At 34.8% G+C, this 144,179-nt stretch overlaps 4 protein-coding genes, 1 long non-coding RNA gene and 1 other non-coding gene across 6 annotated transcripts in view; 4 read left to right on the top strand and 2 right to left on the bottom strand.

Annotated features, from left to right (window-relative positions):
• The first annotated feature begins 41,335 nt into the window (after nucleotides 1-41,335).
• Nucleotides 41,336-45,916, top strand: LOC107922592 (probable ATP synthase 24 kDa subunit, mitochondrial). Its single transcript, XM_016852696.2, has 7 exons — nucleotides 41,336-41,500; nucleotides 42,411-42,507; nucleotides 42,813-42,957; nucleotides 43,960-44,070; nucleotides 44,433-44,579; nucleotides 44,974-45,096; nucleotides 45,598-45,916. Exons 1-7 carry the CDS (start codon nucleotides 41,462-41,464, stop codon nucleotides 45,659-45,661), a joined length of 726 nt encoding a protein of 241 aa, XP_016708185.1. The 5' UTR covers nucleotides 41,336-41,461; the 3' UTR covers nucleotides 45,662-45,916.
• A 6,928-nt stretch (nucleotides 45,917-52,844) lies between these two features.
• On the top strand, nucleotides 52,845-53,910 carry LOC121223177 (uncharacterized). The gene is made up of 2 exons (XR_005920564.1): nucleotides 52,845-53,331; nucleotides 53,603-53,910. It is a non-coding gene; the product is annotated as an uncharacterized lncRNA (long non-coding RNA).
• Nucleotides 53,911-70,960: 17,050 nt separating this feature from the next.
• Nucleotides 70,961-71,064, bottom strand: LOC121223924 (small nucleolar RNA R71). The gene has a single exon (XR_005921390.1). It is a non-coding gene; the product is annotated as a small nucleolar RNA R71 (small nucleolar RNA).
• A 23,450-nt stretch (nucleotides 71,065-94,514) lies between these two features.
• LOC107922674 (protein SLOW GREEN 1, chloroplastic) lies at nucleotides 94,515-97,721 on the top strand. Its single transcript, XM_016852811.2, has 4 exons — nucleotides 94,515-95,257; nucleotides 96,440-96,586; nucleotides 96,888-96,968; nucleotides 97,188-97,721. Exons 1-4 carry the CDS (start codon nucleotides 94,616-94,618, stop codon nucleotides 97,371-97,373), a joined length of 1,056 nt encoding a protein of 351 aa, XP_016708300.2. The 5' UTR covers nucleotides 94,515-94,615; the 3' UTR covers nucleotides 97,374-97,721.
• A 7,065-nt stretch (nucleotides 97,722-104,786) lies between these two features.
• On the bottom strand, nucleotides 104,787-105,991 carry LOC121223185 (uncharacterized). The gene is made up of 2 exons (XM_041104301.1): nucleotides 105,515-105,991; nucleotides 104,787-104,849 (listed from the first exon to the last, which is right to left on the bottom strand). The coding sequence occupies exons 1-2, from the start codon at nucleotides 105,989-105,991 to the stop codon at nucleotides 104,787-104,789; spliced, it is 540 nt and encodes a 179-aa protein (XP_040960235.1).
• Nucleotides 105,992-141,098: 35,107 nt separating this feature from the next.
• LOC107921648 (uncharacterized) overlaps nucleotides 141,099-144,179 on the top strand; it is a 5,393-nt gene continuing 2,312 nt past the window's right edge. The window contains exon 1 of the mRNA XM_016851477.1: nucleotides 141,099-141,179. Coding sequence (XP_016706966.1) covers nucleotides 141,099-141,179 — 81 coding nt within the window. The remainder of the gene's footprint in view (nucleotides 141,180-144,179) is intronic.

Raw genomic sequence — 144,179 nt, forward strand, 5'->3', positions numbered from 1 at the left:
GTCCCCCCTTTTTATTTCATGCACTAATAGGTCCTTATGCTTCGACCTATCACATTTCAAAAATGTCGCACATAAGTCCTATTGACTAAATTCACATGCAATCGACTAAATCGAAGCTTGAAATTTTCACACATTCATAATTACATATTCTAGACAATAAATATCACATTCAAACATTTCGGTGACTCGGTTTAGCGGTCTCGAAACGACTTCCCGACTAGGGTCAATTTTGGGCTGTCACAACTCTCCCCCACTTAAGAAATTTTCGTCCCCGAAAATCTTACCGGTAAATTGGTTTGGGTATCGTTCTTTCATCGAGCTCTCGGTTTCCCAAGTAGCTTCCTCGATCCCGTGTTTGAGCCATAACACCTTAACTAACGGAACCCTTTTGTTTCGCAACTCTTTCACTTCACGAACTAGGATACGAATCGGTTCTTCTTCATAACTCAAGTCAGATTGAATTTCAACTTCTGAGGGATTAATCACATGTGACGGATCGGATCTATAACGTCGAAGCATCGAAACATGAAAGACATCGTGAATCTTTTCAAGTTCAGGGGGCAAAATCAATCTATACGCAACCGGACCAACTCGTTCGGAGATTTCGTACGGCCCAATGAATCTCGGGCTCAACTTGCCCTTACGGCCAAATCTGAGTACCTTTTTCCAAGGCGAAACTTTAAGAAACACTTTATCTCCCACCTGATATTCAATGTCTTTTCGTTTCAAATCCGCATACGATTTTTGACGATCTGTGGCTGCTTCAGACTTTCACGGATTACCTTTACTTTCTGTTCGGCATCTTTAATCAAATCAACTCCAAAAATTTTACTTTCACCGAGCTCGGTCCAAAACAATGGTGTACGGCATTTACGACCGTACAAAGCCTCGTAAGGTGCCATCTTAATACTTGATTGAAAACTATTGTTGTAAGCGAATTCAATCAAAGGTAAATACCGTTCCCATGAACTACTGAACTCGAGGATGCAACATCTCAACATATCCTCAAGTCTCTGAATTATCCGCTCAGATTGACCATCGGTTTGGGGGTGAAAAGCAGTGCTAAAATGCAGCTTGGTACCCAAAGCTTCTTGCAATTTCCTCCAAAATCGTGAGATGAATCTCGGATCTCTATCCGACACGATAGAACTAGGTACCCCGTGTAATCTCACAATCTGAGAAACATACAATTCGGCTAGTTTATCCAATGAAAAATCCGTACGCACGGGGATAAAGTGAGTCGACTTAGTCAGTCTATCAACAACAACCCAAATCGCATCCTTCTTACTTGCTGACAATGGCAGTCTGGACACAAAGTCCATTGTGACTCGATCCCATTTCCACTCGGGTATCATGATCGGCTGAAGTAATCCTGAAGGCACTTGATGTTCCGCTTTCACTTGTTGACATATTAAACATCTCGAAACAAAGTCAGAGATGTCTCGTTTCATACCATGCCACCAAAACCAACGTTTCAAATCGTTGTACATTTTCGTACTCCCCGGGTGAATTGACATTCGGCTACAATGGGCTTCGTTCAGAATCATCGAAATGAGTTCTGAATTCCTTGGAACACAAAACGACTTCTGAACCTCAAACAATCATCATCATCAATTTGAAACTCCGATTCCTTGTTCGGAGCACACTCAGCCTGTTTTGCAACCAATTCATCATCAACTTTCTGGGCTTCACGAATTTGATGAATCAATAATGGTTTGGCTTTTAATTCAGCTATTAACACATTGTCGGGTAGAACAGACAAGTGCACATTCATCGCTCGTAAAGCAAACAATGATTTCCGGCTTAAGGCGTCCGCAACCACATTAGCCTTTCCCGGGTGGTAATCAATGACAAGCTCGTAATCTTTCAACAACTCAAGCCAACGTCTTTGTCGCAGATTTAAGTCTCTCTGAGTCATCAAATATTTGAGACTTTTGTGATCCGAAAATACATGGCACTTTTCACCAAATAAGTAATGTCGCCATATTTTTAAAGCAAATACGATGGCAGCTAGTTCAAGATCATGGGTCGGATAATTTTTCTCATGTGGCTTTAATTGTCTCGACGCATAGGCCACCACTCGACCTTCTTGCATCAATACGCAACCCAACCCAAGTAGCGATGCGTCACTATAAATGACAAACTCTTTGCCTGATTCGGGTTGCACTAAAATTGGAGCTTCAGTCAAATAAATTTTTAGTTGATCAAAACTTTTCTAACATTTCTCCGTCCATTCGAACTTAACATCCTTTTGAAGTAGCTTCGTCATTGGTGTGGCTATCATCGAGAAACCTTTGACAAATCGTCGGTAATAACCGGCGAGCCCCAGGAAGCTCCGAACTTTGGTAATATTTCTTGGAGGCTTCCAGTTAAGTATGGCTGAAATTTTGCTCGGGTCAACTCGAATACCCGATGCGGATACCACATGACCCAAGAAGCTAACCTCTCTTAACCAGAACTCACACTTACTGAACTTAGCATATAACTGCTTATCCCGCAAAATTTGCAACACCAGTTTCAGGTGCTCAGCATGTTCGGTCTCATCTCTTGAATAGACCAAGATGTCATCAATGAACACAACTACGAACCGATCCAAATATGGTCTGAAGATCCGATTCATCAAATCCATAAATACCGCAGGGGCATTAGTGAGCCCAAACGGCATCACTAAGAACTCGTAGTGACCATATCTCGTTCTGAAGGTAGTTTTGGGTATGTCCGAATCTCGAATTCGCAACTGATAATAGCCCGATCTCAAATCTATTTTTGAGAACACTGAGGTTCCCTTCAGTTGGTCGAACAAATCATCGATACACGGCAACGGATATTTGTTCTTTATTGTTACTTTATTCAGCTGACGATAGTCAATGCACAACCTCATGGTTCCGTCCTTCTTTTTCACGAACAATACTGGTGCACCCCAAGGTGAGAAACTTGGTCGAGCAAAACCTCTATCCGTCAATTCTTGCAACTGAGCTTTCAACTCTTTTAACTCGGTTGGTGCCATACGATACGGAGCCATCAAAATCGGCGTAGTCCCAGGTACGAGCTCAATACCAAACTCTATCTCCCGAACAGGTGGTAAACCTGATAATTCTTCAGGAAAAACATCCGGGTATTCACAAACCACCGGCACAGATTCGGGTTTCTTTTCTAATTCTTTGTCATCAAGTACATACGCAAGGTATGCTTCGCACCCTTTTCTTACATATTTCTGGGCCAACATTGAGGATATTACAGCTGGCAACCCATCCAAGTCCGTAGACTCAACTCGGATTACTTCATTATTTGCGCACCTCAATTCAATAGTCTTGCTTTTGCAATTCACAACCGCATCATGCACGGTCAACCAATCCAACCCGAGAATAACATCAAATTCATTAAACGGCAAAAGCATCAAGTCCGCCGGAAAACAGGAACCTCGAATTACTAGGGGACATTTCTTACACACTTTGTCGACAAGCACGTAACGACCCAAGGGATTTGACACCCGAATTACGAACTCAGTAGACTCAATAGGTAAAGTCTTACTGGATGCTAAGGTTTCACATATGTAAGAATGAGTAGAACCGGGGTCAATCAAAGCAATTACATTAGTATCAAAGAGAGTAAAAGTACCGGTAATAACATCAGGCGAAGAAGCATCCTCGCGGGCACGTATAGCATAAGCTCTAGCAGGCGCACGAGCCTCGGATCTGGTCGTAGCATCTCTAGATCCTCTCTGACCACCACTAGCATTGCCCGTATTTCCAGATGGTCTACCTCGAGCAGTGGTAGCACCCGGTTTCCCACTCTGATTTACATCCTGTTCAGACAACCTCGGGCAATCTTTAATGAAGTGGTCAACTGATCCACACTTGTAACAGGAGCGGTCAGGGAATCTACAACTCCCCGAATGCCATTTACCGCAATATCGACATTTCGTTCTGTCTCGACGTTCATTCCCAACACTGGCGACCGAAGTGCCTCGTGTACCCACAGGGGGTCGATCACGATCTCGTCTAAAAAGGCCCGAAGTGCCTCTCGACCAGCCCACATCATCTCGAAATTTCTTTGATGCCTGTTGAAGAGACTTTCCCGAAGATCTTTTACGAAACTCTCCAGTTCCCACATCAACTTTTTGTTTTTCTTTTCTAAGCTCTTCGGCTTTACAAGCTCGCTCGACAAGTACTACGAACTCTCGTATTTCAAGAATGCCAACGAACATTTTTATATCTTCATTCAGCCCATCCTCGAAGCGTTTACACATGATAGCCTCGGACGAAACACATTCCCGAGTGTATTTGCTAAGTCTAACAAATTTTCGCTCGTAATCAGTAACCGACATGGAACCTTGCTTAAGCTCAAGAAATTCCTTCCGTTTTTTATCAACAAATCTCTGACTGATATACTTTTTCCGAAACTCAATTTGGAAAAACTCCCAAGTTACTTGCTCTCGGGGCACAACAGAAGTCAGAGTACTCCACCAATAGTAGGCAGAATCACGTAGCAAGGAGATAGTACACTTTAAGCATTCATCGGGTGTACAAGATAGCTCATCGAGTACCCGGATAGTGTTGTCCAACCAAAATTCAGCTTGCTCGGCATCGTCGCTATCCGTAGCTTTAAATTCAGTAGCCCCATGTTTTTGGATTCTGTCAACTGGGGGCTTATTTGACCTTATTTGGTCAGTTACCGGAGGTATTGTAGGTGCGGGGGTTGTATTAGTCGGGAATGGAGGTTGTGGAACAGCCGTATTAGTTCGAATGTATTGGTTGAACCAATCATTCATCACGCTATAGAAAGCTTGTCTAGCTTCATCATTCGAGTTACTAGCATTAGGTTGAGAGTCCGCCGGCGCTGTCCCTTGTGCGGGAGCAGGCGCTACACTCTCAAGATCATCAGCTACCTCTCGGTCGGGATCGGGATCCATTACTATAAATTAACACATTTACAATTGTCAGAAATCACCACACTATCAAGTAATCACATAAAAAGGAATGTATAGCTAGACCCAACGCATTACGGTAGTCCTAGAATCGACTAAACCATAGCTCTGATACCAATCAAATGTAACACCCAGAACCCGAGACCATCACCGGAGTCGAACACGAGGTGTTAACAGACTTTTAAAAAAAATTTCCAGACACTGCCAATCTGTGTAATAGTCGCTTTAAAAATCATATCTTGAGTTCAGAAACTCGGAATCCAGTTCCGTAAATTTTCCCTGAAACATGACTCATATGCCCATCTACATATTTTTTTCTAGAATTTTTGGTCTGGCCAATTAGTACAGTTTATTAGTCAAAGTCTCCCATGTTATAGGGATCGACTACCCTGACCTTTGCGCATTACGACTTAGATATCTCCCTGTACAGGGCTTCAATACTGATGCCGTTTGTTTCTATAGAAACTATACTCAGAGAGGAATCTATACATATATGGATTGACTCCTAATTGTCTCTGGTTAATTTATAATGAATTTCCAAAGTCGGAACAGAAAATCCAGAAACCGTTCTGGCCCTGTCTCACAAGAACCTGAATATCTCTTAACATACTGTCCGTATGATTGTTTCGTTACTTTCCTATGAAAATAGATTCATCAAGGTTCGTTTACATAATTTATTCACTATTTAATTCCATTCCTACTATTTTTAGTGAATTTCCAAATCTACATCACTGCTGCTGTCAGCATCTGCCTTTAAGGTAGACTTTACCTATTTCATAGTTTCCATGATTCAACTAGCCCTTTTTGCATAAGTAGCACAATTTATGATAGTGATTAACCATTCCCATGGCCAATCCTTGTCAAGCCTATCCACACCTCTCAATAACCATATCCATACCAAATGATTATAACATTACACTCAAACATATATAAGCCATTTTCGCATGGCTATCCAAAATTATACAAGTCCAAAGGGTCCATGACCCACAACAAACGGGTAGTCCTATACATGCCATTTCGAAGTTCAACCAAAATTGTACCAAAAAGGGGGGGGCTTTGATAGTGTGGGCGACTTCGACTTCAAAATCCCGAGTCCGATAGCTGGAGAACCAAAATCTATAAAATAGAGGATCAAAGAAACGGAGTAAGCAATTTATGCTTAGTAAGTTTTGAGCAAGGAATTCCAGCACAACAAAAGTATAGCATTCATGTAGCTAAACGGATAATTTCATATGCACAATTTTTCAATATCATACTTGCTTCACATTACCAACCCTTATGTACATACACAAAAGATCAACTTAGCCAAAGGCCGGTAGCTCGTTTATCAACTGAGCGAATACTTATTTGTAAGGGCTCAACTAAATTCAAGCACATACGAAACATACCTCAATGTTGGGATGTTTCTAGAGTATTTACTGAAATTTTTACAGCAAGATCATTCATTCCCAAATCATGTACCTTCGGAATTTAACCGGATATAGCTACTCGTTCAAATGCCTTCGGGACATAGCCCGGTTATAGTAACTCGCACAATTGCCTTCGGGACTTAACCCGAATTTAGTAACTCGCACAAATGCCTTCGGGCTTAGCCCGGAATTAGTATCTCGTACAAATGCCTTCGGATCTTAGTCCGGATATGGTCACTTAGCACAAAGCCTTCGGGACTTAGCCCGGACATCATTCAAATAACCATGCACATTTAACAATAAATCATGGCACATTCGTATTTCGTTCTCGTTAGCAAAACTCAAACACAAGACATTTATCATTCTTGCAATTTCGGCTCAATAGCCACACAAAGACCATGATTTTAATTTGCTTAAAACATGATCTAATCAAATCATAATTTAAGCTCTTTTACTCAAGAACTTACCTCGGGTGTTGTCGAACGATTCCGATAGCTATTCGACCACTTTTTCCTTCCCTTTATCGGATTTAGTTCCCCTTTGCTCTTGAGCTTGATCTAGATACAAGTATGGCCAAACCTCCTCCTAATCCTCTTCCAAACCAAACATGAAGCAAGAACTCCTTCCTCCTTCCTTTGAATTTTCGGCCAAATGAAGATGAAAAAGGATGAACAAAATTTTCTCTTTTCTTTTCTTTAACTCACGGCAATGGGGGGGGAAACAACTACACTTTTTTTTTTGTTTTCATCATATTCCCTTTTCATTATTTTATGCCCATGCTCCTTATTTTATTTTTTTCCACCCATGATGCACCAACACAACATGTCTATGACATGTCTTGCCCATCACACTTGGTCTACCATGCTTGTCATGGCCGGTCACTACTAGTTAGGGGGGGAATTTGACATGCAAGTCCCCCCTTTTTATTTCATGCACTAATAGGTCCTTATGCTTCGACCTATCACATTTCAAAAATTTCGCACATAAGTCCTATTGACTAAATTCACATGCAATCGACTAAATCGAAGCTTGAAATTTCCACACATTCATAATTACATATTCTAGACAATAAATATCACATTCAAACATTTCGGTGACTCGGTTTAGCGGTCCCGAAACCACTTCCCGACTAGGGTCAATTTTGGGCTGTCACAGTTGGTACTGCTCAGCCAAAGACATTCTTTAAAAGTGTTGCAATTACGAGAGACAATCACAACATTGCAAAGTGCCCTTTATATTTTGAGTAAGGGTTCGTTTTTAAAAATGAACCATACATGGGATACGATGAATCTATGTCCTCCATAGTAGAAAAGCATGGGTGGAACATTTTCTGTTTGCACACCGATGACACTTTAGGAAAAATTGTTCATGAATTTTATTCCCATGTCAATTCTCCAAATTCCCTTTTATCTACATAAGGGGCACTTCCGTTCCTTTTGATGAAGACCATATTAATGCACAGTTTTGTCTTGCAGGTGTCCAAGACGAACACACAGTATTTTCTGAAAGTATCACTACTGAAGGTTTAGCCTAGGTATTGGATGATTTATGTATCAAAGGAACATGATGGATTGTGTCCAGTCAAGAGTGTTATACTGTTGAGAGGGCTTTTTTGAAGCCTATTGGGAAAGTATGGTATCATTTTTTGAGGAGCCGACTTATGTTGTCTATGCACAATACAACTATTTCAAAAGAGAGAATACTTTTACTGCACTCCATCATAAAAGGGAGAAGAATTAATGTCGGTAGGATCATTTTTTAGGAAGTACACTAGTATGCTGAGAAGAATGCTGGTAGCTAAAACTTTCCCTCACTTATTACTGCTCTATGTCAAACCGCTCAAGTCCCTCTCAATTCGGATGGGGATGTTACCCCTAACAAGGGTGGACTGACCAGGACAATCTTTACCAAGATACAAGGCACTAATGCTACCAAGACAACTCAACATAGTCATGCCACCACTTCCTCTGTTGCACATTCTCCCAGACAGCATCTTTAATTTCTTGTATCTCCCTCGAACAAAAAATATTGGACTCCTTAAACCAGTTGGAACAAAGAATGTCCCTTTTGAAATCCAACAATTTCACCTAGCTGAGGAGATGGTTCAGGCCTAGCAACGGCAAGCTTAATATTGGGCCATGCAAAAGAATTTTACAAAGTCAATCCTAGAATTTCCTATCTTCCCTGCCACTTTGCTCCAATTTTATGATGCTGCAGAAGTACCTACTCAAACTAGTACTGAAGAGCCCGAGAAGACGACATCCCTAAATGTTGAAAAGGATGAAAAAGAAGAAAAAGATGACACTGCCACTACTGCCACCACCAAAGGTAAGGACCCTATTCCACCTTCGCCACCAGCGCCTGTAACTGCACAGGTGTAACAACCCGTTTTCAGTTAAATCAGAACAGTGGTTTTGAGATAACAAATATGAAGTCAAAATATTTATTTTATTATTATTTTATGGTCTGCAGCATGATAGTATTACCATATAAAAATTTTGTTAAGAAATTTTACTGTTTACATGCTCAATTTGATAAAAAGACTAAATCGCATAAAGTGCAAAAGTTGTGTTCTAATAGCTAAATATGTTTAATAGCTATAGAAATTTAAAGTGAAGGTCCTTATATGGTAATTAGACCATTTATGATTTAGCGGAAGATGTTGGCTTGGCAATTTTGAAATTTGGTTTAGTTATTAAGGCTAATTTTAGAAATTAGTAATTAAAAATAAAATAAATAAAAGAAAATCAAGTCTTCGTCTTTTATATTCTTTCTTCAACAAAAAAATAGGGATTTAGAAAGCCATTTTTGAGCTTGATATTTGGCCAAGCTTACAAACTCAATTGGTAAGTGATTTTTGTTCCCTTTTTAATGATTTATACGTTTTCAGAATCGTTGTAACTTAATCTAGCTAGCCTCGGGACTAACTTGTGAAACTATTAGAGTATTAAGCTTTTCCATTGATGAGCATGCTTGATTTTTGATGTTTGATGATAGAAAATGAATGGTTGTTGATAGATAAACAACTTTTGTTAAGAAATTTTTAGTGAAATTGCCAAATACGGATTAAATTGAAAAATGTGATAAATTCATGGTTAAATTTGTAAATTTGTGAAATATGTGGGCTACTATAAGCATGTATATAGTTCAGCTAGGCTTGGGTAGGGATAAAATTGAATGAATTTCATTTTTCAAGCCTAGGGACTAAATTGTAAAGAATTAAAAGTATAAGGGAAAAATAATAATTTTTCCAAGAAGTGTGGTGGACTAAATTGAATATGAATTATATTGAATTCAGTTATATTCATCCGTATAGATTCGGCTAGACCTCATACGGAGTTAGATCGGGGTAAAGGAAAAATATCGTATTAGTCGCCTTCGTATCTACAAACACTCGTCGAGGTAAGTTCGTGTAATTAAATTGTACATTTATATGTTTTAAATTGAATTATATGTTTTTGAAGTGTTGTAATCATTATATATGAATTCGTAGGAATTCGTACAACAATTACCGAGCCCCGTTTGAACCTTAGGAATTCGTAGGATACAAATGACATGTCATTAGGGTTACCGATTTAAGCTCTTATGAGCTTACCGTTACTCAGCTCGTATGAGCTTACCGTTATTCAACTCAAAAGAGCTTACTGTTATTCAGCTCGTAGGAGCTTAGCGTTATTCAACTTGAAGGAGCTTACCGTTTACAGCTCATATGAGCATACATGTATAGGAATTGATGGATTACAGTTCAGTACACCTCGTGTGTACTACCCGCGTATCCAATGATATTTTAAGTGGTTCAACGGGCATTGTTCTGTGATGAGATTACATGAGTTCAATACGAACTACCACGGGTATTTACATGAGATATATGAAAATAATTTGTACATGACATATAGATATATGATTTGGAAATTATATGTGCATGGAAGTTTGATTGTTGTTGAGTTCATACATGTTTCTAAATATTTATATGAATTACATGACTAACATGGTTGATGAGGATATGTGTCTAGGCTTTTAGCCAAATTGAGTTTGGATATGCTTTGTATACTTACCTAAAATGTGGTTAAATAGTAAGTAAAATTATGTGTTATACGAACTTACTAAGCTTAAATGCTTATTCTGTGTTATTTTTCGTGTTTTATAGTGGTTTAAAAGCTCGTTCGGGTTGGATACTTGTCGGAGCTATATCACACTATCCATCGGCTCTTTTGGTACTTTTGGTTATCTAATTTTGGTTATAATGGCATGTATAGGTTATTTTAGCTAATGATAGCCTACATGTTTTGTTATGTTTTTAGCCATTTGAATTGGCTTGTCTTTTGGTGTATTTTGATATATATATAAATGGCCTTATCATGTTTGATGTGTGGTTTGGTATGGTTAACATGTGAATTATTTATGTTTGATGGATGAAAATTAAATGGTAGTTGAATATGCATATGAATATGTGTTATAATTTAGAGTGATTTAGTGCTTGTTGTGGAAAGCACATACATATAATGATGTTAGTTTTTAAATGAATTGTATTGGTGATTTTCGTGCACAAGTTACAAGTGACTTATATGACCATTTGATGCTAGATATCAAGTACATAAATGGTATGTTTTGATTAATGATCTACATGGTAAGTTTTGGTACAAATATGCATATAAGTTAGTTAAACTATTGGATATATTGAATGCTTAGATTTACATGTTATAAGTTGTCATTTGAGGTGCCTAAGGGCATATTGGTTGTATGTGATTATTTTACATGTTTAAGGCTTGATTTTGGCTTGTTTTAGATGCCTATTTATGACTTGTGTATATGCAAAATGTTGAGTGTAGGTGGATGCCAATTTGGGTGAGAAATGTGGCTTGTAAAATTACCTACTTTCATCCACACAGGTAGAAACACGGGCGTGTGGCTTGACCATGTGGCATAAGTCATTGAGTTACACGGGCACAGGCACGGGTTGGGACACGGCTGTGTGTCCCTATTTCGAATGTCCACACGACCTAAGACAAGGGCATGTCTCTTGGCTGCGTGAGTCACACGGCCTGGCGACACAGCCGTGTGACCCCTGCAACTTTGTAAATTGTAAATGTTTCTGAAATATTTTTTGAGTTTCCAATTTAGTGTCGATTTATTTTTAGGGAGTAGTTTGGGCCTCGAGGCTCGTATTAGGAACAGTATACATGATTATGATTGGTTTTTGACATGAATGTTATATGTTATGATATGTTTGAAATTTTTGTCTGTCTGATCTGTATATCTGGTAATGCTCCGTAACTTTATTCTGGAGATGGATACGAGTTAGGGGTGTTACAACAGGACCGTGACATTGATCCTTTGATCGATGAGTTAACGAAAATTGACAAGGAAGGGGAAGAAATGACCCCTAAAAATAGGAAGTGGCAGTATAAAGTCCGAGCCCAAACATCCACTCGTCAAGAAAACTGAAGCATTTACATGCTAGTCCAAGCCAGCTAAGTTTTCTATTTCTTTCATGCATCTTGCATTTCATTTCTTTTGCTATGGTATTTTTTGTACAAATTTATGTTTTAGTTGTTCTCTTATATATCTTGTTATGCATTAAGGACAATGCATCCCTTAGGTTTGGGGTGTGTTGTGCATTTAGGCTGCATTTTATATTTAGTATGCATGATCACATTAGCATAATCATTTTAGTATAGTTAAATCTACTTTTCCATGGTAATATGACTATTACGTACTGTTTGCCTATGAGGAGCACAATCTGTACTTATGATGTCCGATGATGAGCTTAGATTCTTTAATACATCTAGAACATGTGACTGTGGATTTGGTGAATTTAGCTTAGGTGTGGTTGCTTGAAAATTAATTTCTAATGAACTTAAGGACTTTTGAAGCCAAATTCAGTCATATTGCCTTGGCACTATTCAATAAAGAACAGTAGGCACTCCAATGCTTAGAATTTCCGAGTAAGTCAACACCACTTTGTTTGCTCCATTGTGTTGTTAACTAGAAAGGTGAGTTTAAGTAAGAGTGTGTAATAGAAATTAAATAAATTAGGGGCACTCCATTGTAGTAACAGGTTGAGTAGCTAATGAGGTAATTATTTGCTCCATCCATCTTCTAAGTTAAAGTTCTAAGCTTCAAGAGTGATTTTATTTAAATTGTGACATGATTGAGTACTAGGTAATTCAATTTATGCTCCATTGTGATTATCAAGTCAAAGAATTTTGTGACATGCTAATTCCCTTAATACACTAATAAGGAAAAAAAAGGAAAAAAAACAACAAACACAAATATAAATGGTTTGTACATGTGAAAGCTATAGCACTCCGATCGGGCAAGGTACAGATTAGCCCAAAAATACCTACCCCGGAGGTAATGATAGATAATATTGATGAACCTCAAGACAATTCCCTAGAAGTGGAAGACGAACTTGAACCAGATAAGGTGAATGCACTAGTGGCTGAGACAAGAAAAGAGACACCTAAAGTTGCCGAAATCATAAATTTCCCATTTCCCTCAAGATTAAAAGAAAGAAAAAAGTGGGACGAGGATGAATTTGTAAGTCTTTTGAATTTGTTTCAAACCTTAAATGTTAACCTACCTTTGATTGAGTTAATTGGGAAGGTTCCTAAGTACACCAAGATTTTAAAGGTGATGATGGCAAGGCGTAAGAAAATCAAGGTAGGAGAATAGGTTAATTTAAGTGCTTTATGTTGTGTAATTATTTCCAGATAGGGACCGTGAAAATTAAAAGACCCAGGCAGTTTTACCATTCCCATAGAAATAGGGAGCATTCACTTTAATAGAGCCCTATGTGATTTAGGAGCTAGTATTAATTTAATGCCCTTACCAATTTTTGAAAAACTTGGGTTAATAAATCTTAAAGCAACTCAAATAACATTGTAATTGGCTGAAAGGTCTTCAATACATCCAAAAGGGGTACTAGAAGATGTGTTAGTCAATGTGCAAAGCATTATTTTTCCTACAAATTTTGTAGTACTTTATTTTGAGAAAGATTGTGAGATACCAATCTTACTAGGAAGACCTTTCCTAGCCACTTCTAAATCCACCATTGATTTCGAGAAAAATGAGTTGATAATGAAAATTAATGGCGAGACTAAAACCATCAAATGTGGCTATTAGTAAGACGAGGAAAATATGAGGAAACTATGGGAGCATTGCAAAAACATATCTATTTCTGATGTTCAAAAATTAAGGGATAAATCATCCACGGGTGAATTCACAAAACTGGTGGATAAATCTGGCAATATAACTTAAAATTTGTGAATTGTTGCATGATATTTGTAAATTAATGTATACTTAACTAACCACGTAGTTTAGATTATAACTTTTATTTGATGTAGGTTTATCCTTAGATCGAAACATCCTTCAAATGGAGTTTTGGGCCAAAATAGACTTGTAGTCGTGACATCACAATAAAAAGTTATAATGTAGCAGACAGTCCCTGAGAATCTTCAAACTACTGGATGTGTCGCAACACGGAACCCCTGTGTTACGACATCGGTGCAATTTTTGCAGGGTTGACCCGACCCATTGCACAACCCAGCGACTTTAACATTAATTTTACCTGATTTCTAAACATTTAAAACCCTATTTTATAACCTCAACTCCTATTTACTACTAATTAAAACACTCTTTAAACCCTTTCACCTTCAAACTCTATCAAATCTCTTAACATCCCTTAAACTTTAAACCCTGAATTTCACAAAATTCCTTTCATACACTCGGTGTAACAAGGAATGAGGACATCAAGGGCAAGTGAATAATTCAAATGAACTTCGACTATACGTTAAAGGTTAAGGGTTCCTAAACCCAAACTTTTTATTGGTCCATTGACTCATTTTTTTAGTAAGTCTTTAGGATTGAAACATGATGCCTCCTAGGAAAGTTAGGCGAACAATAGAAACAAAGCCATCGATGGTTCAAGCTCGATCTAATTTTCCAAATCGAATATTGAAAAGTATTTCAATGAACTTCAAGGAAAAACATTCATTCAAGAGAGGGGATTTGATCAATCAATGATTTTGTGTAAAGAAATTTGGCCTTTGGTCAAGTATCATCGTTAGGAACATTTTTGGACAATCCCGAAGGATAATGCTGTAATCCCTATTTTCCAAGAGTTCTACGTATCTCTCCAGGACCATGAGTCTAGAATTACTGAAGGTCATATATGGGATTCAGTACTTGTGCGAGGGAAAGAGGTGCAAGTAACCCCTGGAATAATTTGTGACTTTTTTAATGTTCCATACTCTGAGAATGATTTCATTGATGAAACTGACTTAGAATATTTTAGAGACATACATATGGATAATATTATAAACTTTTTAACTAAGGGAAGGGGTGAATGAAAGTATCGCGTAGGTACCAATATTTCAATATCTTTCCATCAAGCTATTATGTTTTCGGAAGCTAAGACGTGGATTCAATTCATTTGCACACGAATTGTACCTACTTTAAATGTTTCTAACGTTAATGCCTTTAGAGCAGTGTTACTTTATGCTATTTTACAGAAAAAGCAGGAGTGTGTTGGCAAATGGATCCACTAGAACATGGGAAAATGCATTAGTAACCAAAAGGTGGGAGTATTCTTTCCCGATTTAGTGATGGCTTTATGCAAAAAGGTGGGTGTACCTATGACATCCATTGAGAAACTGTTGAAACCATCCCGAAGAATTATTGGGGACACTTTGTTCCAACAATACATCAAGTTGCAAGCCAAACAAATAAAAGACTAAAACAAGCAACATCAAGAAACGACGGCTACACCCACTTCGTCAAAAGGGTTGGCACGAGCTTAAAAAAATGTTGGTGAGAATAGTCATCCAAAGTTAAATTGGATGATTCAGTGGATGAAGGAATCAAGACAAAATTTTTAAGATTTTCCTAGGCAAAACAACATTCTGGTTCCCAATTATACACTGGCATGTTCGAGTCAGTAAATATGGGCCAAGAAGAAGAAGCGTATGAAAGCGAAGGGGAAAGAGAAAAAGAGGAGGATGGCAAGGATGAAGATATGGATGATGAGGAGGCTGATTGAACTATTTTTAATTTTATAAAAAAATTGTATTAATTTTTGGATAATTTTAATTTAGACTTCGTAGCAGTAAGATTAATAAGTAGATTTTAGTATGTTGTATTTTGATTAAATTTTCTATTTAGGAACCCAATACAAAGGAGACACAAACATATCCAAACTTTACACGATCAAAGGAGGAAGCACCCACCAATAGGAGTTAGAGCAATCACGATCAATCAGGTAACTTCTTTCCTTATCTTTTAATGGGCTACACATTGAGGACAACGTGTCAACTAAAGTGTGGGGGTAACATAGAAAATTTTCTTCAAATTTTTACGTTTTCTTTGATTTTTATTTTCTTTTGTGTGCTTTCACTTGTAGAAATACAAATGATTGGTTAAGAGCATGTACATAAGTCACTTGCGTTTATGAATAAATTTAGCATGATGATAGGTGATTTTAAATTTTTTATTATTGGACTGCTAAAATTCTATATGTTACACTATAAGTAGGCATTAAGCTATCATTTTTACCAAGTGATATAGAAAATACAAAGAAACGAGCATGCTAGTATGAATGATAAATACTTGAATTTGTATTTTTTGGTTGATTAAATTTGTGAATGTTGAGATATTTAGGGATGACCTAAGGTGTTGTTTGGAACACATCCAGAGCCAAAAAGCTGTCTTAATTATATTTCACCTCTAGTACCAACTCTTGAGCCTGTTGACACTTCTTGGTGAACCACATTACAATCCCCGAGCCTGGAAACATCAATTTCTATTTGGCCTTTTCCTTTGGTCATGTGCTGTACGATTATAGATGTTTGGTCATACGTATTGAGGGTTAAATAGATACATCATGGTGGAGGTTGTAAAAAACAGCGTGAAATAGGAAAGATTATTGTGATATAGGAATTATTGGTTAGCTTGAAAGTGAAAAAAAAAGAAGAAAAATCCAAAAAGAAAATCCATACGAGTAGAAAAAGTACCAAAAAAGCCAAAAAGTATTCTTGAGTGAGAAAAAAATGAAAAAGAACAATGACAAAGTCACAACCATAGAAAAACTCATTCATTAGTGCATTAAAACTTGTAGGCTAGCCATAGTTACTATGCCATGCTATGATTTCCTATATTTAGAGAAACAAGCAATGTGAGAGAATGAGAAATAAGGCGGTGAGCGGGTAAGGGTCACTAAAGGAGGAAGAATAGGGATCAATATGATGTGCCAAACTATTTTCGTGTTTGTAACCTTTTGATGATTACTATTTTTGAATTCCATACATGTCCTAAGCCTTAGAACGTTACAAGTCAAAAAGCTTTATGTGACCTAAATATCCTTATACATGAATGGACATCATACTGAACATTCACATAAATGACTATTTGTTTCTGCTCAGATAATCAAAGTAATTCTATGATTTGTTGATGGATTCCTATAGGTGAGAACCTTAATAGTTGTATATTTAGTAACACACTAAACTTAGATTTTTGTGATCAAAAGTGGAAAGTCAACTACTCATCATGTCGAAATTGTTAGTAAATGTGAAATGCCTAAGTCATATGCTCCGAAATCGAAACTTGTATCATACCTGCTTAAGGGTCGTCATTTTTCATTTTTTAATCTTTGTTTATGTTGCTTAAAGACAAGCAATGACTTAAGTGTGGGGGAGTTTGATCTGTTGTAATTCGGTGTAGCAGATTAAACTTGTTTTCACATTTAAGGAGCTTGAATACAAGCATTTTTGTTATGTTTTAATTTGGTTTCTTTAGTTTTTTTTACATTCAATAAAATATGCGCATTGAGTTTTTTATTAACCTTAAAGGTCAAATTAGGCTTAAGGGAGAGCTAACGTACTTTGATAGTGTGCATGAGACTATTAGAGGGCATTTTGGGTCAATATTGGATGCTATGTCGCAACATGGGAGATCCTATGTCACAACATATGCTGATGGTGCCGCGACATACCCCCAAAGATGGCTGCAGAGGAGTAGGTTGGCTGCTATGTTGCAACACATGTCCTAGTGTGCTACGACATCAACTCTGTGACGAGATTAAAACACGAAGTAGGGCATTTTGGTCTGTACAATTGAACCTAAAGCTCGGGAATACCGGCTACCCTAGGGCTACAGACGATGGCTACCTGAAGGCTATAAATAGACCTCTCTAGCACACATATAGACACCATTCCATTAGCTTAGATTCTTTCTTTAGGTTTAGATTTATTCTCTTGAATTCTTAGGTTTTTATAATTTTAGTTTATTTGTTTTCTTCAAGAGATCTAATTGTAAAGGAGATAATTTTTTTTGGATTTGCTCTATTCATCAATATTAATTAGGTTTTCTTAAAATCTCTATTTCAATTCATTTCCTATGATTAGTTTTTCCATTCTTTCCATATGAGGAACTAATCCTTCTATGGGGGATTAGCAAGTGGAGGCATGATCTCTTAACTATTTTGTAGGGGTACGAAATAGATCAATTGTTTGGAAAAGGAGGAACGTGAAACAAACCCTAAGCCTAACAACCTAAGAAGTTGTCAATGTGAGAATTAACCCAAAATTGGTATTGCCCATTCATGAACACCTTTACCTCAAGCCAGTTTGGGCTGTAAGGCCGGAAGATAAGTAGTTCTTACCAACTCATTATGTTAGTGAAAGTTTAGAAGATCCTGCTAAGGTAGTGACTAGTTGGTTGATGAGGAACCCAAGATGATAGTTAATTAGAATTGCCGAAGCGAGTTGATCACCATCCTCAGATTTGATTCATTTTATCTATCTATATCTCTTGCAATTTTAATTATTTTTATGTTCTTTTATTTTATTATTTTACAAACCCTAAACATATTTCTTATTTTACTCTGACAATATAATTAACTTAAAGTATTAATTAGATCTTTAATTGTTTAGGTTAAGATTAATTTAGTACTCACCTCCCTAGGGTCCGATCCTCGTAGTATTCACCTACTTCATTGTAAAATCTATATTACAGCTTAACCCGTATACTTGCGGATATTGCCTCATAACTCTTTATTTTATTACAGTGTTCACACCCTGGACATTAATACATCTAGAGGCGATCAGAAACTTTGGACACTAAATTAAATTTTAGCACAACATTTCATCCATAGACAAATGGACAGTCAGAACGAGTAATACAAGTTTTGAAAGATATGTTAAGATGTTGCATTCTTTAGTTTGAACGTAGCTAAGAGAAATATATGTCGTTAGCTGAATTTTCTTATAATAATAACTACTAATCCAGTATTAAAATAGCACAATTTGAAGCTTTATACGGTAGAAAGTGTAGAAAACTGTTGTATTGGTCTGAGTTGAGCGAATCCAAGTTAATTAGAAATGATTTGATTCATGAAATAGAAGATAATGTTCAAGTTATTCGTGATTGCTTGAAAATCGCATCAAATTGTCAGAAATCGTACACAGACTTGAGAAGAAAAGACATTAAATTTGTCATTGGTGATCGAGTGTTTTTGAAAGTTTCACCATAGAAGAAAGTTCTTCGGTTCGACAGAAAAGGGAAATTGAATGAAAGATTTTGGACCGTATGAGATTATTAAAAGAATTGGTCTTGTAGCTTACATATTAGAATTTTCTCCTAAACTTGAGAACATTTATAATTTTTTTCATGTTTCGATGCTGAGAAGTTATAGTTCAGATCCTTCACATGTGATTACTTCTAGTGAGATTGAATTACGGTCTATCGTACTCTGAAAAGTCGATAAGAATTATAGCTCGATAGGTAAAGGAAATTTAAAATAAACGAGTACCATTAGTAAAAGTTCTGTGGATTTGACATGGTATCGAGGAAGCTACTTACGAGACTGAGGAATCAATAAGATTACAATACCAGAATTTATTATCAAGTAACAATTTCAAAGACGAAATTTCCTAAGGAGGGAGAGTTGTAACAACCCATTTGTAATAGCACGATTTTCAGTGGTGACGGAATAGTGGCTCAAGACTACAAATTTCTATCGTTTCGACCCTTAAATATTAGTTTTAGAATATTTATTAAGTCATTAGAGTCGTATTAAAATTTGGTTCAGAAATATTAAAGTTTAGATAGTTAATTAATGAAAAATGACTAATTTGTAAAAGGTGCAAAACTTAGTAATTATTGTATTTAGTTGATTACATAGCTTGAAAGTTAATTGAAGAATGACTTAAATGGTAAATTAGCCCTAATGAATTTGGACGATTAAATAAAGGAAAATGACAAAATTAGGTGATTATAATAATAAATATGTAAATTAAACTAAATTAAAACAATTTTAATTAATGAAAGCAACAAAATCACTTTCAATTTTCTTCTTGAAATGGCCTAAAGCCATAGCTAGGGTGAAGAGAAGCTTCGGTTGGCTTAACTTCTTACATGTAAGTCCATTTTGATTCCGTTTCTTGTGATTTTTATGTTTTTTATATCGTTGCAACTAGGTCCAGCTAGCCCATACCTTTGTTTTTTATTCTATAAATAATTTTGGAAGTTGTTGTTGATGAATATTTAGTGTTTTTGATGAATACCATTTGTTTGAACCTTTGATTATGTTGTTTAATGATTTTGTAAAGTGATTTTTGTTAGATTTTGATTTCTAGGATTAAATTGTAAAAATGACAAAATTCTAGGGTTTGGAAGTAAAGTTAAGGTTCATTGGGGGCTGTTTATGGGCCTAGTGTTTTTGTATGGAATATTGACTTGAGAAAAATAGTTAATTTGATGAATTTGATATTAAGGGACTAAATTACAAAAATTATAAAAGTTTAGGGTAATTGTGTAAATTAAAAAATAAAAGGGTATTAATTGCAAAATGGATTGGAATATGAAATGTATGCTAATAATTGAGAAATTTTACATTTTAGATCAAGATCCAGTAGATACTCATGGAAAAGGAAAAATAGCGAAATAGTCCCTGAACTTCTGCAATTACTACAATTCAGTCCAGGTAAGCCCATACAGTTTAGAATTTAACATCGATATGAATTGTTGAGTAGATTAACATGATACAACTTATATATTTATTATTAATTTTTGATAATGAGTGGTAATTTGAGATATAATATTGAAATTGATGCATGGTTTGGATTGAACGCTGGATAGAGTACAAACGTGATTTGGTGTGTTACGAGGGTTAGGAGTGGAGATGGTATTGGTACTCTCTGTCTGGTGCGTTTCAGTTGGATTAGTTCTTATGAGCTTCTGTCTGGTGTGTTTCGATTGGATTAGCTTTTATGTGCTTCTGTCTGTCGTCTTCGGTTGGTTTGATGATATACTCTTATCCGTAAGTCGTTCTTCGAATGAAAAATCACGGTAAGGTAATTTGTTTAATAAATTTTGAAAGATTTGTTATTTATTGAATATTGATCAAAACATAGATGAATTTATCGATTGAAATTGCGAATGAAAGGGAATTCTTATGGTTGATTATTATTGTTTGAATTGTTGTATTTACTTTGGTAAGATTTATCGTTTAATGCGTCAAACTTACTAAGTTTCATTAATCTTACTTGTCTTGTTTCATTTCATTGTAGATACTCAGAAGGTTAGATGATCGGATTGACACTCAATTCACATTATCCAGCTCAATTCGGTAGTTTTTGGAACGTTCATTTCAGATTATATGGCATGTAATAGGCTTCTGTGTTGCTATTACTAATGTTTTGGTTTATGTACATATTATGCATGATCTTTTGTGTAAATTTTCAACTTATATAACACATGAGAATGAAGTATAGTTTCTATGCTAATATGAATGATATGTATTAAGGAAATGTTGTGATTGGGATACCTGTCATATGTATATTGGATTGGTATTAGCTTGAATGAATTGATGAGTTGAATTGATGTTTATTTTGTTGTATAATTATATATACTTGTGGTAGCAATGAGGGTACACTGGCTAGGAACTTAATAGGTTGATTTTTGTGTGTTTTTAGCTTAATTAACGTCATTTTGAATAGGTATTTTGGTTGGTATTTGAGTTTCTTAAGGTTCAAGCAAACTTGAAATGGTAAAGACTCATTTTAGGCTTGCATTTCGAAAGTTACAGGGCCTAGCACACGGGCATATGGCTTGGCAGTGTGACCCAAGTCAGAGAGTTACATGGGCACAGAAACGGGCTGGGACACGACTATGTGTCCTTATTTCAATTATTACACAGCCTGAGACACGAGCGTGTGTCTTAGCCATGTGAGTAACACGACCGTGTGACCTCTGAAGTCTAAATTTTTCAACTTTTTCCTAAACTTTCCAAATGTTTCCAATTTAGTCCCGAATTGTTTCTATAATATTTTTATGGCCTCGAGGGCCTGATTAAGGAACATTATGAATGTATTTGAATAAAATTAGATTATGATTGCATTGATGTATGAATTGAATGATTTACTGTAACCCTTTTCTATAATGCTCTTTAACCCTGTTCCGGCGATGGATACGGTTTAGTCAATTCTCAGACTGAACATACCCTCTGAAATGTCTAGAATTACATGCCATATAAATCTATGATAATGTGACGTGTTTGATCCAATCTAACCTTTGTTTTCTTATAGATTGTAAGATGTCAGAGGATAATAATAACGTACCGACCTCTGACCATGGGACGAATAGTATTGTTCTGATTCCTCTGGCTCAGGAACATGAACTTAAAAATATGCTCTTTGGGTTAATGAACTAGTGGTTCAATGAGTTTATGCAAATGAATAATCCGGCTCAACAACCTCCACCCCCTATTATACCACCTGTTGTACCTTTGATTGCACCTCCACTTCTTCTTGTGATAGAGCCTAGTCGACGTATTCCGATTGAGAAACTGAGAAAGTGTGGTACTGAAGAATTTAAGGGTAAATTAGAGGATGATCCGGTTAAAGCTGAGTATTGTCTTTAGAATATCTTACGAGTTTTCAATAAAATGGCTTCTCCTCTTGATGATTTTATTAGATGTGTTGTTTCATTATTAAAAGAGGAAGCGTATAGTTGGTGGACTACGATAGTAGCTGTGGTACCGAAGGAGAAAATTTCTTGGGATTTCTTTCAATCTAAATTTAAAAAGAAGTATGTCGGGAAACAGTATTTGGATAAGAAAAAGAGAGAATTTCTTAAATTACAACAAGGAAATAAATCGGTGGTTGAGTATGAGAGGGAGTTCGTATATCTCAGTAAATATGCTCGGGAGATTGTGCCTACTAAAGAAGAGATGTGTATTTGATTTGACGATGGCCTGAATGATGAAATCTGAATGATGATCGAAGGTAATGAAATTAGAGAATTTGTTGTCTTGTCTGATCGTGCTCAAAAAATTGAAGAAGTGTACAACCGCAAGATATAACGGGATAGACAGATTCGAGAGTTGTACAAGAGAAGTTCTTCTAAGTCATTTTCTACATCACCGACAAAGAAGACTAAAGAAGATTTTAGCCGAGCTACCTCAGTGTCTGAGCATCTGAACAGAAACAAGTTGATTCAACATGATTTCAAAGTTCCTACTAAACTAGTTAACAGTGTGGGAAGTGTACGAAATGTTCCGAAGCCCAATTATAGATATTGTGGGAAATATCATCCTAGTGAGTGTAGAGCTAAGTCGGAAGTTTGTTTTAGATGTGGGTCAACTGATCATTTTATTCAGAATTGCCCTAAACCACCAAAAGAGGATGAAAATCAGAAAGGAAAGAAAATGTCTACATCTCAAAAAGGTAGATGTCTGGGTTAGAATAATGTTGCTGGGATGGCTCATACCGAGGTAAAAGACACTGTTGTTTTATCAGAGGCTAAAGCACCTGCTCATACATGTGCTATTCGAGCTAGAAAGGAAGCTGCTACTCCTGATGTGATTGCTAGTATATTCTATCTCTTTGATGTTATTGTCTATGCATTTATTAACCCTGGGTCAACTCATTCTTATATTTGCACTACATTAGTAACGAAAAAGAAATTACCTGTTGAATCTACTAATTATGATATTCAAGTTACTAATCGACTAGGTCAGAGTGAGATAGTTAACTTAGTTTGTCGCAAATGTCCACTGAAAGTTAAAGGCTGTGAATTCCTTGTTGATTTGATGTTGCTACCCTTTCGGGAATTTGATGTTTCTGGGTATGGATTGGCTACTGTTGCATGATGTTGTAGTAAACTATAGATAGAAACAGATTGATTTGAAATGTCAGACAGGAGAAATGATTTCAGTTGAGTATGAGAGTCTGAAAGATGTTGTTAGAATTATTTAAGCTTTTTCTGCTCCGAGATTGATATGTAAAGGTAGTGAAGCATTTCTAGCATACATTCTTGATACTAGAGATTTAGAATCGGAGCTACATCAGTTACCAGTTATTAGTGAGTTTACTGATGTATTTCCTAAAGAGTTATCGGGATTACCTCTTGATCGTAAAGTTGAGTTGGTGATTGATTTGATTCATGGAATTGCACCGATATCAATATCACCGTATCATATGGCACCAGCTGAATTAAAAGAATTAAAAGCATAGTTGCAAGAGTTATTAGACAAAGGGTTTATTCGACCGAGCATATCTCTCTGAGGTGCACCTGTGTTGTTTGTGAAAAAGAAAGACAGCTCTTTGAGATTGTGTATAGACTACAGACAGTTGAACAAAGTCACTATTAAAAATAAGTACCTCTTGCCACGTATCGATGATTTGTTTGATCAATTGAAAGGTGCCTTAGTGTTCTTGACGATAGATATCAGATCCGGGTATTATCAATTGAAGGTTAAAGACTGCGATGTGGCAAAGACTACTTTCAAAACTCGTTACAGTCATTATGAGTTTCTGGTAATGCCATTTGGTTTGACAAATGCCCCTACTACTTTTATGGATTTAATGAATCGGGTTTTTCAACCTCATTTGGATAGATTTGTTGTTGTGTTTGTTGATGATATATTAATCTATTCTAACATAGAATCTGGGTATGTTCAACATCTGAGGATCATATTACAAACTTTGAGAGAAAAACAGTTGTACGTAAAATTTAGTAATGTGAATTCTGGCTTAGCGAGGTTGGACTTTTGGGTCACATAGTATCAGCCGACAGGATTCTAGTTGATCAGAGTAAAGTTTCTGCTGTGATGAATTGGAAAACTCCGAAGAATATTTTAGAAGTGCAAAGTTTTATGGGTTTAGCAGGTTACTATCGACGTTTTGTTAAAAACTTCTCGATTATTGCTTCACCGATAACTAGAATACTTTAGAGAAATGTCGAGTTTGTTTATTCCTATAAGTGCCAACAGAGTTTTGACCAATTGAAAAACATGTTAACGAGAGCCCCAATGTTGACTCAGCCTGAATCTGTAGTAGCATATGTTGTTGTTAGTGATCCATCTCTCAACGGTTTGGGTTGTGTGCTTATGCAGGCAGGGAAAGTAGTAGCTTATGCCTCTCGTTAGTTAAAGCCGCATGAAAAGAACTATCGTACCCATGATCTTGAACTGGTCGCGATTGCTTTTTCTTTGAAAATTTAGAGATATTATTTATACGGTGAGAAATGTCATGTGTTTGTAGATCACAAAATTTTAAAGTATTTGATGACTCAAAAAGAACTAAATTTGAGACAAAGACGATGGTTAGAGCTATTGAAAGATTATGATCTGGTTATTAATTATCATTTGGGAAAGGCTAATATAGTTGCAGATGCACTCAGTCAAAAATCGTCGTTGTTTGAACTTTGATCGTTGAACGCTCATTTAGTTCTAAATGAAGATGGTTCTATGTTAGCAAAGTTGAGAACGAAACCCCTGTTTCTACAACGAATTTGAGAATTGCAAGATGAAGATCCGAAGTTGATGTTGAAATGACAGATGGTTCAGAACAATTTGAGTTCAGAGTACAATGTTAATAATACTGGTGCATTTTGTTATCGCAATAGAATTTGCGTTCCGAATAATCTAGATTTAAAACATGATATTCTTTCTGAAGGTCGCAATAGTACGTACTGTATTCATTCGGGTAGCACGAAGATGTATTGTGATTTGAAACAAATGTATCAGTGGCCGGGTATGAAACGTGAAATTTGTGAATTTGTAGTTAAATGTTTGATTTGTCAGCAGGTAAAAGCAGAGCATTAGGTACCATCAGTTTTACTACAACCTGTTATGATTCCTGAGTGGAAGTGGGAACGAAGCACGATGAATTTTGTATCTAGTTTACCTATAACTCAAAGAAAGAAATATTCAAATTGGGTGATTGTTGACAGATTGACTAAATTGGCACATTTTATTTCGGTCAGAACAGATTTCTCACTTCAGAGATTAGCGAAATTATATGTATCTGAGATTGTGAGATTACACGGAGTTCCAACATCTATTATTTTAGATCAAGATCTAAGATTTACATCGAGATTTTAGAGCAAACTTCATGAAGCTTTAGGCACTAAGCTTAATTTCAACACAGCGTTTCATCCTGAGACTGACGGGCAATCGGAACGAGTGATTCACATTTTGGAAGATATATTAAAATGTTGTATACTCGAATTTGAAGGTAACTAGGAAAAGTACCTACCGTTAATTGAATTCGCATATAATAACAGTTATCAATCTAGTATAAAATGGCACCGTTTGAAGCTCTTTACAGAAGAAAGTGTAAAACACTGTTGTATTCGTCTAAATTGAGTGAATCCAAAATGGTGGGAACTGATTTGATCCGATAAACTAAAGAAAAAGTTTAGGTTATTCGAGATTGCTTGAAAGCTGCATCTAATCGTTAGAAATCGTATGCGTATCTGAAAAGAAAATATATAGAATTTGCTATTGGTGATTGATTTTCTTAAAAGTCTCTCCGTGGAAGAAAATGTACGTTTTGGCAGGAAAGGAAAGCTGAGTCTGAGATTTATCGGACAGTATGAAGTTGTTGAAAGAATCGGTCTTGTAGCTTATAGATTAGCTTTGCCCTCTGAGCTCGACAAAGTTTATAATGCATTCCATGTTTCGATGTTGAGACGATACAGATCTAATCCTTCGCATGTGATTCCTCATAGTGAGGTTGAGCTATAGCCAGATTTGACGTATTCGGAGGAACCAGTGAGAATTTTAGCTTGGAAAGTCAAAATTTGCTGAATAAAAGAATCCCATTAGTAAAAGTCTTGTGGCATCATCATGGTTCAGAAAAAGCTACTTGGGGAATCGAGGAATCAATGAAATTACAGTATTCGAATCTATTTTCAAGTAACAATTTCAATGACGAAATTACCTAAGGGGGAGAGTTGTAACAACCCGATTTTTAGTGGTGATGGACCAGTGGTTTGCGACTACAATTTTTTGTCGTGTCGAATCGTAAATATTATTTTTAGAATATTTATGAAGTCATTAGATTCGTATTAAAATTTTGTTCGAAAATATTAACATTTAGATAGTTAATTAAAAAAATGACTAATTTGTAAAATGTGCAAAACTTAGTAATTATTGTATTTAGTTGATTACATAGCTTGAAAGTTAATTGAAGAATGACTTAAATGGTAAATTAGCCCTAATAAATTTAGTTGGACGGTTAAATAAAGGAAAATGACAAAATTAGGTGATTCTAAAGGCAAATTTGTAAATCAAAATAAATTAAAACAATTTTAATTAATGAAAGAAACAAAATCACTTTCATTTTTCTTCTTCAAATGGCCAAAAGCCATAGCTAGGGTGAGAAGAAGCTTCAGTTGGCTTAACTTCTTGCATGTAAGTCCATTTTGATTCTGTTTCATGTAATTTTTATGTTTTTTATATCATTGCAACTAGGTCTAGCTAGCCCGTACCTTCATCTTTGATTCTATTAAAAATTTTGGAAGTTGCCATTGATGAATATTGAATTTTTTTATGAATATCATGTATTTGAACCTTTGATTGTGTTGTTTAATGATTTTGTAAAGTGATTTTTGTTAGATTTTGATTTTTAGGATTAAATTGTGAAAATGACAAAATTTTAGGGTTTGGAAGTAAATTTAAGGTTCATTGGGGTTGTTTAAGGGCCTAGTGTTTTTGGATAAAATATTGAATTGAGAAAATTAGTTAATTTGATGAATTTGAGATTAAGGGACTAAATTGTAAAAATTTTAAAAGTTTAGGGTAATTATGTAAATTTAGAAAATAAAAGGGTATTAATTGGAAAATAGATTGGAATATGAAAGTGTGCTAATAATTGAGGAATTTTACATTTTAGATCAAAATCCCTTCGATATTCATGGAAAAGGAAAAATAGTGGAATAGTCCCTAAACTTATGCAATTACTACAATTCAGTCCAAGTAAGTTCATACAGTTTAAAATTTAACATCAATATGAATTGTTGAGTACATTAACATGGTACAACTTATATATTTATTATTAATTGTTGATAATGAGTGGTAATTTGAGATATAATATTCAATTTGATGCTCGGTTTAGATTGAATGTAGGATAGAGTACAAACGTCATTTAGTGGGTTACGGGGGTTAGGAATTGAGATGGTATTGGATGGAGATATCTGTATATTACCCGAGTAAACTGAGGTTTAGCATTTGTTGCAAACTCTCGTGTTATACTTTCTGTCTGGTGTGTTTCGGTTGGATTAGCTCTTATGAGCTTTTGTTTGGCGTCTTCGATTGATCTGACGATATACTCTTATCCGTAAGTTGTTCTTCAAATGAAAAATCTTGGTAAAGTAATCTTTTTTAATGAATTTTGAAAGATTTGTTATTTATTAAACATTGATCTGAACATAGATGTATTCATCGGTTGAAATTGTGGATGACAAGGAATTCTCATGGTTGATTATTATTGTTTGAATTGTTGTATTTACTTCGGTAAGATTTACCGTTTAATGCGTCAAACTTACTAAGCTTCATTAAGCTTACTTGTGTTGTTTAATGTCATTGTAGATACTTGAAAGGCTGGACGATCGGATCAGCATTCAAGTCACACTATCCAACTCAATTCAGTAGTTTTTGGAACGTTTATTTCAGATTAAATGCCATGTAATAGGCTTCTGTGTTGCTATTACTAGTGTTTTGGTTTATGTAAACATTATGCATGATCTTTTGTGTAAATGGTCAACTTATATAATACATGAGAATGAAGTATAGTTTCTATGCTAATATGAATGATATGTATTAAGGAAATGTTGTGATTGGGGTACCTTTCATATGTATATTGGATAGGTATTAGCTTGAATGAATTGATGAGTTGAATTGATGTTTATTTGATGTATAATTATATATACTTGTGGTACGATGAGGGTACATTGGTTAGGCATTTAATAGGTTGATTTTTGTGTGTTTTTAGCTTGATCAATGTCACTTTCAATAGGTATTTTGGTTGATTTGAGTTTCTTAAGGTTCAAGAAAACTTGAAATGGTAAACTTGTATTTTAAGGTTCATTTTAGGTCCACAGGACTTAAGACACAAGCGTGTGTCTCAGCCGTGTGTGACACACGGCCACGCGACATGGCAGTGTGTCCCCTGTAGGTTTTTAGGCTTGCATTTCGAAAGTTACACGACCTGGCACACGGGCGTGTGGCTTGGCTGTGTGACCCAAGTCAAAGAGTTACACGGGCATGAACATGGGTTGGGACATGGCCATGTGTCCCTATTTCGATTGTTACACGGCCTGAGACACGGGCGTGTGTCTCAACCGTGTGAGTCACATGGCCTGGCCACACAGCCGTGTAACCCTTACAGTCCAAATTTTTCAACTTTTTCCTAAACTTTCCAAATGTTTCTGATTTAGTCCCGAATTGTTTCTATTGTATTTTTAGGGCCTCGAGGGCCTGATTAAGGAACATTATGAATGTATATTGAATGGAATTATATTATGATTGCATTGATGTATGAATTGAATGATTTACTTTTTCATTTGTTCAGTAATGCTCTGTAACCTTGTTCTGGCAATGGACACGGGTTAGGGGTGTTACACTATTTTCCAGTGGTTTCAAAACCAAATTCTGACATATCAATTCGTAAATATTTATTATTTAATATTTACAAGGTTATTAGTGTTGTATTAAATTTTGGCCAAAAAATTTTAACATTAAATTGTTAACTAAGTAAATAGGATTAATTTGTAAAAAGTTCTAAATTTAATTTATAATAGTTTATTGGAGTTTAATGATGGGAAAACATTATAGATCAAGAACAAGTTGATAACCGAAGAAAAGCGAAGGTTGCGGAATAGTCCTTAGACTTTTGCCATTACTGTAGTTTAGCCCTAGTAAGTTCATTTGCTTTAGTTTAATTTAATTTAAAATGTATATCGAATGTGAATTTGGTTGTTGAATGTTTAATGTAATTATTATCAATTGAATTTGTAAATTATTAGAACATTATTAAGCGATAATATTTCTTGGGTCGAATGAATGTAGGATAGAGTATGATTAGCATGCCAATAGGTTATAATGTGCACTGTACAGGATTGATATGTGATGAGGCAATAATTCCTTATTTTTGTTTATAAGCTGAATATATCGAGGTTTAGTATTTGTTGCGAACTGTCAGGTATATTACAATGATTCTGGCGTGTTATTGAGGGAAGATGTAAAGCCTTTAGGCTTGGCACTTAGTGTCCAAGCGTGTTTTTGGAAGGATGTTAACCTTCAAGCTAGGCACTTGATGCCAAGGTGTGTTCTTGATTGGCTCATTTGAGCTCTTGGCGTGTTTTGGGTGGATAACTGTGTACTCGTATCTATTATATTATTCATCAAGCAACATTTCCAGTGTTAAATGTCTTGTTAATGAATTGTATAGAGCTTATTTATGAATATCTCAATAAGATTGAGACTTGGTTTTTTATTGAAATTGTACGATAATATTATTATGTAACTTGTATGTGATCGAATATAATCTCACTTGTTTGTGCTGGTGGTTGAACAAGAAGTAGTGTCTATTATTCTTATTATTAAATTTGTTAAGTTTGTTTCGGTAAGTTTATCATTTTAACCGTTGAACTTACTAATCTCTATAGTAGCTTACTCCTGTTATTTATCTTATTTCCTTGTAGATAGCGTTTTATGAAAATCGGGCGATCGGATCAACTCGAAGAAATTACACTATCTGGTTATCTTTTGGTAGTTTTTTGACGTTTACTTTTGGCTTATATGGCATGTAACAGGTAAAATTGTATATGTTTTGATTGTGACATATATATGGTAATGTTTAGATGAATGAAATGATGTTTACATTTTGTAATAATTATATATGATCATGTTCTAGACATTGTATGTTCATAGTATTGTTATGCTATTTGGTCACTTAGTGTAAATCTTATATAGGTGGTTTAGTTGTGGTACATATGAATGTGAATGGATGAGTAGAGAAATAGTAAGTTTTGACTTGAATGTAAGTTGGTTTATGAGTTTAAATGCAAACTATTTGGCAAATGCTTTTGACATGAAATATAACTTTGATTGTGTATTGTTAGGTGTTTGAATTGTGGTGTCAATGAGGACAAATTGGTTAGGCACTTCAGATGAATGTTTTGGCATGTTTTAGACTTGTTAATGTGTTTTTAAGATATGGAATTGGTTGGTTTTGATTTCGCTTGGTACTTAAGTTTTGGATGAAAATGTGTATTGTTTTGCAAACTTTTTAAGGTACACACGAGCTGTCACAAGGTCGTGTGCCTTATTTGTTTTTAGTGCAGGTTGATCTACACAAGCACAGAGAGTTACATGGCCTGGCAACACGACTGTGTGACCTTGAACCACACGACCACAAAGAGTTACATGGCCTGGCGACACACCCGTGTGACCCTGAGCTACATGGTCACAGTTACACTGGCCACACAACCGTGTGACCTTATATTACACGAGCACAGTTCGTTACCCAGTCAGTGTACACGGGCATGTGAAGTAGCTACACGGGCGTGTGAAGTAGCCACACGACCATATTCCTGAGCCACACGGTTTGGGCTTGTCACACATCCGTGTGACCCCTATTTTTAAATTTTCCAGATTTTTTTGTTTTGTTTCAAAATGACCCCTGATTGTGTTCAAATTATTTTTAGGGCCCCATAGGCTCAATTTAAGGTCCATAAATGTATTTCCTACTTGATTTAAAGGAGTTATTGAATGATGTTAGATAATTTGTGTAATTATTTCAATTTGAATTGAGTGTAACCCTTATCCGGTGACAGAAAAAGGTTAGGGGTGTTACATTAAGAGAACCCCGGTGATCATAAGGATGTACGCCCGAGCGTGTTGTTCTCTTTGTACTTCACTTGAATCCGCATCGAGCCCACCAAAATTCCTTTTCAACTAATTCATATTTATTTGGGTTCCCTAAATCGTATCCGGAACCCTCCTCAAAAGTTGCTCGTGTACGTTTCTCCAATCGACTGCGAATTTAACCAATCATGACCGGCTCTTCCACCAGTAACCTGAGCTATAACTGCACGTCCTCGAGAGTGATAGTACACTAGTCGCATGGAAGATGGAATGTGTATGTCTCAGGTCTCCACCTTTCCACCAAAGTGCTTACAAGTGTGCAGTCCAATTTTCACCCTTTACCTATACAGGTCACGTGCAAAAATCCCGCATCTTTCAAGTATGGTTCAATTAATGATGATGGAGGAGTAGGTAAATTATGAATATACGTCTCCAAAATTCAATTTTCAAACTACATATAAAAAACTACAAATTATTAAATTTTAGTACAACAAAAAATTTAAATTAAATTAGATTAAATATAATAAAAAAATTCTTACCATTTGCAATTGATATATCGAAATGTGCTTGTCATCCAAATGGATTAGAGATTTTGACATTACTAATTTCAAAAAACTTGAAATAAATTGTAATAGAAACAATAAGCTAAGAAAATCTTAATACAATTTTAATAAAAACAGAGAGTTGAGAGAGAAATAAAAATTAAGTGAAAATTTAAGAGGGAATTGAGAGAAATTTAAGAGAGATTTGAGAATGTGAGAGAGAGTTGAGATTGAATTGAAAAAAATGAAAGAATTGGTTGGGTTTATATAGAAAAAGAAAAGAGCCATTAAGGGGGTTTTCAATGGCTATTTAAACAGTCGTTGGGTGGGATAGCCATTAGGAGCGGTGACCATTGGGAAACTGGAAACGCTTTTCTACAAATCAGCTGAAAATGCTTCCAACTAGAAGCGTTTTCGTTATTTCGGTCTAGTCTCGTAATTTTTCGAAAAAACAATCTAATTAAGTTTTTTTTTAATTTAGTATTTTTTAGAAATTCACTCATTTATTGGTTTGGAGAGGAAAAAATGATAGATATTTTGAAAATTTTGTATCTTATTAATAGTAAGTATAGATACAACTTATGAAAATAATAAATCATGCACGATAAAATAAAAGAAAGTATATATCACATTAAAATAAAGTTTTGGTTGAGTGGTAAATTGAAGGTTTTATTGATTTAATTGGCGTGAGTTAAAATCTTGTTATATGCATATTTTTATTAGTTTTTGTTAAAAATAAAAGTTTAAAATACCCTATAGCTTATTTTATTAACGGATGGATATTTTCGTAATTTTCCTTACCGAGTTATACCCGGTTGACTTGTGACACCAACTTAGTCAGGTGCTTAAATAATAGTATAGATATACAATTGATTGAGGTAATAAAGTATGCATAATAAAATTAAAATGTATAAAAACATTAAAATAAATGTTTAAATTAGTGGTAAATTAAATGTTTTACTTATGTAATGGGTGTGAGTTCAAATCCCGGGCAATTTACCTAAAAAAGTCGTTTTTTTTTAAATTTACCGAAATGGGCCGATTTTTTGATTATTTACCGAAATGATCCATTTTTCGGGAAATCGCGTCCACGTCAGCGCGATGTCAGGGTACGTGTCAGGACATCGCGTCCACGTCAGCAGGTCGCGCTGACGTGGACGCGATGTCCTGCCACGTAGCGCGTTCTCGGGGACGCGATTTTGACGTTGATTTCACGTTTGGTTTTTCTGGCTTTTAGGGTTTAGGGTACAAGCTTTTTAAGGTTTAGGGGTCCCGGAATAAATTATTTCGAGTTGACATTTCTGGTCAAATAGTATAAAATCGCGCCCTCGAGGATGCTAATTGAGAAGAAATTGTTAAATCGTGCCCTCGTGGACGCGATTTCGCTACAGTTGGTCATGTAAGAAATAATATTTTTTGACGTTTCTGAGCAAATAGTATAAAATCGCGCCCTCGTGGACGCGATTTTGCTACAGTAGCAAGTTTGGGCTGAGGCTATAAATTAGGCAGAAAATGTTCTTAAAATGCATAAGTCATAGCAAAAGCATTTTAGAGAGGCTAAGAAAGTAAGAGTTTCAAAATGAGTGAACGTATTAGTGCTGTTATTTACTACAATGGTGAGGTTTTCCACACCGAGAATGGTGTTGTTTTTTTGTCGGAGAATATGGTGCGACTGTCATTTAGCCAGAACATAGATTTGACAGAACTTCGTAAAAGAATTAGGCGTAAAATCTTCAGAACGACGCCAATGAAAGTTCTGTCAATCACATATCGATTTTGTTCTTGTGTTGATCCGGTGACATATGACTCGTTCGACATAAAAGGTGCTCGTAGCTTGGAGGAAATGGTGCAGACTCATCTTGGTAGTGGAGCAACTTATATTTAGTTATATGTACAATTTACGTCGCCAACTGATGTACTTCCGTCCGGTGTTTGAGATGTATACACGACCCCTGGCCGACACTCAGTTAGCGGGTTACAAAATACAAAACAACCCATGTTCGGTAGCAGTGTTGAATGCACATCCCCCGCAAGGCACTCTGTCGGTGGATGGGACATGTACGTCGGTGGCTCGACGTTTGACGCTGGAAATACGTACTGGGGAACTGCATCAAGTTCTAGTGGATGGCAATCTACATCCAATTGGGGACGTTATCAAATGCCAAGAAGAAGGGATGACGTACTACCTACGACATCAACCGGTGAGGGGACATCGTACGCTGCAGATGATTGTGGGTTAGAAGATGACTCCGATGTGGATCAACCTCGAGAGCCCGGGCCAGATGGTGCAGAGGTGGGATTATTTTCTGAACCGGAGCCTATTCCAACAGAAGGTGAAGATGGTGAAAGGAGTTCAGATGATGAAGAAAGTCCACGATTCAGAGCATACTCACCTCTAGCCCACATGTATAATGTCGATCTGGCAGCAGATGATGCGTTAGAGTTTCCAGATCTACCACACCGGTTGCGCGATCGTACAAGTTCAGGGGTAGATTTCGGCGAACCTGAAGTTGGTAATCAGTTTACCAATAAGGATTGTTTTATTGGTGCTTTGAAACAGCATAGCATCAAAAACAGCGTTAATTACCACGTCGTTAAATCAAAATCTGATAAGTTTGAGGCGAAGTGTGCGGTGCAAAACGGCACATGTTCATGGAAAATCGTCGCCTCGTTAAGGAAAAGGACAGGGTTGTGGGAGATAAAAAAGTATAAAGGTCCACATACATGTGCTGCAGGTACAGCATCGAATGTATCTGAATAATAATTTTATTTTGCCATGTTGCATTATTTAATGTACTCCCTCTGTAGGTGTTTCACAAGATCATCCCAAAATGGATTCAGCTATGTTGGCTAGCTTGATACTGCCCACGATAAAAGCAGATCCTAAGACTTCAGTGCCAGTGATAATTGCCAATATCCGTAGCCAAATGGGGTACACGCCCTCTTACCGCAAGGCGTGGGTAGCTAAGCAAAAGGCGTTGGAGAAGATGCATAGTGGGTGGGATGCCTCATATAATGAAATATGGCAGTGGTGTCAGGTGCTAGAGAGATACGTCCTAGGTGTCATCACAGACCTTGAAACGAAAAATGCGTACTACAACGACCGATTGCTACGTGGATGCCAAGTGTTCAAACGCCTATTTTGGACCTTTAAGCAATGTCGAGACGCATTTCCATACTGCAAGCCGGTGGTACAAATTGACGGTACCTTCATGTTCGGTAGGTATACTCATCGGCTATTGGTTGCAGTGGCACAGGACGGCGATGGGAGAATTCTTCCAATTGCATTTGCAGTAACACCGGGGGAGTCGTCTGATGACTGGGATTTCTTCCTCTCTAGTTTAAGGAGGCATGTGTGCCCCCAACCTGATATTTGCATTATTTCAGACCGGGGCGCCGATATACTAGCTGCATTTGATTGTGAGGGAAGCTTGTGGCAGCGCACACACCATAGATATTGCCTAAGACACGTTGCTTCGAACTACTACAGGCAATATCCATCTAAGAGTGAACGACGACAAGTGACCAACATGGGTATTTACTCTATAACTGTATTATTTCGTTTGCCAATTTACCTTAGTTTTATTGGTAGAAGTGATATAAAATATTCGCTATGAACTTATATTGCCAGGGTATGAAATAAATAAAGATCGTTTTCACGAGATGTTGGCAATTTTACGATCCCAAAACGAAGAAGGGGCGGACTACCTTTGTAACATACGTTTCGAACAGTAGGCACAAGCATACGACGGAGGCCTACGATATGGCCATATGACGTCGAACCTGGCAGAATGCATAAATTCTGTTCTTAAAGGAACGCGCCATCTACCGATAACATCAGTTGTGCGAGAGACATATTTCCGTTTGGCGGCGCTATTTCTAAAGCGAGCAGCAACTTATGCAGGCCAGATGCAGGGTGGCCATGTATGGTGCAGTAAGGTAGTTCAAGAAATTAACAAGGCGAAGGCGAGGGCAAACATCATGCACACAGTGTTGCACGATCGAGACAATTTATGGTTTAGCGTGACGGAGTTTGACAGACCGCACCAAGGTGTTGTTGGCGGGCAATATCGTGTACACTTGCGAAACAGGACGTGTGACTGTGGGAAGTTTGATGCACTTCGTTATCCATGCGCTCATGTTATTGCAGCTTGTCAGAAATTCCGTCTGGATCCGCTGAGTTATGTGGACGAAGTGTACAAATTAGAAAACATGTACAACGTATGGAGACACATTTTCCCACCGGTCCCAGATGAACGTAAGTGGCCGCCCGTATCTCTTGCTCCTTTTAAGCTGTTACCGGATAGAGAATTGCGTCGCAAGCTGAAGGGTCGACCTTGCTCCACTAGAATACGGAACAATATGGATATCCGTGAGTGAACCAGTCAACAGAAGTTGTGCGGATGGTGTAGGAACTCAGGCCATACAAGTCGATCATGCCTTAATCGCAATAGTTGAATGTAATTGTAGAAAAAATTATATTTTTATTCAATTATTAATTGATAATTGTGATAATTGTTAGTAAAATTATCAAATTACTTTAATTTCTTAATTGTTAGTACCAGTCAAAACATTTTACCAAATCTAACATTATGTAAAACTATGTAAAATTATTAAGCCCAATAACTTTTGTTAATGGTTAGTAAATTTATCAAATTATGTAAAATTATTAAGCCCAAAAAAGTGTGTTAATGGTTAGTAAGATTATCAAATTAGGTAAAATTATGTTATGGTTTTTAAATAAATTAGGTTAGGGTTTTTAAATAAATTAAGTTAGGGTTTTTAAATAAATTAGGTTAGGGTTTTTAATTAAATTAGGGTAGAGTTTAGGGTTATGGTTTTTAATTAAATTAGGGTTAGGGTTTTTAATTAAATTAGGTTAGGGTTAGGGTTTTTAATTAAATTAGGTTAAGGTTAGGGTTTTAATTAAATTAGGGTAGGGTTAGGGTTTTTAATTAAATTAGGTTAGGGTTAGGATTTTTAATTAAATTAGGTTAAGGTTAGGGTTTTTAATTAAATTAGGTTTAGGGTTAGGGTTTTTAATTAAATTAGGTTAGGGTTAGGGTTTTTAATTAAATTAAGTTAAGGTTAGGGTTTTAATTAAATTAAGGTAGGGTTAGGGTTTTTAATTAAATTAGGTTTAGGTTTAGGGTTTTTAATTAAATTAGGTTAAGGTTAGGGTTTTAATTATATTAGGGTAGGGTTAGGGTTTTTAATTAAATTAGGTTAGTGTTTTTAATTAAATTAGGTTAGGGTTAGGGTTTTTAATTAAATTAGGGTACGGTTAGGGTTTTTAATTAAATTAGGTTAGGGTTAGGGTTTTTAATTAAATTAGGTTAAGGTTAGGGTTTTAATTATATTAGGGTAGGGTTTTAATTATATTAGGGTAGGGTTAGGGTTTTTAATTAAATTAGGTTAGGGTTAGGGTTTTTAATTAAATTAGGTTAGGGTTAGAGTTTTTAATTAAATTAGGTTAGGGTTAGGGTTTTTAATTAAATTAGGTTAAGGTTAGGGTTTTAATTAAATTAGGGTAGGGTTAGGGTTTTTAATCAAATTAGGTTTAGTGTTAGGGTTTTTAATTAAATTAGGTTAAGGTTAGGGTTTTTAATTAAATTAGGTTAAGGTTAGGGTTTTAATTAAATTAGGGTAGGGTTAGGGTTTTTAATTAAATTAGGTTAGGGTTAGGGTTTTTAATTAAATTAGGCTAGGGTATGAAATAAATTACGATTTTTATTACATCAAATAGAACTTCTATTTTATTATATCAAATAATATCAAAATAACTCGGGAAAATTTCCATGCGTATTACATCAAATAAACTTCTATTTCATTACATCAAATAATAAATTTTAATACGATAATCAATGTCTATGACCGAGGGATTCGGTTCCACATGGCGGCGGTCGACGGTTACGCGCTGGATTCCTCCTTCCTCTAGCTTCTGGCGGCGGTTGTTCTTCCTCCGGTGGTGATTGTTGTTCTTCCGGTTCGGCGTCTGGTTATCGAACTTGGGACGATGATCCACCTTCAAAGAATAGTGTATGTGGAGGTGTTTGCATCATGAACGGCGACGGTGTTTGAAAGCCATGCGTTGTTGGCAATTGGTAAAAAGGAGAGCTCCCCAACGCCCCCCTTGCGACCCCTCCTGCGCCGCTGCCCTAGTTATCGGTGGTCCGCTCGGCATAACAGGAAATGGAGCTGATCCGGGCATTTGGCTCCAACCTGCCATAGGATTCGGAAAAGGATACATGTACGAGTTAGGGTACATATAAGGGCTAGAAAACACACCTGGCATCATAGGGAAAGGCGATTGCGTCGGTATCATCTGTTGAATTGCTACGTCAGGTGACTGCGTCGGTGCTCTCGTTGGGGCCGGTGATTGCATGCCCACTGATGATGCGTCGGGTGACTGTCTGGGCCTCGTTGAGGGGCTGCCTTCGAAGTCTTCTCGTCTTGGATTTAGAGGCCCGCGCCTTCCCCTTCCGAGACGTAATTGCCGTTGCCTCTCCTCTGGTGTAAGTAAATACGGCTTCCCATGGATCCTAAACCATGGCATGTATTCTGGAACGCACGCTAACTCCGGAATGATGATTTCTTCCCGAGTAGGTAGATATTCATGCCGATTTTCCCACATTTTCGTGTACTCTGACCAGTATCTAGGCCAATCCGTACCTAATAGCCGAAGGTCGATTTTGTGGTGATCGTCAAACACCTCAGGGTCCGCAGGAATCGGTTGTCTACATCCAAACTGTCGTAGGACTCTGTCTGTCTGGTGGGGCTCCACGGTTGCATAGTTGATCAACACCACTTTCGCGTGCCAAGCGTTCGGATTTTGTAATAACTCTTCCGGGATTACTGCCCGGATTGCCGGATCCTCGTATGGTGTCCATTGAAACTACATGAACATGATAGAAATATCAGTTATATACATAATACTAAATACTATATACCGGTCCCACTAGCGAATGTATGGAAATATCTATTTGCAATAATACTTACTTCTGCTTCTGACCATTGCTCCAATAGAAGCCGTATATCTTCAAGTTCAGATGGTAATCCACGATAACTTGCCAGATGGTTCCACCTAATTAAATAAATTTTTAGCATACTTTTATTCTTACAAAATCTACATAACAATTCCAAAATGTAATATAAAATTTACCTCGTTACGAGTGGGAATATATGTGGGTGGTTCACTCGAGGACATAGAAATGGAAAGCGAAACCGTGCCCATGATTGCAGTAGTGACAGGCAACCTCCAATGTTTGCTCTCCTCGGTCGCGTCGCCCCGCACATCTCCCGATATAATGTTGCCAAGATGGCAGATCCCCAACTAAATTCACCGGCTCCTCTAAAATCAACGAGTTTTAGCAGCCACCTTAGATGTACACGGCTCCGTGACGTGTCGGGCATTAGATAACCTCCAATTATTTGAAGAATGTATGATCAAGCATATCGGATTCTTTCAATTTCGGTTGAATTTGCATTCGGATCGGGGAAGGTGGCACGTAACCAGCCCATCTCCACCTTACCCCCATCCATTTTATCCGGAACAGCGCCCAAAAGCTTGTAGCACACTGCCTCTCAATTGCTAGATTGGGCAGACTCGGTGACTGGGTGCCCGTCCATCGGCAATCCCAATTGCAGATGGACATCTTCTAGAGTGATAGTGCACTCACCACATGGAAGATGAAATGTGTGTGTCTCGGGTCTCCACCTCTCGATCAACGCACTGATCAGTTTCGGCTCCAACTTGCATCCCCGGCCTACCGTCGCCACGTGCCAAAAACCCGCTTCCCGCAGGTAGTTCTCTACTAACGGTGATGGAGGACCATGCATATTCCGGATAGTGCATTCCAATACCCGATCTTCAGACTTTTATAACAAATAATAAATTAATAATTTTCTAAAAATACATAAATAAAAATATCTTAAATAATATTTAAAATTTAAATTCAATACTTACCATTTTCATTTGCTCCACCGATATGTGATTCCTATCGAGACGAATCAATGATCCGGCCATTGATGAAAATATAAAAAAATTTAAAATTATTTTAAAAAAATATAAAAAAATTTGAAATTATTTAAAAAAATGAAATTGAGGGGAAATTGAAATTTAATATGGATTTGAGAGATTTTTGGAATGAAATTGAGAGGATTTTGGAAGGAAATTGAGAGTTTAAGAGGATTTTGGAATGAAATTGAGAGGATTTTGGAATGAAATTAAGATAGGATTTGTTTGTGAAAAAAAGGGGTGGGGGGTTTTATAGTTTTTTTTGACCGTTGGGGGGGCAACGGTCAAATTTTTGACCGTTGGGGTACTGTTCACGCGTGGGGGACATCACGTCCACGTCAGCAAGTCGCGCTGACGTGGACGCGATGTCCTGACGCGTTCCCTGACATCGCGCTGACGTGGACGCGATTTCCTGAAAAATGGACCATTCCGGTAAATAATCAAAAAATCGGCCCATTTCAGTAAATTTTGAAAAAAACGGCTTTTTTAGGTAAATTGCCCTCAAATCCCATCATATTGATATTTTTTAAATAAAAAGACTTAAGTATCCTCGAATAATATAACTTATTTTAATTATGAAATGATATTTCTATAATTTTCTTAATTGAGTTGGTGCATAGTTGACTCGAACACCAACTTAATTAGGAGCTTAAATAATAGTATAGATATTTTAGTCATGACCAAATTGTAGTAGTTAAATCCGTTTGGTCAAATTTTGTTATTAGTCCTATACCATACCTAAAATCGTAGATTTGGTCAATGTTCTTCAATTAGGTAATTTATTAGTTCTTATATTTTTTCGAATTTCAAAATTTTAATCTTGATGCGAACGATAGTCTTTAAATTTATAACGGGCTTTTTTGTGCATAATATGTGGAAATAAAAAGATGACATCACAACATATATGTGATATTATATGTTTGTCAAGTCAAATTTTTAAAAAATAACATAACTAAACTTAATGAATTTAATAATTATTATTAGGTAAAGACTAAAATTTTAAAATTATTGAAAAGGACTAAATTAGAATATAAGGCTAAATCCACACGTATAGTGTAGGGAGTAATGCGAAAGTTTAACCAATTAACAATGACATCCAATTTTACGAACTTTAAATAATCCACATTGGGTGAGTTAAACGGATCGGGCCAGCGTAGCTGATATTTCGGAGCTGTAGCAGGGAGAAAAAACCGCGTAGAGATATAAGGGACACATGGCAAGCAGAGAACTGGATGATGATGAATCAATAGATCCAACGGTCAAAATCAAAGGCACATCAACTCCCGAATCACTGATAGACTCCAGCATCATCGCACGATAGAAACCTCGCATCTTACAATATAGCGATTCCCTTTTATCAAACAAATATTCAAAAACCCTAATCCAAAGAAAAAAGTTTAATTGAGTTATCGGATCATGGCCCTCTCTACTCGTATCCTCTCAAAATCTCGCCAGGTTTTTTTTTTGTGCTCCAGATCCCCGTTTACGATTCCTTAATTTCTTTCTATTCTATTTATTCTATCTTTACACCATCCTTTTATTTTTTCATTCGATCTTTATGATTCAAAATGTTGTTTTTCTGTTTTTAGTCTGTTCGAGCTTTGTTTGTTTAGTGGATCTGCTCAAACTTCACTAATCTTACTCTTTTTTTAAAAAAATTCTTAGTAGTAGGATTAGTTAAGTGAAATAGAAACTTGAAGTTTAGATTAATGTTTATTATTAATTAAAAATTGGATTTTTTAATCATTTCTGTCGAAATTCTTATTTGAAACTGGAATTTATATTCGTTTTTTCCTCAAAATTCTCCCAAGGCCTAACCATTTACGCCTCTTCTTTTTTGGGCAAAGCAAGCACAGGTGCAATCAAAGTGCTTTACTCGAGTACTTAAAATTTTGGGGATTTTTATTTGTTCATCTACTATGTAAATTGTGAGAGTGATATGCATATATTATTAATAAAATAGTTGAGATTGAATATCTATTAATGCCAAATGTCTACAGGAATTTCAAATTCGCTTCTAAGTAGGCATCTAATTTATGAATTTGAGAAATATCATGAATATTCTGATTATGTGTTTTATCTTACAACTTACATTATTTTTTGAATCCAAGTTCCCAAACATTACCCTACTCTTTCACGAAAAAATGTTGAAATGATTTTCTTTCTTTTGTTTTTCTTTTTTTCTTTTCGGAAAAGTGGCTTAGATGTAGTGACAAATATTAAGCAAGATAACAGCCACAATGGCTAAAAAAGTTATTATAGGATCCGATATTTAATTATTTATTTTCTTTGATGTTATTAAATTCAGTATATCCTCTGATGTCTTTTTTTTCCCTTTTAAATAATCTCATTGTTCTTTGTACAGCTTTGTGGTAGTCAATCTATTCTACAAAAGGAGAATACCATTCCTGTTCGTTTTTATGCCAAAGAGGCTGCTGCTCCCCTTGCTAATAAGGGAGATGGTGAGTGAACATCTAGATGCTTGCATTGCTTTCGACCTTAATTTGGATTTTTGACCTATACACTTCTAACCCATATTATGCTAATAGTAGCAATTTCATTATTACTTGTGTTTATGTGGACTATAGATTTGTATGCTTGGTGCATATCTATGGCTATGATTTGATGTTCTTAATGCTAGAGGATCTGATGTTTTTGATGCATATGGTAAATAAGATGGGTTAATGGGGTGAAGTCTTTTGATGCTTCTGTTATCTGTTGTTAATTGATAACTTTCTGACGAATTTCTTTGGCTTTAATAAAAAAGAGATATTGAAAAATATCTTTTTGGAGGTTAAGGCAAAATATGAGACGGCATTGGGAATATTTAGGAAGGAGAAGATCACCATTGACCCAGATGACCCTGCTGCTGTTTCTCAGTATGCAAAAGTTATGAAGACAGTTAGGCAGAAGTAAGGTTTTTTTTCCTTTGTCGTTGCTGACTTGTTCTTCCACTCCTCTGAACATTTGCACCTCTGTTTTTATCTCATGTATATTAAATTGTATGTTTGTACTTGGTAGAATTTTGGCAAGACAATAAGGTAGAAAGTAGAAACAGGGATCATGCATGGTTCTTTGATCCTGCCCTGAATGTTTAGGCTACAGTAGTGCTTCATCAATGCCCTACAAAGTGTGCTCAATATTTGCCAAAACCCTCTCCTGCTCCAAAAAAAAAGAAAAAAAAAACCCAACATGAACCACCTGAAGTGTATTCTCATAAAAGTGCCAGTAATGAGGAAAATGCGAGAACAAACTACTTAAATATACTCTAAGAGTAAGGGATTAAACCAAATGCTGTTGTTAAATTTAATTGTGTATATTGGTTTTAGAAATAACATCAAAATAACCTTTTTGAAACTCTGTAATTGCTCCAGCTCTCACTGCCTGCCATACTTTTTATTTACTTTTGGGGAATTGTACCTTCACCAGTGGTTTGTTCTTTTTAGAGTGTTAGATTTTATGCCAATAAGAAGATTGTACAAGAAGACTGTATTTAGTTAATTGCTTTGAGAACTTATTGAGCTAATCTTAATGGGGTTCAAATTTTGCTGTTAAATGAGCATGCCAAATTGGTTTAAGATTGTTTTTCAATGGAGTAGCTAATTCCCTGCTTGGTTAATTTGCACTCTTATTGAAATTGGTTGTTGAAAAGAATCCTTTTAACCTTCTTAAGTTCTTCAAGTTATAATAAGATTTCACTACATAACTCCATAAGTTGAAACAATAGTACAAGAGAGATTAATTTTTAAATATGTGGCCAATTGGCGTTACCCTACTACATTTGTTCTATTATTCTGATTCCTTGCCGTTTGTGATCTTGCCTCTTTAAAAAGGATGAAATAGTGTTTGTCTCTAAATGTGCATGCATTAACTGGTTTATAATGCGTTTGCCTCTAAATCTGCCCCTCATGCAGGGCTGACTTGTTTTCAGAATCTCAGCGCATCCAGTACACCATCCAAATACGAGCTCAGGACGTTCCAGATGCTCGAACATATTTATTGACCCTGAAGGATATAAGGATCAAGTATGCTACTCCCTACTTTGAGTTAGTTGTATATTGTTTTTAAATCCTTAATGTTGTGATGAATACCATAATTCATAGTTAATTTTGTTCCTTTTTTCGCTATGGTAGCATGTTTATGTGATTATGCGAAGAATAAGTATAGCTTTCACTTAAGGTTAAATTACTTGAGTCCTGTTTTGCAAGGGATTTCCCTTATAGAGTTGAATTGAGCTCGGATGTTGTCAGTAACAGCTGATGCTGACTATTTCATATTTTCTTTTCATGAACTCCCAAGTATTATTTTCAATGGCACTAGTGTCTACGCTTGCTCTATGATTAAAACAGTTATTGTTTATTTTATATCATTTTTTTACCTTCTGCAGGAGAGGACTCACTGATGACCTTGGTGCTGAGGCTATGATGATGAATGCTTTGGATAAAGTCGAAAAAGAAATCAAGAAGCCTCTTATGAGGAATGACAAGCAATCAATGGCTCTTCTTACAGCAGAGTTTGACAAGATCAATAAAAAGTAATCGTTTGTCTCAATAACTAATTATGCCTTAATTCTTTTAAACATTGACTAGGATTTCTGAATTTACAAATGTTTTTGGACTCAGAACTAGTGGGATTCTTTATGAATTTCCAACAATGGGCTCATTCTGTACAATTATGAATTCTTGATCCATTTTTTTAATGCATGATTTTACATTCTAGTCCAATTTCACAGAATGGCTGGTTACAATATGTGGTTATGAGCTTTGTAGAGCTTTAAAATTGCTTTTGGCCCTTAAGCAAAGTGGAGAGTTATGTTTTGATAGTTTATTCTGAGCTTCTGAGAAATTTTACATTTATGCTTTTGCTTCTTTCCCTAAAGGAATGTAGAGTTTTGTTTGTCTTTTATGTCTGATTGCGTGTCTTAACAGGCTTGGAATCCGGAAGGAAGATCTGCCCAAGTATGAAGAACAGTTAGAACTAAAAATTGCCAACGCACAATTGGAGGAGCTGAAGAAGGATGCTTTTGAAGCAATGGAAACACAAAAGAAGCGGTACGTTAAAGATCTTTTGTTTTACAATGATGAATTTCTCTCTTTTTTCACACTACATTTCTTATGTAGTGGCCCTGGGACTTCATTAATTATGCGGTTGGATGGAATGGGTTAGCTGCTAGGAAAGTAATTGCTTTTTTTCTTGTCTACACTTGCACATAGACATGGGTCCAAATTACTCATAATACTCTTGTAAACCTTTCAAGCTATCTTCTCTGTTTAGGTTAATTTGAGAGATACGCATGCAGCTAGGAGACATTTACAATTTACTGTTACGTATGGAAGAAGCATGATAGTTTCTGTAACATAAAAAAAAGAAATTAAAAAAATGTACTTATTATTTTTTTCTGAATCATACATCTAACACAGTTTAGTCAACCAAACCACTGTCTGGTATTTGCTGCCAAATGGATGAATGATTTGTTTGTATCATTGTATGCAATGTATGGCATAATTGATGAAATGCTTTATTTTCCCCTTATAATAACTTTTTATGTTCAGGGAGGAATTCAAGGATGAGGCAATGCCTGATGTGAAGTCATTGGACATACGAAACTTCCTATAATTCTCTAATTCACTTTCGGTTTTCCAGTGACTTTGGAGGTCAACTTTCTGAATTGGGGACTTCCTTTGTCATTTTTTGCTATAATAAAAAAAAAAGAAAAGCAACTGGTCAGTTGAAAATGCAAAAATATTATCTCATCTTGCATGAGTTATAATTCAAGCAGGATTAGTAGTGGGAATCTTTTTTGTTCATGCACTTGCTATAGAGTTCCCATTTCATTGAGCTGATATTATGAATGAAATTTGGGTTTTAATCGCTGTAAAGGGTCAGATTTTTGCTTGAACTGTTTACTTTCAATCTGAATGCTGCCAGCCGCCCTGTTGCAGCCGTGCACTGTAAAATTAAACCCCACCTAGGGGCAGGATTTGTGAAGTCGATCGTAGGGTACAGTACTCCGAAAGTTAGTTGCATCAACATATTTACTGGACTAATCTAATTTCAAGGTTAATAAGTTTCAAACTGACCTCATACCAGGTAACACAATTTACTTATTAGAAAACAAACTAAAAGTCGAAAGACTCCTCGAACGTTGTCTAGTGCAATAATCTATTTATTCAGTGCTCTCCATGCATTGCATGCGTAAAGCCCGGTGGTGCTTATTAGGCAGCGTAATATGTGATCTTAAAGGATGTAGAAGGGTGGCTTTGTTCGATTGATCGGGCAGGAGGTCGGGGGATTCCAGAAAGAGCTCACTAAAATAAGCTTCTCATGTGGTTGGAAAAATATGAACCGCTGATTTGAACCGTTAAAAAAACAATTTACAATTTAAAATAAGCTGTTTAAAGGGTTAACCTATTTTTTTTAAAAAATAATTAATTGGTTGTACATGAATTAGTCACTTACAAATTGGAAGAATACTTGAAAACATTAAAGAAATTGAAGAGTACTTTAAAACATTAAAGAATCTTAGGAAATTAACTCATTTGTAATACAGGAACAATTTTTAAAATCCGAAATAGTTACTTAAAACATGAAAGGAAAGGGTTTTTTAGAAAATAAATTCGTAAAACATTAAATGATTTTAAGAAATTAAGCAATTCGTAATATATGAAATAAGTTTCTTAAAATATGAAAGAATTATAAGGAATTAAGTAATTCAAAATACATGACAGAATCGTTTAAAATATGAAAAAATTCTAAGAAAGATTTGTAATACATGAATGAAAGAGTTGCTTAAAACATGAAATGTTTTCAAGAAATTAAATAATATGTAACGAAAATAATTACTTAAAACACGATTTTTTTTAAAACATGAGAATCCTCTAAAAATTATGTAATTCGTAGTATATAAAACACTTAGGAATTACATAAAATATGAAAACATTCTAGGTAACTACTAAAATTAACATGGAGCATGTTAAAAGACTTTTGATCTCACCATAACCTCACACTAAGGAGCTCATAGTGGAAATCCAAATGGAAAAAAAAGGATACATAAAAAATTGAACTAGATATGTTTTTACTTGAGTACCTAAAATTTTATTTAGTCTATAATGGTACTTAAACTATCATTTTAACCTAATTTGTTCTAAAAAGATACTAAAGTGGATGATATCATCTCACATGTGTCGCATTATTATTGGTTATTATTGATTATATTTTATAAACTAAAATAAAATGATAGTTAAAGCGTAAAAAAATGTATAATTCAAAGATTAAATCGTGAATTTAATAAAATTAAATAATTTAGGTGCAGTAGAGTTGTACACATAAAAATGCCTTCATATTCCCCAGTGATTTTTGCTAAGTTATGACGATAAAACACAAAGATTGCGTAGAAGTTTACATCAATGATTTGCATGAATTTGAATTTTATTTATTATATAAATTGTAAGAATAGAATTGTAAAATAAATTAGTTAGATTTCAATATAATATCTACTAATTTCTTATCCTGTGTATTTATTAATAAAAATTATATTAAATAATTTCGCATTAAAATTTATTTAATTAATATATTATCCATATAATATGATAAGGAAATTAAAACATAATAATTGAGAAATAAGATATTGAAGAACAATAAGTAAACTACTTGTGTGCATGCATTTTTTTATATAAAATAAATTATAAAAATTTAGGATAAATTATATAGATGATCATTTAATTATAAAACATTTTCATTTTAGGCATCAAAATAGAAATTTTGCGATTTAAAGTATTCATGTTACATATTTCGATTATTTTGGTCATTTCCGTTAAATTAGAATGATTTGGTAAACAAAAATCTAAAACCCATCTCTCTCTTTCACCTGCCTGCTTGGTGCCATTGCCACCCTCTCCATCTTTCCCCACACACGACTTCGTCTGGTTCGTCGTCCACTGTTTCGAAAAACCCCAAACTTACAAACATTTCATCCAAAGCAGTGTCGTTGAATAGGTTTGCAAAAATCGAACCTCAGCTTGGGGACTGAAACCTGAAGACACATTGGAAGCACCATGTTTCTGAGAATAAGAATAAGAAACCAAGTGAATTATAATATCTAGAGATGAATTTGAAAGGAAATATGTCACTTATAATAGCCAAAATGAATATACAGGGCTAGGGGTTGTTGAGTTCGCATTTATAAAAACCAGGGATTTAAATTGTGGCTACGGCTGCATTTTCGATCGCATTGTATTTATCACGGTTGCGGACATAATGGATGCTATTGCGATCACTGCGAGTATTGCGGTCGTGAATTTTTTTTAAATTCACACAACTTATTATAAAACATGATAATTATAATTATATTATAAAAAGTCACTTTTAATGATTTTTAGAGTGTTTTCTAACACTTATGAACTTTTATTAATATGAGAACACAATTTTTACAATCATTGATTATTTTTATATTTATTTACGATTTTTCTAAGAATGTTATATTAGCTAATAACAAAGTAAAAAAATAGGAAATATTAAACATTCATCATATTTAATAAGTTTGAAAGTTTTTATAGATAAAATAATTAAAAATTCAAACATGAGAGAGGTGTTCAATATTTATTGACAGCTTTGAAAATGGTGAAGTATATCAAAGCATTATATGCTGCAAAAGGAAAAAGGGAATAGATAAATGTATGTATTCTCATTAATTATTCCTATTTCCTACCACTTATTCTCACTCTCATTCTACTTTAATATATAGTTTAACATGCTTCAATTCTTAATTATCTTTTCATAACATATACTCCATTCATTTATCTATAGATGTATTTTAAATGTTTTAATATCATTAAAATTTAAAACATAACAAAAGTTTTTTTTAAAAAAAAACATACCTTAAAAATAGTGGTAGTGGTGCAATTTAGTTTTCACAAATTAGTGGAATGACAAGAAGGTTCAGATCCTTCACCTTCATTTTGAGAGTGTTCTTGACTTGATTCTCGTGGTCTTTGTCCAAAAATGTATCCAAAAAAAGTAACATTTTCACCTTGGTTTTCATATAATTGATATGGATGATATATTTGAGGAGGAGGTTACATGAGAGGTGGAGGTGGGTGATACATTGGTGGTGGAGGATGCATTTGAGGCCGATATAGCACACCATAATTAAGAAATAGTGGATAATAACCATATGGTTGTGGATAACCATGTGAAGGTTGACAATATAAAGGTTGTTCCGGTGGATAAGAACCTTGAGTGCTAGTAGATGAATCACTATACCAAAGGTTACTAGAACTCGATCTCCTATTAGATGAAGAGCCTATAGAAGTATGCTTCTTGCCTTTTTTCTTTTCATGGAGCTCTAGGTTCATTTCTATCTCTCTTAGCTTCAGGAAATATATTTCCATCAAATTCTGATCTATCACAGAAATGTCCATTAGTGGTACCAACCCTATATTCTCCTCCGTATCAACTAGAAGACCTAATTTCACCTCTAACACCACTATGTCCATCATCGTCATCAATTGGACTTAAACCACCACCATCGGGTCCATTACCACTCTGGCTTGGCATTGCACTAGAACTTGAATGAGACATTTTTTTATTGAGATTGATCAACATTCATTTCATCATCAGAGGTATCCATAGGCAACACACCAACAGTTTCACCATCTAACAATGGATTCTCTTTCTCTTGAAGCCATTCTAATAGTGGATCAGCATATTCAAAGATATGATCAAGGCTGATAGGATTAAAACTAGCATTTATATCATCAATACTCATTCTTTTTTGATGCCTTATCTGAAGCCTCATATTATAGTAGGTAAACACTAGTTTCTCAAGTTTTTTATATTTGAACCTATTTCTTGCCTTAGTGTGAATATAACTAAATGTACTCCAATTTCGTTTGTAATTTGATGTAGAAGTTGTTTGACTAAGCACTTTAATTGTTAATCTTTATAACTCAAGAACACATGCATCGTATATTATCCACCACCCAGCTGCATAATATTATTTAAATTTTAAAATAACTTCAAAATGTACAATATAATTAAATAATATAAATTATATTAAATAATTTAATTATTTATTTATCTGGATTCATTTGCTTCTAAGCTCTTTGTGCTTGTGGAGTACTGAATATCTCATGTTTATCTCTAAATAGTAGCAACTGTATAAATAAAAGATAGAGTAAAAATGAAAAAAATAATTCCATTTCAAATTATGTAACTAAGTTACAAATAATAATACTTGAATCTAACCTAATTAACCATTCTGAATTGAGTATCAAGAGAAGGTTCTAATCTTTCAATTACTGATCTTGTACCTTCTAATGTTTCTATTACTACATTCTCAAAATGCTTCACCCCAAATCGAAATTGAGGATTGAGAAAATAACTTAAGCATAATTTATAAGAATATCATCAAATAATAATCTAAAGCTTAAAATAATAAAATATAAAAATAGTTCTGAATTATATGAAACATTTTATCTTACCAGCTGAATGTAAGTCAGAATGCATAAAATTCCATCTATTGTCAATAATCTTTTCGTACTCAGTGAAATATCGACAATCTTGTTGAATTGCTTGTTTAGCTCTATCAATAGCCTCATAAATAAAGCCCATTGTTGGTTTTTCATCACCATTCGTAAGTCTCAATTCTTTTACTAAGGGCTCGTAAACTTTTATGAGGCTATTAGCTTTTTTCCAAAAATCTTTTCCCAAAACATTTTTTTTGGCTTCATAAGTCCCCATTTTGATTCTTTAAATTCCTATATATTCATAAGAAAAAATTTAAAATAATATAATTTAAATTATTTGGAACTAATAAAATCATTAAAGGTTGTTATATTTAAGTAATTATATTAACTAATTATAAAAAAATTGACCTTTAAATTAAACATTTCTCTTAGACCTTGCTTTTGTCTTTTATCTCTTCAAGTTGAATGAAAAGAGTTGCAAATCAAGTAAGAGCGGGTCGAAGTATTTGCTTCCCTTGTGTATAATTCTTCATAAAATCAACAGTCCAAATGTGATTGTATATAAAACAAGTCACTTTCTTAGCCTCATCTAACACTTTTGCTGCACTGGACTTTTTCCCATTATCTTCAAGGCATAAATCTAAACAGTGAGCTGCACATGAGGTCCAATATAGATTCTTCCTTTTCAACATTAATTTTTTCTAGTGACTTTCATTACTACCTCATTATCAGTCACTATTTGGACAATGTAACTTTTTCCAATTTCTTCTACAACTGAATCTAACAAGCTATAGTAGAATTCAGCATCTCTACTACGAACACTTGAGACATCCATAGATTGTCAAAAAATGGTTCCTTTATTGCAATAAACAAAGAAATTAATGATGTGCATTTGATTCAAATTGTTGGTCTAACCACCACACATTAGAGTTGCACCCAATTCTTTCCAATGAGTCTTTAGTCCATTTACCCAATCACGAACTCATTGACACCCTGACTCCAAATACACATCTGAAATCTCATAAGGTGTTGGGAGCTTTACATATTGTCCAAGTTCTATTGACACTTGAATTAAGTTATACAATCATGGAGGGCTTGCTAATTGAAAAGAAAGTTGTTCATATATTAAAAATTTAGATACCACTTCACCTATCTTCCTTCGTAAAGTCTTTAAAAAAGAGCCATTGATCTTTGGTTGCTTTTAGCTTTTGCTTTTAGCCAATTCAGGTATCGCTTCCCTTAAGGTAAACTCAGACTCACTTGGGATGGATTTACTTGTTCTTTCTCCATGATATTCTCTAGTTGATCCATGAGAAGATCGCCCTTCTTCATAAATGTTACTCCAACCACTAGTACTTTGTCTGAATTCTTCCCTTCTATGCGACTCGTGTTGTGATTGGATACTTTCTCGAGTTGTTTGCCTTATAGCAGAAACCTCATCAATGAATTCCTCGTGTTCATCCTTCTCTCCTCTTAATTGGGATAAGAAATCATCTGTTATCCTCTTTTTGTCTATTTTCTTTGTGTTGTATTCTTTCAGTATATTCATCATACTTTCTCTAATGACAACTGTTAATAAAATAAAATAAATTCACACTTTATATTATTATCAATTATATATAATTTTTATTGATAAATTTACAATAACATTTAAAAATAATAATAAAGTATCACATACTAGTAACATTAGGGCATGGTGCAACATTGCTGGTTTTATGAGCAATGTGCTCTTTAAATCATGTTATTCCTCCTTTCACAACTTTACCAAAAAGTTTACATACGACATTTCCTTTCGTATTTGGTACTGGAGTTCTAAAGTACCAACCTATATCATTACTTAATGCACCCTTCAGTCCTTTAGTCGGGAACTCTTCACGTGGTGGCATGCTTTATTTTTATTTATATACAAGAAACATAAAACTATATTTAGAAATATAAGCAATTCGTTATCTATATTATCAAAAACATAATACAAAAAAAAACATCACTAACATTAAAAATTTAAATTTATTACGTAATCCATAAATTATTTAAAAAAAACAACAACCCACCATAACCCATTATTACCCAATCACCCAAAACCCAAAAAATAAAAATTAAAACAAAAAGTTCCCCAAATCCCCTCAATCCCCAACCCCCTTTCTCCTTTTCTATCGTGAGGCAGAGAGCCAAAAATAAAATAGGAAAAAAAATAGGGTTTAGGTTTTCTTTGCTTTTCTTTGCAAGATCCATTCCTTTTTTCTCCATTTTTTTCCCAATTTCTTTAAACTTTTCCTAAGCTACCATTGGTTCCTGCCAAAATACCCAAAAACATAAAGATGATTTGCAAATATTTTGTCAAAAATTTCTCATCAATCTTTGCATGTTACAACAAAAAGAAGAAAGAATCAAGATAAGAATCAATTTATTTAATAAAATAACAATCCACCATAACCCATTGTTACCCAATCACCCAAAACCCAAAAAATAAAAATTAAAACAAAAAGTTCCCCAAATCCCCCCAATCCCCAATCCCCTTTCTCTTTTTCTATCGTGACGCTCCCCAACCCCCTTTCTCTTTTTCTATCGTGACGCAGAGAGCCAAAAACAAAAGAGGAAAAAAAACAGGGTTTAGTTTTCCTTTGCTTTTCTTTGCAAGATCCATTCCTTCTTTCTCCATTTTTTTTCAATTTTTTTAAACTTTGCCTAAGCTACCATTGGTTCCTACCAAAATACCCAAAAACATAAAGATGATTTGCAAATATTTTGTCAAAAATTTCTCATCAATATTTGCATGTTACAACAAAAACATGAAGAAAGAATCAAGGCAAGAAAATTCAGGTACTTACTTGAAAAATATAAATTTCTGAAAGTGCAAGTGAGATTTTGTTTAGAGATTTTTGTGATTGTGTTGTGATTTTGTTTGGTTTGAAGTTTGGACAATGAAATATAAGAGCGAAAGTTTAGAGTTTGAACTGTTTTTTCTTTTTTTTGAACAAATTTATTGTACCGATAAGTCGATAATTGATTCATATTTTTCTATTACTTTTGGATTATTTTTTTCTGTTGATTTTGGACTGCATTTTTTATTGAAAATTATCTGATTTTGCAGGTGAAGAATATATTCCCTTTGTCTTATTATATTTCTGTTGATTTTTTTAAAAGAGTTGAATTTTTTTTAATTTTACTGTAAAGAAACAATAACGGGAACAATGACCCGTTATTGTCACAATTGGCTGTTACCCATAAAATTGCGACCGTGATCCACCACTATTGGTGTGATTTTGCTTCACACTGCTATTTTCGGCAATAAAAATTTCAGATGGCGCTGCTACCGCTATATAGCGACCGCCATTCCGCTACCCGACCGCTATTTAAATCCCTGATAAAAATAATAAATAGTTCTATGCTTGTTATCAATGACCATTTGCCTTGTGAAGAATACGAGCAAATTAAGATGAAATATATGCTTTCTTTTTCATTATCCAATCAAATTGAAGCACAAAACTACAATCAATAAAATGATGGAAATAATATTCACCTTTAAAGAATAAAGAAAATAAAAGAAGAGAAGAAGACAAAGTAGAACCTTTTTGGATTTCTTCGTGAGCTTCATCTCCACTTAAAGGGAGATGGAAGGGGTGGCAATGGAGGCACCAAGCAAGAAGGTGAAGGAGAGAGGTGGGTTACAGATTTCCATTTACCATTTTAGATTTCCATTTATCATTAACGAGAGTGACCGAAATTGTAACACCCCAAACCCAGCCTAAATGTTATGGCCGAATCTGGTGATGTCACATGGAAAGGGATTTGAAGACAAGATTGTCGAGTTTAAAAACCGTTAGAGTAAGTTAGCTTTTATTTAATTCGAAAAAAAAACTAGTTGATTTGCTTTAAAACTTGTCTCTTAGCGGAAGCTTTTGTAACCAATTAATTTAGGGAAAATAGTTTCTATTTATGAAAAACCTTAGTTTTTAGAAACAAAACTGTGTTTTGTGGAGTTGCAGTTTTAAAAAAAAATCCATAAAAAAATAGTATAAAGTCCCAAATTTAAAGCCAACCAGTCCATAGTCTAGAAGATACATAGAAAACCCCAAATAAGTAATAAATTCTAGGCATTAACGGAAAACAATCTAAAATTTACGTGTGGCCACTGTCGAGTCCTCCGCTGCACCGACCCGTCAAGTCTGGGGATTACCTGTACAGATTAAACAGAGAAAGGGTGAGTTTTCGCAAAGTCAGTGTGTAATCCCCACAGAAAACATGCATACAGATAATCAACAGAATTCAGTTAGATACAGTCTGGGCCCTATGCCCATCACATAATCAGTTTGGGCCTGAGCCCATTCAGATACACTTTCAGAAATACATTAGGCCCTTGGCCTATATCAGATACAGAATGCAGATACAGTAAATCAGAATTCTACCCACTAGCCTCTACACACCATCTCCGTCCAACCCTACACACCATGTGGGGATTAAATCAACCCACCATCCCTACACACCATGCTGTACCGAAATGCGACACATAATCAAAAGGTTACAGCTGAGCTGCCAGATAATAGGCTTAATAACCTTTTAGACACTTCCTCCAAATATCATCAACTCACCCCGATGCAATACAACATACAAAATATGTCATGCGATTACACAATTAATAGTACATACATTCAGATATTATAAGTCATGTTCGGTATAGAAATTAGACAGATAGATCACACATATAAGGGTCTAAGTAAAGCTTACCGACCCTACAGTAGGTTCACAGTCGACTTGGGCGACCCGTGCAACCTTACAGAACTTTTCAGAAAATGGGCTCACACGCCCATGTGGCCCACTTAGCCCAAATTGGCCTTGGCCATATTATCCATTTTTAATGTAACTCGTGCTAGTTAATTATTCATATATGTTTTCACTATTTACTTATATGTTCCTTCAAAGTTGTCTACTTGAGTTACTGTTACTAAATTATTTATATCTTGAGCTACAGAATTTCGAATTAAGATCCGCTTGATGTCTTTGAAACTAGACTCAAATACCTTTATACCATAAAATTTTTAGAATTTTTGGTTTAGCCAATAAGTATAGTAAAATCGTCAAACTTACCCCTTTTCTGTTGTCTAACAGCTTTGTCCCTTCTTTGCTAAAAATTAATTCTCTTAGTACAAAATTTAGATGATGTTTCCATTTGTTTCTATTAAAAATATACTCGTTAATAATTTAAACATGTAAATTTTAACCCCTAATTATTTTTCTCCAATTTTTGAGAATTTTCCAAAGTCAGAACGGAGGAACCCAAATCCATTCTAACCTTGTCTAAAAAAGTTTGTCATACCTCACGATTTACAATTCCATTACTTACACCATTTCTTCTATGAGAAACTAGACTCAATGAGCTTTAATTCTATATTTTGTTCATCCTCTAATTCGATTTCCACAATTTATGGTGATTTTTCAAAGTTAGCCTACTACTGTTATCCAAACAGCAAGCAATTTCGGCTTTTCGCTGAATCCCATTTTTTTTTTGCGTTTCGGGTACACTGGTTTTGTTTGATGCTAAAGCAGTCCCCAAGCACTCCAAAGCCTATAATTAAGATACTTAACATCAATTTAACAGATTTACAAGTGAATTGACAACCAAGAACAAACAGAAACCCAACTTACCACCAACGATAACCCTCCGCTTAACTATTGTTAAGACAATAACACTGAATTCACTAGTCTGAGCCTCCCCCTATGCCCAAATCACAGAGAAAAAACATTACCACTTTAGTCGCTAGGAGATTCATGGCAGAAACGAAGAGAAACACTTACCGAAACTAAGCGAGCACTAACCGCGTGCGAAAATGAAGGAAACTAAATGGATTAGGGAAAAATCAGAAGAAGAAAAAGAAGAGAAAGATGGAAAAACTCAGAGAATTTTGGCCAGAGGAGTGGGAGAAGAATAGACGGCAGAATTTTTTTGGAAAGTGAGTCAAAATTCAGTTATGGGAATAAAATAAAATAAAATCATGATAACCCCAAAAATCCCTTAATCTTCTCCCCTAATTCCCACTTCACATTCACTACTCAGAATCCCCCTATTACACAACTCTATCCCGAAATCTGAGCAAAAAAATAATACCCTTGGTTGCATAAAGATTCGAACACAAGACCTCCACCATAATAACACACCATTTAACCACCAAACCAGTAGGCCCATTCTAATGTAATTTACCCAACAATAAAATAAAAGCCTATTGAACAAGAGTAAGGCCTAATTCATTCAAAATACTAAAATTTTCCCAAGTGAAGGCTCGAACTTGGGACCTCTCAAACACTCCCAAAACACATAGCCACTAAAGCTGATAGATATTTGTGTCATATTTTCACAATAACGAAATTAAAAATTTTGGGGCGTTACAGAAATGATCGAACTATGTAATATAAGTGCTGAAACTGTAAATATTTTATTTTGGGTGCCTAAAATGAAAATATTTGAAAGTTGGGTAACCATCTGTGTAGTTTACCCAAAATTTTATATTGAAAATTAAATAAAAAATGATATTATAACCCTCGAAATTTTTCAAAAAAAATTCAATTAAAGTCCTTTGAACTTTTTGCACCTAATTGAGCCATTGAATTAACAAAACTGGCTAAATAGGCCCTTTGACTAATGTTGATGATAGAATTTAACAATAATGTTGACGTGGTTGTGAAGAGATGCCACGTCAGTACCATTTATTAACGTGGTAATGCCATGTCATTGTTAGTCAGTGACGTGGTAGTTCCACATCATCACTGAATGTTGATGTGCAGTGCCACGTCATTGTTGGATGCTGATATGATAGTGCCACGTCAATAAAAAAATAAAATTATTTTTTAAATAAGTATAAAATAAATCTAAATACCCATTTATCTAGTTTCCTTTTTCTTATAAACAATATTTCTTTTTTTCTTCATCCTTAGACCCATTTGAATGTAATAGATAACAGCGGGGCCCGAGAATTGATGTGTTTTTGAGTCCTAGGCGCTAGTAATCGCCGATATGCTCATATTGGTGACGTTATTATTGCTGTGATCAAGGAAGCAGTACCAAATACACCTCTAGAAAGATCAAAAGTGATCAGAGCTGTAATTGACTCATTCTAGAATTATAAAAACATAGAAAAGATCATAAAATTATAAAAAAATTATTAAAATTTATGAAAATTTATAATAATTATTAGAGTCAAAATCTCAACCAAATCTTAGTTCTTTTACCAGAAACAAAGATAAAACTCACTCCAAGTTTGATTCCTGTATCAATTTTATATTCTCTAACCTAGTGTTTATATGGTTTAATGAGAGAAAACTTCAATCAAGGTAAAAAATTATGTTTCCATCACCTCCACCTATGATTTTTCAGATTTTTGGTATGAAAAAACTGTTTAAGCCGGTGTATTAATATTTTTGCTCATATTTTTTATGTTGAGAAAAGAGGAATTGGTGGAGCGGAGGTTTCCAAGCTAAGGAAAAAAAGGATTCAAGTGTTTGAAAAACTTAGTTTTGAATCTTAGTTCATCTAAGAGGTAAGTACTTTTGGAATTTCTAACATTCATTTGATAATATAATTATGAGTTTGGATAATTAGCGAAATAAATGGTTAAAGAAATTATGCATATTAAATTTGAGTAATTATGGCTTGATGTGTTGAGATAATTAGTAATACAAAAAAAGAGGTAATATTAATACGTCTTAGATTCAAATGCATGGAAATGAGCTAGTAATGTATTATGAAAATTTTAATGCCATGGCTTAGTGGGAAAAGTATTATTAAGAAATAAAATATGATTATATGTGTAAAAATAGTTGTGGGGACATCGATTCTATTTTATTTTTGAAAACTTTATAATTTGATATTCAGATTGGGAAGTTTGACTACTGTCTCCAAAGTTACAATAACAAGACCTAGAAGTCGCGACATCCACATGAGATATTTTGAAATATTTACAGTTTAGTCCTTTTCGGTCTCAGGGGCATTAAGCTTTCATAAGCTCGTATTTGACCTAGAAATGATTATTTTTCGTCTTTTATGCATGCAATGCTTGTATTTGGGAATTTAATGATGGAATTGAAATATAATCAATCGTAGTTGCTTCAGAAATGCATGTGGCATCCTGTAGCTCGGACCTGGTGATTGGGTTGGGTATGGGGTGTTACAGGCTATATTCAAATTAACAACATTTAATATCCAAATACAAATAATACATATGTAAACCATGATAAACAATCATTTATGGGTCAAATACGAGCTTACGAAAGCTCAATATCGTTCCGAGGTTGATTAAGGACTAAATTGAAAAGTTTTCAAAATATTTCAGGTGGGTGTTGTGGCTTCCAAGGCTTGGTGTTGTAACTTTGAAGATAATAGCCAAGCTTTCCAACTTGAAGACCAAATTGTAAGGTTTTCAAAATAAATCAGAGTTGATGTTGCGACGAGGTAGCCTGACATCATAACATTCAGGGTGTGAAGTCGCGACTTCCATGACAGACCATTATGTCCTCATTTTTCCTTTGATCCAATCTAGCATACTTAACACTAGTTGGCCTCAAGGCCCTAAATCATTCATTCCACACAACCAAACATGTTCAAAACATACTTATCAAGCTATTAGCATAATTTCCATATATGACCAAAACCATTTTCACATATTCACAATTTATATACAATCATTTTGACCATTTCTAGAATTAGACAAAATATTCCTAGGTACATGCCATTGACATAATGAAAAAGCTATACAAACTTAGGTTGAGTCGAATACTGCTATATGGATGCTGATTTCACTTCCCGGGGCTTCAAGTGATACCTGTACCTGTGCACAGAATAAACAAAACTATACGCTAAGCGATAAAGCTCAATGTTACTTTCATGATTCAAGATGATAAAACATAAACATTGATAATATATTTCAAGACAATTAAATGCATATATGTTCTTAATATCCAACCAAACCATATTCTAAAATGCCAACCATTCTCATCATCTTTCAATACATGTAAGCATACTTATAACAATACCAAACCAAACTATCCAACATTGCAACATATATAACCAACTCTATTTACTTGTTAATTACTAATCATTAGACTACAAACAAATTCAATATCAATAATGAGCTACACACATTCTTATTACTTTTAAGATTATACCAACTAATGACATATTCAATTAACATCATTTACGTTTGTAACTTACAATTCAATCCCTATCCTGGAGTCAATTGACTCAATCTCATTCGTTTTAGCCCCTAGGGTTCATTTTCAATTTATTCACATAGGCTTTTTCATACTTCCTTTACATTGATTCACATATATGCACAAGCAATTCCATATCATTATCATACCATTTCGTTTGGATATCATTTAATAAATTTACCCTTTAAAACCTATTAACCTGACTAGGACTTGGATGGGTACACGGATCATCCAACCAACACATCAACTAGCACCGAAGTGCGTTATCGGATAAACCGAAGTAAGGGAAATTGGTACATATAGTGTATACTGGAGCACGAAGTGCATACCGACACATAAAGTGCATCCTAGCACACGAGGCACATCCTGGCACATAAGCACATAATCCCATACACAATTCAACCCTATGACATGCCAACTATATTTGACTCAGCCTGGCTAGTTAATAGGGTACCAATGTTTAATTTCATTTAGAATTCAGTACATATACCATTTTTCAATCATATACATATTACAATTCAAATCATCGTTTATACACATTTATTTCATAACATACAACATATTTCTACTCAATTCCCATTCCATTATATCATAATTCAAGTAATTTATGCCATTTCCATTTTATTCATTTTAGTCCTCTATATCGAATTCCATATCTAACTCAATTAAAAAATTTCATAATATCTCCATATACTCACCTCAATGATTCATCAGTCAGCAAACATGCATATGCAAGCCATTATTTTTATCCCGAATTATAAAAGTACAAACTAGATTTCTAAGTCACTCGTTGATAACTTTTGTTTTTTCTTTCCTTCTCGAAGGTTCTGTATCGACGTTAGCTACAAATAGTCATAAAACATGTAACACTATCAATTTCCATCCAATGCACAATCAGATACAAGATCAAAGATATTTTTTAATTTATTCAATTTAGTCCCTAAACCCGAGGCAAGCACAACTTTGGATCTAAAGCTTCGGATTAAAATCTGATTTCACATTTACTTATGAGGAGCCTTCTACTTCCTATTTCTACGACAATTTCATAATAGATTTGAATTTTATTCAATTTGGTCTCTAATGTGGCAAAGCTAACAATCAAGCTTGTTAAGCTTTACAATTTAGTCCTTTTCATATTCTAAGCCTAATTTCTATCAATTTCACACCTAACTCAACCAATTCTCAACAATGGAAACTTATCAAAATTTCACCAGTTGAACAAATTGATACATGGGTTAGCTTAATCAAGCTCTCATGATAAAAAAAATCTATGAAAATCAAAGAAAAATTGATAGAGACTTACTTGCAAATGGATGGCTGAATGAATAAGGGTTTCAAAAGCTTTTCCCATTTAATCTATAATGGTGGATGGTTGAGTTGGAGATGATGATGACTTATCTCCACTCAAATTTTACTTATATAGTATGCTTAATTATAATTAATCTTAATTAATTAATTGACTAAATTATGATTAATTAAACTTTAATCATTAATTAATTTAATCTAATGACATCTTCCATCACCATCCACTAACAATAAATTAAAATTGGTTTATTAACCATTTTAGTCCTTTGTATAATTGCTATTTAAGTCTCCAAGCCTTTTCCTAATTAAAACTCTATAGTGATTAAAATTTTACAATTTAGTTCTAGGCCTTAATTAACCACATATTCGACTAAATTGCTTAACCAAATTTTAATATATCAATATAATAACTCCATAAATATATCTATTTAATATATAAGAACTCAGTTTATGGAAAAGAGGTTCCAAAATCGTAATTTTTGACACCATTAGAAATCGGGAAATTACATGTTATTCATAACAAAGAGAAATAATGCTAAGAGATAAGATTTCAATAAAGAATAAGAAGCTTGTTAATGAAATGATTAACTTTTGGTTTAATGATCTAAGTGAAAACTTTTTTTGAATGAGACATATTTATATTTATGAATGAGAATGTGGTGATATGAATCACGTAAGTGATAAAGTGAACTTGTGATTGAACATAAAGTGGTAACTGGTAATTGTGTCATATGAATAGCACAAAAATTTTGATACACAAAAAAATTAAAAAAAGTGCATTTAGTTGCATAATTAGACTAGATTTCATGCATCGTATCATATTTACGTTTTATGTTACTTTTACTTTTTTAGTTATTTTAAGTAATAATATTTTAATAAGTATTTTGACTTGAATTAGGTCCAATCTGCATGAGGAGTGAGTTCAAATACAAGCGAAAATAAGATAGGAGCCTAAAAAAAGAGAAAAATGATAGGTATTGTGAGGCAACGTGCATGTTGCAATGCACTGGGTCGTGTAGCATAAATAGGCTTTTTTGTTCCTTATTTCGTTTCTTCATGCCCAAGTCAAATTAAGTCCTAATTAGCTAAAAAAAGACTAAATAAACATCTTTAGGTTTCAATTAGGTGTGCTAAAAAGAAACAACATTAGTTTTATTTTTATTAAGTTTTTTTTGTTTTCTTTTGAAGTAATTGTAGCCGTCGTGCTAACGTTTGTGAAATGAATGCTTTGATTGAGAGTGAGGTTGCAACTATTCAGTTATTGTTTTTATGATTATTTTCATTTATTTATTTTGACTTTTGTTATGAATTTATCACTCAAGTAGTGGTGAAGTAAATCGAAAGTTAATGGGTTATTAATTGAAATAGGTTAGAGATAAGTTTAAGTTAATGGAAAGATTAATTGTTCAATTTTGTAACACCCCTTACTTGAGTTATAACGATAACTAGAGCAAGAGATGCCATATTTGGACACTAAATCACTTGCAAATCAAATTCTCTAAACCATCAAAATATATAAACTTCATTAAGTACTTTCACTAGCATTTTATACATATATACCTTAATTAAACCTAAATGCATGTCATAATCTATACTAAAAGTTGGTTTGCATACTCTCTTCCAAGCCTTGGTGATATGATGAGATGTTTTAAGATCGATCGCCGATCTAGGGCTTCAATCCAATCATTCACCTACGCATTAAACAACCATGTGTTAAGCTACAGTATAGCTTAGTAAGTACCCATGAATTCAATTTTTACCAGTATCATAATTAAATTATCATTCACAATATTGTTAACATAAAGTCAGGAATATGACATGTTTAACAAGAATTTTAATTACATTTACAACATTGTCAAGAATTTCACTTCAGTATTGTCACACCTAAAATAGTGCTTGGAATTTTTTAGGGTAAGTTAGGGATATTAGCTCATATGTGCTCGGGAATTTTGTAGCATGGTAAACCAAAAATGTTTTCATCTATGGCTTTTTGAAAATCAAATCAATTTTTGAAAATATTACTGAAAAGACATTCAATTTTGAAATGAGGACTGATTTGTAAAAGGGGATGAACTTTGAGTGTTTATAAGGCAGTTAAATCAAAATTTAAAATTTAACCTAATATTTCCCCCACCTACAGCAAACTCACGAAACCCCCATCATTTTTTATTTTTGTTGTCGTCCGTTGCTTCTCCAAGCACTTCCCACTCAATTTTATTTTACAAACTTTATTCCTTTGATTTCCATCATCACTCAAGCCATAGATTTCCATAGAATTTTAAGAAAAACACCTAAAAACACCATAGATTTCTCCATTGTTTAACTTTTGGGTTTTTCAGATTTTTGATCAAACACTCAATTCTTCTTCAGCTAAGGTAATGAATCATTTATATTAGTTTTAGATGTTATCTAGTCATTTAAATTGAGTTTTGACCTATTAAATCGTATATTTTGAATAAAAGTCGAAATTGGGTCGTTAATGGTAGATTTTGGGATTTTGAGTAAAAACAAGGTTTCAAAAATTTTTTCAATCAGTTTTGATATGAATATATGGTTTCTAAACTGAGTTTAAAGTTTCGTTAAATATTTCTTAAGGTTTAATGAATTTTCGTGAAAATTACCATAACATGTTGAAAAATTTCAATACCATGAATCGGGTAGTTTTGCATAGTTTAAAGGTTGAAAATCAATCGTAGGTCAATAATTAGATGAATGGAAAAAAATTTAGGCAAAAATATTGAGTATAGATTGAGATAGTTGAGTTTCAAGTTTGTTACGTCGAAGGTTTCGGTTACATGAGAATTTAGCTTAGGCTTGTGCTTTTTTATTGATTGAAGTGAGTCTTTGACTGTATGTTGATTGTGCTTCTTGTGTGATTTACTTGTTGAAGCTTCGGATTCGTTAGGATCTTTTACGAGTTAAGGAAAATCTAGTTTGAGCTATCGGAGTCTAGGCGAAAGTGAACAGTGAGTGTTTGGAATCGCTGCTTGTAGACACGATTCATTACGTTAATTGTGAATTTAGAAGTAGTCAAAAATCCTACTCCAAAATTCTGAGTGTAAGCTTTCTCATACTATTGATTTAATATGTGATGGTATGTTGTGAATTTATGGATTAAAATGTGATAGTATGACATGTGAAATAAGCTTATGATGGCTATTATGAAAGAGTTGATTGTGGGCATGTTATATGTGCCAAATGATAGTGATTATGTTGTGCATATAATGTGAACATATAACGAAAAAGTGCAGAGAACGGTAAGTAATATGTGTGTTTAATAACATATATTTTGGCCTTGTGATCTTTGAGACTGTTGGATATAGTTGGCATGCCATAGGTGATCTGTCATAATTCGGTGTAGTAGATTAAACTGGTTTTCACATTTAAGGAGCTTGAATACAAGCATTTTCGTTATGTTTTAGTTAAGTTTTCTTAGTTTTAATTAGATTCAATAAAATGTGCAAGTTGAGTCTTTTATTGACCTTAGGGGCCGAATGAGACCCAAGGGTGAGCTAACGCACTTTATGAGTGTGTAGGAGACCATTAGAAGGTGTATTAAATGAATACTGGTCATTATGTCATAACACGGATGACTCAATGTCACAACATAGGGAAGAGAATGGAGAAAACTCAAGTCTACCTTCGATGTTGCGACACAAGCTGAGGGTGTCGCGACATACCCTTGAAGATAGCTGAAGAGGAGTATACTGATTGCTATGTCACGACGCAAGTCCTGGTGCATCGTGACAATGACTTTGTGATGAAAATTGAATATGAATTAGGGGCATTTTAGTCTACACAATCAAACTTTAAGCTTGACGACGTCAACTAAACTAGGGTTAAGGATGACGACCACCTAAAAGCCATAAATAGGCTGATTTGGCACATGTTATGACATCAATCCTTTAGCCTAGATTCTTTCTTGTAAACATCAATCCTGTAGCCTAGATTCTCTCTTGTAAATTTAGTTTAGCTTTCTTTCTTTCTTAGGGTTTTAGATTTATTTCAATTGTTCTTATTGATTTCAAGAGATCTAAATTGTGGAAGCATTCGACCTATGCTGATTTGTGCTTAATTTTAATACAATCAGGCTCTTTCATTTACTCTATCTTGTCAATTTAATTAGCATTCTTTCTCTTTACATTGATTATATATTGTCTATGGAAGTCATGAGGAACTAATCCCTCTATGGGGAATTAGCGAGTGGAGGTATGATCTGTTAACTGTTTTGTAGGGTTACTCAATAGATCAACTATGTAACAGCCCGATTTTGGGCCTAGTCGGAACAATAGTTTCGGGATCACAAATCCGACAAGGAAAAATATATTTTTCTTATATTTTTATGGTCTACGATTTCACGGAATGATTTTGTGAAAATTTCGTTTGAAAATTTCGACATTTGGGCACTCAATTTAGTCAAAAGGACTAAATTGTAAAAAGTGCAAAAGTTGAGTTCTACATGTTAGAGGTGTTCAATTGTTATGAAACTTTAAATTGGAGGTCCTTATATGGTAATTAGACCATTGGTTAAGTTGGTAGACAAAAATGGGCATGAGATAAAGTGAAATAGGAAAATTTTAAGTTAGGGGCAATTTGGTAATCTAGTAATTAAAATGAATTAAAAGGGAAAAAGATGGCAAATTGTGCTCATCTTCTTCATTTGGACGAAATCAGAAAGGGGGGAAGCCATTGTTAGGGTTTTCAAGCTTCCAAGCTCCATTGTAAGTGATTCTAAGCCCCGTTTTTAATGTTCTTTACTTTTTTGGAGTCCCGGTAACTTGATTTTGCTTATTCTAGCAATAATTTAATCTAGGGTTTATATTTGGAAAATACCCATATGTGAAATGTGTTTATTTTGATGTTTTATGGTAGAATATGAAGCTAGAAATTATGTTAAGCAACTTTTGCTAAGCGATTTTGAGTAAAAACGAGTAAAACGACATAATCGATAAAAATACTAAATGTTCATAAGTGTTAGAGTGGGAATTTGATGTTGCCATAGAAGGGAAAAATGTTCAGCATGTCATAATACATAAGAATAAGGATGAAGTTTAATTTACGAGCTTTGGGGAAAAGTGTAAATATGCAAAAATTTAGGGGCAAAATTGTAATTTTGCCAAAGTTTGAGTCAAGGACTGTTTTGCTAAATGTGAGTACTAAATAATTCAAATGTGTTATTATAGATCAAGAAAGAATTGGAATCGACATTGACCGGAGAAAAGAAAAGATTAAAGATTAAATTGCTAAATTTTTATATTGTTGCATCAAAGTAAGTTATGTGTAAATAATAGTAATATATTTTTATAAATTGTGAATTTTATTTGATATGTGAATCAATATTGAATGTGGAAGGAAAATTATTCATGAATTATTCAAGTGTTAAAGTGTTGAAAATAAAGTGTTAAGTGTAAATTCCCGGTTGAACTTAGGAATAGAAGTGGATACAAGTGACATGTCACTAGAGATCAGTGTTACAGTGTTACAGTGAGTCTCGGGTGCTGGGTGATCTAGCATGTGTTGCAGACACCTGACAGCTTGTGTGAGCAGGCCCGTGGACATTTCCAGTGTTATTGATCAGTGGTAGCTTCAGCTACATTTCAGTGGTAGCTTCGGCTACATATCAGTGTGGCACTTATGTGCTAATTCTCTACGTATCCGTATATATTCCAAGTGTTCAACGGGAAATTGACTAAGTGAAAATACATGAGATCATGTAACGATTAAGTGTAATTGAATAATGAATATATGTGTGGAATTGAATTGAATATTGACTTGAAAATGGAAAAGTGAATTTTGAATTGAATAGTGATTAAAAGTGAGAAAGTGAAATTATGAAAAAGTAGAATTAGCAGCAAAACAATGTTGGACAGTAATAATAGTGTGACTTTGAAAAATCACCAAAAATGGTGGAAATTGAATTAGAGAGTGAATAAGATATTAAATGAAAGACTAAGGAGTCTATTTTTACATAAAAGAAACAGAGAAAGCAAAAGAGTTATACATTTTGAGATATTTGAATTTTAGTGAGGCAAGGTCAGATTGATTTCGGAATCCCCTGTTCTGACTTTGGAAAATAATTAAAAATTTTAAAAAAATGATTATGAGTTATAATTTATATGCTTAGAATCCTTAATGAGTCTATTTTCAAAGGGAACAAACATAAATACCATCCAAGTTCTGTACAATGAGATAATTCATTTTTAGTGAAGAGAGGTCAGAGATGTTGAGCAGTGAAAAAGGGGTTACTTTAAAGAATAAACTGTACTAATTGGCCAATTCAAAAATTCTGAAAATTTTATGGTAAGAAGATATGTGAGGATAGTTTCAAGGAAAATTAACGGATCTAAATTTTGAGCTCTGTAGCTTCGGATAAAAATGATTTAGTGACTCTGACTCAAATAGACAGCTTTGAATTTAAATATAAGTGAATAGTGAAATTATGTATAATGCTATTTAAGCATGTTTTATACATAAAGGATGTGGAATGGAGAGGAGGAGGAGGACAATAAAATGTATGAAATAATTGTGTATAATGGTCATATGCCCGATTATAATCGGTAAATGTTAAATCGAATGGTAAATACGTATTGGTACTGAAGGAACTATTGCAGTATTGAAAAGCAATTGATCAAATGTTTAAGAAATTTAGTCATGACATACACATATATATATGTGTGTGTGTGTGTGTGATAATAATGATATATGGATGATTATACCATTGAGTTGCATTGATTAATTCGGTCTATGCGATGAAAATGTCAAGAACATTTGTCTTTGATATGTGATGATCATGGTTTAAGCTCATGTGGGAAAATAAAGTTTCATAGTATGAGAGTGTAGTATTGAAATATATATATATATTGGATTGAGAAATTGATTTGAATTGTGAACATGAAAGATTGTGAATTGAATAAAATGGAAATGGAGCTTTGAATTACATGAGTAAGTATCGGGTCTTGTAGGCCCTATTTGTTATGAATATAATATTTTGAGGATATGTTGTAAAGAATTATACAAGCACGTTAAAAATTTGAAGAGTTTAAATTTGAATGAAAATTTGTAACTCGGTTTAATATGTTTACATGTGTAAGTGTTCTAGTAATGCCTCATACCCTATTCCGGAGTTGAATACAGGTAAGGGGTGTTACAAACTATTTGACAAAGGAAGAACGTGAAACAAAACCTAGGCTTGGCAACCCTGAGAAATCATCAAGGTGGGAATTAAGCCAAAATTGGTATTACCCATCCATGAACACCTCAACCCCAAACCAGTCTAAACTGTGAGGTCGAAAGATAAGTAGTTCTAGTTGACTCGTTATGCTAGTGGAAGATCAAAGGGTCCTGCTAGGGTAGCGACTAGTTAATTGATGAGGAACCCGAAATGACAGTTGATGGAGATTACTGAAGTGAGTTAATAACCCATAATCAAATTTGATTTATTCTCCCATTTTAATCTCTTGAAGTTTATCTTTTTTTGTTTTTTGTTTTATCACTGTTATTATAAAACCCTAAAAATCCTTTATTTCATATTTTTTGCCAGTATAACTGATTTAAAATTATTAATTAGATTTTTTAGTGTTTAGGTTAGAATTGATCTAGCACTCGCCTCCTTTAGGTACGATCCTTGAAGTACTCACCTAATTTGTTGTAAAACTATAATACAACTCGACCTGTACTCCTGTGAATACCGCCCTGTCTTTCTATATTTTATTGCAGTATTCACACTCTGGATGTTAGTACGTCTTGAGACGGTCAAGTTGTTATCACCGTTGTCTAGGAGGCAATGTCACTAGGTTAATTTTAATTTTTGCACGTAAAAGAATAAGTAGGAAATTTCTCAATTATAGATATGATTTTATTTATTGTTACTAATCTCTTATATATGGGTTAGTGTATGACTCGTGATAGGAGCACACCTATTGTAGCAGCCACAGATCCAGAAAGAATAATCTAAAGAAGTCACCGTCAGCAACAGCAACAACAATAGCAGATGCAAGATCCACCACTACCTACTACAGGTAATGTACCACGAGAAAATCCATTGTTCGGTGACGATGGCGGTAACGTTTTAGGAAATCCACCAGCACCACAGTTACCTATAAATGTACATATGGCCTGAAACAAGAGAAGCCTAAGGGATTATGCCTTACCAAGCCTGGTCATAGTTCAGGAAAGTATAATAAGGCCGGCGGTTACAACGAATCAGCATTTAAAATGGTTTTTCCAACTCTGTGATACTTTTAAGTATAATAGGGTCACTAATGATGCTATTTGTCTTTGTTTGTTCCCTTTTTTTTTAATTTGTAACTGATAACTCTTGGAAAGAGTTATATTTTATGCCTTTAGACTTGGTTAATTGCTTGTACTTAGGTAAGTTTAGTTGCATTTTAGGATTTTCCATTAGTATTTTTAGAAAATTGCATTAAAAGGCTTGGACTGTGCTTAAATGTTATTACATGTTACTTCTAATTGTTTGCGGGAAGGATTTGTTTGTTGAGTGGAAGGTGCAGAATGAGGAAATAAAGTAATGGAGTGAAGGTTTGTCCTGGCAAAAAGTTGGACAGTTTGCCAATATGAAAGCCTGAAAATGTTAGGAAAAGGCCCAATCAACACTGAATCGTTATTAGCCCTGCTGTACATATACCAGAAAAATTAGCCTAAAAATAGGAAAAATTTCATGGGATCATAGGATGATGGGTCTACTCTAAAGGAAGAGGTATAAAACCCCACAAGAAAGTGGAAAAAGGGGGAGAGATGGTTAGAGAGACAATTGGGAAAAATCCTTGGACAAAAGTAAAGGATAACGGTTGAGAACAAGGTATAGTCAGAAAGGGAGAAGAAGAAGGTAGTCCCTTTAGGCAATCACAAGATATTGCATTGCCAGAGTTGTGGGCTGGATAGGCGAAAGCCATCTTCCCTAAGTTCTTCCTTTTATTCTTTATTTGTTTCTTTGTGATCTTAATTGATGAAAATGATGTTGAATATTATTTTGAATTTGGATGTTATTTACCAACCCATGAGTTAATCTCATAGGGTTGGGATTGCTTGATGAAACATTTATTTCCTTTAATGGCTAAAGCCTAGATTAGTGTTAATTTACTGTTTCATTCAATGGTATTAATAAATCTCATGCGTATAATCTCGACATAGATGAATGTGTAACATGTTTATGAAATTAATCTAATATTGACAATGTTAGGTTAGTTAGATCGAAATTGAATGGTATGAGCAAGTATTCAAATGAATACTTGTAGCAGTCTTTAATCATGAGTAGTGTTCCATACGAAAATAAGACAAAGCAATGCTAGGTACTATGCTAAAGGCCTATAGACATATATCACTGTAGGCAAGGTAACTTGAGGTCTTGCTCTCGAAAGAAGCAGGCCATTTTAGTCTCTTCCGAGTAGTAGAATAAAATTGATTTTTCCAAGGCATTATTGGTTATTAAGGGTAGATTCTCAGTAATCCCAACCTTACGATTCAACATCGTAGATCCTTTAACCTTTGTTGTAACATCTCTATTTTCACATCCTTAGTTGTTACTTGTTTACATATTATTCATGTAATCATTCTCGTAATTTCCATTACATGCTTACTATTGTATTGCCATAGCATTTTCATTTATTTGACAGAATTCACATATTACACACTTCAATTATCCTTAATTATCTCTACATTCTTATTTTTATTTTTTCCATAGCATTAAACACACTCCTTTATAATAACTTGACCAATTTATACCTAAGCAATCCTTGTGGAGACGATCTCACTTGTCACTTTATTACTTGATCTAACGTGTACACTTGCATAATTTGCTTAGCATATCCACACGTGACAATAACACCTTTTCTTGACTAGAATTGTAGAAACCAGGGTCTATCATGACATGGGATGAGCTTGCTGAAAAGTTCTTACAGAAGTTCTTTCCAATTAGCAAAGCAGATCAACTATGAAGAGAGATTACTATTTTTAGATAGATGGAGGGAGAAGTTTCTATGAGGCAAGGGAACGTTTTAAAATGTTAATTCAAAAATGCTCGCACCATGGATTTCCTGAGTGGATGTGACTATAGGTATTTTATAATGGGTTGGATACAAATGCATGATCTGGATTAGATGGAGCAATAGGAGGAGCCCTTATGAACAGAACGTACAAGGATGCACACGAAATCATTGAGAATATGGCACTAAACTCCTGTCAGTGGCCAATTGAACAATTCACATATGGTCAGAAACCCGCCACTGTAAAATTTATCCAAGAGGATGACAAGTATCAACAATTAGTAGATAGACTCAACCGTATCGAATCTGCTTCAACACCTTCTATGCATGTGGGAGACAAATCGCTCTTCCACAATATCAACAATCCTGTCAATGATGTAAATTACCTTGGGAATAGGGGTGGAAATCCTTATTCTAATACATATAATCCCAGTCGAAGAGATCACTTGAATCAGAGATGGGAAGGGAATCAATGAGCAAGTAATAATTCAAATCAAGCTAAAATAACTAATTACCAACCTCTTTATTTGCAGAAACCCTAGGATAGGGCCAACCCAAATGACCATACTGCATGTGGTCAATGTCTGGACAGAATTGGGGGAGAGATGCAGTCAATGAGAACGGATGTCAAGCAGGTGTAGTTTGAGTGAACCAATTCAACAAGAAAACTTACTAGACTCAAGGATCAAATATTGATGAGTATGACAGGTGACATCAAAAGAAAAAATGGAACAAGTATTCCCAACAACAAGGAAGATAATCCACGAAGAGAAGGTAAGGAGCACGTGAAAGTAATTACGTTCTGATCGAGCAAAGTACTGAGTAGCCTAGAAGCCACTACTCTGGAGACAATTGCAGAGAATAATGATGATCCTCAAGAGGTATCCTTAGAAGCAGAAGTTGAGCCAGAATCAGAGGAGGTAACCACACCGGTAATAGAGACAAGGAAAGAAATAACTAAAGATTCTCTCGGTGCGAAAACCCCATTCCCTTCAAGACTAGAGGAAAAACAAAAGCTGGATGAGGATGAATTTGTAAGTTTCCGAAACCTATTTAAAACATTAAATTTTAACCTACCTTTAATTGAGTTAATTGAGAAGATTCCCAAGTACGCTAAGTTTTTAAATGAGATGATGGCTAAGCGTAAGAAAATTAAGGAAGGAGAATAAGTTAATTTAAATGATTCCTATAGCGTGATTATTTCAAGACAGGTATCTTGGAAATTGAAAGACCCCGTGATTTTCACTATACCCATAAAGATAGGGAGTATTCATTTTGATGCCTCTATCAATATTTGGAAAACTTGGGTTAGGGGAGCTTAAAACTACTCAGATAACATTACAGTTGACGGATAGGTCTTCAGTACATCCAAAAGGGGTATTCAAAGATGGGTTAGTTAAGGTACGAAGTTTCATTATCCTTGTAGATTTTGTGGTGCTTGATTTTGAAAAAGATCGTGAGATATCGATCTTATTAGGAAGACCCTCTTTGGCTACGTCTAGGTGTACTATTGATTTAGAAAAAAAATGAACTAACCATGAAAATCAATGGTGAAATAGAAATATTTAAATATGGCCATTAAATTAGTGAAGAGGAAAGTCAAAAAACTTTAGGAGAACAGTGTAAAAATGTATCTATTTCTAACATTCCCGGATCAAGGCACACTTCTTCTTATACGTACAGATAGGATAAATAGGTTCAAGGAAATAAACAAGTGGAAGAAGGTGGAATGGCACGACGGATGATAGACTAATACTGATAGAACGAGAAGATCGTCCATCTGTGAACTGACAATACTGTTGAATGAATTTGGCAGTAAAACTTAAAATTCTTTGAATTGTTTAAATTTTTTTAAAATTATTATATATTTAACTAACCCTATAGTTTAGATTCTCACTTTTGTTTAATACATGTTTATTATTAGACCTAAACATTTCAAAGATGGAAATTTGGGCTAAAAACAGAGTCGGTGTCGCAACACGACAACCCTGTGTCACGACACTGCGCGTAGAATACAAAAATTGACGAAAAGCATATCAGCGTCACAACATGGCACCAGCGTGTCGCGACATAGTAGACAGTTTCTCCAATATCTCCAAACTAACAGATGTGTCGCGACATGAAACCTTTCCATGTCATGACAACGGTACACTTCCAAGGATGTTGCGACACGGAACCATTATGTCGGGACATCACTGCAATTTTTCTGCAGGGTTGACCCGACCCAATTACGCAACTCGATGACTAAAACTTAGTTTTACCTGACTTTTACCATTTAAAATACCTATTTTTAACCCTAATACCCCTTATAAACATACTTAACATCTCCTTAACCTCCCAATCCTCTTAAATCTCCTAAAAATTCTCAAACCCTAAAATCTTAAATTCAAACTCCTTCTTACAACTAGTAGGGATCCCTCATCATTCAATATCTTTCGGTGTAGCAAACTAAGGGAGCACACAAAGCAACCATTTACCAACACGAATAGGAAGGACTTCAAGATTTCTTCGAGGTTAAAGGTTCCTCACTCAAACTTTTTATTGTTTTATTGGATATTGCTTGATTTAGTTCTTTGTTTAAACAAGCCTCCTAGAAAAGTTAGAAGAACCAATGAACCCGAACCATCGACGGGTCCAAACCTCCTAAATTTGCAAACCCAGATATAGGAAAATATTTTACAGAACTACAAGGAAAAACCTTCATCCAAGAAAGGGGATTTGATTTGTTGATGATCCCGTGTAAGGAAATATGGCCTGTAGTAAGATATCATAGGTGGGAACGTTTTTGGATGATCCTGAAAGAGAATGTTGTGGTCCTTATTGTCTAGGTGTTTTATTCATCTTTATGGGACTAAGAGTCTATAAATACTGAAGGCTATATGTGGGCTATGGTACTTGTGTGAGGGAAAGAAGTATGAGTAAACCCTCAAATTATTTGCGACTTTTATAATGCTCCATACTATGAGAATGATTTTATTGATGAAACTAGTCTAGAATATTTCCGAGATAAATGGATAGTATTATAAAATTTTTAACTAAAGGGAGGGGTGAATGGAAATATCACGCAAGTACCAATATCCCAGTATCTTTTCATCAAGCAATTATGTTTCCTGAAGATAAGATGTGGATTCAATTTGAATGCACACGAATAGTATCTTCTTTAAATGTTTTTAACGTTAATACTTTTAGAACAATTTTACTCTATGCTATTTTGCAAAAAAAGAAGGTCTGCACCAGTAAATAGATTCACCAAAACATAAAAAGATGCATTAATAGCAAGAAGGTGGGAGTTTTCTTTCCTCATCTAGTGACGGCCTTATGCAAAAAGGCAAGACTACCAATGACATCCACTAAGTAGTCATTGGAACCTTCTAGAAGTATCATCGGTGACACCTTGCTCCAATACTACATTGAGCTGCGAGCCAAACAGATAAAAGATTGGAACAAGTGGTAGCAAGAAGTGATAGCTACACCAGCTTCATCCCAGAGGTTGACATAAGCTCAACAAAAAGTTTGTGAGAGTAGTCATCCAAAGCTAGATTGGATGATTTAGTGGATGTAAGAATCTAGACCACTTTTTCAAGAATTTGCTAGGCAAAACAACATCTAGGTCCCCAATTATACACCTAACATGTTTGGGCCAACAAATATAGAACAAGAAGAAGAGGGGCACGATAGCGAGGAGGATGACGAGGATGACAGAAGTGAGGAGATAAATTTTGAAGAGGATGATTGCACATTTTTATTTTTGGGAAAACTTGTATTAATTGTCTGATACTTTTAATTTTAACCTTGTAGGAGTAGGACTAATAGTAGTTTTTTTTGTTTTCTTTTTTATTGCATCTTGTTTAAGTTTTCTATGTAGGAACCCAACATGAATGAGACACAAACAATTTGAGCTTAACACGATCAAAGGAGGAAGCACCCACCATTAGCAGTTGAAGTGACCACAATCAATCAAGTAACTTCTTTCCTTATCTATTTTGGGCTACACATTGAGGACAACGTGTCAACTAAAGTGTGTGGGGGTAACATAGGGATTTTTTTTAATTTTGCTTGTCTTTTGGTGTGCTTGAGCTTGTAGAAATAAAAGTGATTGGTTAGGAATACGTAATAGGTTGCTTGTATTTATGAATAAATTTGGCATGATGGTAGGTGATTTTAAATTTTTGAACATTAGACTACTAAATTTTTATATGTTACACTATAAATAGGTATTAAGTAATCAACTGTACCAAATGATATAGAAAATATAGGGAAACGAGCATGCTATTATGAATGATAAATGGTTGAATTTGAGTTTGTTTGGTTTCTTAAGTTTGTGTATGTTGAGATATTTAGGGATGACCTAAGGCATTGTTTGGAACACATCCAGAGCCAAAAAGGTGTCCTATTTATATGTCATCTTTAGTACCGATCTTTGAGCATGTTGACACTTCTCGATGAACCTCAATACAAAGAACTAAGATTGAAATGTTAGTTTACATTTACCCTTTTTCTTTGGTCCTGTATTGCACGATTATAGACGTTTGGCCATTTGTATTAAGGGTTAAGTAAATACATCACAGTGGAGTTTATAAAAGTAGAGTGAAACAGGAAAGATTAGTAGGATATGGTAACTTTAGATTAGTGCAAAATAAAAGAAAATTTCAAAAAAGAAATATGAGTAGAAAAAGTTAGTGAAAAGAAAAACATTCTTGAGTGAGATGTCTTAAAAAAGAGAAAAGTCACAAAGTCACAAAAAAATAGAAAAAAACTCATTCCCAAGTGCATAAAAACTTGTAGGCTAGCCATAGTTAGTATATCATGCTATGATTTCCGATATATGGAGAGACAAGTAAGGTGAGAGAAGGAGAAATAAGATGGTGAGCGGGAATAGGGCGCTAAGGGGATGCTTACTATTGGAAATGTTGTAATTGTGCTATATGGTTATTTCGTAAAATTGTGCAAACCCTCGCTGCCATCCTGAGTGTTGTTTCATTGTCGTGAGTGATCTGATCTGAAACTTCTCTTAACATTCCTGCCGAAATTTTGTAAGTCACGTGGATGCTCTCCCTGACACTTGCTTTCCCGCTCCAACTTTCGTTTGCTGACCCTTAATTTCCTTAATAGCTTTGGCTTTGTCAACTAATTTATCGAAGTTCGCAGTGTCATTGGTCACCAAATAAAGTTGGATATCACGATGCAGTCAAAAGCGAAACCTTTGACAGTGGTCATTCTTCTGTAAGACCATCTTTGTTGCGTATTGGCTTAGTCGCACAAATTCTGCTTCAAACTCAACCATAGATAGCTCGCTTTGTACCAAATTGATGAATTCATGTTTGCGGGCTTCCATATACTGCTTGCCCATGAACTTCTTCTTAAAATTTCCCAAGAAGAACTCTCATGTTAACCAATTCGCAACAGTTCCTTGCTTCATAGTGTTCCACCAATGATGGGCTCCGCCGATGAGTAAGGACACAACATCCCAATTTCTCATTGTCAGAGCATGTGATCTGCTCAAGGATTTTCTCAACACCCTCGAGCCAATATTTATACTTGGTAGGATTAGATCCTCAAACACCATTGAATTCCCTACCACCTAGAGGTGGTAGACGCTCCAGTGGCAGTCCACGGTTCATAGGTGGAGAGTTGGCACCAACAGCTTGCTGAAAAGCCCTAATCATAGCTTGCACTAATGGATCCATGCCACCTTCTAGAACATTTGCCCTGTGAGGTCGCTTATCAATAGTCGAAATCTTGTCACCTTCAGAAGGGTTGGAAGCTTCATTCACACGGTTCGCATTCACTCTACGAGGAGGCATTCTTGGTTACTCTAAATGTGCACGAGATATTGGTTTAGGTAAGAAATTAAACATACTTAACTAGGTAACTTACAGACATACTTGCAAACACAGTTCTCACTTAATAGAACTCAGTTCACCAAAATACTACTTACTGGAATGGCGAACAACAGAGGGATGATCTGAGGCTAATCTTGCAAAAGATACAGTCGAACCAAGGTGATGTTGTTCCCAATCCTACCCCAGATCAAACATTTTCACACACAATACCTCAAAACTTATTCATAATACGGAGGATTTGTGTTATCAATTTTGGAAAACTTACTATGCCAAATCTGGCGATTACTTTTCGCTATGTTGGCGAACTTACCTGTCATACAATTAGCCTTGTGAACCTGGCTGGCTTAGGCTCGGTGGAATCTTACCTGGCTAGCTCTAATACAAACAAATGTAACACCCCAAACCTAAATTTGGCGAGCTACATTAGCCACTGAGGTGACTCTCCATTAACTCCCAACCTAACGTCCAACGCACCACTTACTTACAACATCTATTGTGATAAGTTATAGCATAGCAATAGAATAATTTCATACATAGAATGCAAAAGATAAAAGCTTATAAAAAAATAGAGGAAGGGTTCACATACATAAGTTTGCATAGCAAATTTCAACATAAGTTCGCACTACAATATGAGTTCACACAAAAACACGGGTTCACAAACTACCTAACTTTGAACATAAAAAAACATCATAGGCTCGAATGCAATCGAGCTCTATAATAAAAAGGGTTTATTCATGCAAGGGTTTTCATGTTTTAATAGGGATCTCTAAATAGCAAGGTTAACGCTCTTAAGGGTTCGTATGCATATAAGGGGTCGCAAACATACAAGGGTAGTAGAAAATAATACTTCGCAATAAAACTAGTTTGCATATGATATTAATACATACTTTGGAAAAATTGAAAGAATACAACATGGTATGCATGCATGGAGAAATAGAGAAACATCGCACTTTTATTCATTCTGGGAAAAAACTAACAACAAAGGTTTAACTTTATGGTTCGTAAAAAAAAACTTTGAGGGAGTTGTTTTAATAAATGATCGCCTCTAGACGTACCAATGTCTAGAGTAGAAATCCTACACAAAATATGTTAAATAGGTGGTGTCCGCAAGTATACGAGTTAGGTTGTAATATAGTTATAACGAAGTAGGTGAGTACTCTGAGGATCGTACCCAAGGGAGGTGAGCACTAAATTAATCCTTAATCTCAACACAAGTAGATTTAATTAGCACTTTAAATATTTTATATTACGAATAAACATAAATAGAGATTTTTGGGGTTTGTATAATAATAAAGACAATAACATAAATAAAGAAACGTTGGGAAATTAATGGGTAAATAGTACCAAATCTAAGTATGGGTGATTAGCCCGCTTTGGCAATCATAACAATCATAACAAATCTAAGTAGTCAGAAAGAACTACTTACTCTCGACCTCATAGTCCAGAGCGATTCAGGGTTAAGGTGTTCACGGATAGGTCGTACCAATTTTGGGTTAATTCCCACCTTGATGACTTCCTAGGGTTGTCAAGCCTACGGTTTGAGTTCGTCCTCTCTTGAACAACTGATCCGTTAAAAAAACCCTACACAACAATTAATTAATCATACCCACACTCCCTAATTCCCCATAAAAGGATTAGTTCTTCATGGATCTTGTAAACATGATAAACTTGAGATAAAAAATAGACTTGAATAACGAATCAAGAGAATAAAGTTTAGGAGCAGCCTGAATCATATTAAAGATAATGTTGAATCCACATAGAGTTGGTTGAGTTCCACACATAGAATCTCCCAACGGAAACAAAATAACGAAACTGAAAAATAATCCGAAAGCCTAAGAAAAGAGAAAACTAAAGAATGAAACTATGAAGAAAATTATATAATATGAAAAGCCTTAGTCTGTGTCGTGACACCGAAGGCAGACTTGAAATTCTTCTATTCTGCTCCCTATGTTGCGACATCCAACTTTCCATGTTGCAACACAGAGACCAATATCAAGTTAGCACACCTTGTAATGGTCTCCTTCACACTCACACAGCATTTTAGCTCACCCTTAGGCCTCATTTGACCCCTAAGATCAATAAAGTTTCAAATAACACAATTTATTGAATTTAAGCAAACTTGTGAAAACTTAACTGTAACCTAACTAAAATACTTGTATTCAAGCTCCTCAAATGCGAAAACTAGTTTAATCTTCTATACCGAATTATGAAATATCAATAACAAAATCATTCTATGATAAGTCTATACCCACATAAATAAAACCATATCACCTATTTCCCAGGTTCACCGATATCTTTTTAAGGATGTGCCTCGCCAAGTCATTTACCTCACCACTACCATTCACGACCTACTTACCTGTGGAGTAAGAGAAGAGTGGGTGACTTCATTGAGAACTCAGTGAATATTCAGAAAACATCATAGTATGCTGGAGAAAGTATGAAACTACCTTCGATGTCATGACATTGACTAAGGATGTCACGACATACCCCTGACGACATCCCAATGAGGAGCATATTGACTTCCATGTTGTGACACGGGTTCTTTTGTGTCAAGACATCGACTCTAGGATGGAAATTAAACACAACGTAAAGGCATTTTGGTCTACACAATCAAACTTAAAGCTCAGGAATTGACCTAGGGTTAAGGATGACGACCACCTGAAAGCTATAAATAGGCTCCTTTGGCACATATTATGGACACCATTCCATTAACCTATATTCTATCTTTACGTTTTCTTTCTTTCTTAGGTTTTTCAGAGTTTAGTTTATTTGTTCGTTGCTTTCCTTCAAGAGGTTTGATTTGTAAAGACGATCAACTTCTGGGGATTCGTTATAATTTATATAAATCAGGCTTTTCTTAAACTCTACACTTCAATTCGTTCACCATGCTTTATTCTTCCATCTATTCGATATTGTTTATGAAAGCCTTAAGGAACTAATCGTTCTATGGGGGATTAGTGAGTGGAGGCATGATCTATTAACTATTTTGTAGGGTTACTCAATAGATCAACTATTTGGGAAAGGAACTGCATGAAACAAATCGTAGGCCTGGCAACCCTGGGAAGTCATCAAGGTGGGAATTAACCAAAATTTTTATTGCCCATATGTGAACACCTTTACCTCAAGCCAGTCTAGACTATAAGGTCGAAAGATAAGTAGTCCTTGCTAACTCAATATGTTAGTAGAAGATCTGAAGATCCTGCTAGGGTAGCAACTAGTTGGTTGACGAGTAACCCGAAACGACAATTGATTGGGATTGTCGAAGCAAGCTAATCACCCATTGATTCCTTCTACATTTTCTATCTCTTGAAATGTATTTTTCTTTTATGTTATTTCATTTTATTCTTAGTATTATAAAAATCCCAAAAACCCCTATTTACGTTTCTGTACTACAACTCAATTAAAGTATTAATTAGATCTTTTAGTGTGTAGGTTAAAATTGATCTAGCCTCTACTTCCCTTGGGTACAATCCTCAGAGTACTCACCCACTCCGTTGTAAAACTATATTACAACTAGACCCATATACTTGCGGATATTGCCTCGTAATTCTTTGTCTTAACGTGGTATTCACACTCTAGGCGTTAGTACATCTGGAGACAGTCAAGTTGTTGGCGCTGTTGCTGGGGAGGCAACGTCACTAGGTTAATTTTAATTTTGCACGTAAAAGAATAATTAGGAAATTTGTAGGTTATAGTTACGAAATTCAATTTATTAACACGTCTAACATTTGTTTTTTTAGGAATCCTATACACTGCCAACCAAATAACTAGTCAGCACAAAGTCATGAATGATTTTATTATATGTGGTCTGATGAAGACTTTGATTATGATAAGGATATTTACGAAGGAGTCTATAAACACTGGAAGATCTAGGAGAATCTACGATTATTAATGCTTGAATGAAGTCAACTCAGACGAGAAACCCCAGTTCTTTCATAAGACGATGATGACCATGATAATATGTCGTCAGAAGGGTACCAAGAGGTGTTAAGTCCAAAATTGAGTAGAGAGAAGAATATTGTAAACTCGAAATCATATAGGGTTTTTCTATGTATTTTTACAACCTTTTTTACTTAATAAACATGTTTATCTTCAGTAGTTGTTATTGAAATAAGTGAACTTTACTAAACCAATCATGATTCATAGCATATGTACAATGATGAGTCTTATATCGAGCTTACGGAACCTAGAAATCAATTTAGAAATAATCAAGGGCTAATTTGAAATAAAATAAAAAATGTAGAAAAATTGAAAATAGGGGTCACATAACCGTGTGACAGAGCCCAGGCCATGTGGCTCAAGGACATGGCCATGTGGCCAGACCATGTACAATTCAAAAATAGGGTCACATGGTTGTGTTGCCAAACCGTGTGCAAGTCAAAATAGGGTTACACACCCGTGTCACAGACCGTGTAACAACCTGTGACAATTTGGAACAAACATGCACCAAAATTAAATAGGCCACATGGTCGTGTGGTATGACCGTGTATGGCACACGGCCGTGTGACAGCCCGTGTCCCAAACCATGTACACCTAAAATGACTTCCAAAACAAGGCAAAACAATATCCATTCCTTAGGTGCCAAGCCAAACCAAAATCAACCATTTAGATGCCTTCAAAACACATTCAAAAAAGTTTAACACATACCAAATTCATTCAACCTATGTGCCTAACCACTATGCCCTCATTGGCACCACAATTCAAACACAATCTAAATTCACATTCAAAGATCACAAGTTCTTACCATATGAACATGTTAAACATCCAATGAACCAAACATCAAACCACTTTCATAAAGCATATAGCAAATGGTCAAAAACCCTTATATAGACATACCATTGCTATCACACACCACAATAAACCAAAATACTAATTGAGATTCACATCAATAAACACGTCTCATACTTTAATTAACACAAAACATATCCATAATTCTTATAACATATATATACCAAAACCTTATTTACATGCCACTTATAATCGGACCAAAGTAAACCATTAGTTACCGATTAAGTTGTTGGATAGTGTGATCTCCAAAAGCAGTCCAATTGACGACTCTTATCCGACAATCTACAAGAAGAAAAACCAAAATGAGGTAAGCTTACGTAAAGCCTAGAAAGTTCGTAATAAACTTTAACTTTAACTTACAATAAATTATGTAATTTAAACATTTTTCAAGATAATTCAATATCATGGTTATGAGTTCATTAATTACCCTATATATATAAGAAATCTCACAAGGTTAGTGAGTTCACATATACGAAACATATAACTTTTCCATGTTATAAACATTATAAGTAAACACATTTAAAACACATTTCAACCATCACCTATTCACTTAACAATTCACATTTATTTTCAAATATTTGTATCCAGTGTTTCAATCCATACATCTATCTCCATAAAACCATTTAGTTTAACCATTTCGTACAACCATTTCGTATAACCATTTCATTTTACACATTTAGCACATAATCATTTTGTATATAACAATTCGTTTTAATAATTCATATCAATTTCTCCATTCAGTGTCTCATTCCATATATTTGTTTCATATATCTGTTTCATTTTATACATTTAACACCAGTTGAACCAAATGAAATAATGTCGAATACGTAGGAACAATGCTCACACAAAGTGTGACTGTAACTATAACTGTAAATGCTCACACGACCTGTGAAATGGGCCTACTCTCACGAGCTATGGGTCGGGATGTTAAGCTACACGATGCTACTCACACGATGCTACATAATCATCACCTTAACTAACACTGCAACTTAGTCCAATTCACTAGTTTCCATATATAAATCAATCTAATTCACTCATAACATATATAGTATTTAATATATCATCAAAAACAACAATTAACTTATAATAGCTCGATTTTGGGCCTAGTCGGAACAGTGGTTTCGGGACCACGAATCCGACGAGGATAAATTTTATTTCTATTATATTTTTTAGTCTACAATTTCACAAAATGATTTCGTGAAAATTTCGTTCGAAAATTTCAACATTTGGGCACTCAATTTAGTCAAAAAGACTAAATTGTAAAAAGTGCAAAAGTTGAGATCTACATGTTAGAGGTGTCCAATTGTCATGAAATTTTAAATTGGAGGTCCTTATATGGAAATTAGACCATTTTTTAAGTTGGTGGACAAAAATGGACATGGTTAGGCATGTTTCCAAAGTTTTTCATTAAGGGCATTTTGGTCATTTAGTTATTAAAATGAATTAAAAACAAAATTAAAAGCCAATTTTGTCCATCTTCAACCCCTAGGCCGAAAATTGCATGGCGAAACCATGGCTATGGTTTTTCAAGCTTCCAACCTCGATTGTAAGTCCGTTCTAGCCCCGTTTTTAATGATTTTTACGTTTTTGAAATCCTCGTAACAAGATTTACCTAATTTTACCATTATTTTGAACTAGGGATTGTGTTTAAAAATTTAACCATGAATGATATGCATGTATTTTGATGTTTTATGGGAGAATATGAATGTTTGGAGTGTGATGAACGTCTTTTATTAAGTGATTTTCGATGAAAATGCCTAAAATGATTAATTTGTAAAAGTTATAAAATATGTCACAAGTGTGTGGATAAGTGAGAATTGTGGATTGCTATAGTTATGAAAATGGTTTGGCTAGGCCTAAAATGGAAGGAAATTGAATAAAAATTATTTTACGAGCCTAGGGGTAAAATTGTAATTTTGTGAAACTTTAGGAGAAAAATGTAATTTTTTCCAAAAGTGTGATTTTCGAACTAAATTGAATAATGTGAGTGTTAAGTAAGTTAAATGTGTTATTATAAATCAAGAAAGATGAGAAATTGACTATGATCAATGAAAAAGAAAAGTGAGAAATTTCCCGGTTGAATAGAAAGGATACGAATGAAGTGACAATAATGATCACATGTGTGGCACGGTATGTGTGCAGTCCACTATGTGAAAGAGATGGTAATGGTCACGTGTGTAGTACTATGTGAGGCTACTATGTGTACCAGGTATCATTGATTATAAAGGTGGTTGTTGTGTGCTGATTCTATCGGGTTCTATTGATTATGAAGGTGATTGCTATGTGCTGTTTCCACCGAGTATCATTGACTATAAGGGTGGTGCTATGTGCTGATTCCGAAGTGTTCATTGGGAAATTGACTAAGTGAAAATACATGAGACATGTAACGACTAAGTGTAATTGAATATGACTACGTGATGAATGAGTGCAGGTATAAGTGTGAAAATTTATGACCAATGTGCTCGATATTTGATCAAACCATTGGTAAGATGCAATGGAGTAAGTGAAATTATGAAAGAGTAAATTTAGCAACAAAACAGTTTTGGACAACAGTAGTTGTGTGACTTTGAAAAATAACCAAAAATGGTGGAAATCGAATTAGAGAGTGAATAAGATATGAAATTAAAGCTGAATGAGTCTATTTTCACATAAAAGAGATAGAGCAAGCAAACAAGTTTTATATTATGAGATATTTGAGTTTTAGTGAGATATGGCTAGAATGATTTCGGAATCCCCTGTTCTGACTTTGGAAAATCATTAAAAATTTTACAAAAATAATTATGAGATAAACTTTAAATTTTTAGAATCCTGAATAAGCCCATTTTCAAAAGAAACAAACAAGAACATTATCCGAATTTTGTACTATGAAATAATTATTTTTTAGTGAAGAAAGGTCAGAACCATCGAGTAGTGAAATAAGGGAAACTTTAAAAAATAAAATGTACTTATTGGCTAAAAAAATTCTAAAAATTTTATGGTAAGAATATATGTGAGTCTAGTTTCGGGGAAAATTAATAGATCTTAATTTGGAGCTCGGTAGCTCAATATATAAATAAATTAGTGACTCTGACTCAGACAAACAATTTGAATTTACATACTGGAAAATAGTGAAAGTATGGATAATGTTGTTTAAGTGTGTTATACACATTAAGGATGTGGAATGGAGAGGAGGAGGAGGAAAATTGGGAAACATATGAATGATTTGTGTATAATTGGTAATATGCTCGATTATAATTGATAAACGACGAAATAGAAATGATGCTTATATTTGCGCATTATTGGTCATGATTTAAGCTCATGTGGGAAAATAAAGTTTCATAGCATGTGTGTATGGTATATTTGGAATATGATTTAGCTTGAAGTAATGTCATGAATGGTTTATGAATTAACACATGTTCGTAAGTTTGATGCATTAATAAATGTTGTGCTCATCCATGCTCATAATGCTTATGCTATATGTTTATTTGGTTAACATATTTGATGTACATGCTTAGGCTTTGACCAAGTTGTGACTGGATTATGCCACGTTGAACTTATAAGTTATGCACTGAAATGGTAAGTGCCTAAATGGAAATATGCTTGTGATCATGACAGGGGTGGTAAGGTTTAAATTATGTAATCTCTACTGAAATGGTTTATCATGTGGTTAGTTCCAAAAAGAATTATGCTTAAATGCACTAGCTTGTGACTATGGTTGAACGATATGCTTATGTCTTGTGTGATATGCATAGGAAACGGGTGTGGAAAGGTAATGAAATAGTAAGTTCATATTTGAAGTGAAAAATGACGAAAAAGGGGATGATGAGTTGAATTGATGTTGTTATTTAAGATAAAGTTATATTTTCATTACAAAATTTAGAATTTCATAAATGTGTTAATGAATGGTATAATGAAAAAACGTTGAGTTAAATGGTAAATACGTATTAGTATTGAACTTACTAATATTGAATTGTACGTGAATTAAATGGAAATTGCTAGTGATATGATTTGAATTGTGAGCATGAGAAATTGTGAACTGAATAAAATGGAAATGAAGCATTGAATTGCATGGGTATGTATCCGGTCTCGTAGGCCCTATTTATTATGAATATAATATTTTGATGATATATTATGAAGAATTATAAAAGCATGTTAAAAAATTTGAAAGTTTTAATTTAGATGAAATTTTATAATACGGTTAAATATGTTTGCAAGCGTTTGTGTTCTGGTAATGTCTCGTACTCTATTCTGGTGTCGAATACGGGTAAGGGGTGTTTCATAACTAATTAAATCAACATACGAACTTACTTACTCAAAACAGCTTCGAACATGACACTGATGTCTGCTCCACTAATTTTCCTTTCCCACGATTATTATCTGGCTAATTTGTTTCTTGATCTAAAAATAACGACTTAATTCAATTATCCAATTCAATATATTTTAAATATTAAAATTCATGTAATTGACCCTTTAACAACATTTTAAACTTTTATCCTAAACTTTTACCTTTTATTTAATTTAGTACCTAACCCCGAAACTTATACAATTATCACAATTAAGCCCAAAACTAAGCTAGCTGAATTTTTACTTATACATATGCAACTCATAATTATTGAAATTTCACAAGAATTTCATGCTAAAATTATTTTTTATCAATTTAGTCGCTAAACTTAAAACTAACCAAATTCCTTTACAAAATAGTCCTATTTAACAACTAAACTCTTAAATCTATCATTCAACTTCAAAAACATCAAAATTCATCAATGGCCAATTTTAAAACATTTAACAGTTTTACAAATTTTCCCTGAATTAGCTAGATTAAGTTGCAACGATCTCAAAAACTTAAAATTTACTAGAAATGGGTTAAAAATTCACTTACATGCAACCACAAATGATCATCGAAATTTGAAGCTCTTCCTATGTTGTTTTTGTTTCTCCATTTCAGTAGAAAACCTCAAGGAATATGATGGACCTTTTTTTTTAAAATTTTATGCTTTTCAGTTTTATTATTATTAATTAAACATAAATTTAACATATAATTAGAAAAAAAAACTAACATAATTTGTCCACCATGTTTTAAAAAGACTTTTAAATCCTTAAACCATTATTAAATAGACACTTTGATTAATAAAATTCAATAGAGACAATATTTTATCATTTTTACGATATAGTCATTTTTTCTCTAATTAACTAATTAGACTTTAAAATTTTTTGGACCAAATCTCAATACACCTACATAATCACTTTGTAAATATTTAATAAAAATATTTACGAGCTTGATTTACAGAATTGAGATCCTAATACCTCATTTTCCAAAACCACTTGACTCTAGGGACAACGACTTGTACTTAATTATTCGTTCAATTTACAAAAATTATATACCAAAATTCAATATAATATTATAATTGACTCGTAAATGTTAAATAACTATATTTACAGAATCATTCATTGGATTTGTGGCTCCAAAGCCAATGTTCCCGATACCACTGAAAAATGGGTTGTTACACTTCCCTCGCAGATCAAGCTTGTGCAGTGCTTCCATATCTTGTGGTGGCAACAAATTTTTTTTCCTCCACTCGAATTGTCGCATCACTCGATTTGATTGATGCATCTCCACCGTCACATAAAAGATCAATGCCACCTTTGTGTCCCATATGCTCCGAATGGCTAAAATTTTGGGCGGGACACATTCTATGATATCCGAATCGACGTATGACATCTATTCATACTGTGGGGCACAATTATAAATTTTGTTATTTATTTAAATTTCAAACCATTGCGTAATTATTATAGGTCTGAAAATCAATAACTAATCTTGGCTTCTAAACGCTGAACTAATAGCAGTCAAATATCTTCGAGCTGCTCCGGTCATCCCACATAAATCGGCCCATGGTTCAACCTATTCAAGCAATATTGTAATTCAAACATATAATAAGTAAAGAACATTTACTATATTAACTAGATATTATTATCAAATAGATTTCACCTTGTCACCAATGGGAACATATAAGGGTCGTTCACTCAAGGACGTAGAAATGGTAGCCGCCACCACGCCCATAACTGTAGCAGGAGAAAACAACCATCGATTGACATCTTATCTGATTCTGTCACCCAACACAACTCCCAATACAACGTGGCTAACATAGATAATCTCCAACTCAGTCATCTATATTCTTTGAAGTCGACTAGTTTTAGTAACCATCTTATGTGTAACATTTCAAAAATTAGAGGTTAGTAGAATCAAGTTTGTGAACCAAGAGAGTGGTCATGCCCTAAATTTTGAGATTATTTGGGCATTTTTAGTAAATAAATGAGGTATTTGTTTGTTGGTTAAGTGTTAGTGAAACATTCCTTGAAACCCAAGTTCAAATCCCTTTTATCGCACCATTTTTATTATTTTGCATATTTTGTCTCAAACCCTATTTTTTGACACGCCTTGTTTTTTAAATAAATATTGCAAAATTATTTCAAAAATAAGGTAATAGCCCAATGGTTAATTGATAAGTGCGGAGGCATAGAAATTAGATTAAGGTCGTAAGTTCGAATCTTTTCCATTGCAACTCATCCTAGCCGTTCCTTCCCCTCTCATTTCCTCTTTTCTCTTCAACTTTTTCCTTTCTCCATTGTTGTCGTCGCCCATAATACCTAATTTATCATCTTTTTCCTTTTTCCACAAGATTTTGCATCATCTCCTCTATCATATTGCTATCATTTTTTCTGTAATTAAATCAGCCCCAAATCTGAAATCTTGAGTCTCCAAGATTGATATCTATCGTTGCCAAGAAGTTCCATTGCCACCCCTTTTAGCTAACTTGTGTAAGTTCTTTTTTTCTTCCAATTTCTTAATTAATCTTGTCAATTAAAAACCTAAATTTCCAGATCTGGAATGTGGGGGAATTTTAAAGACTTTAAAGGTATTTTTCGAGCTTTTAAATGGATCTCAAAATTGTTCTTAAATCAACCCTAATTTTGGCTACCATGGGTGGTGGTACGTGTGCTTAGGTGCAAGAAAGGAGGCTATTTTGTTTCTAAATTCTTGCCCATCTATTTCCAGCATTAATTTGAGTTCTTGAACCTTTATAATGAACCTTTAATCACATATCAATCAGGTAAAAAATTCTTGATCAATTGGCTATTCGGATCTCACAAATTGGGAAGCGTAAGTGTGGTCAAATGCAAGCTAGTTTGTTGTTTTGACTTAGTTCTTGGGTAAAAGTTATAGATTGATTAAATGAAGGATTGTAATCAATATTGGCTACTGATTTTCCTGTATGTAAATGTGTTAGGTGCTAATCTGAATGCCCCAAATCAACTGTAAAGCCGAAAAACGTTTGTGCATATGATTCACATCAAAACAGTATTAGAAATCTAGCTAGTTTGGATTCATAAAATAGTTGTAATTGTGACGATTGGTTTGAACCCATAAGTGGGTGCTTAGGGGGCTGTTTAAGAGGTGACTTAATTGAAATAATACTAATTTTTAATTTAGGTTCATTTTAAGGTTTATTAAGGAAATCAGAAGATTCGTTAATGTGCTACGGAAAAGCATAAAATAAGGTGTGGATCCTAAACTCATAAACTTGTTTGATAATAATAATTATCATGTTATATTTGATGATTTAGATTGCTGATTGGATTGGCTTAATAGCCAAATAATTAATTTGTAAGTGGTCGAACCAGGTACATTTTGAGCCCTAAAAGATTGATGTGTTAGCAAAGTTGCTAGTTTGATAATGTAATTATGTGATTGATATTATGATGCATGATTGTGTTATTTGGCATGAGATTGGTTGTATGTACGGCATGATTTGCTAAAATATGAGTTTATGCATGAAAAAAAATTACTATGTTATATTGGAAAGGTTGTTACACATGCACATTGGAAATTCTTAAAAGTATGTGAAATTGTGTAATGTTAAATGATACCATCTTAATGGTAATTTGGAAGTTGGAACATTGATTCCATCCACTGAAAGTATTTAATTATAGAGGGCATGTTGAACATGTCAATTAAATGTGAAAAGTATTAAATTATAGCTATGTATGAGATTATATGACATATTGCATGTGCATTGGGATGGGATATTTTGTTGTTGACAGAGGAGTTCCGTGGAGTACTAGCGGCATATTAAGCTGCATTTACTCGTATTCAATGCACTGCAATTGGAGTACCGAGGGGATTGACGATTATATCACATTATTTGTTATTCGTCAGTTTTACCGCATTATTGTTATTCGGTGGTTTTACTACATGAAGCTTTGCACGCATTTGTTGGAGTTTGGCAGACAGGTTCTGGGGAACACTTCATGTGTAGTAGATGATTTGGGTAGGAACCTTTTTGCATTGCATCATGCTCATGACATACTCGAATGTTATTGATTTATGCTACATATTGTATTGTGTTGTATTGAATGGTATCAAAATTAATGATTGTTACTCGAAAAAATGATGACTTATGCTCATACACCATTTGTGTAATATCTCGTTTTTCAGTGGTAACGAAATAGTGGTTTTGGGACCACAAGTCCTATATGTGAAGTTGAGTTTTGTTATTTAATTAATGTTTATAGGGTTGCATTGGATTCGTGTTAAATTTTGGTGATGAAATTTTAACGTTTAGATAGTTAATTAAGTAAAAAGGATTAAATTGTAAAAGATGCAAAACTTAGTGATTATTGAATTATGTTGACTTGATAGCTTAATTATTAAATTGAATAGGATTTATGAAGGAAATAGACCATACTGATTATAGATGGATGATTTTGGGGCTTTGAATTAGGTGAAAATCATGAAATTTTGGAAGGATAAAATTATAAATAATGAAATTAAAATAATGAATAATAAAAAACATAAAACATATCATCATCCTCTATTGAAGTTACCACTGAAAATTTAGAATGGATTCTCCATTTTTGGAGCTTGAATGGTTCGACCATTGCTTACCTTGCATGTAAGTCCGTTTTAAGTTCGTTTCTTGTAATTTTTATGTTTTTAGAATCGTTGCAACTAGGTCCAGTTAACTTGACCCTTCATTTTTGAAACTGTTAAAAATTTTGAATGTTTTCATTGGTTAATATTGATTTTTCTTGATGATAATGATGAGTTTGAAGTCCTGCTTGTGATTTTGGATTGTTTTGTAATATGATTTTTTTTAGTTTTGATTAAAGGGTTGAATTGAGTAAATGCTAGAATTCATGGGTAAATGTATTGAATTTAGAATATATTTGGGCTATAAACAAGGGGGTAGATATTCAACTAGCATGATTGAATGGCAAATTTTGCTAAAATATTAGATTTTAAGTTTAAGGACTAAATAATAAAAAAATTAAAAGTTTAAGGAAAATGTGTAATTAATAAAAAGTTAAGGGTCATATATATTGAATTGAATGTGAATTTAATAGATTGTATTTAATTACCATATAGATCAAGAGTTGATTCAAAAAGACAATAACCGAGAAAAAAGAAAAATTACGGAGTAGTCCCTGTGTTTAAACCAGAAGTGCTTTAGAGGTAAGTTCATAGTATTTCAATACGTAAATGAAGTTTACTTGTGTTTTATATTATTTTTTTCTAGTTAATTCATTCATATATATATGAATTTACTTCAGTACCCTGAATGCACATACGTGCCCCTACTTGTACTTCGGTACCCTTTAATGCACATGCATGCCTCTGTTTGTACTTCGATACCCCTGAATGCACATACGTTCCACTATTTGTACTTTAGTACCCCTGAATGCAAATACGTACCCCTGTTTGTACTTTGATACCCCTAAATGCACATATGTGCCATTGTTTGTACTTTGGTACCTCTGAAAACATTATAATGTCTCAACATTTCACCACTTATGTTCTTGAAACTTTGAGTAATCACTTAATATGTGAACCAAGTTTAATTATATTTAGATTAAATGTTATACTATGTCCTTACTAAGCTAAGTAAGCTTACGGGTTTCCGTGGGTTGTTTTGTAGATAATCGTTGCTGACTTTTTGAAGGATCAACCAACCATCTCACACTATCCATCTAAGTTGGTAGTTTTTGTATCTATTTTGGGTAGTGGCATGTATATATAGATAAATATATGTGTTTTATAAATGTTGATAGATGTAGTTAATAAGCGAGATTTGTGGTTTTTCTTAGAGTATATTTTGTAATGATGGAACAAGTATACATATATAATGCATGGATGAACAACTTGATGTGTAGTTGTTGAATGATGTGGTTTATAGTCATAATGTGATGCTTTATTTTGTAATGACATATACAGGAGGTCTTTTGATTGTTTTTAAGACTAATGTTTTGCTATATATTAGCTTAAAGCTTGTAGTTCAAATATATTAAAGTTTGGTATGAATGTGAGTCATGAATGCTTGATGCTTTGTAATATATTGGATAATATAAAATGTGGTACCAATAAGGGTACAATGGTTAGGCACGTAAGATGGTTGTTTTGGAATGTTTTGAACATGTTAGATTGTGTTTTAAATAGGTTAAATGGCTAGTAATTAGGTTGTTTAGTGTCCAAGAAAGTATGATTTGGTAAATTTGATGTTTAAGGTTCATTTTAGTGCACACGCCCTAGGACACAGGTTGCCACACGACCGTGTGCCATGCATGGTTTGAGACACAGCCCGCGACACGACCGTGTGACCTAAGTCAATGAGTTACATGGGTAGAGACACAGGCTGGGACACGGTCGTGTGTCCCAACTTCAAATGCCCACATGGTCTGGGCTATGTCACACGGCCGTGTGACCCCTGCATCTTAAATTTTCATGCTTTCTCAAAATTTTTTATTTGCCTTTTTTTGGTCCCTGAATGTTTCTAAGGAAATTTTATGGCACCGTAAACTCGAATAAAGGCCCATGTGTATATTTACTCTATGATATGTTATATGTTTATAAATTAATTTAATACTTGTTATAGAAATAAGATAAATTGTTTGTTTGGTTTTGTAACACTCAAATCCTTAATATAACAATGGAGACGAGATACGAGTGTTATAGTTTGACATCGATTTGATAATCGCAATATGAAATTCCAATGTTGGTTCTATGTTCTTCTATTAATGCTAATATGCTACACTGTATTTGTTATTTATGATTGTTTAAATAACTGTTCGACTCACACTAAGCTTTTCATAAGCTCACCCTCATAGTGTTTAACTTTTCAGGTAAACCTCAAAACTAGGACTAGACCCGGCATTCGAAGAATCACCTTGGACCCCGAAATATTTTTAATAAGTATTAATCAATCTCTATTGATTTTGGTTTGTAAATTTTTAATTATTTCCGGTCTATGTCTTGGTAACTTTTCATTTGAGGATTTTTGCATGCATGGATTACTCAAGCATAATAACCGGAAAATGCATGATATCGAGCTTAAGTAAAATTTGGCATTGTTTTCTAATTTTCGTTGCATTGTAAATGAACCGTTTTTGAAAAAACAAATTGATAAAATAACTAGATTTCCAAAACGACTTGAAAAATGGTTTTTTTTTCTGCTGCATTAGTTTAACATCGAGTTTTTATAAAGAAGAGCGACAAGCAAATGGTTTTTTTTCTAAAACAACACTTTCAACAATAAAATGAATCTTAAGTATAGTTGACCTAATAAATGAATGTTTTAAACTAACACAAAAGTACAACTACGGTTTTTCTCTAAAATGAGTTTATTTAAGGTTTTCAAAAGTAACGTAAGTTAGCTTAGCCATTTTGGTGGCTAATGTAGCATTTTCAATCTAGCCATAACGTCTAGGCCGGGTTTGGGAGGTTACATTATGTGACTAAATTTTGAGATTTATCGGGCATTAGAATGCCCCCGATTAACCTTAGGATTAATGCTCGGGCATATTGTTCTTTGACGACGTCGGTCGTGTCCTTAGGAAGATCTTTGAAATTATTTTTCAACCACTTCATATCTATATGACCGCCTTGAAACTTATTCGAAACCTTCCCCAAAAATGTCTCGCAAATGTTCTCTTTACCGGGAATGACCATTGATCCCGTAACGACTGGCCCATCCATGGTAAACCGAGTTGTAAAGCTACATCATCGAGTGTGATTGTACACTCACCACATGGAAGATGGAAAGTGTGTGTCTCAAGCCTCCATCTTTCCACCAACGCATTGATGAGTGTAGGATCGAGTTTACAGCCTACGAGCATACGAGACACATGCAAGAATCACGTGTCTTGCAAGTAACCAAAAATTTCGATGTCTAAGCTCCTTGACAAATTATGTATGAATTCGTCTAAAAACACAGTCATCTGCCTATTTATATTGTCAGAATAAAATAATTTAAAATATTTTAAAAATTAAAAAACTTTAAAATTAACTTAATTGAAAATAACGAATTTTAAAATTTCTCCTTACTATTATCGCTTGAGCGGTGGAAAAGTGTTTGTCATCGAAACGAATCAGAGAGCTTGCCATTCATGAAAATTTAATCAAAATAAATATACGAAATAATTAAATAAAACTATAATATTTTTAAACAAGTGTATCGCAAAATTTAGAATAAAACTTAAAAAAATTAAGAGAGTTGAGAGAATTGAAAGTTTAGAGAGAATAGAGAAAGTTGAATTTGAGTGAAAAGAATGAAAAATATCATGGTATTTATAGGAAAAAAAATATTGTTGGCCCTTAACAAATTTTATCATTGTCAACATTCAAAAAGTTATTGAGAAATGATTATTGGAGGAAAACACGAATTGGACGCACTTTCCTACCGAATGTACAGAAAACATATTCTACTGAAGACAGTTTTACACTTTCTCCCACAAAATGGTAAACTTCTCTAATTTTCAAAATAAAGGCCTAAAAAGTCCGATTTTAAAAAAAATCGCATATATAAACAATTTATCCCATAGTGAAAATAAATAAGCTATTCAGTAATAAATGCCATCAGCGTCACAAAGGGCAGTCTGGTCTAGAGTTGACTGGTGTTTTAATCGGTTCACTGCTTCCAGTTGTTCCCTATCTTCATTATGTTTTCAATCAAAGCTTCCTCTTTCATCTATCAAACAGAATTTCATACTCCCAAATTTCCCAACCTTAAACCCTCCAAAACCCTCTCCCCATTGTTCACCCCTTCACTCAAACCAAATAATCTCTCTTTCCAAACAACCAGGCTTCATTCTTCCTACAACCCCACTTCCATTCTCCCAACCAAACTCCCTTGTGTCTCTCCCAAGACACAGTTTTTCAATTCTTTATCGGAAAAAGTTGTTGTTTTCCTTGTTGGGTCTTTCATATTTTTGGGTTGTTTCAATGCTAAACCATGTTTGTCTCTTCCTGCTCAAGCAACTACCAGTTCTAGAGTAAATTTAGAGGGGAAGAATGAAACCCAGAAGAGAAAAAGTGAGGAAGAGGAAAGTTATGAGAAGATTTTGGAGAAGGAGCCTCGAAATGTTGATGCTTTGAAAGTGCTTTTGTATGGGAAGATTAGGAGAGGTAAGACTCAAGAAGCGGTGGAATGTGTGGAGAAGTTGATTGATATTGAGCCAGATGAGGTTGAATGGAGGCTATTGCAGGCTCTTTGTTATGAGATGGTGGGGCAGCTCAGCAAGGCTAAAAGACTGTTCAAGGAAATATTGGAAGAAACCCCTCTTTTGCTCCGAGCTTTGCATGTAAAGTTCTCTAATTTGGTACTTGATTTCATTTTAGATATTGATTTTTGTTTTTACATGGTTCATATACTAATGTTCTAACATTACTCCGTAGCTCCATTGGAAGACTGTTTAGAAGTCACCTTAATACAATACTTAGAGAAACGTTTTACTTCAAGCCATTGATCTTATAGATGGAGGCCTTGTGAAGTTTGAGTTTTGTGGATTGATTGTTTAGAGATGGCCTATGTCTAAAGTTGACTCAATTAGTGAAATAAATCCCAGTGCTACGCTTCTTAGTAGTATTATTTTCATAGTTCTGGCTTAATGACTTGGGACTGATTGTTTTGATAGACAATTATTAATTTGAGGTGTATCATATGCCGCCTTTGATTATTTGTTCAACTTGAGTTTCCTCAGGTTGCTCAGATATTTGATTTTTCTTGAATAATCCCAGTTCAAAGCCACTATGTTAAGCTCTCGTTTAAGGATTATGGTCACTCTTAGAATCTTGACGGCTAGTTGGTATTTCAAGAATTATGATTAATCTTGGAATGTTGCCTGCTTATTGACGTAGAAATTATGTAATTTAAGAGTTCAAAAGAAGTAAAGTGAGTTCAGCTCTATGGAAAAGGTCAAGATTGCAGATAGTACCAAACTCATGGTACATCAAAGATAAGTTCTGAAATGCTCCTGTACCTGTCAGTTACGGGTAATATTCATTATAAAATAGCAACTTCCTGGTTTTCTGAAAGGTATAATTGTTTGATTTCTGCTAGATTCTGGCTACCTCATCACCTAGTTTTTCCATTCTCTACTTTTGCATAGTGTAATATGCATATTGTTTCTCGACAGTGTTATTTCTATATCTTCATTGACTGAGGTTACTAATTGCTATGCAATACCTTTGCATCTACTGTTGCTTTTATTTAAAGATTACCCTTATTTCTAGCTGCCTGGTTGTAATTTTTGCAACATTCTGGTAGCATAGTGCTATATTCATGGATTGCTTCCTAATATTCTCAAGAGTATGTATGGATTTGATTTCATGTTTAATTACATAGTCTTTGAGCTTTTGTTGAGCTAGGGTGGCTTTTTGTTATTTCATTAGTTCAAATCTTACCAGAAAAGTTGGAAACAAGAAATAAATAAGAACAGAAGAAAAAAAATATAGTAATACTTATTGTTCACTGGTTTTTATAGGGTCTGGCTATGGTGATGCACAAAAATCATGAAGGTCCAGCTGTTTTTGAGATGCTTAATGATGCTTTAGAAGTTGCTGTTCGTGAAAAGAGAGTCACTGAGGAAAGAAACATAAGAGTTTTAATTGCACAAATGCATGTTGTGCAGGTGACTTCTTAATCAATCTTTGCTGCTCAGTTTGACAGAACTGCCGGATCGTTAGCAATTGCAATGCTTTTTTTTTTCTTTCTTCATTTCTTTCCCCCTGGTGGGACAAGGGAAGAACTTCATTAAAATATTTATGTATATGTGTATGTATATGTAAATGTATATGTATATGCATGTCTATAAATTTCATTTCATTTCATTTGTATGCATATGATATGATATCTAAGAAGTTTCATGTAGTTGCTCTTTGCTTTTTTATCAAATCTTTTATCATCATGAACTTATTAATAATTGCTTGCAGGGGGAATTGGAGGAGGGGATGAAGAAATTTCAAGATTTGATAAAGGATAATCCTCGAGATTTTCGGCCTTATCTTTGCCAGGTAAGGTTTTATTAGGTTTATGATGTATTGCTAGCTGTTGCTAAGTAGTTTAGGAAAAAAAGTTTGTTCAGCCATGATTGTTGGTCTTCGATAAAAACACTCATAAACTGGATTTTCTTTAAGAAAAAATAATGGACCTTAAGTAGAGTCATAGAAAACGAGTATATACAAAATCGAACCATCGTTAGTAAATGGCTAATTATGGGATTTTGTGGACAGGGAATTATCTATAGTTTACTTGACAAGAAGAAGGAAGCAGCTGAACAGTTTGAGATATATCAGAGTCTTGTACCTGAAGAATTTCCGCAGAGAGGGTTCCTTGATGATGTTGTACTGGAAGCGAAAACCAAATCTCGGAAATGGCTCCAAAAGGATTTTAAGGCTGAGTTCTCATACAAGAAGTAAAGAATGGACAAATCTTGCTCTAGTTGTTGATTTATCTGGAAGGTTTTTTTCTTATTAAAATTTGGTCAATGGTTCCACAAAGCACAAAGTTCGGAATTTCATTTTTGGTTCAGAAAGGCCACACAGTTTGGGGTAGAGAAGAGTTGCAGATGCCTAGAGCTACTAGCTGCATGGAGCTAAACCTTTGCTTAGAGTTTGGAATTTTGATAGCAATGTACTAATTGGTTTGCGTGCCGGTGTCATCATCTGCTTATCAATCCCTGGATTTTGCAACTCAGTCAAATGTAATCTGGACTTGGAGAGCCAGCAATACTATTTGTTAAATTGAAGTGTTCAATTTGTGTAAAAGGCTCTATTCATCGAGGTCTATTAATTTACATTACTACAGCCACAAATTTCTGCCCTCAAGTTTTGAAATATAAAAAAATAAAATAATTGGAGCTTAAAAATTAGGGTAAACTACACGTTTTTATTTTAGAAACTAGTATTAGCTCATGTGTGTTGTACGTGAGATATATATAATCTAATTTATTTCAAAAGAATTATAAAATATAATAATTTATTTGTAATTAGTCTAAAGTAGATATAAGTAAATTAAAAAGGGTAAATTACACCAATAATCATTTAACTTTGGGATAGTTGACAAAGTAGTCACTTTAACTATTTTTCGTTACAGACGTAACGGAAAAATGACCTGGCATCCTATTGTGTAAACGGCCTTAATTTAAAATCCCAGTTGGGTTGGGCAATAAAAGAAAAATAAGAAACATAGAAGAAGAAGAAGAAGAAAAAGATAGAAGAAGAAGAAGAAGAAAAAGAAAAAAAAGAAGAGGATGAGGCGAAGAGAAAAATGAGTTTGTTGCAACTCATTCTCCCAGGGTACTGGAAAAATAAGCTGGGCTAGACAGTATGAGGTTGTGGAAGAAAATGCTCCCAAGGTACCGAAAAACGAGTCGTCACTGAGTTCAATGACTTCGAACCAAGTTAACTCGTCGAAAGTTGGTTTCGAGACATACCCAGATAAAGATTTTGCTTTTAAAGCAAGTTTCAATAAGTTAAACGATAGTTTCGGTAGAAACCTAGTGAGTTTGTTGTAACTCAGGTCGAGTCTCTTTAAACTCGTAATCTCAATTTCGCTAGAAACGCACAAATCTCAGAAATCTCAATTATCTTTTACTTTTCCAGCGTGTTTACAACATGGTTTTTCCCTTCATCCAGGCTAGATTGTGAAGAGGTGAATATTAGCTTACTTTATCCGTACTTAATCTTACATGTATAACCCGATACTTTTAACAGGAAGCGATCATGGAGTCAAAGCTCAAGGTGATGGATGGGTTCTCACCGTAGCTTTGATTGAGGGTGCTAATTTGGCATCCCTGGATTCAACAAATGATTTAGACCTTTACGTGGTTTTTACCTGCAATGGCAAGGCAAGAACAAGCTCTGTCAAGCTTCAAACTATGATACTCAATGGAATGGTAATTTCTTGAAAGGTCATTTTTTTTTTTGTAAATTATTCTCAAGATATCTGCTAACTTGTTTTAATGTTGATGCTATGCAGAAATACTTGAGTTCAATGCCATGGAAGAACCTCCATCGGTGTTGGATGTCAAAGTTTTCGATTTCGATGGGTCTTTCTATAACATCTCAAAAATCAGGGTTAGTAGAATTGAGTTTGTGAATCGAGAGAGAGTGTGGTCATCCTTAATCTTTGAGATTACCTATACGCTTTTAAGAAATAAATGAGATATTGATTCATTGATGAAGTGTTAGTAAAACGTTCCTTGAAATCTAAGTTCAAATCCCTTCTATCTCACTATTTTTATTATTTTGCAAAATTTGCCTCAAACCTAGATGTGACATGCATTGTTTTTAAAAATAAATATTGCAAAGTTATTTGTAGAATGAGGAAATAACCTAGTGGTTAATTGATAAATGGGAAAGTATGGAAATTAAATTGAGGTCCTAAGTTTGAATACTTTCTCATGCAAAATAATTAATTTTTACAAATCTCTTATTTTTAACGTGTGTGTTGTCCATACCCTTGTAACCCTAGGTATAAATGTTAAATTTTACACAAAATGATCAGCCTTTATTCTATTTTTACTCATCCTCTCCTCTCCTCTTTTCTTTTCATTTTTTTTCCTTTCTCCATTGTTGTTGTCGGAACCATTTTTATATTTTTTGGAAAAAACAAAAATTAGTTGTCGATGAAAGTTTGGAGTCGCCACCAATCTCTTATTAAGGTGTGATTGGGTCACCTAAAAACGACTTTGGTCTACGAATTTTAGAAAAAACGGGTTCGGGAGTTGGTTACGTATGAGGAAGGATTAGCACCCTCATAACGCCAAAAAATTAGTACCTAGTTAATTAATTAATGTCTTAATGTCGAAAATTTGAAAAATATAATCCTTAGCAAAAACTAAAAAAACGTTATGTATTAAGGCCCTTATCACTTCAGAGAAAGAAAATGTCACACCCAATGCGTTAGGGCACGACATTCTAATTTCCTCAAAAATGAATTAGGCCAGAATACTCGTGTAATAAAAATTTAAAAGAATACCCATTTATTCAAGATTTAAGAAATCGCGGCCCAATAGGGCACAATTCCTCCAAAATCCCCAACTTAAAATGTTTCCTTTATTATTTTTTTAGAAAAAATCTTCATTTCGAGAAATCAATGCGTCACATCCAATACGTTAGGACACAACGTGTTGAATTTCCAATAATGAGTTATTATTTTTTTGATTAAAGAGAAATGCTTGATTGTTAGATTTAACGAAGAAAATTAGAACCCAATACGTTAGGGCTCAATTCCCTTGAAAATCCTAAATACAAGCATTATCTCAATTTTGAAAAGTTTGAAATCAAGTAAAAAAATGATGTGATGCTACATTAAATATACAATGCAATAATAAATATTACAATGGCATAGAAATAATATAAATAAATGAATAAACAAAATCGATAACATACAAGGTATCCAATAAACGAGCAAAATAATATAAATGAAAACACAAATTAATAAAAAAATGAAAGAACTAAATAAAAAATAAAGAATAAAAGGTACATAATATATACATTGAACCCCTTTTTTTTTAAAAAAAAGCAAGTGAATTTACACATAAAATCTAGAATTATAAAGTTTACATATAACAAAATCTATAATGTATTTATGAAAATAAAGGAAAAAATACATAATTATACTTATATATATAATAATAATAATAATAATAATAATAAAAGTAAATATTTAATCATTTTAAAAACATAAATATATACGTATAAATATAAAAATATTCATATATAGAAAAATATTCATTAAAAAAACAAAATATATATACATATATAGATAAAAAATAATTACATATATACATAAAAAAATAATTATATTATCAATTAATTAAAAAATGAAGAAAATAATAAAAAAAACTAAATTGAACTATAGACAAGAATCTGGGGTAAATCCGTAAATAATTGAAGTCTGGAGGACCAAATCAAATGAGCCAAGAATACAGAGGGGTTGGAAAGGAAATTATCCCTTCTCCTCTAAAACGGCGCCATTGCAAATTGGACCAAATTGAAATTGAAATAAATAAAAGGGTAAATCTAAAAAAAAACTTAATTGGAAATATATTAAAAGGCGGAGGGGCTAAAAGCGCAATTTGCCCCTCCGCTAAAAAACAAGCGGATCTTAGGCCGGGTTGGGTTGGAGTCGGGCCGGCCTCCCGAAAACGACGTCGTTTTGGCATCTGGGGAGGCCTAGTAAAACGACGTCGTTTCATTAGGCTATTTAAGCCAAAAATTTGGTCAAAAAAATCATTTTCCATACCCTTTTAAAAAAACTTCCACAAACTTTAAAAAAAGGCTCTCCCCCCTTTCCAGTCGTCCGGTCATCAGCTGGTCACCAGCCACCGCACTGGCCGCTGATCTTCGACGCCGGCGCCGCCACCTACGGTGGCCGAAAATGGGAAAATTCCCCATTCAGTTCCTTTAGCCTTTCTAAACCCAAATCTGGGTTTGGAGCTTTCAAAATATCGACGAAAATCGCAAGGATGTCAAGGAAACGCTACAGTTTCTGGCCACCAATCCTTGGCGTGGCTCCCTCAAACGCTTCAGCGCCGCTTCAGAGTCCAAAGAAAGGTGGTTTCTTTCTTTTTATTTTGTTTTATTTATATTCAGATTAAAAAAATAAAAATAAAAACAACAGTAGATTAAAATAATGCGAATAAAAAATATAAATGTAAACCTTTGGACTGATTCTTGCTCTGTATTGTTTTCTCTGTTTCGTTGTGAATATAATCGTGCCTTTTTTATTGATTTCTAATCCGCCCTTTTTACAATGTTACAATGGTTTTTTATAGCCGAATGAAATAGATCTAAAGAAGAAACAAATCATGTTTCTTTATTTGATTTACAAATATTTGATTTGCTTTCCATATTTGCTATTTGTTACTTGTTGCAGGTGAAGGTCGGGGCTGCGGCACGAACGTGAAGATCCTGGTTGCGGCGCGAGGCTTCCCCTAGAAACCCTAGGGTTTCTGCCGCCATTTTTGGGCCACTACACTTGGGCCTTTGTTTTACTTCAATTTGGGCCATGTATTCTGGGCCGATTATTTGTTTTGGATTTGGTTTTGTAAAGACAAACTGGGACTTTATTATTTATTTTTATTTATTAAGGGCCGGGCTAAATTTTGGCATTACAGTTGCCCCTCTTTGCTCGTTATCATGTAACAGGAACAAAGCAAAGACTATCAAACTGCCCAAATTTGCCCGATCATGCTGGACCTTGGCGCTCTTCTTCTTCCAGTAGCCTCATTCTAACCTTCTACGTCTTCAGCGGTATAAGCTTTGGTGCTTCGATCCATTCCACTGCAACATCAGGGAGATAAGACTAGATGCAATTTGCTCTCTGCAACTTCAGATAGATAAGATCTGTGGTTTTAATCAGCTCCACTGCAACTTCAAGGAGATAGGATCATCAGCTTTAATCTGCTCCACTGCAACTTCAGGGAGATAAGATTCGCCATCTTCAGTCTACCTCACTGCAACTTCAGGAGGATAAGACCTGCTTACTTAGTCTGCTCCACTGCAACTTCAGGGAGATAAGACTAGATGCGATCTGCTCTCTACAACTTCAGAGAGATAAGATCCAAGATTTTAATCCGCTCCACTGCAACTTCAGGGAGATAGGATTATCGGCTTTAACCTGCTCCACTATAACTTCAAGGAGATAAGGTTTGCCATCTTCAGTCTGCTTCACTGCAACTTCAGGAGGATAAGGCCTGCTTACTTAGTCTGCTCCACTGCAACTTCAGGGAGATAAGACTAGATGCGATCTGCTCTCTGCAGCTTCAGAGAGATAAGATCCAAGATTTTAATCCGCTCCATTGCAACTTCAGAGAGATAGGATTATCGGCTTTAACCTGCTCCACAGTAACTTCAGGGAGATAAGGTTTTCCATCTTCAGTCTGCCTCACTGCAACTTCAGCAGGATAAGACCTGCTTACTTAGTCTGCTCCACTGCAACTTCAGGGAGATAAGACTAGATGCGATCTGCTCTCTGCAACTTCAGAGAGATAAGATCCAAGATTTTAATCCGCTCCACTACAACTTTAGGGAGATAGGATTATCGGCTTTAACCTGCTTCACTGCAACTTCAGGGAGATAAGGTTTGCCATCTTCAGTCTGCCCCACTGCAACTTCAGGAGGATAAGACCTGTTTACTTAGTCTGCTCCACTGCAACTTCAGGGAGATAAGACTAGATGCGATCTGCTCTCTGCAACTTCAGAGAGATAAGATCCAAGATTTTAATCCGCTCCACTACAACTTTAAGGAGATAGGATTATCGGCCACCGATCCGTTCTCGGGGGAACATGACCTTTGATTTTATGAAATTATGCCTAGTGATTAGGATTTTATGATCAAAATGAATTCAATGCTCCTAAATAGACATGTATGAATGACATTTGAATGGATGCAGAATGTCATTTTTGAAATTGATCTTTTCTTAAAGTTTATTAAGGTTTTATTGCTGACGCCTTCTGCTTGGCTGTCATCTCCAAAGAAACACTTAATAAAATTGCCCCCTACCGTAAACTTTAAAGTTCAATCCACTGAGATGCCAAAATTTGTATCATTTTCTCCCACTGTAACCCAAGGGTAGAAATATATGGCTTTTCCTCAATCCTCTCCTATCACAATTCAAGGATACAGGATTTAATCTTTCTGGTCCCCTTACACCATTCCCAGGGTGTCGTACCAAAGGCTCATGCACAAATGAGGGGTTTTCTTTCCATAGGGGACTCCTTCCTACCCCATCAAGACTTCTTGTCGTCTCATTCGATATTTGGACAACCAAATCTGAAAAAACAGTCTTAATTTAGACTTTTTCCTTCTTAGGCTCTTTAACTTTTGAACTTGGTGCGTTCTAAACAATAGTCCTGTTTCAGGTTACTAAAATATTTAGAAATTCCCAGAGTAATATGAAAAACTTATTTTGTGAAAGTTTATTAGTCTATCGATCATTATTCTAACGCGACATGCTTACGCAAAGATAAAAAATACTGAGTAAGAGATGAATTAATTCAGGTCATAACTCGAATAATAAAAAAGAATTTATTGATAGTAAGTGTGTTTAAAAGAAAAAGTATTCAAGAACATCAAAGAATGAAGTATTTACAAGAAAAAAACAAACTCGGTACAAGTTATATGAAGATTAGGTGCCTTGGATATCGCCGTTTGAACTTCTCCGCGCAAAACAAGAACCATTCTGAATTTAACATGTGTTTAGAGGATTTACAGCACTTTGTCGATGCCCCCAAGACGTCACATATCCTTTCCTTGTTGACTTAAGTGTAGCAGGATCACCATATGCCCCAATCTGGCAATGTTTGAGCCGTCCTTTTTGAGTTTTCAACTCAAACCCCCTTTGGTCTCAAGGCGCCCTTTTTCGGGTCTTCGCCTTGGTCTCTCCATTTTTTTAGGGATCAAAGCGCCCTTTGCGGGTTTTCACTTTGATTCCTCTTTTTCCCTCAAGTGAAATATTTCTTGACTGAATCAGAATTTACAGGATTCGGTAAGTTTTTACCATCCATTTCACTCAAAATCAAAGCGCCTCCAGAAAAAGCCTTTTTTACAACATAAGGTCCTTCCCAGTTTGACATCCATTTCCCTCTGAAATATTTTTGTAAAGGGAGGATCTTTTTCAAAACCAATCCCCCTCACGAAATTCTCTGGGACGAACTTTCTTATTATAAGCTTGCATCATTCGCTTCTGATACATTTGACCATGACGAATAGCTTTTAATCTTTTCTCTTCTATCAGGTTCAACTGATCATACCGAGATTGGATCCATTCGACCTCATCCAATTTTAATTCAGCCAATACCCGGAGAGAGGGAATTTCAACCTCAATGGGCAAGATTGCTTCCATCCCATAAACCAAAGAAAAAGGTGTTGCCCCGGTAGATGTCCTGATAAATGTTCGGTAAGCCAGAAGAGCGAATGGTAACTTCTCATGCCAATCCTTGTAAGTTTCAGCCATTTTTGCCACAATCTTCTTAATATTTTTGTTGGCCGCCTCTACTGCACCATTCATTTTTGGACGATATGGTGACGAATTATGGTGTCTGATATTAAACTGTTTACAGACTTCTGCTATTGTGCTGTTGTTCAAATTCAACGCATTGTCAGATATGATCCTTTCAGGCATTTCATATCGGCATATGATTTCTTTCTTCAAAAACTTACTGATTGCTGACTTCGTGACATTAGCATATGAGGCTACTTCTACCCACTTATTGAAGTAGTCAATAACCACAAAAATGAAATGATGTCTATTAGAAGCTTTCGGCGATATTGACCCAATGAAAGCCATCCCCCACATAGAGAAAGGCCATGGAGAGGTCATAACATGAAGAGGTGAGGGAGGCGCATGCATTTTATCGCCATAAATTTGGCATTTATGGCACTTCTTGGCATAATTAATGCAATCTCCTTCCATAGTGGACCAGTAATATCCGAACCTCATGATTTATCTAGCCATGGTGAATCCATTGACGTGTGTTCCGCAAATACCCTCATGGACTTCTTCTAAAATTTCCTTAGCTTCCACAGCATCCACGCATCTCAATAATACTCGATCCTTTCCCTTTTTGTATAGAATCTCTCTATCTAGGACATAGTCAATAGCTAATCTCCTCAATGTCCTCTTATCATTCTCCATCGTCTGATCAGGATATTCACGATTCTTCACATATAGTAATATATCTTGGTACCAGGGACGATCATCACTCCAAACTTCTTCAATACTGTAGCAGTGGGACGGGACCTCATAAATACTAATTTGAATGGGCTTCATGTCCTCTAATGTGTTCACTTTAATCATGGAGGCTAAAGTGGCTAGAGCATCAGCCATCTGATTTTCTTCCCGCGGAAGATAATAGAAGGTAATGTTGTCAAATTCTTCAATCAACTCTAGAACCAATCTCTGATAACGGATCAACTTAGGGTCTCTTTTTTCCCATTCCCCTCTTAGCTGGTATATTACCAATGCTGAGTCTCCATACACTTCTAGTGTCTTAATTCTCCGCTCTATGGCTGCCCGGATACCCATGATGCAAGTTTCATACTCAGCCATATTATTAGTGCAATCAAAGTCCAATTTACTGGTGAAAGGATGATAATCTCCATTTGGAGACACTAGGATTGCTCCAATCCCATTGCCTAATGCATTCGATGCTCAGTCAAAGTTTAATCTCCAAGAATGATTTTCTTGGGGATTGTCTTCAGCATTTGCCACATAAATCAAATCTTCATTCGGGAAATCAAAGTCCAGAGGCTCATAATCCTCTAAAGCTCTGCTAGCCAAGAAATCTGCTATCGCACTCCCCTTGATGGCCTTCTGACTTACATATACTATATCGAACTCAGAGAGCAAGATTTGCCATCTAGCCATTCTTCCATTCAAGGCCGTTGACTCCATCATATACTTCAAAGGGTCTAATTTTGAAATTAGCCAAGTCGTATGATAGAGTAAGTATTGCCTCAACCTCTTAGTTGTCCAGATCAAGGCGCAACATAATTTTTCGATGGGCGAATATCTCATTTCACAATCAGTGAATTTCTTACTGAGATAATATATCGCCTTTTTCTTCTTTCCGGTCGTATCATGTTGACCCAAAACACATCCCATGGAATTGTCGAACACTGTTAAATACAAAATCAAGGGTCTATCTGGGCTAGGTGGTAACAGTATTGGAGTATTGGATAAGTATTACTTTATCTTTTCAAAGGCTTTCTGGCATTCTTGATTCCAGACATCAGGATTATGTTTCTTCAAAATGCAAAATATGGGATCACATTTCTCGGTCAACCGTGAAATGAACCGAGTAATGTAATTCAGTCTTCCTAAGAAACCTTGAACTTCTTTCTGAGTACGTGGTGGTGGTAAATCTCGTATTGCCTTGACTTTGTCTGGGTCAATCTCGAATCCTCTTTCACTGACTATGAAGCCCAACAACTTTCCTGACCTGGTTCCAGAAGTGCATTTTGTCGGATTGAGCTTGAGCTGAAACTTTCTTAGTCTTAATAACAATTTTCTTAGGGCCTTACATGCTTCTCCTCTGTTCTGGATTTGGCGATCATATCATCAATATACACCTCAATTTCTTTGTGCATCATGTCATGAAACAAGGCTACCATGGCTCTCTGATATGTTGCTCTTGCATTCTTTAATCCAAATGGCATTACTTTATAGCAAAATGTTCCCCACAAAGTAATGAATGTAGTTTTTCCCATATCCTCCGGATGCATCTTTATCTGATTATATCCTGAGAACCCATCCATGCAGCAAAACAGCGAATATCCCACCGTATTATCGACCAGAGTATCAATATATAGCAATGGGAAATTGTCCTTTGGGCTTACTTTGTTCAAATCTCTGTAATCCACGCACATTCGTACTTTTTCATCTTTTTTGGGAACTGGAACGATGTTGGCTACCCATTCAGAATATTTGACCTCCTGTAAAAATCCAACATCAAACTTCTTCTTGACCTCCTCTTTTATTTTAAGCACAATATCAGGCCTCATTCTTCAGAGCTTCTGTTGAACTGGCCTGCAATCCTCCCTTATAGGTAAGTGATGCACTACAATGCCAGTACTCAATCTGGGCATATCCTGGTATGACCATGCGAAGACATCTTTGAATTCTTGGAGTATTTCAATGAGGTCTCGTCTTGTCTTTGTGGAAATTTCAATTCCAATTTTCACCTCTTTTCCTTCTTCCAAGCTCACAATTTCTACTGATTCTTTGTGAGGTAGGATTTGTTTTTCTTCTTGTTCTACCATCCTCAACAAGTCCAGAGATAAACCACAATCTTCATCACCTTCAAACTCGTGCAATCCCTCTAAACACATGTTTCGTTCAAAAGGACATTCTGAGTTCGTAGCGACGTCATTCACGTCGTTGATATACAGTGACCTAATATGGTTACAAAAGAATGTATGAATTTATGTACAATTACTTGTGCAATGATTATAAATGAAATAATATATTTACTTGTATGGAAAGAATAAAAGAATATTTGCTCGAAACAATTGCAAAGATGTTTTATTAAAATAATGATATTCAAACATAAGCCTATTTCACAAAAGAGTTCTTGTTATTTCTAGGCTAAAACAACAAGTTTGTTCTGAATATTACTCTGAGACAGTTCTAAAGACTTTAGGTATTTCTTCCGCAGTATAATTGTCTAGTTCACTCCCAGGCTCATAAGGACGAATATCTAACCAGCTCCTCTCTTCATTCACATGCTCATAAATGGCATTGATGTGCATATTTCCCAACGTCTCTTCAATGCTTTCCTCAACCGGTATCTTTCTCTCAGCATGAATAAATCCTCCAGATACAAAGGTTTTGGATACGTGTGGAATTGTCATTGGCTCCCATTTGGTTTCCTCCCCACTTAGACGCGCACTTCTTCTTTCTTGTCTTTTTTCTAGCTCCTTCTTTCTCTGTCCTCTGTCTGGATTGTATCCTAAGCCAAAGTGATCTTGCTTTCCTTTCAATACTGACACCTCAATCCTCCCTTGAAGATATCTCCCCAGCCTTTTTCCAGGTAAAGCTCTTTTTCCTACCAACAACTGCAAACCCACCTCTGTAGTTTTGGATAATTTCGACACCAAAATTTTGCTTCCTTTAGGAACAAATGCCGCGTTTACAAACTCCAAAGATCAAAATGAGCATTCTACTGACTCATCATTAGTCTCCACGTACGGCATCTCATTGGATACAACTGCTATTATATCCTCTTTGGCATTTATTGTCACTAGCCGACCTTCCGACACTAACTTCAGCTTCTGATGTAATGATGATGGTACTGCCCCCGCCGAATGTATCCATGGTCTTCATAATAAACAATTGTAGGAAGGTTTGATATCCATCACAATAAAATCTACCTCATAAACTGTTGGGCCAATCAGTAAGGGTATCTCAATTCTTCCCATGACCTTTCTTTCTGTACCGTCAAACGCCCTTACCATATTTTGGCATGTTTTCATGTGCGAACTATCTATGGGAAGCCTGTAGAGTGTGAATAATGGCAACACGTTCAAAGCTGATCCATTGTCAATCAATACTCCTGGCAAAATATGTCCCTTGCATCATGCAGTGATATGCAAAGCTTTAGTAGATCCTGCGCCCCCAAGAGGTATTTCATCATCATTGAAGAATATGAAATTATCAGTATTAATATTATTAACCAACCGATCTAACTTGCCGACAGAAATATCATTGGCCACATAGGTCTCATTTAGCATCCTCATCAACGCACTTTGGTGTACTTTTGAATTCAAGAGCAAGGTTAGTACGGATATGCGAGCCGGTTGTTTATGCAACTGTTCAACAACATTATACTCACTATGCTTTAAGAATTTAAGGAATTCCACGGCTTCTTCCTCCTTCACTAGCTCATTGATGGACAACACAGGCTTAGCTATTTTCCCCTCTTGTTCCACTATTATGGCCCTTCTTTTCACATGTTCTGGATCGGCACTCATATCCTGGTCCTTTGTAGTCTCCATTCCAGGGACAGTTGTATTGCACTCATAGTTCCACGGAACCTTCCTACTATCTTGGTAAGAAAAGGTTGCAGGTTTCTTTATTATGATCATTGGCATTACTGCCGCTCTTGCTTCATCATTCTTTGGTCGCGAGATGATGACCACAGGCTGTGCTACTCTTGGAATCTTCGAGGATTCAGATGTACAGATACTCCCTTCCTCTTTAATTTTTTCATAAAATTTCATTTCCTTGTTATCCATCAGGCCTTGAACCAAGGCTCTGAATTCTGTGCATTCTTGAATTTCATGTCCTTCCTCATGATGGAACTCACAGTAATTTTCTATCCTTTCAAAACTTCTCTCTGAATCCAAAACAAACAACCCTCATTCTACCATCTTCTTCCTGATCCATCTCAAAGGAATCTTCACTTCTGCAATATCTTCTTTGTTTTTCCTACCCACGCTACCTCCTATCATGTTCACTCTATTTTCATTATGATTAGGTAACGGATTCTCTGTACTGGGCGAATCATCCACTTTAACAACATTCATGCTTATGAGTCTTTCTACCAGCTTCTTGAACACCGTACAATGTTCTATAGAATGCCCCACGATTCTTGCGTGATAATCGCATTGTGCGTTTGCATCATACCACTTGGGGTACGGAGGCTGCAGAGGTTTCAAGTGGTAAGGGAAAACTACGTGCACATTGAATAGATTCTGATATAATTCCATATACGACATCGAAATCGGCGTAAATTGAAGCTTCTCCGTATTTTACCTTGTGTCGGATCCTCGTTTTGATGATCCTTGTTCGTTAATAGCCACTTTTCCCAGTTGATTCATCGTAATCATCTTTGAATATGAATTTGTGTTGTTGACCTCATTTTCCTTCTTCTTCGAGGCCGACCTCCTGCTACTTTCTCCAGCATCTATCTTCTCGCTTCTGATAGCATTTTCTATCATTTTGCCAGTCATAACTATGTCAGGAAAGCTTTTAGTAGCACTTCCTAACATATGTGTAATAAATGGGGCCTTCAATGTATTAACGAAAAGCATCGTCATCTCTCTTTCTAGAAGAGATGGCTGAACCTAGACGACAACCTCCCTCCATCTCTGTGCGTCTTGCCTAAAACTTTGGCCGAGTTTCTTTTCCATGTTCTGCAGAGTGATCCTATCAGGTACCATGTCAGTTACACGGCGGTACTACTTTATGAACGCCTGTGCTAGATCTCTCCATAAATTAATCTGGGTACAGTTTAATCGATTGTACCACTTGGATGCTGCCCCTGTGAGGCTATCCTAGAAACAATGTATCAAGGGTTGGTCATTATTGACATAACCAGTCATTCGTCTGCAAGACATGGTAATATGAGCTTCGGGGCTACTAGTTTCGTTGTACTTCTCAAACTCTGGCATTTTGAACTTGTAAGGGAGTACTAAATCTGGAACCAGGCTCAATTCTGTAGCATCTATCCCATAGTAGCTCTCTGCACATTCCATCGCTCTAAATTTCTCTTCCAGCCATTTGTACTTTTCCTCTAGCTGTTTTGGCAACTCATCATTCATTTTCTCCTTTCCAGCGGTGTCATCGAAGTCAGGAATAGCAGGATTAATAAGGTTGGCTCCGGGGTTAGAGCTTGATCCAGCCTGAAAATTCATTAGCGTTGCAGCGTCGCCCTAAAATTACTGAGGATTAATGGTAACAGAGGACCTACACGGGTATATCTCAACTTGCCGGGAGGTAAAGTTTGGAGGATGGACAAGTCCCTCATTGTCTCTTTCTTCAACATTGACCACAAAGTCTTTTCCTTTATCAGTTCCCTTGTTCAACCATTGAGCTAATTGAGCCATCATACTCCCTTGAGATTCCATCATTTTGTCTATAATGTTTTGCTGCTCATTCATTTGCTGTTGAAGTTGCTCCTGCATCTCCCTTTAGAACTGTTCTAGCTTTTCCATCCTTTGATCCATGTCCCTAGTTTTTAATCGAGTACCGTAGCAGTGTTTAGTAGGCTGGTTGGTTTCCAGATTAATTGAGGAGTGATTTAAATTAATTAGAATCTTTTAATATTTTTAAATGCATATGAAGTAATGCAATGCATGAAATGAATGCAAAAAAGGCATCAATTTTGATTCAATTCCATTTAAGAAAACTTTACTAGAAATTAAATTTCTTTACATAAAGTGAATTACAAATAAGACTTTGCCCTAGTACCCAGAACTCTAATCTTTCTAAGTAATAAAGCTAATTCTTGCCCCCGATCCGATTTTAATTCATACTTCACACTTAGAAGTCAGCTTATACTGCTAAAGTTTGTATGTGATTGGCTACTTCTCAAATCTGGACCACGGCCTCTTCCATAAGATGATCTCTGTTCCTAACTTGACTTTGAAAGTAGCGGAGCTGTTCATTATTACGACTTTCATTTGCTTTCAAGTGCTTGATCTAGATCTCCCTATTTTGCAGCGCCGTTTCTAACTCTTTGATTCTTTTCTTCATTTCTTCAATCTTGCTCAAGCTTGCTTTCAACTTTATTGCGGATTTTTGATTTCGATACTGACGAAGAGATCCTTCTAACACGATCACCCTATCCTTTAACTCGCCCTTTTCCTTTTGGCTTTCTGACAAACTCTTTTCTAAAGCCTCGTTTCGCCTCTGCATCTCTTGGAATTTCTGTTCCCATCTATCGGCTTTGTTCTTTTCTTCTCGAATTTCTACTCGCCACTGTTCTGAATTTTTTCCCAGCCTAGCAATTCTCATTGACAGACGTAACTTTTTATAATCCGTCTTCAGACTACCCAGCTCCTCTTCAGCCTTGTTTTTCTCTTTCCTTAATTTCTCAGTTTTGAGCTTCTGAACGTCTATGTCCAATCTCAAGTTCGTCTTTTCTTCCTCCATTTGCTCTATCTTCTTTTCTAAATCTGCATTTCTTCTCTCAAAATCTTGTCTTATGATTTCCAACTCAGAAGGAATAACTCGCAAATGCTCCTCTATTGGCTGGCGACCTTCCTGACTTACCTTGGGTATATTGTTGTTGATTCTCTTACCCCACCATTCATTATACTCAGGAGTTGCCATCGGACCCACAGCTAACCCCTTCATTCTATGAGTCTGTTTCCACGTGCTAGACATCTCTTGAATCTTCTTTCTATAACCATCATCTTTGTACGAAAATTCACAATCAGCTATCCCTTGGGTTGCAGGTATAAATTGTCTTGACCCATACTGTCTCAGCACCAACAACGGGGCATATCCAATAGCTTCCCAAATCCCAAGTAGTGGAACCCAATCGAAATTACCACACTTATACAGGATCTCATCTGGAAGTAACCAAGGAGCTCTCCACTCAACGTCTTCCTCCTGAAGACTTTGAAGAATTGCCATCCACTTCTCCTCCGAAATGTCGTCCCTCCTCGGCGTAGCTACTATCTCCTTTAGTGGTGAATAATTTTTAGAGAAAACCCGATAAGAAACCTTATCCACCTTCTAAAAGTGATTGTGAAACCATACAAGTAGAAGTTGTGCACATCCAATAAATCTGCCCTCACCTGTTTTTCGGCATGCACTCAATATCCTGAAGGTTTCTGCCAAAATTACCAAAATCGGTGTAACCTTCTTATCAAGTCGGTCAAATAAATTGGTGATTGCTTCATCCACATGCCCTAAGGCCTTGGGGAAGACAACCAAGCCATATATACTTAAAGTAAAGACATCTAACCTCTTTCTCACGTCTGGATGTGTTAGAATTGCATCTTTCAAACTTCTCCAAGGAATGCATTTACTATCCCCCTTTTGCTTAATCCGTGCAGCAACCCACTTCTCACTCATCCATGTTATACCCATCAGCTTCTTTGAAAAGGTTGGCACATTTACCGCTCTCGAGTAGACCCTGTCCACTTGAAACTTTGAATATCGAAGTAAAGCCACATATTCTTCTATCGTAGGCACCAAATCGACATTCCCAAACATGAAGCAAATGTAAGCAGGATTCCAAAACTGGGCGAGGGCTTGAAACAAATGCTTACCTACCTTCACATCAAGCAAATAAGGTAAATCCCCATAATTATCATAAAATAACTGTCTAACCTCATTATTCCACTGATCCCAGATTTCCTTCAACTCCTGGAAATTGTTTTGAGTTACACTGATGCGAGTAAAATCTCATAATTCCGATACATATCCCTCAGCCAAGCTATCGCCTTTCTCTTGTTGCGTCGTTTCAGACCAGGTTCGGACAGCCGCATTATCCTCCATTTTATCAAGAAACCCTCTTTCCATGATAAGCTTTCTATCTAGCAATTGAATATGAACTGACGCCTTTTATGATGTAATGAAATGTCATGTCATGCAATCAAAATAAGACACAAAAAGTCAGTATCATATAAAACCATAGAATATAATCAAGAAATAATAAAACATCTATTCGGATATCTACTAGGGTTTAGTGCGGTTTTACCTAAGGTAAGTTCCTAAGGCTCATTATATGTGGTTCAGTTCTAAAGCAAAGGTACACGAACCAGCAGATTCCTCGACCTTCACCCATTATAGGCTCATATAGGTTAAGTTCGGTTCAGGGGGACACATTATATTTGGCTTGACTCTCTTATTTTTTTTTAAAAAAGTCCCCAGTGGAGTCGCCAAACTGTCAAAATTTTTATTTTTTGGAAAAAACAAAAATTAGTTGTCGATGAAAGTTTGGAGTCGCCACCACTCTCTTATTAAGGTGTGATTGGGTCACCTAAAAACAACTTTGGTCTACGAATTTTAGAAAAAACAGGTCCGGGAGTCGGTTACATATGAGGAAGGATTAGCACCCTCATAACGCCCAAAAATTGGTACCTAGTTAATTAATTAATGTCTTAATGTCGAAAATTTGAAAAATATAATCCTTAGCAAAAACTAAAAAAACGTTACATATTAAGGTCCTTATCACTTCAGAGAAAGAAAATGTCACACCCAATGAGTTAGGGCACGACATTCTAATTTCCTCAAAAATGAATTAGGCCGGAATACTCGTGTAATAAAAATTTAAAAGAATACCCATTTATTTAAAATTTAAGAAATCGCGGCCCAATACGTTAGGGCACAATTCCTCCAAAATCCCAAACTTGTAATATTTCCTTTATTATTTTTTTAGAAAAAATCTTCATTTCGAGAAATCAATGCGTCACATCCAATACATTAGGACACAACGTGTTGAATTCCCAATAATGAGTTCTTATTTTTTTGATTAAAGAGAAATGCTCGATTGTTAGATTTAACGAAGAAAATCGAAACCCAATATGTTAGGACTCAATTCCCTTGAAAATCCTAAATACAAGCATTATCTCAATTTTGAAAAGTTTGAAATCAAGTAAAAAAATGATTTGATGCTACATTAAATATACAATGCAATAATAAATATTACAATGGCATAGAAATAATATAAATAAATGAATAAACAAAATCAATAACATACAAGGTATCCAATAAGCGAGCAAATTAATATAAATGAAAACACAAATTAATAAACAAATGAAAGAACTAAATAAAAATTAAAGAATAAAAGGTACATAATATATACATTGAACCCCCTTTTTAAAAAAAAAACAAGCAAGTGAATTTACACATAAAATCTAGAATTATAAAGTTTACATATAGCAAAATCTATAATGTATTTATCAAAATAAAGGAAAAAATGCAGAATTATACTTATATATATAATAAAAATAAAAATAAAAAAGTAAATATTTAATCATTTTAAAAACATAAATATATATGTATAAATATAAAAATATTCATATATAGAAAAATATTCATTAAAAAAACAAAATATATATATGCATATATAAATAAAAAATAATTACATATATATATAAAAAAATAATTACATTATCAATTAATTAAAAAAATGAAGAAAATAATAAAAAAACTAAATTGAACTATAGACAAGAATCTGGGGCAAATCCGCAAATAATTGAAGTCTGGAGGACCAAATCGAATGCGCCAAGAATACAGAGGGGCTGGAAAGGAAATTATCCCTTCTCCTCTAAAACGGCGCCGTTGCAAATTGGACCAAACTGAAATTGATATAAATAAAAGGGTAAATCTAAAAAATAAAAAAACTTAATTGGAAATATATTAAAGGGCGGAAGGGCTAAAAGCGCAATTTGCCCCTTCGCTAAAAAAACACGCGGATCCTAGGCCGGGTCGGGTCGGAGTCGGGTCGGCCTCCCCAAAATGACGTCGTTTTGGCATCTTGGGAGGCCTGGTAAAACGACATTGTTTCACTAGGCTAGTTAAGCTAAAAATTTGTTCAAAAAAAATCATTTTCCATCCCCTTTTAAAAAAAACTTCCAAAAACTTCAAAAAAAGGCTCTCCCCCCTTTCCAGTAGTCCGGTCATCGGCAGGTCACCGGTCACCATGCCGGCCGTTGATCTCCGGTGCCGGCGCCGACGCCGCCACCTGCGGTGGCCAGAAAATGGGAAAATTCCCCGTTCAGTTCCTTCGGCCTTTCTAAACCCAAATCTGGGTTTGGAGGTTTCAAAATATCGACGAAAACCGCAAGGATGTCAAGGAAACGCTACGGTTTCTGGCCAATGATCCTTGGCGTGGCTCCCTCAAACTCTTCAGCACCGCTTCGGAGTCCAAAGAAAGGTGGTTTCTTTCTTTTTATTTTGTTTTATTTATATACAGATTAAAAAAATAAAAAAACAACAGTAGATTAAAATAATGCGAATAAAAAATATAAATGTAAACCTTTGGACTGATTCTTGCTCTGTATTGTATTCTCTGTTTCGTTGTGAATATAATCGTGCCTTTTTTATTAATTTCGAATTCGCCCTTTTTACAACGTTACAACGGCTTTTTATAGCCGAATGAAATAGATCTAAAGAAGAAACAAATCATGTTTCTTTATTTGATTTACAAATCTTTGATTCGCTTTCCATATTTGCTATTTGTTGCTTGCTGCAGGTGAAGGTCGGGGCTGCGGCACGAGGCTCCCCCTAGAAACCCTAGGGTTTCTGCCGCCGTTTTTGGGCCACTACACTTGGGTCTCTGTTTTACTTCAATTTGGGCCATGTATTCTGGGCTGATTATTTGTTTTGGATTTGGTTTTGTAAAGACAAATTGGGACTTTATTATTTATTTTTATTTATTAAGGGCCGGGCTAAATTGAGGCATTACAGTTGTTGTTGCCCATAACACCTAATTTTATCATCTTTTTCTTTTCTTTTTGCCACAAGATTTTGCATCATCTCCTCCATCATATTGCTTCCATTTTTTCTCTAATTAAATTAGCCTCAAATCTAAAATCTTGAGTCTCCAGGATCAATTCCTAACGTTGTCAAGAAGTGGATTTGCTACCCCTTTCACCTAGCTCGTATAAGTTCTTGTTTTCTTTTAACTTTTTGATGACTCTAGTGAGTTAAAAACCAAAAATTCTAGATATGGAATTAGGGATATTTTTAAGATTTAATGGGTATTTTTCTAGCTTTTAATTGATATCAAAAGTGGTTTTAAATTAGCCCTAATTTGGCCACTGCAGGTGGTGGTGCACGCGCCTATGGACAAGAAAGAGGGCTATTTTTCTTTAATTATTTCTCATATTTTTCTAGCATAATTTTTGGTTCTTGAATCCCTCCTAATAAGCCTTTAATCACATATCAATTAGGGGAAAACTTTCTTGATCAGTTGGCCATTTGAATCTCACAAATCGAGAAGCGTAAGTGCGATTAAATGCAAGCTAGTTTGTTGTTTTGACATAGTTATTGGGTAAATGTTATAGATTGATTAAATGAAGGATTTTAATAAATATTTTCTATTTATTTTACATTATGTAAATGAGTTAGGTTCTGACCCAAACACCCCAAATCAACCGTAAAGCTGAAAGACGTTCGCGCATACGATTCGCATCAAAACATTGTAAGAAATTTAACTAGTTTGGATTCGAAAAAATAGATGTAATTGTGGAATTGGATTGAACCCATAAGTGGGTGTTTATGGGATGTATAAGAGGTGTAATTATTGAGTTATAAATTGATTTCTTTTAATTTAATTAATTTAGGTTCGTTCTAAAGCTTATTAAAGAAACCTCAAGATTCACTAGTGTACTACAAAATAGCATAAATAAGGTATAGGTCCTAAACTCATAAACTTGTTTGATAATGATAATTATCACATTATATTTGATGATTTATCTTGTTGATTGGATTGACTTAATAGCCAAATAATTAATTTTGTAAGTGGCTGAACCAAGTATGTTTCGAGCCCTAAAAGATTAATGTGTTCGCAAAGTTGCTAGTTTGACAGTGTGATTATGTGATTGATATTTTGATGCATGATTTTTTTATTTGGCATGAGATTGGTTGTATGTATGGCATGATTTGCTGAAATATGAGTTTATGCATGATATAATTGCATGAAAAATTTTCTATCTAATATTGGAAAGGTTGTTACACATGCACACTGGAAATTCATAAAAGGATGGGAAATTGTGTAATGTTGAATGATATCATCTTAATGATAATTTGAAAGTTGGGATATTGATTCCATTCACTGAAAGTATTTGATTATTGAAGGCATGTTCAACATGTCAATTAAATGTGAAAAATATTAAATTATTGTAATGCCCCAAAATTTTTAATTTCGTTATTGTGAAAATATGACACAAATATTTGTCAGCTTTAGTGGTTATGAGTTATAGGAGTATTTGGGAGGTCCCAAGTTTAAGCCTTCGCTTGGGCAAATTTTGGTATTTTGAATGAATTAGGCTTAACTCTTGTTCAGTGGACTTTTATTTGATTGTTGGGTAAATTATATCAGAATGAGCCTACTGGTCTGGTGGTTAAATGGTGTATTATTATGGTGGAGGTTTTGTCTTCGAATCCCTATGTACACAAGGGTATTTTTTTTTTGCTCAGATTTTGGGATAGAGTTATGTAATAGGAGGATTCTGAGTAGTGGATTTGTATTGGGAATTAGGGGAGAAGATTAAGAGATTTTGGGGGTTATCAGGATTTTTTTCCCATAATCGAAATTTTGACTTTCTTTTCCAAAAAAATTCTGTCGTATATTCTTCTCCCTCTCCTCTTGCTAAAATTCTCTAAGTTTTTCTATCTTTCTCTTCTTTTTTCTTCTTCTTGATTTTTCCCTAATCCATTTATTTTCCTTTATTTTCGCAAGCGGTTAGTGCTCGCTTAGTTTCGGTAACTGTTTCTCTTCGTTTCTATCATGAATCTCTTAGCGACTAAAGTGGTAATGTTTTTTCTCTGCGATTTGGGCATAGGGGGAGGCTCGAACTGGTGAATTCAGTGTTCTCGTCTTAACAATAGTTAAACAGAGGGTTGTAGTTGGTGGTAAGTTGGGTTTCTGTTCGTTCTTGGTTGTCAATTTTCTTGTAAATTCGTTCAATTGATGTTGAGTATCTTGATTATAGGTTTTGGAGTGCTCGGGGACTATTTTAGCATCAAACAAAACCAGTTGTGTACCCGAAACACAAAAAAAAAGGATTCGGTGAAAAGCCGAAACTGCTTGTTGTTTGGCCAGCAGCAGTAGGCTAACTTTAGAAAATCTCCATAAATTGTAGAAATCGAATTAGAGGATGACCAAAATATGTAATTAAATTTTATTAAGTCTAATTTCTCATAGAAGAAGCAGTGTAAGTAATGAAATTATAAATAATGAGGTATAATAAACTTTGTGAGACAAGGTCAGAATGAATTCGGGTTCCCCTATTCTGACTTTGGAAAATCATCAAAAATTGGAGAAAGATAATTAGGGGTTGAAATTTATATGTTTGAATTATTAATTAGTCTATTTTCAATAGAAACAAATGGAAACATCATCCAAAATTTTTACTAAGAGATAATTAATTTTTAGGAAAGAAGGGACAAAGTTGTCAAACTATAGAATAGGAGTAAGTTTGAAGATTTTACTGTACTTATTGGCTGAACCAAAACTTCTAAAAATTTTATAGTGGAAAGGTATTTGAGTCTAGTTTCAAAGACATCAAACGGATCTTAATTCAGAATTTTTTAGTTCAAGATATAAATAATTTAGTAATAGTGACTCAAGTAGATAGCTTTGAAGGAACATATAAGTAAATAGTGAAAACATATATGAATAATTAACTAGCACGGGTTACATTAAAAAAGGATCACGTGGCCAAGCCCAATTTGGGCTGAGTGGGCCACATGGGCGTGTGAGCCCATTTTTCTAAAAAGTTCTGTAAGGTTGCACTGGTCGCCCAAGTCAATTGTGGACCTAATATAGGGTCGGTAAGCTTTACTTAGACCCCTATATGTGTGTATAGTCTGTCTGATTTCTATACCGAGCATGAGTTATGATATCTGAATGTATGTACTATTTATTACATAATGACATGATATATTTTGTATGTTGCATTGCATTGGGGTGGGTTGATGATATTTGGAGGAAGTGTTTGAAAGGCTTTTAAGCTTATTATATGGCAGCTCAGCTGCAACCATTTGATTATGTGCTGCATTTCGGTACAACATGGTGTGTAAGGATGGGTGGGTGATTTAATCTCCACATGGTGTGTAGGGTTGGACGAAGATGATGTGTAGAGGCTGATGGGTAAGATTCTGATTTACTGTATCTGCATTCTGTATCTGATATGGGCCAAGGCCCTAATGTATTTCTGAGACTGTATCTGATCGGGCTAAGGCCCGAACTGATTCTGTGATGGGCACAGGCCCCAGATTGTATCTAACTGAATTCTATTGATTATTTGTATGCATGTTTTCTGTGGGGATTACACACTGAGTTTGCGAAAACTCGCCCTTTATCTGTTTAATCTGTACAGGTAATCCCCAGACTTGACGGGTCAGTGCAACAAAGGACTTGACGGTGGCCACACGTAAATTTTAGACTATTTTCCGTTATTTCCTAAAATTTATTACTTATTTAGGGTTTTTGATGTATCTTCTGAACTATGGACTGGTTGGCTTTAAATTTGGGACTACATACTATTTTTTTATGGATTTTTTTAAAAACTGCAACTCCACAAAACACGATTTTTTTTCTAAAAGCTAAGGTTTTTTGTAAATAGAAACGATTTTCCCTAAATTAATTGGTTACAAAAGCTTCTGCTAAGAGACAAGTTTTAAAGCAAATTGACTAGTTTTTTTCGAATTAAATAAAAGCTAACTTACTGTAACAATTTTGAAACTCGACAATCTTGTCTTCAAATCCATTTCCATGTGACGTCGCCAGATTTGGCCAAAATTTCTAGGCAGGGTTTGGGGTGTTACATTTAGTGGTATTAAAGTCAAGTTGCAAAACTCGACTGTCGATTTGGGTTTTAAAACTTAGTTTCAAATAGATGATTTTTAAATGGTTTGAAATATTTTTGACTCAGTATATGGTACACCGAGTCTCCGGCGCCGATTCTGTAAGTGTTCTAAAAACTCTGATAAGTTTTGGAAAATATGAGTAGCATATTCTGAAACTACTATATGTAGTACACTGTACTGAGAACACTATAGATAGTGTATACTGAAAACAGTAGCGAAACTGAAAACTGTAGTAAGACTGCAATTCGTGATAACAAACTCTAAACTTTTGATACTGTTTTGCATAAAATATCTACTAATAGATATCGAAACTGTAACTGATTCATAAAACTGTTAACACATATAAGCTACAAATTCTATGATGAGTACACGAGGTATTTGCGGATGGGGTACTAGAGGCCGAGGTAAATGCCGTAGAAAGGCTCGAGCTGAGTCCTCATCGTGAGGCAGCATGTCGAATCTGGATACGAGCAAGAAGTCGATTTCACCTGCTACAGAGACTGGGTCTCATGATCGCATGGCCGGGGACAACACTTTGTCCCAGGCTATGCTGAGGATATTAGAGAGGGTTGCTAGGCCCAACACTGAATCTGGAGGCCGATGGTCAGTTACGAAACGACTCCGTTCCAATGGGGTTGAGCTATTCAGGGGTGTCACTGGAGTCGCCCCTAGCATGGCCGAGTACTAGATGGAGGCCACGGAAAGAATCATGGATGATCTGGACTTTACCCCCGAATAGAAATTGAAAGGGGCTATTTCCTTACTTCGCGATGAAGCATACCAATGGTGGTTGACCGTTAAGGAGGGCACTCAGCCCGAACGACTGACTTGGGATTTCTATAAGTATACTTTTCAAGGTAAATATGTGGGGGAAAGCTACAGTGACACTAGAAGATGTGAGTTTCTGAATCTCACGCAAGGGGATCGTTTAGTGGCATGGTTTCTGAGATTGAGCCGCTATGCACGAGGCATGATGGCAACTGAATATGAGTGTTGTATCCACTTCCAAGGATTGATGATTTATTTGACCAGTTCCGAAGGGTGTTTGTGTTCTCCAAAATTAAATTGCATTCTAGGTATCATTAGTTGATGGTTAAGGGGGCTGATATGCATAAGACGACATTTGGACTAACTAATGCACCGACAACTTTCATGGATTTGATGAACCGAGTGTTTTAGCCCTACTTGGATCGATTTCTAGTGGTGTTCATCGATGACATATTGGTTTATTCAAGGACTGAGGATGAGCATGACGAGCACCTTAGAATTGTTCTTCAGATTTTAAGGGAAAAACAACTCTATGCTAAGTTTAGCAAGTGCGAGTTCTTGTAACGTAAAGTAACATTTCTGGGTCATATGGTGTCTGCTGAGGGGATTCGAGTCGATCCTTGAAAATTTGAGGCTGTATTGGACTAGAAGCAGCCTAAGAATGTGTTTAAGATTCACAGCTTTTTGGGGTTGACAGGTTATTACCAACGGTTTATGAAAGGATTTTCACTAATCGCAGCACCCTTGACTAAGCTGTTACGTAAAGGTGTACCGTTTGACTAGACTAATGCGCAGCAAGAAAGCTTTGAGAAGCTTAAGACTGTACTGATTGAGGCTCCTATTTTGGTACAGCCTGGACCTGAAAAGGGGTCCATGGTTTATAGTGATGTACCACATGTCGATTTAGGATGTGTGTTGATGCAAGATGGTAAGGTGGTTGCATATGCATCTTGTCAGCTTAAGACACACGAGGCAAACTATCTGACACATGATTTGGAGTTGGTCGCCGTAATCTTTGCATTAAAATCTTGAGGCATTATGTATACAGTGAGAAGTGTATTATCTACACTGATCATAAGAGCCTCAAGTATCTCCTCACTCAGAAGGAGTTAAATCTTAGGCAGCATAGATGGGTTAAGCTGCTTAAGGATTATGATTGTACCATTGAGTACCATCCCAACAAGGCCAATGTGGTGGCCGATGCATTGAGTCGTAGGGGTATGACCTATCTGAGAGTGATGTTCGCTCGACTTAGCCTATTCGATTATGGAAGTCTGTTGGCAGAACTTCAGGTCAAACCGACATGGATTGAACAGATTCGAGGTAAACAGTTGGGGGATAAGTCTCTCAGGTTGCATTTTTGTCAGGTTGAGAATGATGGCACTACTGATTTTGGATAAACAGTGATGGGGTACTTTGTTTTCACGGTCGGATTTGTGTACCAAATGATGAGGATTTAAGGCAGTTGATTATGAGAGAGGCGTATGGTAGTCCCTATAGTATGCATCCCGACGGGAACAAGATGTACCTAGATCTTCGAGAATTGTACTGGTGGCCAAGGTTGAAGCGTGAGGTTACCGACTTCGTTGCTCGCTGTTTGACTTGTCAACAGGTTAAGGCTGAGCATCAGTTACCTTCAGGTTTACTGCAGCCGGTTAAGATACCATTATGGAAATAGGAGCGAGTAACGATGGACTTCGTTAGTGGGTTGCCTCTAACACCCACAAAGAAGGATTCTATCTGGGTCATCGAGGATCGATTGACCAAGTTTGCTCACTTCATCCCGGTAAGGACAGACTTTTCTCTTTAGAAATTAGCTAAGCTCTACATATTAGAAATAGTGAGACTGCATAGGGCACCTGGCTCGATCATTTCTGATCGGGATCCTCGTTTCATGTCTTAATTCTAGAAGAAGCTTCATGAGGCTCTGGGTTCAAGATTAGACTTCAGTACTGCTTTCCATCCTCAGACAGATGGTCAGTTGGAGAGGGTGATTTAGATACTGGAAGACATGTTGATGAGTTATGTTACTGATTTTCGAGGCAGTTAGGAGGAGTACTTGCCATTAGTGGAGTTTTCCTACAATAATAGCTTCTAGTCTAGCATCCAGATGGCATCTTACGAGGCACTGTACGGTCGTAAGTGTCCCACTCCTTTATGTTGGACTGAGTTGGGCGAGCGACATGTTTTGGGTCCTAAGTTGGTCTCTGAGACAGAGGATAAGGTTAGATTGATTCGGGATCGTTTGAAAACGGCTTATGATAGGCATAATCGCATACGAATTTGAAGAGGCATGAGATCGAGTATTCTGTGGGGGACTTACTTTTTCTCAAGGTTTTGCCACGAAAGAAGGTTTTAAGGTTCGATCATAAGGGCAAGCTGAGCCCTCGATTTATTGGACCTTACCGAATTCTAAAACGTGTTTTTCACATCTATCGCTTATCAGTTGGAGTTACCTCCAGAGTTGGACTGTATTCATGATGTTTTTCATGTTTCGATGTTGAGGCACTACTGATCTGATCCCATGCATGTTGTTTCTGTTTAGGAGATTGATGTTAGGCCAAACTTGACCTTCGAGGAGGAGCCAGTTCAGATTCAGGAGCGTGATGTAAAGGTCCTTCGGAAAAAGTCTATTCCCTTAGTGAAGGTTCTGTGGCGTAATCACAGCAATGAAGAGGCCACGTGGGAGCCTGAGGATGCGATGTGTCAGCAATATCCTCATCTGTTCTAATCAGGTAAAATTTCGAGGACGAAATTTTATTTTAGGGGGTAGAGTTGTAACGCCCCAAAATTTCTAATTTCATTATTGAGAAAATATGACACAAATATCTGTCAGCTTTAGTGGTTGTATGTTCTGGGAGTGTTTGGGAGGTCCCAAGTTCGAGCCTTCGCTTGGGAAAATTTTGGTATTTTGAATGAATTATGCCGTACTCTTATTCAGTATGCTTTTATTTGATTGTTAGGTAAATTACATTAGAATGGGCTTGCTGGTCTAGTGGTTAAACGGTGTTATTATGGTGGAGGTCTTGTGTTCGAATCCCTATGCAGGCAATGATATTTTTTTTGCTTAGATTTTGGGATAGAGTTGTGTAAAAGGGAGATTCTGAGTAGTGAATGTGTAGTGGGAATTAGGGGAGAAGATTAAGGGATTTTAGGGTTTACCTGGATTTTTTTCCTATAATCAAATTTTTGACTCTTTTTTCTAAAAAAATTCTACCGTCTATTCTTTTCCCTCTCTTTTTGCCGAAATTCTTTTAGTTTTTCTATCTTTCTCTTCTTTTTTCTTCTTCTTGATTTTTCCTTAATCCATTTTTTCTTTGTTTTCGCATGCGGTTAGTGCTCGCTGAGTTTCGGTATGTGTTTCTCTTCGTTTCTGTCATGAATCTCTTAGCGGCTTAAGTGGTAATTTTTTTTCTCTGCGATTTGGGCGTAGGGGGAGGCTCGGACTGGTGAATTCAGTGTTCTTGTCTTAACAATAGTTAAACAGAAGGTTATCGTTGGTGGTAAGTTGGGTTTCTATTCGTTCTTGGTTGTCAATTCGCTTGTAAATCTATTAACTTGATGTTGAGTATCTTGATTATAGGCTTTGGAGTGCTCGGGGACTATTTTATAATAAACAAAACCAGGTGTGTACCCGAACGCAAAAAAAAAAGATTTGGCGAAAAACTGAAATTGCTTGTTGTTTGGATAATAGTAGTAGGATAACTTTGAAAAATCACCGTAAATTGTGGAAATCGAATTAGAGGATGAACAAAATATAGAATTAAATCTTATTAAGTCTAGTTTCTCATAGAAGAAACGGTGTAAGTAATGAAATTGTAAATCGTGAGGTATAATAAACTTTGTGAGACAAGGTCAGAATGAATTCGGGTTCCCCTATTATGACTTTTGAAAATCATCAAAAATTGGACAAACATAATTAGGGTTTAAAATTTATATGTTTAAATTATTAATGAGTCTATTTTCACTAGAAACAAATGGAAACATCATCCAAAATTTGTACGAAGAGATAATTTATTTTTAGCAAAGAAGGGATAAAGCTGTTAGACATCAGAACAAGGGTAAATTTGAAGATTTTACTGTACTTATTGGCTGAACCAAAAATTCTAAAAATTTTATGGTAGAAATTTATTTAAGTCAAGTTTCAAAGACATTAAGCAGATCTTAATTTAGAATTCTGTAGCTCAAAATATAAATAATTTAGTAACAGTGACTCAAGTAGATAGCTTTGAAGGAACATATAAGTAAATAGTGAAAACATATATGAATAATTAACTAGCACGGGTTACATTAAAAATGAATCACGTGGTGAAGCCCAATTTAGGCCGAGTGGACCATATGGGCGTGTGAGACCATTTTTCTAAAAGGTTCTGTAAGCTTGCACTGGTCACCCAAGTTGACTGTGGACCTACTATAGGGTTGGTAAGCTTTACTTAGACCACTATATGTGTGATTTGTCTGTCTGATTTCTATACCGAGCATGACTTATGATATCTAAATGTATGTACTATTAATTGCAAAATGGCATGGCATATTTTGTATGTTGCATTGCATTGGGGTGGGTTGATTATATTTGGAGGAAGTGTTTAAAAGGCTATTAAGCTTGTTATGTGGCAGCTCAGCTGCAACCATCTGATTATGTGTTGCATTTCGGTACAACATGGTGTGTAGGGATGGGTGGGTGATTTAATCCCCACATGGTGTCTAGAGGCTGGTGGGTAGGATTCTGATTTACTGTATCTGCATTCTGTATCTAATATGGGCTACGGCCCTAATGTATTTCTGAGACTGTATCTAACCGGGCTAAGGCCCCAGATTGTATCTAATTGAATTATGTTGATTATCTGTATGCATGTTTTCTATGGGGATTACACAATGAGTTTGTAAAAACTCACATTTTCTCTGTTTAATCTATACAGGTAATCCCCAAACTTGACGGGTCGGTGCAGCAGAGGACTCGATAGTGGCCACACATAAATTTTAAACTATTTTTTAATGCCTAGAATTTATTACTTATTTGGGGTTTTTGATGTATCTTCTGAACTATGGACTAATTGGCTTTAAATTTGGGACTTTATACTATTTTTTAAAATTGCAACTCCACAAAACACAATTTTTTCCCCTAAAAACTATGGTTTTTTGTAAATAGAAACGATTTTCCCTATATTAATTGGTTACAAAAGCTTTCGCTAAGAGACAAGTTTTAAAGCAAATCAACTAGTTTTTTTTCGAATTAAATAAAAGCTAACTTACTGTAACGGTTTTTAAACTCGACAATCTTGTCTTCAAATCCTTTTCCATGTGACATCGCCAGATTCGGCCATACGTCTATGCCGGGTTTGGGGTGTTACAATTATTGTATGTATGAGATTGTATGACATATTGCTTGTGCCTTGGGATTAGATATTTTGTGGTTGACAGAAGAGTTTTGTGGAATACTGGCGGTATATTAAGTCTCCATTTATTTGTAGTCAGTGTACTACATTTAGAGTACCGAGGGGATTGGCAATTATATCGCATTATTTGTTATTCGGCAGTTTTACTGCATTATTGTTATTCGGTGGTTTTACCACTTCGAGATATGCTCCCATTCATTGGAGTTTGACAGATGGGTTATGGGGAACTCATGGTGTGTAGCGGATGGTTTGGGTAGGAACCTTTTTGCATTTCATCATGCTCTACATACTCGAATGTTATTGATTTATGCTACGTATTGTATTGTGTTGTATTGAATGGTATCGAAATTAATGATTGTTAATCGAATGAATGATGGCCATGTTTATACACCGGTTGACATCGATTCATTAATGACTATGTAATAAAATTCGAATGATGGTTCTATGTTCTTCTGTTAATGATAATATGTTTCACTGTATTCGATATTTATGCCTGTTTAAATAATCGTTCGTCTTACACTGAGCTTTCATAAGCTCACCCCCATAGTGTTTAACTTTTTAGGTAAACCTCGAAACTAGGACTACACCCGGCATACGAAGAATCACCTTGGACCCTAGACTACTTTTAATAAGTATTAATCAGTCTCTATTGGTTTTGGTTTTTAATTTTTAATTATTCCTGGTTTGTGGCTTGGTAACTTTTCATTTGGATGTTTTTGCATGCATGGATTTCTCAGGCATAAAACTGGAAAACACATGATATCTGGCTTAAGTAAAATTTGACATTGATCGCTAATTTCTGTTACATTGCAAAAGAACCATTTTTTGAAAAACAAATTGATAAGACAGCTAGGTTTCCAAAATGACTTGAAAAAATGGTTTTTTTCACCGTATTAGTTTAACATCGAGTTTTTACAAAGATGAGCGACAAACAAGTGGTTTTTGCTAAAACAACACTATTAACAATAAAATGAATCTTAAGTGCAGTTGACCTAATGAATTAATGTTTTAAACTAACACAAAAGTACAACTGCAATTTTTCTCTAAAATGAGTTTATTTAATGTCTTCAAAGGTAACGTAAGTTAGCTTAGCCATTTCGATGGCTAATGTAGCATTCTCAATCTAGCCTTAACGTCTAGGCCGGGTTTGAGAGGTTACACTTTTGACTATGCTACCTCTCTTGGGCATATTGAGATCAAAATTTTGAAACATACATCCGTCGAACTAAGCGATTTGGGGGTTTTTACCGAAACAAAGATTGTTGAGGTGGAGAAGAAAAATCATAAACATATTGGGCCATTTACGCAATAGTTAAAAATATTGAGTTATTTATTTTAAAAAGGGAAAAGAATGATGAAAAAATAATAATCACTCAACTTTTTCTAGTCCACCGTGGCAAGTTAACTGGCTACATTAGTTAGTTACCTGGCCACGTCAGTGTTCCCGTTAAGCCAGTGACAAAGAAAGTAAATGAGTGACTGATTTTTCACTTTTCAATAATGTTAGTGATTGTTTTGTAATTTTTCGAAAGTTGAGTAACTGAATTGAAGCCAGAGTGACTGTTTTGTCAGCTACCCCAAAATTGAGTGATTGTTAGTGAATTTACCCAATTATAAATTATAAAATATATCGTCCAATGAGTATTTAAAATATATCTAACATAACAATTCAACTATTTTTTTATCTACAGAAAGGTAATTTAACTAAATAAAAAGGAATTAGCGCCAAAATGAAAAAAAAAAGATAAATGTTAGGAGTTAATTTTCCGTTATGGCAAAGTAAAAATGCTATAATTGTATGGATTAAAAAATATTATCTATTAAAATAATTAATTCATCACAATTTTAAATAACAATAATAACATAAAATAATAATACATGCAAATATAATAATTTAATTTATATCTAGGATATACATATAAGATTTATTTATAATTTATTGACCAACTAAAATACTTAATAATAAATAATAATACATAAAAATAGTTGAATTATAGAAAGATATAATTTCATATTAAATAACAAAAATAGATAATTTATGTACATTTGATAAATCATATTCTCGTTAGGGGTGAGCTAAATTTGATTCGACTCGAAAAAATAAAAAAAGTTCGAATTTCTAATTATTCGAATCGAATTAATTGAGTTAATCAAATCAACTAGATTTTATTGAATTTTGAGTTCGAATCGAGTTAAATTTTTGAATTCGAATAAACTAAATATCAAACTCTTTTACTTCATTTCCCCCCACCCCCATCAAACCTTTACTTTCTCCCCAAAAATTTTACTTCCCCCTATACCTCAAAACTTTTTTTCCTTTTACTTATCCCTTGAAACTTTTGCTTCTCCCTCAAAAATTTTACTTCTCCAAAAGCCCCTAAACTTTTTCCCTTTACTTTCCCCAAACCCCAAAAAATTTTTTCCTTTTGATTTTCTTAACTTTTACTTCCTCTAATACCCTAAATACTTTTTTTTTCGAATTTATGTCTATTATTTATATTATTGAATTAAATTTAACATTTTTTACTATTTATATTATTGAATTGTTTAATCATGCTGGATCTTTATCAATTTCTGTTAAAATTGAATGATTGATGATGTCATAAAATATTCGTGTTAAAATTTTCTGTTGGTATCAATTTAACATTTTATCTTTAAAATAACTTTTATTAAAACCCATAATTTTTTACATTTAATATATTTTTTAATTTCAAAGTACATGGTGACAAGAATCAGAAGATGATTGAAGGAACTAAGAAAGCAGATAAGCTAACCCGTATATAAAAGATTAATAAATAAATTATGAGGGGATGAAAGTTAATAACAAATTTGATTACGGTGGGTGACAGTGACTACAAGAACCCAAAGTCATTTTTTAATTTAACTCGAAAAAAATATTCGATTCAATTTGAATTTCATCTCACTCAACTCTATTCGAGAAAATTTCAGATCAAGTTAGGATGATAAATAAGATTCGTCAACTCAATTAACCCAAATTTTTTTCATTTGATTTGATTTGATTCAATCCAACGATCACCCCTGATTCTCGTATATAAATATTTTACAAAGAAAACCATATATAAAGTAATTAAATATTGTTATACTTTATTATTATTAAAAATCCTCACAGGCATCTAACCATAACTATAACCTTCATGAGTGTTTCTTCCACCGATACTACCGCTCCCAAAAGATCAATAATGTTTTGAAAAGTTGTTGTATTTTAAGTGAGAAGAGGGTCTTTTAACATCATTATTCCAATAGATATGAATTTCATATAGTTTAAATACAACCATGGTTCCACCTTTTTACACTCGCTTGATATCAAATCCCATCCCTGCTAAAGAAACATTTCTTTCATCTCATCTCCTTAAAACTCAAGAAGAAATTTATTGCCTGACATTTATATTTATCCCTTTCAATTTCTCCTCTTTAAACTTTTCTCTCAAGCAGGTAACTTCAAAAAGAATTTCTAATAGTGGCAATCAATCATTTTCTACAATCTATGCATAGCTTCATTAACAAAATTCTTTGATTCCAATAATAAATTGTCTTTATTGAGTCAAGTTTTTTAGTGGCTAGCTAAATGGCAATTGGATGTGGCCACTTCAATCATCATTGCAACAGGATGCTACTTTATGTTGGCAATTTATTAAAACAAAATATTTGGGCTTTAAATGGTGTTGGTATTATGAGATATATGGAAGCCCAACTCTTAAGACTTGATTACACCTCGGTGTGCATGCACTAAGGCAGAAGAATTTGCAAACAAATATAAAAATGTGGTGTCCTACAAGTGTAACAGGCCTAGTTGTAATATTTATAAAGACATACAATGGAATATCTTTCGAAGTATTCCCAGAATTGAAGCCAAAAGAGGTATGTGATAAATTTGAATTTAATAGAGAAAAGTGTGCAAAATATGAAGTGTAAATAGCTACTTATCTAATAATTATATTATGACAAATAATAAAATAATAATTGAGCACTAGCAAACTATAAGGACCTAACTGTAAAGATATCAAAAGTTGTAATTAGATTAATTGAGACAAGAAAATGGGAATTGATAAATTTATTAAAACAAAGTTGTAATTGGATTAACAAATTCAACAAATAATCACCTAATTGGATCAATTAATACCTTTCAACCTATAATTTTACCAATTTATCAATTTAGTCCAGCTTATCTTTTGACCTAACTCAACTAAAAAGGAAAATTGAATTTTCTACTCGTAAAGGTCTCCTCTCAGTCATCCTTATCTAAATTTTTACCTAGAGTTGTCAATTTTAGGTTTCATTTTCTATTCAATTTAGTATAATCATTTAATTTAATCCCTAAACCTTATGTTAATTGCTTACACTTCAATTAATTATTTTCCCAGTGAATTTAGTTCCTATTCATTCTAATAAAAAAACAACTTAAATTCCAATTCATTCAAGCAACCAAATAAATTTAAAATTAAGAGTTTAGGATTTCTTAGTTTTGAATCGTTAAAATCCTCGTTTTGTTAATTGTGATTGAGAGAATGCAAATTCCTCGTTTGATAATCCACTTGGGAACTTTTGATGAAGCGAAAAGAAAAGTAACAATATTCTATTTTATTTAAAAGTGCAGAAATTAACTAGAGAAACAAGAAGTGTAAAATTGTAGAGAAATATTTGTAAAATTAAGAAAATTTATAGCAGACACCTAAAGAACTTTTAATCTAAAACCTAAAAACTAACTATCAGCCAAGAGAACCCTTAAAACTTGTTTTAAACTATTATTTATACTGTTTTTAAAGTTAACCTAAATTAGAATAGTATGCCCTCAATTCACACAGCCATTTGAGCATGTGTTGACTGAAAAGCCCCTTTAAATTTTGACCTATTAAGCCTCATTGTTGGGTCACCAAAGATCTAGTGTCATGACTTTCAACACAATCTGCTCCTACATATGTATGCCAACTTGGGTGTCACAAATTTGCTCCATAATTGTTGAGATCCTTCAGCCTCGATGATTGTCTTCAATGTCACGACTTGAACATTTGGTGTTGTGACTTCCAACCTTCAATGTTGCGACTTTGGCAACAGTCAACCTGCAATGTTGTTGTTGCTCGGAATTCATTCTCAGGTGGTTGGTTAGATTCAATGTCGCGACTTCACTGATATGGTGTCATAACATTAATGGTAGCCTCAGTATTCCTTTATAGTTTTGCCCAAGTCACCTCTACACAAGCTACAAATAATCGTTAGAGCTCAATAAGCAATATTTACCTAATTGGTCACAAAGCACACTTTAAATACACAGTTTAACTAACAAAATGGAAATTAAATAGATAATAGATAAAGATACTTAATTAAAAGCTCTTTAAGTGTCAAAATAACTCAATTTACCATATTGAATTATGACAGATCAAGATCAATCCTCTTAAAGCAACTTTCCTTGGAATATTAGATTGGTCTCGATCAAGTAGTTAAATCCCTTGGATTGTGGAGAATGGATTGGGCTCGCACTGAAGATTCCATTGTAGAGGGAACCTCTTATAGTCCACTTTGCATCTTTATTAGTATATTGTATTTTTCTATTTTATGATTGCTATTATTAAGAGGTTGGATTGTAATTTATCTCTAGTATGTTAGCAAGTCTCGAAGAATTCTATTTATTGAAATACTTGCATAGGTTTATGAACAGGGCATATATAGCATTTTATTTTTCATAGAGGAAGATATTTTGTAAGTGTATTTGAGAGAAAAAAATTTGTGTTTACAACCTAAATTCTCAGGGGGAGAATTTACAGGTGAGTATTCTAGTCTTTAGGGTAAAAAAGTGAGATTGTAATACTTAAAGGAATATAGGACTTGATTCACTTGTTGTATTGAGGATTAAAGATAGTGGAATTGTAACACCCCCAAAATAGGGCCTAGAAGTTACGAGGTTATTTTAGGGATTTTAGCTCTAGTGAGCTCAGGAATTTCGTTAGCATGGTATTCGAAAATGTATATGTCTATGGCATTTTGAAAATTAAATCAATTTTTGAAAAAAATACTAATAAGGCTTTCAATTTTGAAATAAGGACTGATTTTTAAAAGGGTCAAAATCATGTGTGTTTATAATGAAGTTTTACCAAATTTTAAAAATATAACCTAAAATCATCCTTCACCTACAAATTTCATGTTAACTCTTCTCATTTGCTAGTTTGTGTCGTCCCTTGCTCTTCCAACCTCTCATCTTCGATTTTCTTTGTTAAATCTTCACCGTTTTGATTCCTATCATCACCAAGTCATTAATCTTCATAATATTTCAAGAAAACACCCCAAAAATCTCATTGATTTCATCTTCCTCACGTGTGAGTGTTTTTGGATTTGCGTTAAAATTCCATTTTTCTTCCATCGAAGGTAATTTTTCATCTTTCCATAAGTTTTTAATGTTATTTAGTCTTTAAAATAAAGTTTTTAGCCATTAAATTACATGTTTTAACTAAAAGCTGAAAATTAGATTGTTAATGGTGGATTTCGAGATTTTGGGTAAAAATATGGTTTCAAAGTGTTTTTCAATTAGTTTTGACATTATTAGAAGGTTTCTAAACTTACATTTAAGTTTCATTAAATATTTCTAAGGATTTAGTGATTTTTTATGAAATTACAAAACATGTTGAAAATTTTGATACCCTAAATTGAGTAGTTTCGTGTAGTTTAAAGGTTGAGAATTAGCCGTAGGTGAATAATTAGATGAATGGAATTCATTTTAGGTGAAACGATTGAGTATAGATCGAGATATTTGGAATTCAAGTTTGATATGTTGAAGGTTTCGGTTACATGAAAACTTAGCTTAGGCTTATGTTTTTGATTGCTTAAGTTGAGTCCTTAGCTGATTGATGATTGTGTTGTTGTATGGTTTATTGTGTTGAAGCTTCGAATTTATTAGGATCTTCTACAAGGTAAGGAAAGGCTAGTCTGAGCTTTTGACATTTTGAAGAAAGCGTATCTGGTGAGTGTCTAGAATAACTGCTTGCTGATATGATTCAATGCGTTTTTTTGGGAATTTAGTTGTAGCCTAAAATCCTCTAAATTTTGAGTGTAAGCTTTCTCGTACTCATGTTTAACTTGTTAAATATGTGTTTATGTTATTGTGAATATGTGGATTAGATGAGATGCTATTACATGTGTTATGTCTTCATGATTACTATTGTGAAAGTGTATATGTAGGTATGTCATACTTGCTAAGTGACAGTGATAATATTGTGCTAATGGTGTACATATGTAGTGATAGTGAGCGGATAACTGGTAAGTAATATGTGTGTTTAATAATGGATATTTTGGCCTTGTGAACTTTGATACTATTGGATGTAGTTGGCATGCCATAGGATTTTGAGTACTCACCTATATGTGTTATATGATTTGGGCATTGAGACCTTGGGACATGTTGGAGAGATAAGAGAATGTGAGCTAAGCTCTATTCAACGGGACATGTTTGGTGTGATGGAGAGTTTTAGCTATATACTTCACTTTTTGGAATATATTTGACTCTATGAGTCATTTGGTGTGTTGGAGATCCGTGTATCAGATAAGTGGTGGTAGAGCCCACTTTTACGTTTCATAGCTCAAGTTCCAAATTATCTTTAAATGTGATTGTATGTATTGTGATGTATGTATGAAAATGTATGTGATGACTATGTAAAAGGACCATTAGTTATGCATGGATAAGTAAAATAAGACACTAAAGTTGGGATTGTTGAGATTATGTTATATGGTTGTTTCGATAATGTTTGATGAAATGTTTGCATGGTAGTTATTCTGGGTATTCACTGAGCTTGTTAAGCTCAACTACTCCTTTTAAACCATTGCTGATTAGTAGCATTTCGGTGTGACTGGTGTGGTTTCCGAGGGGTGATACAAGCAAGTCCATTTTCGCTATTTTGTAGGTATTTATTAATTCTTTATGGTTAGGGAAATAAAGACAGTCTTAGGATTTAGAGATTTGAATCATGATATGTGATTATTTCGCGAACTTATATTCAATGTTTGAGACTATTATTATGGTCGTTTTGACGTTTATTTGATAGGGTAAAGGATGCATGTTGAATAGATTTGTATTAGAATGGTTGGTATGCTTAAATATGATATGTTTTTATGGTATGGAGTAGTGGTATCGATATTCGTGTGTAAAAACGATACCTTTGAGATATTTCGATGTGCAGGAAGTTAGAAGAGTACTTTGGTATCAATACCATATCACGAGTATCGATACTCGGTGTAAAATTACTGGTACTTTTTGAAAGGTATCGTTAATTTTTGGAGTTTTATTTTTGGGCGAGAAAGAAAATGCTTTTTTGGTAGCGATTTTTTCAATCAGTATCGATACAGTGTAAGGAAAATACCGGTATCTATGTGCTAGTATCAATACCTACGTGCTTGTATTGGAAACTTTGCCAAGTTGTTCTAATGCATAATCAAGTGTTAGTAAATGCTTAATTAAAGTGTGTGCAGCAACTCTTATTGATAATTCGGGGTATACTTGACATAAAACTTATGCAAATGTAAAAATAGAGGATGTTCCATTAATAATGAGTTGTATAATGTGAGACGGTGGTGTGACATCTTAAAATTTGGGCTCGGTGACTAGGCCGGGTATAGGGTGTTACATCTGGTGGTATCAGAGTCTAGGTTCACTAACACTCGGACCTAGGTGATTGTCGTGTGAATTGGGGTTTCGCAACCTATGTGTTCGACTTTCTCTGATCCTTTGAATTGTCTGAAAATGTATGAATTTTTCAAAAAGGTCTTTGAGTGAATTGCATGTGTGGTAGGAACGGGAACACATTGCCTTTAATCCTAAAGTTTGTTTGCAGGAACGTGACTTGGACCATTTACCACGCCACTCACACCTTTCCTTGTTTGTTTTTGAGTTAGATTATTACATATGCCTTCTAAACATGTTAATGTGAGAGCTAGCACTCAAGAGGATGGTACATCCTCTGCACTTCCTGTGTCACCACATAGGAGGAACATACATGATGAGGGTGTAGGTCCTCTAATGAAAGCTATGATTGAAGCGTTTTAGTAGATTGCAGGTGCTAATCCTGCTCTTATACCTGCCAATTTTGTGCCTGTTAATTGAGGGTTACCATTTGAACGTTTTCGGACGTTGGGTGGTAAAGAGTTTTCTAGGTAAAAGGTACTGATCCGACCGTAGCTGAGTACTGGTCGGAAGGAGTTGAAAGGATCCTCAATAGATGTCCTATTCCGACAAGGAAAAGTTGGATTGTGCTATGTCCCTACTTGACGGTGAGGCTAATCGTTGGTGGAATACTGTTAGGAAAGGTACTACTGTTGATCGTTTGACTTGGGGATATTTTCTTGAGGTTTTTAAGAGGAATTTTATGGGCAAGTAGTATATGGAGGCTCGTAAACGTGAGTTTTTTTATTTGGTTCAGGGTGATTTGTCAGTGGCTGACTATAAGGCAGAGTTCGTGTGACTTAGTTAGTACGCTCCCAAGATGGTACTTTTTAAGAGGGATCGTTGTAAGAGGTTCCGATCTGGGCTTAATTGTGAGATTCAGGTTTATTATGTAGCTCAGAACGTGGAGATGTTTGATGAGTTAGTTGAGATAGCTGAAGTAGTTGTGGAAACTTTAGTTGAGCCACTTCATTCTATGGTTATTGAATCTGGTAAAAGGACTTCTGATGTTCTACTTGGGCGAGTGCCTAAGAGAGGGCAAGATAGTCACAGTTCTAGTAGGGGTACGAGACGTGGGTCTCGATCGAGCAGTCTAGGCAGCAGAGTAGTGTAGTGGTTAGTACTGGTGGTTCGATGGGTGGTTCTAGATGGTCACTTTGTGCATATTTTGAGCGTCGTAAGTTTATAGGTGGTTGTTTTAAGTGTGGTTCAAAGGAAAATTTTCTTAGGGATTGCTTGAATAGAGTTGAGGTTTCACAGACTCAGAGTTCGGTACCTGCTCCTACCCTGTTAGAGGTCGTGGTCATGGTAGAGGTAATGGGAGATCGGTTGGGCAGCAAATTGTTGCTCATACTATTGCTTCACAGGTTGAGTCTAGAGGTCCAAATCGGGTTTGTGTTGTTAGGGAGCTGAAGGATCAGGATTCGACTGATATCATCCTAGGTACTTTCACTTTGAAGTCCACTCCCTTATTCTCTTTAGTTGATTCTGGTTCTATGCATTCTTATATTTTGAGTGAATTGACTTGTAAGTTAGGGATTCCAGTAGAGACTATTGGTTTGGGTATGACTTTTATTAGTTCCTTTGGAGATAGTGTGGTAGTGAATAAAGTTTATCGTAAATGCTCCCTTATGATACAAGGGCATGTTTTCTCTGTTGATCTTATGGAATTATCGTTCTATGTTATTCTTGGTATGGATTGGTTGACTGAACATAAGGCTAAGGTAGATTTTGAGACAAAGCAAATTACTTTGAGTAATAGTTATAGGTTGAAAATTGTTGTTGTTGGAGAAATATCGAGATTCATGTCTAATGTGGTTTCAGCTATGAACACTCATAATTAGGATTATACTTGACTTAAAACTTATGCAAATGTTAAAATAGAGGTTGTTCCATTAATAATGAGCCATTTTGTATTTGTATATTGTAATATGGTAGTGTGGCATCCCAATATTCAGGCTCAGCAACCGGTCCAGGTATAAGGTGTTACAAGAATTACTAATTGAGTTGATGCAAACCGGCTCGGTGATGTGAGTCGAGTCGTTTATGTGCCCGATCATAAAATAGAGAAGTATTGTTCTACTAGGAATTGGAGTTGAAATCGGCTAAGTATGGGCTTTAAACAAGGAGTTGAAGTGTGTTAATTTTTATATGTTGATGGTTTTGACAAAACAAATAAATAAGGATATTTTAAAAGTTGATAAATCTAGATGGAAAAGAAAGGCTCAAGGTCGAAGAAAGAACCAATACTATAGATGAGTATTGACCCGAATCTTATATTAACACTTAAGATGGAAGTAGATGATAGAACCTTGACCCGTTATCTATGGGGAGATAGGAACCACAGGTATCAAGTGAACGCCACACCGGGTTACGATGATAAGTTCAAATGAATCAGATTGACGCCACAAGAATAACTTGATAAGTCAATTGAGTCACAAACAAACAAAGGGAGTTGAGAAACTCTCAATTGCTGAATAATTCAAAAAGAGTGAATAGCATAATTGTCTAACCCGAAAATGATTACAAAGCAACAATTTATAGCTAAATTAAAATGTCTAGCTTAATAGGCACTTAAGGAGCTGAATAGGCAGCAAATTTTAATTAAATGTGCTAAAGCTTCCTGGAAAATTCCAAGCAATTCCCTTGAGCCTTCCTTGAATTGGGAACGCCATTAGACAAGGCACTTGTTGTTTCCAATCAGTTTGAATTAAATGGGGTCAAGTAGGAAGCTAAAATGAGCTGAATGGCCTTAATTGGGTTCGGCCAAAATGATTGAATTATCTGCCTTGATTTTTGGAGAGTCCTGAACTTAAATGATCAAGTTGGAGTATTCAACAGCCTTTGGGTGAGAACACAAGAAATTGAACGGACTTCATGTGTGAATGTCGCAGCCGAATGGTCATTTAAATGTGAAAAAGATGTCTAGCTTGTGCGGACATATTTAAATTTGCTTGGAAAACTTATTGGCCAACTTGGGAAAAAATGGAATGGGTGGCACTTTAATTGCATTGGGAAACCGAGGAAGGCATTTACAGTAGCTCCATTAACCACATTTTAATGTCCATTGATCTCCACGAAAAAGGCTCATAGGAAATAGGAATCAGCAACCCTTCATGAGTCCTTTCCTGTGTACGAAAAAGGATGTCTGGAAACACAATAAATCAGCATGCATGCTTCCTTGAATGTCATTCATGCATGCTTCTTTAAATGTTGTTTATGTACCTGCACACATTAAATTGAGCCATTAATTCACGTTTAAGACAACATAAAATGGGTCAACTAGATATATTTAATTCGGCAGCCACAATTAACTTCAGCTGGACACCATTTAAGACATCATTAAATTCGATAGTAGCAAGACAAATTAAATGATGTAATGACAATTAAATTCAGCTGGACACCATTTAAGACATCATTAAATTTGGCAGCCACAAGACACATTAAAGTGGCTCTTTAATTCGACTGAATTCAGGCATATTAAATCAACAATAAGACATATTAATTAGACGTAATGAGACAAACACATTTGTGCTATATAATAACTAAAACATATTAAAAGCATGCATGAAACACATTAAACACAAATAATTAAATTTGTCCAGATTTAAAAAATTAATTACTAACACTTATTTAATTTATTCCAACAAATTAAAAAATGGATAAAATTAAATAAAAGTGAATTAAGCTCAATGAGCTAGCATCTAGCAGAATTGAGCTCCATTGAGCTAGAACGAGCTAGTTCAGCTTGCAAGAGTTTGCAAATGACGCCTAATGGGCTGATCCAAGTACGTTCACGAGGCATTGTCGTATCAGTGTCACATCCAAAAAATTGGGTTAGTAGAAATTTAGTTCATGAAACCAAAAGTGGTCATGCCCCTGGTTTTTAAGTTAAGATTATGAATATATTATCAAGTGAATTAATTTCGTTTAGTGGTTAAGAGCTTTGTTTATGTGTTTGAGGTTCTATGATCAAATCCTTTCCTTTGATTTTTTTCCTAAACCCTATCTTTGAACTTGTAGCTTTTATATTATTTTTGCTCAAGTGATGTCAAGAATGAGCCTGCTAGTTTAGTAGTAAGGTGTCAGCTTACCCTCTGGAATTGTGTTTGAATCCTTATGTGCGCAAGTGGGAAATAGCTTTTGTTTTTGAACTCTGAGAGAATCTGGTAGGTGGTTAGTTATCAGATTTAATGGATGTTTGGTAGGGGTATGTGTAGTTTATGAAAATAAGTTTTAAAAATAATATAGGGAAATATCCGTAAAAATACTCCCCTCATTGTCATGTTCATTTTCTTTTCCCTTCACTATCTTGACTTTTTCTTTTCATTTTGCTTTTCTTATTCTTGGTGCCACAATTTTCCCGGTTGCTTATTTTTCTGTCTGTTTGTGTTTCAATTATTTGTTGATTTGTTGTTCTAATTCGGGTAAGTGTTAGCATTTGTTCAGTAAAGATCTGGTGATGTTCTCATTTCATGAAGTTGTAAGTGGGTGAGTTTATTGTTTTGAGGATTGAGTTGGCTTTGAAAAACTCTTGTAAATTTGCTAGGCGATTACTGTGGAGCGGGGGACTTACTAGTGAACTAAGTACGGTTGGGTTGCTATTTGTGCAAGAGTAAGTTTTCTAATGGCAATTTGGGTTGTTTCGTTAATTATTGGTGTGAATGTTACAATTCGATTTAGTTATTGGATTTCTAATCAGATTGGTATGGAGGTTGTGTATAGGATTTGGAGTGCGATATTGGTGTGGGATATTAGAATTACCATTAGGTGTGTGAAACTAACTTGAAAAATCGTCTAGAACTAGGAAAAACCCAAAAAACAAGGGCTATTTCAGAACTACACTGTGTCACACGGCCGTGTGTCAAGTCGTGTGCACCACACGAGCATGTGGCCGGCCATGTGGTAGGTTATGCAGAGCACACGGGCATGTGTGATTACGCAAGAAAATTTGGTAGGCCTTGTGGGATACACGGGCATGTGTGATCACATAGGTAGGTTAGGTGGGTCGTGTGGGCCACACGGGCTGCCACTTAAGCTATGTGGGCCACATGGCCGAGTGGGCCTATTTTTCAAAAAAATTTCACTCAAGCCCATTTGTCCTAGAAATGCGTAATTAGACCTTTCCTGCAGTCCATTTGGCTTAAATAAGACTCGAAACGTGACATTTATAATGATGTATTAGTATGTACTATGGTTAAGGTAGATGAGAAACTTACGTATGATCTATGTTTCGATAATTCTGAAAGAATAACTATGTGTAAAAACGTGCATGACACCTGTATGTAAAATTACTGTTAGCATAAACAATATGATATGCTATGATCTGTATAAGTTATGTGTTGTGTTATGCTCCGTATAATATTTGTTTATGTATACATGTCGTACAACCTATTTGATATGTCTGTATGTTGATGTAATTTTGCATATGCATTGGGGTGGGTTCTGATTTGATGGAAGACGTGTGATTGGATGGATGGACTCTTGAAGTCCTAATTGGTGTGATTGGTTGGACAGAGTTGGTGTGTAGTAGATGGGGGTAAGGCCTGTGTCTGCATTTGTATCTGAATCTGAATACGCATCTGTATCTGATTATGAACACACATCTGACTCTGTATAAGAGAATGTGTTTGATACTTGATGATAATTTATGAGTATAATTATTTATGATATAATGTTGTTATTTATTTGCTTGTAAACTTACTAAGCTTTATGCTTACCTCCTTTATTTTCCTTCTTTTTATAGTATCGCCAAGCCGATTTGGGGATCGTAAGGACGTCGGAGATCTTTTAACACTTTCAATAGACCATCTTGGTATTTTGTGATTCGAAACGTTTTAAGTTATAGCATGTATAGGAACTTAGTCATTTTGTGTGTATGTCCTTATGATATGGCTAATGAATAGCATGTAAATGCTCGATAATGATTAGCTATTGAAATGACTATTTAAGAACATGTTTTGGTGTTATGTATGCCTAAATGATAGTTAATACAAAGAAATTATAAAAGAGTAAAAATTTGCAATGGAACAGTTTTTGGATAGCAGCGTTGACATGATTTTGAAAAATCGCCAAGGATAGCAGAAATGGAATTAGAGAGTGAATGAGATGTAGAATTAAATCTTATCGAGTCTATTTTCACATGAAAGAAACGGTGTAGCCAAAGGAATCTTATATTTTGTAATATTTGAATTTTAGTGAGAAAAGGTCAGAATGGTTTTTGAAGTCCCCTGTTCTGAATTTAGGAAATCATTAAAAATTTTTAAAAAAGGATTATGAGTCATAATTTATATGTCTAGATTCCTTAGTGAGTCTATTTTTAATAGAAACAAGCGGAAGCACCATATGAAGCCCGTGCAATGAGATAATTGATTTCTAGTGAATAGAGGTCAGAACCGTCAGATAGTGAAACATGGGAGAGTTTAACGAATTAACTGTACTATTTGGCTAATCCAAAAATTTTGGAAATTTTATGATAAGAAGATATATGAGTCAATTTTGAGGAAAAATTTACAGATCTAAATTTCAAGTTTCGTAACTCAAGTTATAATTAAATTAGTGACTATCACGCAAGTGGATAGTTTTATTGTGAATAGTCAAATAAATTATTTTGATTTGTTTAAGTATTCAGAAAATTTTTAATGTTCCCGGTTTGGACCCGAACCGTTTCTGTTGCATGTTTTAAGGTCTCGAGGGCCCTTTTTAGGGACATATTGATTGAATGTGAGTGAATTAATTTTAAAAGCAAATTTTTATGCTCCAAACTAGTAAGTTAAGTCAGGTATCGCCTCGTGCTCGACTCCGACAACGGTCTCGGGTTAGGGGGTTACAGTATATATATAATTTGTTTAATGTTTGGATCAAATATTGATATTTAAACTAATATTTGAATGGTTTTGTGATATGATTTGATTGAATGTGTGCCATAACACTCAGTAACCTTAATCCGATGACGAAGACGGGTTAGAGGTGTTACATGCAGGATGTATCCTGAGAATTTGTTTTTTTATTGTTTTACTTATGGTGGGGAGATAACTATTTTTTTAAAAATTGCATGGAGATAACTTGAATTTCAATTATTTATGTATCCAAAAGTGTTTATACATTAGTATTTTCAAAAGACTTATTTGTATATATAATTATTCTTAAATATATTGATATAAGATGTGGGTCATTATTAATAAACAATATTTATAATTTCTTTCTCATTTATGTAATCTGATTTATTTTATGAAGTGGTTAAATTTGTATGTTAATAATAAAATTCAAAAAATTATTTTATTTCTTTGGACAAGGGTAAGTGTCATAAATCTCATATTGATTAGCGAACACTCTCTTATCTTATACTTATCCTATAAATAAGTGTTAATTTTCTCATTATTTTCATGAGCTCTTCAGAATTTATTGACTATGAGATATGACTTACCGTATATAAATAATATTAAAAATAGTAAATAATATATATAATCTATTATATATATTATATATAAGTAAATAATAACTAATATATATTAATATGTATAAATAAGATATAAATACATTTAATCTATAAGTTTTTTTTATGAATTTCTTCAAATGAAATCAAGAAGAAATTTTTATAGTGTATGTGTTAGCTTCTCAGTATAATCTATATATAAATTTGGTAATATCTTTACACAGTCATTGCTTGTATTATTAGAAACATTCTAGTATTACTACTAATGTTACAAGAGCCTACAAGGTCACACCCTATAGTTGAAGCGAACATAAACCAAATACATTTGATATTGTATTTAGTTGTCACATCAATTAAATTAATTATTGAATTAATTTAATTTGATAGTTAAATATTGAACACATTATATGTACAAGCTTGTTGTACAGATATAGAGAACATAGATAAAATTAATATATGAATTTGTTTAACACAAAATATTTATTGAATATATTTTACCGAAATTATTGATATAAACAATTATAATAATTTTGGTCAAAATATAAAAGGACATGGAAATTCATATTCTTTAGGAAAAAAAAATTGACTTTCTATTTGTTTCTCTAAAAAATAAGGGAATAATCTTTTTTTTCCCAATATGTGATATCAAAGAAAAATAAAACGAATATGAATCCCTAATGTCTTAGGGTTACAAAAAAATACAAACACACAACTCAAAAGGTCAACAACCATCTTTGAATTCTCTCTAAAATTGTTTAAAGAGTTTTTCTATTCGTGGTTGATTGGGTGGACTACGTAGAGACCGAGACACTTTTGTTGTGGCTTGGATTGACATCTCACAAAGTATTTCAACCAACAACGTTACACGCCATTTTTTTAGTACCCGATTCTTTCCTCGTGCATGGATCTATGGTTGATGATTGTCGGAATAATTTTTTTTGCTGTACCACAAGGCATACCGACGATCCAATAGTGGTATCAGAGCCACTTGTATGATTTGGATTTGGGATTAGTTTTATTGGTTGATGCGATTTTATGATATACATGTTGCCTGATTTGTTTTAATCGATTTGTTTTATGTATATATGGTACTTGCAATCTATTTAATATACCTATGTAATTATATGTTCGTCCTAGTTACTAATTAAGTATTAATCATTGATTTTAATGTCTATTGGA

Source organism: Gossypium hirsutum, chromosome D11 (assembly GCF_007990345.1).
Source record: "Gossypium hirsutum isolate 1008001.06 chromosome D11, Gossypium_hirsutum_v2.1, whole genome shotgun sequence".
NCBI classification, from domain to species: Eukaryota; Viridiplantae; Streptophyta; class Magnoliopsida; order Malvales; family Malvaceae; genus Gossypium; species Gossypium hirsutum.

Bases quoted from the DNA above. Each gene is read 5' to 3' on its own strand.
- LOC121223185 (XM_041104301.1), bottom strand. From the start codon at position 105,991: ATGGGTATCCGGGCAGCCATAGAGCGGAGAATTAAGACACTAGAAGTG. The intron at 104,850-105,514 runs GTATTATTGAGA...AACATTTATCAG, and splicing joins ACAAAAAGGGAAAGGATCGA to GACATCTACCGGGGCAACAC.
- LOC107922592 (XM_016852696.2), top strand. From the start codon at position 41,462: ATGGCCCTCTCTACTCGTATCCTCTCAAAATCTCGCCAG. The intron at 42,958-43,959 runs GTAAGGTTTTTT...CCCCTCATGCAG, and splicing joins ATGAAGACAGTTAGGCAGAA to GGCTGACTTGTTTTCAGAAT. The intron at 44,071-44,432 runs GTATGCTACTCC...TACCTTCTGCAG, and splicing joins CTGAAGGATATAAGGATCAA to GAGAGGACTCACTGATGACC.
- LOC107922674 (XM_016852811.2), top strand. From the start codon at position 94,616: ATGTTTTCAATCAAAGCTTCCTCTTTCATCTATCAAACAGAATTTCAT. The intron at 96,587-96,887 runs GTGACTTCTTAA...AATTGCTTGCAG, and splicing joins CACAAATGCATGTTGTGCAG to GGGGAATTGGAGGAGGGGAT. The intron at 96,969-97,187 runs GTAAGGTTTTAT...TTTTGTGGACAG, and splicing joins TTCGGCCTTATCTTTGCCAG to GGAATTATCTATAGTTTACT.